The sequence below is a fragment of the Pseudophryne corroboree genome, chromosome 3, assembly GCF_028390025.1.
Source record: "Pseudophryne corroboree isolate aPseCor3 chromosome 3, aPseCor3.hap2, whole genome shotgun sequence".
NCBI classification, from domain to species: domain Eukaryota; kingdom Metazoa; phylum Chordata; class Amphibia; order Anura; family Myobatrachidae; genus Pseudophryne; species Pseudophryne corroboree.
Genome location: NC_086446.1, coordinates 69,847,789 through 69,991,967, shown reverse-complemented (window position 1 = coordinate 69,991,967; position 144,179 = coordinate 69,847,789).

Sequence of the window (144,179 nt, the reverse complement as noted above, 5' to 3'; positions counted from 1 at the left end):
CCCAGCACACTTTATCCTACACACAGCTCTCCCCCCCAGTACACTTTATCCTACACACAGCTCTCCCCCCCAGCACACTTTATCCTACACACAGCTCTCCCCCCAAGCACACTTTATCCTACACACAGCTCTCCACCCAGCACACTTTATCCTACACACAGCTCTCCCCCCAGCACACTTTATCCTACACACAGCTCTCCCCCCAGGACATTTTATCCTACACACAGCTCTGCCCCCCCAGCATACTTTATCCTACACACAGCTCTCCCCCCCAGTACACTTTATCCTACACACAGCTCTCCCCCCCAGCACATTTTATCCTACACACAGCTCTCCCCCCCAGCACACTTTATCCTACACACAGCTCTCCCCCTAGCACACTTTATCCTACACACAACTCTCCCCCTAGCACACTTTATCCTACACACAGCTCTCCCCCCCCCCCCCAGCACACTTTATCCTACACACAGCTCTCACCCCAGGACATTTTATCCTACACACAGCTCCCCCCCCCCCCCCAGCACACTTTATCCTACACACAGCTCTCCCCCCAGGACATTTTATCCTACACACAGCTCTCCCCCTAGGACATTTTATCCTACACACAGCTCTCCCCCCCCAGCACACTTTATCCTACAGACAGCTCTCCCCCCCAGTACACTTTATACTACACACAGCTCTCCCCCCCCAGCACACTTTATCCTACACACAGCTCTCCACCCAGCACACTTTATCCTACACACATCTCTCCCCCCAGCACACTTTATCCTACACACAGCTCTCCCCCCCAGCACACTTTATCCTACACACAGCTCTCCCCCCAGCACACTTTATCCTACACACAGCTCTCCCCCCCAGCACACTTTATCCTACACACAGCTCTCCACCCAGCACACTTTATCCTACACACAGCTCTCCCCCCACCCCAGCACACTTTATCCTACACACAGCTCTCACCCCAAGCCATTTTATCCTACACACAGCTACCCCCCCCCCCCCCCAGCACAGTTTACCCTACACACAGCTCTCACCCCAGGACATTTTATCCTACACACAGCTCTCCCCCCAGGACATTTTATCCTACACTAGAGATGTGCACTTGAAATTTTTCGGGTTTTGTGTTTTGGTTTTGGGTTCGGTTCCGCGGCCGTGTTTTCGGTTCGACCGCGTTTTGGCAAAACCTCACCGAATTTTTTTTGTCTTATTCGGGTGTGTTTTGGATTCGGGTGTTTTTTTCAAAAAACACTAAAAAACAGCTTAAATCATAGAATTTGGGGGTCATTTTGATCCCAAAGTATTATTAACCTCAAAAACCATAATTTACACTCATTTTCAGTCTATTATGAATACCTCACACCTCACAATATTATTTTTAGTCCTAAAATTTGCACCGAGGTCGCTGGATGACTAAGCTAAGCGACCCTAGTGGCCGACACAAACACCTGGCCCATCTAGGAGTGGCACTGCAGTGTCACGCAGGATGGCCCTTCCAAAAAACACTCCCCAAACAGCACATGACGCAAAGAAAAAAAGAGGCGCAATGAGGTAGCTGTGTGAGTAAGATAAGCGACCCTAGTGGCCGACACAAACACCTGGCCCATCTAGGAGTGGCACTGCAGTGTCACGCAGGATGGCCCTTCCAAAAAACACTTCCCAAACAGCACATGACGCAAAGAAAAAAAGAGGCGCAATGAGGTAGCAGTGTGAGTAAGATAAGCGACCCTAGTGGCCGACACAAACACCTGGCCCATCTAGGAGTGGCACTGCAGTGTCACGCAGGATGGCCCTTCCAAAAAACACTCCCCAAACAGCACATGACGCAAAGAAAAAAAGAGGCGCAATGAGGTAGCTGTGTGAGTAAGATAAGCGACCCTAGTGGCCGACACAAACACCTGGCCCATCTAGGAGTGGCACTGCAGTGTCACGCAGGATGGCCCTTCCAAAAAACACTCCCCAAACAGCACATGACGCAAAGAAAAAAAGAGGCGCAATGAGGTAGCTGTGTGAGTAAGATAAGCGACCCTAGTGGCCGACACAAACACCTGGCCCATCTAGGAGTGGCACTGCAGTGTCACGCAGGATGGCCCTTCCAAACAACACTCCCCAAACAGCACATGACGCAAAGAAAAAAAGAGGCGCAATGAGGTAGCTGTGTGAGTAAGATAAGCGACCCTAGTGGCCGACACAAACACCTGGCCCATCTAGGAGTGGCACTGCAGTGTCACGCAGGATGGCCCTTCCAAAAAACACTCCCCAAACAGCAAATGACGCAAAGAAAAAAAGAGGCGCAATGAGGTAGCTGTGTGAGTAAGATAAGCGACCCTAGTGGCCGACACAAACACCTGGCCCATCTAGGAGTGGCACTGCAGTGTCACGCAGGATGGCCCTTCCAAAAAACACTCCCCAAACAGCACATGACGCAAAGAAAAATGAAAGAAAAAAGAGGTGCAAGATGGAATTGTCCTTGGGCCCTCCCACCCACCCTTATGTTGTATAAACAGGACATGCACACTTTAACCAACCCATCATTTCAGTGACAGGGTCTGCCACACGACTGTGACTGAAATGACGGGTTGGTTTGGACCCCCACCAAAAAAGAAGCAATTAATCTCTCCTTGCACAAACTGGCTCTACAGAGGCAAGATGTCCACCTCATCATCATCCTCCGATATATCACCGTGTACATCCCCCTCCTCACAGATTATCAATTCGTCCCCACTGGAATCCACCATCTCAGCTCCCTGTGTACTTTGTGGAGGCAATTGCTGCTGGTCAATGTCTCCACGGAGGAATTGATTATAATTCATTTTAATGAACATCATCTTCTCCACATTTTCTAGAAGTAACCTCGTACGCCGATTGCTGACAAGGTGAGCGGCGGCACTAAACACTCTTTCGGAGTACACACTTGTGGGAGGGCAACTTAGGTAGAATAAAGCCAGTTTGTGCAAGGGCCTCCAAATTGCCTCTTTTTCCTGCCAGTATAAGTACGGACTGTCTGACGTGCCTACTTGGATGCGGTCACTCATATAATCCTCCACCATTCTTTCAATGGGGAGAGAATCATATGCAGTGACATGTCCGTAATCGTTGTCAGGTCCTTCAGTCCGGACCAGATGTCAGCATCAGCAGTCGCTCCAGACTGCCTTGCATCACCGCCAGCGGGTGGGCTCGAAATTCTGAGCCTTTTCCTCGCACCCCCAGTTGCGGGAGAATGTGAAGGAGGAGATGTTGACAGGTCGCGTTCCGCTTGACTTGACAATTTTCTCACCAGCAGGTCTTTGAACCCCAGCAGACTTGTGTCTGCCGGAAAGAGAGATCCAAGGTAGGTTTTAAATCTAGGATCGAGCACGGTGGCCAAAATGTAGTGATCTGATTTCAATAGATTGACCACCCGTGAATCCTTGTTAAGCGAATTAAGGGCTCCATCCACAAGTCCCACATGCCTAGCGGAATCGCTCCATGTTAGCTCCTCCTTCAATGTCTCCAACTTCTTCTGCAAAAGCCTGATGAGGGGAATGACCTGACTCAGGCTGGCAGAGTCTGAACTGACTTCACGTGTGGCAAGTTCAAAGGGCAGCAGAACCTTGCACAACGTTGAAATCATTCTCCACTGCGCTTGAGACAGGTGCATTCCACCTCCTATATCGTGCTGAATTGTATAGGCTTGAATGGCCTTTTGCTGCTCCTCCAACCTCTGAAGCATATAGGGTTGAATTCCACCTCGTTACCACTTCTTGCTTCAGATGATGGCAGGGCAGGTTCAGGCGTTTTTGGTGTTGCTCCAGTCTTCTGTACGTGGTGCCTGTACGCCGAAAGTGTCCCGCAATTCTTTTGGCCACCGACAGCATCTCTTGCACGCCCCTGTCGTTTTTTAAAAAATTCTGCACCACCAAATTCAAGGTATGTGCAAAACATGGGACGTGCTGGAATTTGCCCATATTTAATGCGCACACAATATTGCTGGCGTTGTCCGATGCCACAAATCCACAGGAGAGTCCAATTGGGGTAAGCCATTCCGCGATGATCTTCCTCAGTTGCCGTAAGAGGTTTTCAGCTGTGTGCGTATTCTGGAAACCGGTGATACAAAGCGTAGCCTGCCTAGGAAAGAGTTGGCGTTTGCGAGATGCTGCTACTGTTGCCGCCGCTGCTGTTCTTGCGGCGGGAGTCCATACATCTACCCAGTGGGCTGTCACAGTCATATAGTCCTGACCCTGCCCTGCTCCACTTGTCCACATGTCCGTGGTTAAGTGGACATTGGGTACAGCTGCATTTTTTAGGACACTGGTGACTCTTTTTCTGAGGTCTGTGTACATTTTCGGTATCGCCTGCCTAGAGAAATGGAACCTAGATGGTATTTGGTACCGGGGACACAGTACCTCCAACAAGTCTCTAGTTGGCTCTGCAGTAATGATGGATACCGGAACCACGTTTCTCACCACCCAGGATGCCAAGGCCTCAGTTATCCGCTTTGCAACAGGATGACTGCTGTGATATTTCATCTTCCTCGCAAAGGACTGTTGGACAGTCAATTGCTTGGTGGAAGTAGTAAAAGTGGGCTTACGACTTCCCCTCTGGGATGACCATCGACTCCCAGCAGCAACAACAGCAGCGCCAGCAGCAGTAGGCGTTACACGCAAGGATGCATCGGAGGAATCCCAGGCAGGAGAGGACTCGTCAGAATTGCCAGTGACATGGCCTGCAGGACTATTGGCATTCCTGGGGAAGGAGGAAATTGACACTGAGGGAGTTGGTGGGGTGGTTTGCGTGAGCTTGGTTACAAGAGGAAGGGATTTACTGGTCAGTGGACTGCTTCCGCTGTCGCCCAAAGTTTTTGAACTTGTCACTGACTTATTATGAATGCGCTGCAGGTGACGTATAAGGGAGGATGTTCCGAGGTGGTTAACGTCCTTACCCCTACTTATTACAGCTTGACAAAGGCAACACACGGCTTGACAAATGTTGTCCGCATTTCTGTTGAAATACTTCCACACCGAAGAGCTGATTTTTTTGGTATTTTCACCAGGCATGTCAACGGCCATATTCCTCCCACGGACAACAGGTGTCTCCCCGGGTGCCTGACTTAAACAAACCACCTCACCATCAGAATCCTCCATGTCAATTTCCTCCCCAGTGCCAGCAACACCCATATCCTCCTCATCCTGGTGTACTTCAACACTGACATCTTCAATCTGACTATCAGGAACTGTACTGCGGGTGCTCCTTCCAGCACTTGCAGGGGGCGTGCAAATGGTGGAAGGCGCATGCTCTTCATGTCCAGTGTTGGGAAGGTCAGGCATCGCAACCGACTCAATTGGACTCTCATTGTGGATTTGGGATTTCGAAGAACGCACAGTTCTTTGCGGTGCTTTTGCCAGCTTGAGTCTTTTCATTTTTCTAGCGAGAGGCTGAGTGCTTCCATCCTCATGTGAAGCTGAACCACTAGCCATGAACATAGGCCAGGGCCTCAGCCGTTCCTTGCCACTCCGTGTGGTAAATGGCATATTGGCAAGTTTACGCTTCTCCTCCGACAATTTTATTTTAGATTTTTGAGTCCTTTTTTTACTGATATTTGGTGTTTTGGATTTTACATGCTCTGTACTATGACATTGGGCATCGGCCTTGGCAGACGACGTTGCTGGCATTTCATCGTCTCGGCCATGACTAGTGGCAGCAGCTTCAGCACGAGGTGGAAGTGGATCTTGATCTTTCCCTAATTTTGGAACCTCAACATTTTTGTTCTCCATATTTTAATAGGCACAACTAAAAGGCACCTCAGGTAAACAATGGAGATGGATGGATACTAGTATACTTATGGATGGACGAGCGACTGCCGACACAGAGGTAGCTACAGCCGTGGACTACCGTACTGTGTCTGCTGCTAATATAGACTGGATGATAATGAGATGAAATTAATATATATATATATAATATCACTAGTACTGCAGCCGGACAGGTATATATATTTATTATGTAATGACTGATGACGGACCTGCTGGACACTGTCAGCTCAGCAGCACCCAGACTGCTACAGTAAGCTACTATAGTAGTATGTATCAAGAAGAAAGAAAAAAAAAAAACCACGGGTAGGTGGTATACAATTATGGATGGACGAGCGACTGCCGACACAGAGGTAGCTACAGCCGTGGACTACGTACTGTGTCTGCTGCTAATATAGACTGGATGATAATGAGATGAAATTAATATATATATATATATATATATATATAATATCACTAGTACTGCAGCCGGACAGGTATATATATTTATTATGTAATGACTGATGACGGACCTGCTGGACACTGTCAGCTCAGCAGCACCGCAGACTGCTACAGTAAGCTACTATAGTAGTATGTATCAAGAAGAAAGAAAAAAAAAACCACGGGTAGGTAGTATACAATTATGGATGGACGAGTGACTGCCGACACAGAGGTAGCTACAGCCGTGGACTACCGTACTGTGTCTGCTGCTAATATAGACTGGATGATAATGAGATGAAATTAATATATATATATATATAATATCACTAGTACTGCAGCCGGACAGGTATATATATTTATTATGTAATGACTGATGACGGACCTGCTGGACACTGTCAGCTCAGCAGCACCGCAGACTGCTACAGTAAGCTACTATAGTAGTATGTATCAAGAAGAAAGAAAAAAAAAACCACGGGTAGGTGGTATACAATTATGGATGGACGAGCGACTGCCGACACAGAGGTAGCTACAGCCGTGGACTACCGTACTGTGTCTACTGCTAATATAGACTGGATGATAATGAGATGAAATTAATATATATAAATATAATATCACTAGTACTGCAGCCGGACAGGTATATATATTTATTATGTAATGACTGATGACGGACCTGCTGGACACTGTCAGCTCAGCAGCACCGCAGACTGCTACAGTAAGCTACTATAGTAGTATGTATCAAGAAGAAAGAAAAAAAAAAAACCACGGGTAGGTGGTATACAATTATGGATGGACGAGCGACTGCCGACACAGAGGTAGCTACAGCCGTGGACTACCGTACTGTGTCTGCTGCTAATATAGACTGGATGATAATGAGATGAAATTAATATATATATATAATATCACTAGTACTGCAGCCGGACAGGTATATATATTTATTATGAAATGACTGATGACGGACCTGCTGGACACTGTCAGCTCAGCAGCACCGCAGACTGCTACAGTGAGCTACTATAGTAGTATGTATCAAGAAGAAAGAAAAGAAAAAACCACGGGTAGGTGGTATACAATTATGGATGGACGAGCGACTGCCGACACAGAGGTAGCTACAGCCGTGGACTACCGTACTGTGTCTGCTGCTAATATAGACTGGATGATAATGAGATGAAATTAATATATATATATATATATATATATATATATATAATATCACTAGTACTGCAGCCGGACAGGTATATATATTTATTATGTAATGACTGATGACGGACCTGCTGGACACTGTCAGCTCAGCACCGCAGACTGCTACAGTAAGCTACTATAGTATGTATCAAGAAGAAAAGAAAAAAAACACGGGTAGGTGGTATACAATTTTATATATATATATATATATATACAATTATATATATATATTAAACTGGTGGAGATTAATTAAACTGGTGGTCAGGTCACTGGTCACACTATCAGCAACTTGCAAGTAGTACTCCTAAGCAGACAATCACAATATACTGGTGGTCAGTGTGGTCACAATGGCAGTGTGGCACTCTGGCAGCAAAAGTGTGCACTGTACGTTAATATGTACTCCTGCTCTCAGACTCTGACTGCTCCCCACTGTCTCCCCCACAAGTCAGATATACAGTCACACTATCACTTCAGCAAGTAGTAGTACTCCTCCTAATGCTCCCCAAAATTACTAAAGTAAATACTGTGGGGTAAATTTACTAAGGTCCCGATTTTGACCGAGATGCCGTTTTTTCTTCAAAGTGTCATCTCGGTCATTTACTAAACTCAAATCACGGCAGAGATGAGGGCATTCGTATTTTTTTGGAAGTAGTTGTAAAAAAATACGAATGAATACACCATCGGTCAAAATACGCCAGCAAATTAGTAGAACTCGGTCATTTACTAAAAAGTGCAAATCTCCAAAGAGGAAAACACTGCCGTGAAAAATTACAAATCGCAAAAAAGTGCTAAAAAAAAGCAGACCTGCTTTTTTGAGCCGTGATTGCATAGGCATGCAGGGATCCATGAGATCCGTGCATGTCTATCAGTGGGAAGGGGTGGGAAAGTGGTTTTTTTCTCCAAAAAAAATGCGTGGGGTCCCCCCTCATAAGCATAACCAGCCTCGGGCTCTTTGAGCCGATCCTGGTTGCAGAAATATGGGGGGGAAAATGACAGGGGTTCCCCCATATTTAAGCAACCAGCATCGGGCTCTGCGCCTGGTCCTGGTTCCAAAAATATGGGGGACAAAAAGAGTAGGGGTCCCCCGTATTTTTAAAACCAGCACCGGGCTCCACTAGCTGGACAGATAATGCCACAGCCGGGGGTCACTTTTATATAGTGCCCTGCGGCCGTGGCATTAAATACCCAACTAGTCACCCCTGGCCGGGGTACCCTGGGGGAGTGGGGACCCCTTCAATCAAGGGGTCCCCCCCCCAGCCACCCAAGGGCCAGGGGTGAAGCCCGAGGCTGTCCCCCCCCATCCAATGGGCTGCGGATGGGGGGGCTGATAGCCTTTGTTGTAAATGAAAAGATATTGTTTTTAGTAGCAGTACTACAAGTCCCAGCAAGCCTCCCCCGCATGCTGGTACTTGGAGAACCACAAGTACCAGCATGCGGCGGAAAAACGGGCCCGCTGGTACCTGTAGTACTATTACTAAAAAAATACCCAAATAAACACAAGACACACACACCTTGAAAGTAAAGATTTATTACATACATGCACACAAACATACATACATACTTACCTTATGTTCACACGCAGGTCGGTCCTCTTCTCCAGTAGAATCCAAGGGGTACCTGTAGAAAAATTATACTCACAAAATCCAGTGTAGATCGGTCCTCTTCAAATCCATTTGTAATCCACGTACTTGAGAAAATAAAAAAACGGAGTCCCGACCACGAACTGAAAGGGGCCCCATGTTTTCACATGGGACTCCTTTCCCCGAATGCCAGAAACCCACTCTGACTTCTGTCTAAGTGGGTTTCTTCAGCCAATCAGGGAGCGCCACGTTGTAGCACTCTCCTGATCGGCTGTGTGCTCCTGTACTGAGTGACAGGCGGCACACGGCAGTGTTACAATGTAGCGCCTATGCGCTCCATTGTAACCAATGCTGGGAACTTTCTGCTCAGCGGTGACGTCACTTTAGGTCAACCGCAGGGCAGAAAGTTCCCACCATTGGTTACAAGTACCAGCATGCGGGGGAGGCTTGCTGGGACTTGTAGTACTGCTACTAAAAACAATGGCCCTCATTCCGAGTTGATCGCTCGTTATTTTTCATCGCATCGCAGTGAAAATCCGCTTAGTACGCATGCGCAATATTCGCACTGCGACTGCGCCAAGTAATTGTACAATGAAGATAGTATTTTTACTCACGGCTTTTTCTTCGCTCCGGCGATCGTAGTGTGATTGACAGGAAATGGGTGTTACTGGGCGGAAACACGGCGTTTTAGGGGCGTGTGGATGAAAACGCTGCCGTTTCCGGAAAAACGCAGGAGTGGCTGGAGAAACGGGGGAGTGTCTGGGCGAACGCTGGGTGTGTTTGTGACGTCAAACCAGGAACGACAAGCACTGAACAGATCGCAGATGTCGAGTAAGTGTGGAGCTACTCTGAAACTGCTAAGTAGTTTGTAATCGCAATATTGCGAATACATCGTTCGCAATTTTAAGAAGCTAAGATTCACTCCCAGTAGGCGGCGGCTTAGCGTGTGTAACTCTGCTAAAATCGACTTGCGACCGATCAACTCGGAATGAGGGCCAATATCTTTTCATTTACAACAAAGGCTATCAGCCCCCCCATCCGCAGCCCATTGGATGGGGGGGGACAGCCTCGGGCTTCACCCCTGGCCCTTGGGTGGCTGGGGGGGGGGACCCCTTGATTGAAGGGGTCCCCACTCCCCCAGGGTACCCCGGCCAGGGGTGACTAGTTGGGTATTTAATGCCACGGCCGCAGGGCACTATATAAAAGTGACCCCCGGCTGTGGCATTATCTGTCCAGCTAGTGGAGCCCGGTGCTGGTTTTAAAAATACGGGGGACCCCTACTCTTTTTGTCCCCCGTATTTTTGGAACCAGGACCAGGCGCAGAGCCCGATGCTGGTTGCTTAAATATGGGGGAACCCCTGTCATTTTTTCCCCCATATTTCTGCAACCAGGATCGGCTCAAAGAGCCCGAGGCTGGTTATGCTTAGGAGGGGGGACCCCACGCATTTTTTTTTTATGATTTTACATTGTTTAATAAAAAAAAAAAAAAATTAACCCCAGCACGGATCACACAGATCCGGCCGAGATTCATTGTAAAAAAAGTCGGCAGTGTTTTGCTAATCACTGCCGTAAAAATAAAATAAAAAACACGAATGACATCGACATCGGAACAAAAGAAAAACCCGAATACGACAGCTTAGTAAATTAGTCGTAATAAATTCAAAAAGTTGCAGTTTTACACTTTCGATGTCATTCGTGATTGAACTTTGACCTTTTTGCGAAAAATACGAATCTTAGTAAATTTACCCCTGTGTCTCTCTCTACTCTAGTCTCACTCTCTTCTCTATAAACGGAGAGGACGCCAGCCACGTCCTCTCCCTATCAATCTCAATGCACGTGTGAAAATGGCGGCGACGCGCGGCTCCTTATATAGAATCCGAGTCTCGCGATAGAATCCGAGCCTCGCGAGAATCCGACAGCGGGATGATGACGTTCGGGCGCGCTCGGGTTAACCGAGCAAGGCGGGAAGATCCGAGTCGCTCGGCCCCGTGTAAAAAAAACTGAAGTTCGGGCGGGTTCGGATTCCGAGGAACCGAACCCGCTCATCTCTATCCTACACACAGCTCCCCCCCCCCCAGCACACTTTATCCTACACACAGCTCTCACCCCAGGACACTTTATCCTACACACAGCTCTCACCCCCCCCAGCACACTTTATCCTACACACAGCTCTCCCCCCCAGCACACTTTATCCTACACACAGCTCTCACCCCAGGACATTTTATCCTACACACAGCTCTCACCCCAGGACATTTTATCCTACACACAGCTCTCCCCCCAGCACACTTTATCCTACACACAGCTCTCCCCCCAGCACACTTTATCCTACACAAAGGAGTTTGTGCAGCGCTGCTCGCCCGCCCCTTTTTTAATGTGGGAGACAGCAAGCGGGGACAACAGCGCTGTGCAGAGTATAGTGGACGGGCAAAGTGGGCTGGAGGTGCGGAGGGGGAGAAAGCATAAGGAGAGGTGCTGAACCAGCTGGAACATCTGCTGTCCTGTTACGTCCCGCAGCCAGCCACAGCATACTGTAATGAGTCAATTTGACTTATTATCAGTACTGCTGACATTGCCGCTTCCATCATTACACCGCACCTCCGCCACGTATCTCCACTGGATCCAGCAGGTGTGTTGCTGCCCTGCCCGCTGTATGGATCACACAGCATTCTTACGCGCTGCCTAAACATTTTCTGTGCCCCTGATGCTTGGGGCCCCCCTGATCCTCAGGGCCCCGTACGGGTGTCCCCTTTGACCCCCCCTGTCGCCGGGCCTGTATACGTGATGTGTGAATATTGATATTTATAAATTTTATAGATATGCATCAGTGTTATGCTAGCCATACATCAGACCAACTTTTCTCCAACACTCCAAACTTCCAACCATCCAACTTGTCTGTTCAACTAAAACAGTGCCCCACACATCTAACCAACTTTTTACCAGTGCTCCACACATCTAACCAACTTTTCATCAGACCAACCAACCTACCAACTTCTGTCCAACTTGTGATGTCACCGAAGTAGGCGGACAGTGCCTCCCTACAGTTCTTCAGTTTTGTTTTGTTTTTTTCATTTCAAAACATGCAGAATTGTCTTTTTTTCAGTGAAACTGGGCTTTTCTTTCACCGCCATACATTTATTAGATTTACTTGTTTTTATACTGAACTATGGATACCAGCATGGTTGGGCTGCCAAGGCAAAAAAATAAATAAATAAATATATATATATATATATATATATATACCAGATGTAGATATTCGGCACTCCCAGTGTAGTAAAATGTACAGCTTGCCTGGTGCCCTCCTGAGCTTCAAAAAGCAAACATATCACAAACGATAGGCGGCACTCTAGGACTTTTCAAAAATCAAGAACATACGTGACCCTGTTCTGACAGCTTAACGTTTCGGTTTCGGTCATTTTCAATCCGCCACACTTTGCTGGCGGAATCTAATAAAAAAATTTAAAAACATGTTTTTTTTTGGTGTTTTTTTGGGTGGGTAATAGCATATCTATTTATATTAGAAGGGATTAGGTACTTGGTTTGTCTTTTTTGGAGGCACAAGTATTATTTATATATTTTTAAAAAGATTATTATTATTATTATTTTTTTTAAAAAATGGAATGGGAAAAACCTGAAAAAAAATTGCGTGGGGTCCCCCCTCCAAAGCATAACCAGCCTTGGGCTCTTCGAGCCGGTCCTGGTTCTAAAAATGCGGGGGAAAAATGGACAGGGGATCCCCCGTATTTTTAAAACCAGCACCGGGCTCTGCGCCTGGTGCTGGTGCAAAAAATACGGGGGACAAAAAGAGTAGGGGTCCCCCGTATTTTTTACACCAGCATCTGGCTCCACTAGCTGGACAGATAATGCCACAGCCGGGGGTCACTTTTATACAGTGCCCTGCGGCCGTGGCATTAAATATCCAACTAGTCACCCCTGGCCGGGGTACCCTGGGGGAGTGGGGACCCCTTCAATCAAGGGGTCCCCTCCTCAGCCACCCAATGGCCAGGGGTGAAGCCCTAGGCTGCCCCCCCCATCCAAAGGCTGCGGATGGGGGGCTGATAGCCTTGAGAAAATTAAAAGAATATTGTTTTTTCCAGTAGTACTACAAGTCCCAGCAAGCCTCCCGCGCAAGCTGGTACTTGGAGAACCACAAGTACCAGCATGCGGGAGAAAAACGGGCCCGCTGGTACCTGTATTTCTAATGGGAAAAAAATACCCAAATAAAAACAGGAGACACACACCGTGACAGTAAAACTTTATTTCACACATGTCGACACACACATACTTACCTATGTTGACACGAAGCAGTCGGTCCTCTTCTCCAAGTAGAATCCACGGGTACCTGAAAATAAAAGATAATTATACTCACCTGATCCAGGGTCCAGATTATAATCCACGTACTTGGCAAAACAACAAACCGAACACCTGGACCAAACGGACTGAAAGGGGTCCCATGTTTACACATGGGAACCTTTTCCCCGAATGCAGAGACACCCCGGTCACAGCTGTCACAGAAGTGTCTCTTCAGCCAATCAGGAAGCGCCACTCCGTGGCACTCACCTGATTGTCTCCGTGCGCGTCTGAAGTGACAGAAGGCTGGTGGAGGGGGGCCGCGGGGGTGTGTGTGTGTGAATTAGCGGTGCGGGAGCCAGTGCGGGCTGGAGCTGGCCCTGGTGGTGGTGAGGGGGAAGGGGTGCCGCGATCTTGGGGGGCAGTGACTGCAGGAGGGGAGCAGAGGTCCCGCGATCGCTGGTGATATGCGGGGGGTGCCGCGATCGTGGATGATATGCGGGGGGTGCCGAGATCGCGGGTGATATGCGGGGGTGCCGCGATCGTGGGTGATATGCGGGGGGTGCCGCGATTGCGGGTAAGCTGCGGGGGGTGCCGAGATCGCGGGTGGGGTGCGGGGTTGCCGCAACCGCAGGTGGGGTGCAAGTGATCGGGGGTGGCCTGCGTGGGTGCAGCAATCATGGGTGGGCTGCGGGGGGTGCCGCGATCGTGGGGTATCGCGGGAGGGGTGCCACTGCTGGGTGTCCTGTGACAGCGGCAGCCCGGCAGCAGTGATGTGCTACCGTAGCGGTGCGGGTGCGAGGGGGGGGGGGTGCGGCTGATTAGGGGTGCGGGGGGGGGGTGTGCGGCGAATTAGCGGTGCGGGGGGGGTGCGGCTGATTAGCGGTGCGGGTGCGGGGGGCTGATTAGCGGTGCGGGTGCGGCGAATTAGCGGTGCGGGTGCGGCGAATTAGCGGTGCGGGTGCGGGGGGGGGGCGGCGGATTAGCGGTGCGGGTGTGGCGAATTAGCGGTGCGGGGGGGTGCGGCTGATTAGCGGTGCGGGTGCGGGGGGGTGCGGCTGATTAGCGGTGCGGGTGCGGGGGGGGGGTGCGGCGAATTAGCGGTGCGGGTGTGCGGCTGATTAGCGGTGGGGGGGGTGCGGCGAATTAGCGGTGCGGGTGCGGCGAATTAGCGGTGCGGGTGATTAGCGGTGCGGGGGTGGGAGGGTGGCTGGCTGGCGGTGAATTACCGATGCGGGGGAGGGAGGCTGGCTGGCGGCCGGGCGGGCTGGCGGCCGGTGAATTACCGGTGTGGCAGCCGGAGGGCGGCTGGCGGGCGGGGTGTAAATTTGCGGTGCGGGAGCCGGTGCGAAGGGAGGCTGGCGGCCGGGGGGGGGGGAATTACTGCTGGGCGGGCTGAGCAGGGCTGAGGGAGGCTGGCGGGATGAATGGGGCGGCCGGCGGAGGAAAGGGACTGGCGGGCGGAGGGGGGTTAATTTGCGGTGGGACTGGCGGCTGGGCAGTGGCGGGTCACTGCGGCTGGGGCGGTGAGGTGGCCGGAGGGGGACTGGTCAGAGAGGGTCACCTGCAGCACGAGGCAAAAGTAGGCGGACACTAGCAGGCAGTGTCCGCCTACTTATCGTTCAGTTGGGGGGAAGTTTTCCACTACACCTGAACGATTGGTTGGGAAAATCAAACAATTTTGATTTTCCCAACTAGTTGGTCAGACCGTTTCTGATCGTTTTTTAGCGTGTGGGAGCAAACGGCTGATAATCGTTTGCTCCCACACACTGCCAGATTATCTTTCCAACCAGCCAACTAGTTGGCTGGTTGGAAAGATATCGTCCTGGTGTATGGCTAGCTTTAGAAACAACAAATTAATGCAGTATTTCAGCATAATGGGAATTTTTTTCATTGTACTACAGATTTGTGAATCTTTGGTGAAGGGTTAATGTTAAGTCACATGATTTTGCAGCTCGGGTGATGTCAGCGGAAGTGGGGGTGGCTGAACACACCTGGACTAATTAGCACATGGTGATATAGGTGTATATAGGTAAGATCTATTTTTGTATTGCTTATGTAAGCCTGAAGACGGTTTTGTAAATAAACCGAAACGTTGCAAGATTACAACGGGGTGATGTCCTGTTATTTATGAGAAAGTCCCGTGAGTGCCGCTCACCACACAGATATATATATATATATATATATATATATATATATAGAAACTCGGCGGCGCAGCACTCAGCTGTGTCAGAAAGAAAGACTCGGAAAGCTTCTTGCTTATTTATTATTGCGAGGGCACCAGAGACAATTGTATTGATCTAAAGGGAGTGCCAGACCCCGGAGCATACTATATATATATATATATATATTGATAAAGCTAAATATTTATCTTACTTAAAACCCTTTAAGAGGTCTAAGGACACTGTACGCTATTGACGTATGGAATACCGTAAGGGTACGCACGTTGCGTAACAATCGCTTAGCCGTAGTCGAGACGCTCAAGCGTCATGTTCGCTCACGGCCAAGAGATCACAGGCAGGCACGCTATTGGCTGCCGAGTAACGTAATGGTTCGCTATTAGCGTAGCGGACGCTCGGGACCACGAGGAGATCACCAGCGGCGCAGACGCTCACAATGTTAAACCTTTATAACTATACCATAAAACAGTGTATTATGCAGTAAACCTTGGTGTAGTGATAAAGTGTAAATGTAACACAGTGTAACCTTATTAACTTAAAAGCTGTTCGAGCGTCTCCGACGCTCTTAGAATACTTAGAAATATAAGAAATACTCAGATACCGACCTTAGGTTCTAACACCTTATATGAACGTTATATTTGCAAAGGATTAATACAATACAAGTCATACACTACCAATATAACATAGACTAACTAACCAGATAACTACACATGAAATACAATACAATACAATTACGTTTAAGGGAAAATGAGAGCGAAAGAGGAGAGGAGGGAGAGAGAGAGATATGGCTCACAATAACAATAAAGACAATATGATTGCGGAGAAACTTACGCACAAAGGGAACGATCGCATGCGCCTTTCTGAATATCCAGCTCCCGATTATCAGTGATGAGAATCGTTGAAGAGAGTGAGCTGGATCAGATCGGCTTGTCTATTTATGCCCCACACACAATACAATACAATGGTCCCTACAATCTCATTGTTCATTGGACACAGGAATTCGTCTTCGCATTATAACAAAAGGTCATAGGTTGATTCATACAGGTGGGCTGTGACTATTTCCAACTGCTCAGGTGGGTGGGAAACTAGGTTTCCCGCCGCATGGATAAGTAAGTGCAAATAATAGTAAAAGTACATAAACTTCTTATGTCCATAACTATTCGCACGAGCGATTAATCCGCTTCAAACCAACACCGGAATATTGCTAATTAAATACTCTTCCGATGGATACTAAACACCACTGTATAACCCATGTCTGACCCTTCGTATCAAACAAAGAGGGATCTCTTTGTTTATGAACATGCTACATTAACTAAACTTTCAGATTCTATCAAAGGGACCATAATCTACAAAATACATTATATGGTAAAAATATGTAACGATTGAGTCGCACGCTAGGCGCACATAAACTCTACCGTAAATGCGCATACCGTGCGCCTGCGGGTGCACGTAACAGCGGGTATGCGTACGCACGGGAGAGCGCACGCATGCGCAGCGCGGACATGTATGAGGTGCAAATATGGCAGTGTGCATCATGATATTTTTCTGACTTTGACAGTCCACCCTTTGGCAGTCACCAATAACTGCCACTTCCTAAAACATTTCAAAAAGAGAAAAATATATGTCATGTGTAAATACATTTCCATGGTTGGGTAAGGGAGGAGAGAAGAAGGTGTGAAAAGGGTATGACCTAGTGAGATAGCAGAAGCATGTGTGTATGAATCCATGTTTGGGGGGTCATGTATCATCGTGCCGTACGTGTTGTAAATCAAGCTTCGAGGTATTGCGAAGTATACATTTGAATTCCTTCTTATCCCGTATTAAGGGTCTGTGGATGGGCTGTCAAACTTTACCGAGCTCTTTTCGGCTTTTGGTTGTAACAAAATGGGGGAGCACATTTTAGTTGATGATACATGAATGGGGGAATATGTGATTGCTGATATCTGTGCCTGTATTCCCTATCGACTATGTGTGTCATTACCTGAAGGTTGTAGAAATGAAGATAAAGAACAATTATGGTAAATGCAGTGGTGTTCTATGTCAGGTTAATGAACATTTGTCGGTTGAAGTCTTGTCTGGTGTCTGTTGAATGCAGTCTTCTTTGGGCTTTTGCCAAAAAGTGTGGGCAAAAAGCTTTGTCAATGTCCATAGACTTACAAAAGTGTTGGGCTAGCGTAAATTTAAAATTTCTAGGGAAACTGGGGGTCTATGGCATAGTTCATCAAATATCTGTGTATAAGGTTGTCAAAACTTCTTCTTTAATCCATCAGTTGTCTATATACAGGATCGTCAAATTCCTCGTCCAAGTGGGTCTTTTTACCTTGGAGAAAACGGAAAAACAGGTGAAAGAAACGGACCGTATAATCGCATTTTCATCACATCATTGTCTCTACCGTTGGGTCATAAATCAAATCCATTGGAATTACAATTTCCTCACTCCTTAGACTCATTACCTTGGTACTACGTTTGCACTTCATTAAAGCCTGACCGCATCTAAATATCAAGCCAATCGATATGACAACACCCAAGATACATAGGAGAAACTTCCCTACATCCATTATGACTCCTTGAGCCCATTCTCCTAAACCAGAGAACCAATTTCGCGGGTTCAACCATGACACCCAACCAGTCAGCTCATTACCCACAGCAGCAAGGGTGAGATTGTGTCTCCTGCGAAATTCCCACTTTAATTGGAGAATATCGTCCATCTTTTGGTCTATGACCTCGACCGGATCCTCGGTACTATTCGTAATATATGTGCAGCATTTCACGCCGTACTGCGTTGCCAGTGTGACACAATATCCACCTGTCACTGCTGTGAGATAATTAAGAACCATTCTATGCTGAACCAGTTCTGTTTTATAAGCTTGAAGCTCTCTTCCAGTATACCTAAAAGTGTCATCATACATTTCTGTGATATTGTCTAATAAATTTGCAAGCGCAGATATGTATCTATAGTTCAGCACTCCTCTAGCGGTGCGAGTGAAATCTAACGCAAGTAGAACCTGAATCCCGGTGGATTCATGGATCATGTCAGAGGCCGGATGCTCTGTCCTTTCTGTCAGTTGCCTTTTAACTACGTGCTCGTAATGGGTGTGAGTATAAGGAGCTTGGGCACCACGGTGTATATCTTTCATTTTGGCATGTGATACAGTCATTACTTCAGGCAGTACTTTTCCAATATAACACAATCCTTCAGAGTTTGGGGCAAGCCACTTATACGCCTTCCTCCCGCATATGAAATATGCATCATCGGGGAGAACATATGGGACAGAGTAGGACATAACCATATTACACATCTTCCATGTGAAATTTCCTAACCCTAATTCTCCCATCTGTCTAGTACACGTATCAGTTTGTACGATATGTGCACAGTATCCTGGTGATACCTCTCCAACTCTCGTAATCCTACTTCCTAGGGTATACCTATATCGGAAAGATTTTTCTCTACTGGCTATGTGGCGTATAAGCTCTGTATCTGTAGGCATTCTATCTGCTCTATATGAAAAGGTCATGGTTTGGTTACTCCATGACACTTCCCAATTTCCCGGCTTTCGGGGATTGGAAATGTTAAAACATATTAGGGATCTATCCACATGATATTGGTTGAGCTTCAAACTAGGAGGGCTGGAGATATTAAACCTCCTGTCCACCGGTCTCCCACCCTTTAGCTCAAGTACCTCCCCTACCGTTAAAGGAAATGGTACTAGCCCAGATTTGCTGTGACCTTGAGGTACTTGAGAGCATACCCAACAATCTGTCTGATTTAACACATTACCCACTAAGGAGTGATAGTCACTCAATGGATGCCGGTCCATGTGGATATTAAAACTGGATTGGCATTTCTTGATGCACCCATCCTCAACTACATTGTCACAGAGTCTACAGATACAGTTTTCTTCAGCTAACAATCCTTCACAATTCCTTCTATTGTCAATGCTATCGGATCGTTTTCTGATACTCGCCTTTACTTGTTGATTAAGTTGTTCATGGAAAACTACGCCTCCATCTTTGTCATCAGAACCCATTCCAGAACCTCTCTCGACCTCCATGGTACTCTCGCCGGAACAGACTGCTCTGGTCAACATCATGGTCAACAGGAAAATCCGGATCACAGTCTCTTGGGGCAAGTCCATCTTATAGGAGGAAACGGAGAAGAATGAAAAGGGGGAAAGAAATAATTTGAGGGAGATGGGATGGGAAGTTGGAGAAAAACAATAAAAGGGAACAGGGAATCGACAACTACTTTTGATCTTATGATTTTCAATGCTCAGGTGCCGCCTCAGTCCTCTTGGAACAGACACTCCAGTGATACAACTTCCTCTACCGTCTGTTCCTTATCACGGGACCTCTCTGGATCAGCAACCTTCTTACAGTGGGACGAATGAACCCAAGTCTCTCTCTCGGCAACCTTCAATGCTGTAGTGCTAGTCAATAAGACTTGGTATGGTCCTTCCCATCTGTCAATAAGGCAACCTGAGCGTAGAAAATTGCGTATCATTACATAATCCCCAGGTTCAATGTCATGACAATTACTATCTGGTAAATCAGGAATCACTAACTTCAAATTATCATTTTGATTCCTTAGCTGTTTACTCATGTTAATCAGGTACTTTACAGTCACTTCATTGTTACACTTCAAATCATCCTGAGGGTTAATCATAACATGCGGTTGTCGACCAAACAAGATTTCAAAGGGGGACAGATTAAGAGGGGACCTGGGAGTGGTTCTGATGCTGTATAGTACAATGGGTAAAGCTTCTGGCCATGTCAATCCTGTCTCTGCCATAACTTTGCTCAGTTTATTTTTAATAGTGCTGTTCACTCTTTCCACCTTCGCACTCGCCTGGGGGCGGTACGGAGTGTGCAGCTTACTATCAATTCCCATCAACTTACACATTCCTTGAAAGACATCACCTGTAAAATGGGTACCCCTATCACTTTCAATTATTCTAGGGATACCGTATCTACATACAAATTCCTGCACAATTTTCTTAGCAGTAAACATAGCGGTATTTGTGGCCGCAGGAAATGCTTCGACCCAATTTGAGAATACATCTATACAAACAAGTACATATTTCAAATTTCGACAAGGGGGTAATTGTATAAAGTCAATCTGTATTACCTGAAAAGGGCCGCCTGTAGGTGGGATATGAGATGGTTCTGTTGGTATTGCCTTTCCGATATTCTTCCTCAAACAGGTAAGGCATGACATTGCTCTTTTACCTGCATGAGATGAAAATCCTGGGGCGCACCAATATGCTCTTACCAACTTACACATTCCCTCCTTGCCCAGATGAGTCAGCCTGTGTGCTGCCTCAGCTAAACATGGAAGGTATGCTCTGGGGGCCACTGGTTTACCTTGTCCATCCGTCCAGAGGACTCCTGGCCATATCCTTTTGCCTTCCAGACTGCCTTTTCCTGTGTGGAACACAAATTTTGCATTTCACACAACTTTTGTGTGTTGATGGTATTAAATACCATCAATTGTGTGGTGTCTGTCTGTCTGGGGGTACCAGCTGCTAACTTAGCAGCTTCGTCTGCTCGGCTGTTACCAAGTGATACTGGGTCTTGGCTATATGTGTGTGCTTTACACTTGATAACAGCCACTCTGTCGGGTTCCTGTATCGCTGTTAGAAGCCTTTTGATGTGGGCTGCATGCGCTACCGGTGTACCAGCTGCCGTCATGAAATTTCTGAGGCGCCATAGGGCTCCGAAATCATGGACTACCCCGAATGCGTATCTAGAGTCGGTGTAGATATTGGCTGACTTGCCCTTAGCCAATTCACATGCTCTGGTTAGGGCCACCAGTTCAGCAACCTGGGCTGAGTGAGGTGGGCCTAGCGGTTCAGCTTCTATGGTGCCTTGGTCATCTACGACTGCGTATCCAGTACACAAGTCTCCCGAGTCTGACTGTCTGTGACAACTACCGTCCGTGTAGAAAGTAAGATCTACTTCTTCCAGTGGGTTGTCACTGATGTCAGGCCTTGCCGTGAAATTTTGGTTCAAATATTCCATACAATCATGTGTGTCCTCCTTTGTATTAAATCCTCCTTCCCCACCACTCTCATCCTCCACCCTTTGTGCCTGTCCAGGCACACCTGGGAGATATGTTGCAGGATTTAATGCACTGCATCTCCTTATGGTGATGTTTACGGGGGCCATTAGTGCCAATTCCCATCTTGTAAACCGCGCTGATGAGACATGTCTGGTTTGGGCAGAATTTAGCAAGGCTGACACTGCATGTGGTGTATGAATTGTGAGGTTGTGACCTAGCACTACATCTTCGCTTTTTGTTACTAGCAATGCTATCGCAGCAACGCTTCGCAAGCATGTGGGGAGGGATCGCGCTACCGTATCTAGCTGAGCGCTGTAGTATGCTACCGGCCTGCTGGCATCACCGTGCTTTTGGGTTAGGACGCCTGCCGCGCAACCAGCACTTTCTGTTCCGTACAGCTCAAAGGGTTTCCCATAGTCTGGCATACCTAATGCTGGCGCCTGCGTTAGGCACTGTTTAAGTCTCTGAAATGCCATCTCGGACTCGTCTGTATGCGAAATCCGATCAGGTTTGTTTGAGGAGACCATCTCCTGCAAAGGTAACGCTAGAATGGAAAATCCTGGGATCCAGTTACGGCAATACCCACACATTCCTAAAAACGTTCTGATCTGCTGCTGGGTTTGTGGCAGAGTCATGTCTCTAATTGCTTGGATTCTATCAGCGGTCAGGTGTCTCAGTCCTTGTGTTAGACAGTGTCCTAGATATTTTACTTTAGTTTGGCATAATTGTAACTTGTCTTTGGAAACCTTGTGTCCTGTGTCTGAAAGATGAAACAGGAGCTGTTTCGTATCCTTCAGGGACGCTTCCAATGAATCTGAACACAGTAGTAAATCATCCACGTACTGTATCAATATTGATCCACTCTCTGGTTGGAAAGGCTGTAAACAATCATGCAAAGCCTGGGAAAATATACTTGGACTGTCTATGAAACCTTGTGGTAATCGAGTCCATGTGTATTGGACTCCTCTGTATGTAAATGCAAACAAATATTGGCTGTCAGGGTGCAGAGGTACCGAGAAGAAAGCGGAGCAGAGGTCAATAACAGTGAAAACTTTTGCAGTGGGAGGGATTTGCATAAGGATGACAGCTGGATTTGGCACTACGGGGAACTGACTCTCAACTTTTTTGTTAATCCCCCTTAGATCCTGCACTAGCCTGTAACCCCTCCCCCCACTCTTTTTCACAGGGAAGATGGGACTATTGGCAGTGCTGGATGTTCTTACCAGAATGCCCTGTTGTAGCAAGCGCTCTATTACGGGATATACTCCTAACTCCACCTCTGGCTTCAGAGGGTATTGTGGGATTTTTGGAGCTATCCTACCATCTTTTACTTGCACAACTACTGGAGCTACGTTTGCCATTAATCCAGTGTCTTGTCCATCTTTAGTCCAAAGTGACTCTGGTATTTGGGATGTCATTTCTTCTACTTGGGATGGAGTCCTATTTGTCATAACGGTATGTGTCATTAATTTTGATGGGGAGTCTAACATGTCTCGCACTTCCTGAGCGTGATTCTCAGGTATGTCCAAGAATACACCTTCAGGAGTACAATAAATGACGCACCCCATTTTACACAATAAATCTCTTCCCAGGAGATTAGTCGGTGCCGATGCAGCCAGCAAAAAGGAATGCTTGGTATGTAAAGGCCCTATTGTAATCTCTGCTGGTTTGCTAACAGGGTAGTGCTGGACTACTCCTGTTACTCCCATGGCTGAAATTGTCTTACCAGTGGTTCTCATGCCCACTGTCGAATTTATCACTGATTTGGCCGCCCCCGTATCTACAAGAAAGTTTAATGTTTTACCAGCTACATCAATTGCAATTTCGGGTTCACTTCCAAGACTTGCAATCAATTTTACTGGCTGCAGATTACAGGTATGGCCACACCCCTATTGGGTATGGTGACCTCCCTGAATCCCGCTGGCAGCAACTACTTGTGAAGGGGTTAACTGGGAACTGCCAGAAGCTTGCCAGTCTCCTTTTGGGGGATATCTTTTTGTTTCCCCTGTATGTGGCTCATAACTCCGTCTCTGCGGACCCTGATCCCAATGTCGTGTGTCATGTCGTGGTCTAGGGGGTTGGTATGATTTTTGTGAATTTTTCACTCTACAGTCTCGTGCCATGTGTCCCTGTCTATGACAAGAATAACAAGTTACCACATTTGACTTACCCACAGGGTTTGGTGATTTATACAAAGGCTGCCTTGTGGTCAGGGCCTGTATACTTACGGCCATTAATTTATCACCTTGTAATTCCCTGTGTCTGGTGATATTCCGATCGTGATCAATAGCTGCCTCTCTCAAAGTAGCCACCGACAGACCTCGCCAACATGGTTGCGTGGTCTGTACCCTTGTCTTTAATGCTTCTTTTAAACCATCCATTAGCACAGATACTGCTACTTCTCTATGATTTATGTTGGTTTTAATGTCCTCTATGCCTGTGTATTTAGCCATATCTAGTAATGCCCTGTGAAAATACTCTGCAGCTGTTTCTGACTCCTTTTGTTTAATGGAGAAAATTTTGTTCCATTTAACTACAGCTGGAAAATACTCTTTTAACTGTAAATTTATTCTTTTTACATTGTCTTGGTTGTACACATCTGTAAGGGGTACATCCTGATCTAATCCACAGTCAGCTAAAAATTGAGCTGAGTCGACATTGGAGGGTAAACATGCCCTCAGCAATATCTGCCAGTCTTTGTTATTGGGCTCTACAGTGTTCCCTAGGTCTCTGATGTATTTCTGGCTAGCAACTAGATCTTTTCTAGGATCAGGGAATTCAGACACTATGGTTCTTAATTCCATTCGGGAAAATGGGCTGTACATGGCAATGTTTCTGATAGGAGTGATTCCTGTAGTGTCAGTTTTCCCATTTGGCACAGCTATTACCCTAACGGGATTAAGCCTAACAACATCATTCTGAGTAGATTCTACAGCCTGTGGTGAAATGGTTTCAGCATAGTGTAAGGTGCCGTACTTACCCGTTGATACGACCTCACCTGTCCCTCCGCTAGGGGCCTTTGCTACTAATCTTAAGGGTTGGGCCGTGCCTACTGTTGTTTCTGATAAGGTGGCTGCTAGAGAGAGCGCCGATATTGTTGCCGATTCGTCCTCTTGATCACACTCCTGGGGAAAGTTTAAAACCGGGTACAACTTGCACGGGTTAATATTTGCATTGGTTAACTTATTAACATTATCCTTAACATTTATACAGTTGCTAAGTGTTTGTTTGTTACACCCTAGTGCGTCATTCTCCGCAACCAATTTCTCTCCTGATATATATGGTGGCGGCGGTGCCGTGGCTATCAGTTTCCTGATAGGGTTAGATCCCGCCGCCTGAGCCAATACTCTCTGTATTTCACCCTCCTGTTGCCATAACTGCAAATAATCATAATGTTTGATCCGTCTCTTTGCTGACTTAATGAGACATATCCTCCTCCTTAGATTTAGTAACACATCTGGGCTAAAGCTGCCTACTCTTGGGAACTTCTCCCCGTCATGTACCGTCATTCTCTCCCATTCATCACATAAAACCTCTGTGTGTGAACCGTATTTTTCACACATTACATACCTTGCCGACCCGATTGGTCGGTTTACTGAATCAACCCGAACCGAGGTTGATCGCCCCCTACCTGAACAATTGGCCCCCATACCTGCAGGTGTTACTTTCACCACCTCTGACCTTAATCAGGGTCTTCAGCGAACCCTTACAAAAACCAAAATGTTCAAGATAGGCTGACGGTGACGGTTTACCGAGTACCCCACTCACTCGCCCACGCCGACCAATACAACCTACACACTGCCCTAGTGCTGGCGTACTCGACCCAGGGCCCCTGCGACCTAAACCTCTATTTACTGGAACATGTGAGGGTGATCCGCAGAGCACTTACTCTTTCCAGTAACTATTGGTTGCTGGATAGTTCCTTAGTGACCAGCGAACTTCCCTTAAAATAAAATAAAAAATTTACACAAATCACGTTAGATTGTACAAATAGTGTTTATGACCCCTTTCGTACACAAATGGCACTGGGTCAGATTACTAACTAATGCACACAATTACGTGCTGTACAATCGTTCAGTACATAAGCAACTAATCTTATGTACGGAGCGACCAACGGAATCGAAAATTACGGCTGCGACTTCCTTCAGCCAGAGCTTTATGGCCTATATGGGTTCCGCACCAACCCTTCCTGGTGTTGTGCTACTTGTTTAACTAAATTTCGGACACTAAAATCGACTTGCGCTATTTATCGCGTTGCCACCTTTTCGCCTGTTAAAATAACACTATCGTGTGATTTGAGTTACGTGGGCGTACCCGGACGCTCCGTTGCGTAATATACGCTGCGTGCGTCGGCCTTTGGGTTGCGTACACGAGTCTCAGCCTTTTGTTAGAGACACGTGTATACAATGCAGATATCCACCGTAACACAATTTACACGTTTATCAATGTAGACGATCCTCGATCATCTACCGAGCACCACACAGATCTCTCCTTGTATCTTTAGGCAGAGCTGTGTGCGTGCTTTACAATTTACACCTTAATGTATTACTTTTACTCTTTAACTATTAAATAGTGACAAATCTCTCTTAGCACGTTTATCAATTATAAAATGGCAAACAGGAGAGTGATATGAAAATACACGAATGAAAAGAAATGCAGATATATGCGTGCTTGCGTATGCAAAACAGAAATAAACAGTTTTAAAAGACACTAGCGTTTTGTTCTTACCTCTGGTTCCGGATTCTCTCAGCACCCTTTACTAAGCGAAGCAGACGCTTATCCAGGCAGCACTACGAGGAATATGATCTCCCGCCCTTTGCTGATGGATAATGTCTGCTGTAATTACCTAGTACAGATATGTGAAGGACGGACGAGCCGCCAATTGATAAAGCTAAATATTTATCTTACTTAAAACCCTTTAAGAGGTCTAAGGACACTGTACGCTATTGACGTATGGAATACCGTAAGGGTACGCACGTTGCGTAACAATCGCTTAGCCGTAGTCGAGACGCTCAAGCGTCACGTTCGCTCACGACCAAGAGATCACAGGCAGGCACGCTATTGGCTGCCGACTAACGTAATGGTTCGCTATTAGCGTAGGGGACGCTCGGGACCACGAGGAGATCACCAGCGGCGCAGACGCTCACAATGTTAAACCTTTATAACTATACCATAAAACAGTGTATTATGCAGTAAACCTTGGTGTAGTGATAAAGTGTAAATGTAACACAGTGTAACCTTATTAACTTAAAAGCTGTTCGAGCGTCTCCGACGCTCTTAGAATACTTAGAAATATAAGAAATACTCAGATACCGACCTTAGGTTCTAACACCTTATATGAACGTTATATTTGCAAAGGATTAATACAATACAAGTCATACACTACCAATATAACATAGACTAACTAACCAGATAACTACACATGAAATACAATACAATACAATTACGTTTAAGGGAAAATGAGAGAGAAAGAGGAGAGGAGGGAGAGAGAGAGATATGGCTCACAATAACAATAAAGACAATATGATTGCGGAGAAACTTACGCACAAAGGGAACGATCGCATGCGCCTTTCTGAATATCCAGCTCCCGATTATCAGTGATGAGAATCGTTGAAGAGAGTGAGCTGGATCAGATCGGCTTGTCTATTTATGCCCCACACACAATACAATACAATGGTCCCTACAATCTCATTGTTCATTGGACACAGGAATTCGTCTTTGCATTATAACAAAAGGTCATAGGTTGATTCATACAGGTGGGCTGTGACTATTTCCAACTGCTCAGGTGGGTGGGAAACTAGGTTTCCCGCCGCATGGATAAGTAAGTGCAAATAATAGTAAAAGTACATAAACTTCTTATGTCCATAACTATTCGCACGAGCGATTAATCCGCTTCAAACCAACACCGGAATATTGCTAATTAAATACTCTTCCGATGGATACTAAACACCACTGTATAACCCATGTCTGACCCTTCGTATCAAACAAAGAGGGATCTCTTTGTTTATGAACATGCTACATTAACTAAACTTTCAGATTCTATCAAAGGCACCATAATCTACAAAATACATTATATGGTAAAAATATGTAACGATTGAGTCGCACGCTAGGCGCACATAAACTCTACCGTAAATGCGCATACCGTGCGCCTGCGGGTGCACGTAACAGCGAGTATGTGTACGCACGGGAGAGCGCACGCATGCGCAGCGCGGACATGTATGAGGTGCAAATATGGCAGTGTGCATCATGATATTTTTCTGACTTTGACAATATATACACATATATATATATATACACATATATATATATATATACATATATCTACACACACACACATATATATATATATATATATACATACACACACACATACATATACACAGGTGGTCTTCAGTATGTCGGCGGTCGGGCTCCCGGCGACCAGCATACTGGCGTCGGGAGCCTGACCGCCGGCATACCGACACTTATTCTCCCTTCTGGGGGTCCACAACCCCCCTGGAGGGAGAATAGAATAGTGTGGCGCTGTTGGTAAGCCGGCTGCAGAAGACGCTAGACAGCCAATAATAATACTCATGCAGCTAAAAAAAAAAAAAAAAAAAGTAAATTTTTTTTTATTTTTATTTTTAGTGGAGGGGGGTTTCTGGGTACTCGGAAACCCCCCCTGGGTGCGCCACTGAGTTTGAGGATATGGCCTGTTGTTTATTAGACTGAGCATTAGTTGTAGGGGCCACAAGGGGCCCCCTGGCACCAGTTTCGGTCTCCAGACTTTTGTTTTTTAGACTGTGCACTAGACATAGGGGTCGCAGGTGATCCCCTGGCACCAGTTTCGTACTCAGGCATGTGATTAGTTAGACTGGGCACTAAACGTAAAGGTCGAAAGGGACCCCTTGGCACCAGTTGCGTACTCAGGCATTTTTTTAGTTAGACTGGGCACTATTCGTAGAGGTCAAATGTGACCCCCTAGCACCAGTTTCAGGCTCCGGACTTTTGTTTGTTAGATTGGGCACTAGACATCAGGGTCGCATGTGACCCCATGGCACCAATTTCCTGCTCAGGCCTGCTGTTTGTTAGACTGGGCACTAGATGTAGGGGTCACAAGGGACCCCCTGGCACCAGTTTCAGCTCTGGCCTTTTATTTGTTAGATTGGGTACAAGACATCAGGGTCGCATGTGACCCCCTGGCACCAATTTCCTGCTCAGGCCTGTTGTTTGTTAGACTGCGCACTAGAAGTAGGGGTTGCAACTTCGCAAGGGACCCCCTTGCACCAGTTTCAAGCTCCGGCTTGTTGTTTGTTAGACTGGGCACTAGATGTAGGGGCCAAAGGTGACCCCCTGGCACCAGTTCCGAGCCCCGGCCTGGTGTTTCCTAGACAGGGTACTGGATGTAGGGGTAGCAAGGGACCTCCTGGCACCATTTTCAGACTCCGGCCTGTTGTTTGTTAGACTGGGCTCTAGACTCAGGGGTAACAGGTGACCACTTAGAACCAGTTTCAGGCTCCGGCCTGTTATTTGATAGACTGGGCACTAGACATAGGGGTCGCAGGTGACCCCCTGGCACCGGTTTCGTACACAGGCATGTGATTAGTTAGACTGGGCACTATACGTAGTGTTCAAAAGTGACCCCCTGGCACCAGTTTCAGGCTCCGGCCTTTTGTTTGTTAGATTGGACTCTAGACATCAGGGTCACATGTGACCCAATAGCACCTATTTCCTGCTCAGGCCTGTTGTTTGTTAGACTGGGCACTAGATGTAGGGGTCGCAAGGGACACCCTGGCACCAGTTTCAAGCTCATGCCTGTTGTATGATAAACTGGGCACTAGATGTAGGGGCTGCAGGTGACCCCCTGGCACCAGTTTCAGGCTCCGGCCTGTTGTTTCTTAGACTGGGCACTAGACACAGGGGTCACAGGTGACCCCCTTGCACCAGTTTCGTATTCAGGCATGTTGTTTGTTAGACTGGGCACTATACGTATGGGTCGAAAGGGACCCCCTGGCACCAGTTTCAGGCTCCGGCCTTTTGTTTGTTAGATTGGGTACTAGACATCAGGGTCGCATTTGACCCCCTGGCACCAATTTCCTGCTCAGGCCTGTTGTTTGTTAGACTGGGCACTAGATGTAGGGGTCGCAAGGGACCACCTGGCACCAGTTTCAAGCTCCGGCCTGTTGTTTGTTAGACTGGGCACTAGATGTAGGGGCCAAAGTTGACCCCCTGGCACCAGTTCCGAGCACCGGCCTGGTGTTTCCTAGACTGGGCACTGGACGTAGGGGTAGCAAGGGACCTCCTGGCAACAGTTTCAGGCTCCGGCCTGTTGTTTGTTAGACTGGGATCTAGACGCAGGGGTAACAGGTAACCTTCTGGCACCAGTTTTGGGCTCCAAACTGTTGTTTCTTAGACTGGGAACGAGACACAGGGGTCACAGGTGACCCCCTTGCATCAGTTTCAGGCTCCGGCCTATTGTTTGTTAGACTGGGCACAAGATGTAGGGGCCACAAGGGACCCCCTGGCACCAGTTTCACGCTCTGGGCTGTTATTTGTTAGACTGGGCACTAGACGTAGGGGCCACGAGAGGAACCCCTGGCACCAGTTTCAGCCTCCGGCTTGTTGTTTGTTAGACTGGGCTTTAGACGCAGGGGTAACACGTGACCCCTTGGAACCAGTTTCAGGATTCAGCCTTTTGTTTGTTAGACTGGGCTCTAGACGCAGGGGTAACAGGTGACCCCTTAGAACCAGTTTTATGCTCCGGCCTGTTGTTTATTAGACGGGGAACTAGTTGTAGGGGCCGTAGGTGACCCCCTGGCACCAGTTTTGGGCTCCAAACTGTTGTTTCTTAGACTAGGCACTAGACACAGGGGTCATAGGTGACCCACTGGCACCAGTTTCGGTCTCCAGCCTTTTGTTTTTTAGACTGTGCACTTGACATAGGGGTCGCAGGTGACCCCCTGGCACCAGTTTCGTACTCAGGCATGTGATTAGTTAGACTGGGCACTATACGTAGAGTTCAAAAGGGACCCCCTGGCAACAGTTGCGTACTCAGGCATGTTGTTAGACTAGGCACTATACGTAGAGGTCAAAAGTGACCCCCTGGCACCAGTTTCGTACTCAGGCATGTGATTAGTTAGACTGGGCACTATACGTAGTGTTCAAAATTGACCCCCTGGCGCCAGTTTCAGGCTCCGGCCTTTTGTGTGTTAGATTGGACTCTAGACATCAGGGTCGCATGTGACCCCATAGCACCAATTTCCTGCTCAGGCCTGTTTTTTGTTAGACTGGGCACTAGATGTAGGGGTCGCAAGGGACCCCCTGGCACCAGTTTCAAGCTCAGGTCTGTTGTTTATTAGACTGGGCACTACTTGTAGGGGCCACAAGGGACCCCCTGGCACCAGTTTCAGTCTCCAGCCTTTTGTTTTTAAGACTGTACCCTAGATATAGGGGTCGCAGGTGACCCCCTGGCACCAGTTTCATACTCAGGAATGTTGTTAGTTAGACTGGGCACTATACGTAGAGGTCGAAAGGGACCCCCTGGCATCAGTTTCAGACTCCGGCCTTTTGTTTGTTAGATTGGACACTAGAGATCAGGGTCGCATGTGACCCCCTGGCACCAATTTCCTGCTCAGGCCTGTTGTTTGTTAGACTGGGCACTAGATGTAGGGGCAGTTCCAATGCTCCGGCCTGGTGTTTCTTAGACTGGGCAATGGACCTAGGAGTCGCAAGGGACCTTTTGGCACCAGTTTCATGCTCCGGCTTGTTGTTTTTTAGACTGGGCACTAGACACAGTGGTCACAGGTGACCCCCTTGCACCAGTTCCAGGCTCCAGCCTATTACTTGTTAGACTGGGCACTAGACATAGGGGTCGCAGGTGACTCCCTGGCACCATTTTCGTACTCAGGCATGTTGTTAGTGAGAAGTTCGATAGACTTCTTGGAAAGTAGCCACTTACCCCTATTGCACACTGTAACTGAAGCCGCTGTGGCCCGCAGTAATAAATCCTTTACCTACGTACTCTATCCCCAGTTACTGTACACAGTCCCGTACTGTGCACGCACTTTGCGTACACACGCCGGAATAGCCGTGCAGCTTACACTCAGTGCATACACACAGACCGACACGCTGAGAGCACGAGGCAGCTCTAGGTGTGGCAGTTACACTATACAAACACTCAACAGAAACTGAATGCGACACCAGTATTTGATTGTATGTTGTGGTCCAAAGCAGCAACAAGTAATAATATATTTGTAAAAGGGGGTTACAATAAGTTAAAATATAAATGGTACAACACAATACAATTCAATCACAGAGTGAGAGTCACACCCAATGATACGTACGTTTGTTCGCAACCCGGATCCTGTCTGCAGCCGTCTGGCAAGACGACCTATGAGTCTTTAAAAAGCAGAGAGAGAGTGACCAGGCCAGGTGCAAGGTTTATATACCCTTGCCCAAAATACAATACAATGGGGTTGTATGCTCTCCACTGATTGGTTGGAGGGATGGTCGTTTACAGTACAGGAGAGGTCATTGGTCGGTTTGAAGAGATGGGCGATGCCTTGATCCAGAGGTGTGTAGTTCTGGATTCCAGCCGCATACCAAGTACATAATAAACACAAATATACCTTTAATCTGCCTTTGTGAATAACTATTCGCAACGACATGCGATCTTCTCCAAACCAACACCGGATTATTACTCATAATTATCCGAACACGTAGATACCATGCATGATGCTCTGATCAGTTACTGTCCCCTCGCATACTGTAAAGGTGTATAATTCCCTTGTAGTGCCTTGCAAATAAGTAAAAGTTGCATGAGGGGAGAGGGGAGACTATGTGCAATGTGTGCACCACGTTTGGGAAACATGCAATGTGTGACAGATATTTCCATGTTCATTAGGTTACCCTGTCATGCTATCTCCAAGCAACATGATCCTACACATGAAATGACCAACCATTCTCAAGATACACACAAATAAATATATATATATATATATATATATATATATATACTATATATATATATTTGTTTCCCTGCTTATTATATCTATCTTTAAAAGGTTTTCTAGACTGCAGGCTGCCAGTAGTTAATAATTTGCAACCACAAGCTTGTGTATCTATTGGGATATTTGTCTCCCATTGTTCTGGCCCCCACCAAACAATGTCTTGTTCGGTTTGTGTTTGTCTTTCTTCACAGACCAGGGGGTCTGTTCAAACATTAGAGTGACCAAGATATTGTGTTGGAAGGATGTGCATGTTTGGTTAGATTAGTGTGTGTGTGAACAGTGACTCGACACAGGCTGGGCACTGTGGCATGTGTCTGTAATAATAGTAAGAATCTTTCTGTAATTGCTCATACCACGCCCGTATGCGCACTTCCTTGGGAGGCGATTGTACGCAATTTGCGAGTATGCTGCACGCACGCCAGACTAAGTACATATATGGATGCCATCTGTGTGGTGTTTGCATGTGGTGTGTGTATTGCAATATTTTCCAACTTAGACAGTCCACCCTTTGACAGTCAACAATAACTGCCATAATTAATATGCAGAAGATATTTACATAATAATACATACAGTGTTACAGTATGCACCTTGAAGTGAGAGAAAAAGTCATAGGTGAGAAAATGTGTGGCCTATTGTGATAGCAAAAAGCGTGTATGTATGAGTAACTGCCTGAGGGGGATGTATCATCGTGCATCACTAGCTTCTAGGCTTTGCGAAGTATTCATTATATTCCTTCTCATCCCGTATTAAGGGTCTGTACATGGTCCAACAAACTCCACTGAGTTATATGATAAATGGGGAGCACATTTATCTGATGATGCATCGTGGGGATCCATATGTGTGAGCAATTATGTGTCCCTATTATCTAATGACTATGTGTGTTTCACTAACCTAGCCCTACAGAGTTGAACAGAAGACATGTAACGGTACATACAAAAATTACATTTTTTTTTTTGTGATTGATGAGTTGGGTTCCGGTTTGTGGATTTCCTTTTTCTGATGCTAGCCTTAGCAAAAGTGATACGCTGATCCTGGGGTCCTACCAACCCGTACTCTCCATCAGAACTCACTCCAGATCCTTACTTCACCTCTCTGGGACCCTCACAAAAACAAGTTGTCCTTATTAAAACCAAAGTCACTAACAGAACCCGAAACGCAGTCTCTTGTAACCGATCCATTTCGTTAGGGGAAAGGAGGAAAATAAGAAGGAGAAAAGAAAGGAAAAAATGCAGGGGGAGGTGAAAAAAGAAAATGGTACGACAACCATTCTAACTCTCGTTATTCTCCGTGCTCAGATGCCTTTCAACAGTCCTGCCTCTCAACTTTCCCGGAACAAGCACTCTAGTGATACGAGGTCTCTTCCACATGCTCTTTGTCACGAGTCTTCTCCGGATCAGCAACTTTCTTGCAGTGGGACGAGTGGACCCAAGTCTCTCTTTCGCCGACCTTTAGTGCTGTTGTACTGGTCAATAAAACTTGGTACGGTCCTTCCCACCTGTCAATGAGGCAACCTGAGCGTAGAAAATTTCGAATCATCACAAAGTCCCCAGGTTCAATGTCATGACAATTACTGTTTGGTAGGTCTGGAATCACCAGCTTTAGATTTCTTTGTTGATTTCTGAGCTGCTGGCTCATCCCAACCAAATATTGCACAGTCACTTCGTTATTACATTTCAAATAATCCTGGGGGTCAATCATTACGTGAGGTTGTCGCCCAAAAAGAACTTCTAAGGGTGATAGGTTAAGTGGTGACCTGGGAGTGGTTCTGATGCTGTACAACACTAGTGGCAATGCCTCTGGCCACAACAATCCAGTTTCAACCACCACTTTGCTAAGCTTGTTCTTAATAGTGCTATTTATTCTCTCCACCTTTGCGCTCGCCTGTGGCTGGTATGGAGTATGTAGCTTGCTATTAATACCCATCAGTTTGCACATGACCTGAAAGACTTCATCTGAAAAATGGGTACCCCTATCTCTTTCAATTATTCTAGGGATACCATATCTACATACAAATTCCTGCACAATTTTCTTTGCAGTGAACGTAGCAGTATTTGTGGAAGCAGGGAACGCTTCTACCCAATTGGAAAACACATCAATACAGACTAACACATATTTTAAATTCCTACAGGGTGGTAACTGTATGAAGTCAATTTGTATTACCTGAAAGGGTCCGTCCGTAGGAGGGATATGGGATGGTTCTGTCGGTATTATCTTCACAACATTCTTTCTCATGCAGGTAGTACAAGCCATTGCCCTCCTACCTGCATGAGATGAGAACCCTGGTGCACTCCAGTATGCCCTGACCAGTTTGCACATACCTTCCTTGCCCAGATGAGTCAGACCGTGTGCCGCCTCAGCTAAGCTTGGAAGATATGCTCTGGGGGCCACTGGCTTACCGTGCCCATCTGTCCAGAGGCCCGAAGACTCTCTTCCAAATCCCTTCGCCTTCCAGACGGACTTCTCCTGCAAGGAACACAAATCTTGCATTTCAATGAGTTGTTGTGTGCTTATTGTGTTAAATGTCATCAGTGGTGTGATGTTGGTTAGTGTTGCTGAACTTGCTGCTGCCTTGGCAGCTTCGTCTGGCCGGCTGTTACCAAGTGACACTGGGTCTTGACTGTAAGTGTGGGCTTTGCACTTGATAGCAGCCACTCTGTCGGGGTCTTGTATTGCTAATAGCAATCTTTTGATGTGGGTCGCATGCGCCACGGGTATGCCAGCTGCTGTCATGAAATTTCTGAGGCGCCATAGGGCCCCGAAATCATGCACCACTCCAAAGGCATACCTAGAATCTGTGCATATATTAGCTGACTTACCCTTGGCCAGTTCACACGCTCTGGTTAGGGTGACCAGCTCAGCAACTTGTGCTGATTGCGGTGGGCCCAGGGGCTCAGCTTTTATGATACTTCTGTTGTCTACAAATGCGTACCCAGTGCACAGGTCTCTCGAGTCCGTCTGTCTGTGGCAACTACCGTCAGTGTAAAAAGAAAAATCTATGCCTTCCAGTGGGTTGTCACTAATGTCAGGTCTCGCAGTGAAAGTCTGGTTCAGATATTCCATACAATCATGCGTGTTAGTGTCTGCACTAAATCCTCCTTCACCATCATTCTCATCCTCCACCCTTTGTGTCTGTCCAGGCACACTTGGCAGATAAGTTGCAGGATTTAGTGAGCTGCATCTCTTAATGGTGATGTTTACAGGGGCAATTAGTGATAATTCCCACCTTGTAAAGCGCGCAGATGAGACATGTCTGGTTTGGGCAGAGTTCAGTAAGGCTGATACTCCATGAGGTGTATGGACGGTCAGGTCGTGTCCTAACATGATGTCTTCGCTCTTACTCACTAGCAAGATTTGGAAAACAGATCTAGGAGAGGGAATTTGCGGATCATTGGCTTGCCAGAGTTGGTGAAAGGTCAGGCCCTCTTTGATTTCATAAAGACTTCCCTACCTGAACTACTCCAGGTACAAGACAGCTGCAGTGATCTTGTAATAGAAAGGGCTCACAGATTAGGCCCGGTGCGATCACAGGAGGGTGCTAGACCTCAGGCAATGATTTTCAAGCCTCTTACCTTTTTGAACAAAGAGCTCTTTTGGTCAGCATTCCGCAAACTTAAACAAATATCTTGGGATGGCCACAAGATCCTGTTGTTCCAGAATTATTCAGCAGAATTGTGAAAGGCCAGGAGAGATTTTGCTCCATTATGCTCGAGACTCATACAGGAAAATAGGAAATTTGCTCTGTTATATCCGACGTGGCTGTGCCTATATGATGGATCTTCATTTCAGGACTTCCTGACCCCTGCGGATGCTGAAGGGTTCCTCAGGGAATTTGCGCAGACCCTAGATCTGGAGCCAGGATTTCTGAATGCGAATGATTACTCGAGACACTTCTGGTTTCTCACACTCCCTGGTTTATACCTAGTCTTGAAAGCTCTCTTGGTGCTATCTACATACTCCGCATATGGGTGAGGATGAGCCCTCTCTTGACTTTCATCAGGTCTCTAGCACCGCTATCATAATCTGAACGTATTATATATGGATGCAAGTGAAGGCACAGTGATTTGGGAGTCCTAATCTGTACTTTCGACACGCCATCCCTGTTCCAGTCAACTGTTATTACTTAATTTTTACATGTATTATTACGGTTGGTCTACATATATGATTTCTGCTTCAGAAGAATGGGCGAGAGGTGGTGTTATACTTTGCTGTGGCGAAATTGTATGCTGGCTGATACTAATATTTCTATATTTTCTTACTGATATTGAACTGTTTATTGCATTTCTCAATGATAGAGTTTTCTTTCTGAAAACCCTTGGGCACACTGTTTTTTGTTACCCTCCAGTGATGGGCGGGTGGGCGTTGGGGCTAGTTGGTTTATCGTTATATATGCTAGGCAATATGTTGTTGCCTAATTTTGAAGGAAGTATCTCCCTACCCATGTTATGTTCCTTCTTATTTACTATTGCTGGTTATATGTCTCCTCCCCTGTCTGTCCCCTTTCTAAGCACTGCTTTCCGTCGACACTGTTTTCCATTTATATTTGCTCAAGACATATCCTACTGTCAAGATTGGTTTAGTAGGTCCCACGGATCCTACATACTCACTATAGATATTTCTAGCAAGCTCCTGTATATTTCCTATTCCCTTTTCAACCTTTAGTATGTCGATATTCATAGGCAGTTGGAACGTGGGGGGGTTCAACTCCCCTAAGAAACGTAAATGTGTGTTGATGTATCTCCGTAAACTGCATTTGGATATAGGTTGCCTGCAGGAAACACAGCTAGTACAGAGTGAAGTGATCAAGCTCAATATATTGGGGTGGAAGGTCATCACTTCTGCTTCTTATAATTCAAAATCTAGAGGTGTGGCCATTATTGCTAGATCCCAACTACAGGTTGAAATATCAGAGGTAACAATTAACCCCTTGGGCCATTTTGTTTTATGCTTTATGCTTTATGAAAAACAGAAATTTGTTTGTATGTCTGTCTATGCACCTAATATATATTCCAAGGCCTTTCTAATGAAAGTTGCCGCCTTACTTTTGCCTCCTACACACCTCCCTATCTTTATATGTGGCGATTTGAATTTAGTGTTCCTTAACCACCTAGATAGACAGTTTGTTTCTTCACCACCACCTAAATTGCCCACTTTAGGCATACCAGAACTTGCAAAGCGACTTAATTTGCTTGATTCATGGCGCACGCTCCACCCGATAGATAAAGAATTCTCCTGTTTGTCGGTCGCAAGGGGCACTTTATCTCGCATAGACTATATTTTATTATCTTCATCGCTTCTGCCAAAATTGGTCGCTGCAGAAATGGAACCGATTGTTATATCTGACCACGCAGTAGTATGGGCAAAACTAAGTTTGGTTCCAGATAGGGGGAGCTACATTAGATAGCGCTGCCCCTCCTCTCTGGCACATTCTATTTCTTTGCGGTCTGCTGTCTTACGGGCTTGGGAAGACTTTGAAAATGATAACTTAGATGCTAAAACTCATAACTCATACCCGTAGGGTCCTTGCATCTCTCCCTCTCGCTCACAACCACTAAGGGGGCCCCATGGAATCGGGGAGTGCTGGATAGCCCTCCTGCAGATTGCGGCATTTCGATCGGCGCGAAGCCGTGACCCGGAGATTGGGCCGTGGCCAGACGGGAGGCTCGAGGCCGCGCAGCTAACTACACGGAGCTCTCTTGGATCCCATAGAGGCGACTGGCGTGCACTGTTCTATATCCCACAGCCACCCGCCTGCCGCACTGGAGCGCAAGACGCGGAGCGGGAGACGCAGTCCACCGGAGTGGGGACAACAGTGACGTCATCTCACCTCCAGTGGCGGTGTCCGAGAGCCGACGGGACCCCGATTGGGTGAGCTGCTGACCCACTTCCCTTGACTAATAGTCCCCTTTCCACTGAGGCAGCCTGATCCTCCCATCACTGAGCCCGGTATATCCGAACCCCGGCCACTACACCTACTGCCGGCTGCTGTCTACCTCTTGTTATACGGTGACCACGGGGGCTCCCTGGATAAAGACACCACCGTGACCCTCGCTGCCCGCGGCCAGACAACATAAGTGCCTACCGCACTACGACCGGTCATCGGCTGGCCCGTGACTGTGCTGAGGTGCTCCCCTTCCTCGACACCTGACTGTCATGAGCTACACAGAGGAGGGCTACCTGTTTTATTCTGTCCCACACCTGATTACTACTTATCTTGCCCACTACGATGTGAGGAGCACGTAATGCTGGCTCTATGCTAAATCATTCTGCGACCAGGTTGCGATAAGGGACTCACTACTAATAATAAAGTCCAGGGAGTCGACTCCGACCTAGTTCGCACTTGTGACGTCAGCTCCGCCAAGCCGATACTATCAGTGGACACCTGTTCATCACTCACACTCCACTATGTCACAGAAGAACCGCAAAACCCCTGCTCAAGCTAAGCCTAGTATTCTCCGGGCGTGGGAAAAGGCTGGAGTTACATCTCGTGGCTCCCCTACCGTAGACCCCATGTCAGATGCAGATGATGCTCCCTCTCCGAAGCCTGGCCTCACGACCCAGGATGTAATTGCAATCGTCACCAAGACCATTCAATCAGAAATGAGATCAGTCCTAGCTGAATTCAGATCTGAACTCGCTGATCTTGGCTCTCGCACAGATTCCCTGGAACGTAAAGTGGATGAAGTCTGCCAATATCAAGTTGTGGTCGAACAGGAGCTATCGGAAATTCGAGCAGATATGGCCCAACAGGAAAACCATCTGGAGGACATGGACAACCGGAATCGCCGGAATAATGTCCGGATCCGCAACATACCGGAGAGCGTCACTATGGAGAGCCTCCCGACCTTTCTGGAAGGCCTGCTGCAAACCACGATACCCGAGGTCTCTAAAGATTTCCTCCTTCTTGATAGAGCACATCGAGCCCTACACCCACGTCCTCCACCCACCCAACCCCCAAGAGATGTCATCCTGCGGTTTCATTATTACAAAACAAAAGAGAAATTTATGATGGCGGCCCAGGAACATCAAACAATTCTCTAGTCCGGAACCCAGCTACATATCTTCCAGGACTTAGCCCCTTCCACACTTCGAAAACGCATGGACCTTACTGCTATCACCAAAGTGCTTTGAGATAACTCTATTAAGTACAAATGGGGTTTTCCATTCCAATTACATGTCACAAAAGATGGCTCTCATCACTCGATAAAAACACCTATCCAAGGCTATGACCTCCTCAAATCCATGGGCATATTTGAATCTCTCCCTGATGAGATTCGGAAACAAATCCCTATCACCTCCCCTAAGAGACCTGGAGCTCCTCCCCCCGAATGGTCTACTAAATGAGCAAATGAGATTCCCTCTTCGGATCAGTAAATATAACGGACATTGCATATTGGTCCCTCTCCTCTTTTCTATTTTAACAGCTTTATGATATATTGTTTGGCATATTAGATCACTGAGGTTTAGCGCACTTAGTGAATTTAGATGTTTTGCCTGATCTCATTATGATAAACAAAAGGTATTCCTGATGTGCGCAATAAATGTTACCCTAGGCAGCCGTCACACTTCACAAAGGGAACACCACGTCCCTAATCACAGAATACAAGTTATAGAATAATGGATGTGTGCATCGGCGCCCTTGTAACAAAGATGATGGCAGTAACAAATAGGTTTTATATAAAACCACAGTTCTTTATTACATAAAAACAATGTACATGTAAAATATCGTACAAATAAAATAACAGTGTGCCAATCCCAAACAAGATCTCACCCTCTATTGGATTTGCGGTGGGCAGAGAGCCTCTTATTAGAAAAAGGCAATCCGATCCCGGTGGAATAATCGTCGCACCACCGCAAAAAGCTTATTCCATTCGGAGGTTGGAGTAGGGAATCAGGCAATGCAGATAAAAAAACAGATGTCCGTGTCGTCCAAACGATGCGTTTCGGAGAATGTTGGATGACATGGACTATCACAGTTCATATATTTATACCCCCTTTAATTGAAATAATCAATCAATTAAGTTACACCAAACTTCCGGACCATATTAACCGGAAGTGACGTATGCGGCTCATACTGCATTTCCGTTTACGTTTTGTATACACAAAAACCTATTAAACCAGCACTTATTTAAAAGCAGATAGTCAGTGGTACATCACACTATATCCATAGGTGAAAATGGCACAAAATAGGAGACCTTGAAACAGCAAGATTAGATAAACAATGTTTTACTTCCGTTCTCCGTAACCGGAAGTGACGAATGCGTGTCACCGCTACGTCCCATGCGTTCCATGCGGCGGCCATCTTTGAATATACATCTCATCCACATTATTACAAATCTAAGGGACCCGGCTTTTTCCACTTCCTATGGCCGGAAGTGGCGGATGCGTTTCACAGTTGTGTTCCATATAGCAGCCATTTTAATTTTCATTCACAGTGTAGATCCGTAAAATTCTTGTGGATGACGTCATTCGGAACAAATAAATGAAAGATGCCATATCTCCTCAACCAATCTTAGCTGTACTTTATATTCCAGACCAGTCCATCCCTATTACCGGGAGATAGGCATTTGATGGGAATATATGTCCTTATTCCAATATCTCAACTCGGAAAAGAGGGAGAATAAAAATATCATTAATAACAGTATACTCGTTATTATAAAACACCCCTATAGAGACTATAATGTATGTGTCGAGTACACTAAAAAATCATTCTAAAAACCATTTCAATTCAAAATCTGAATTATGCCCTTCTGGTAAAAGTGTGTTAAGATTAAAAATCCACCTCATTTCGCTCTGTGCTAATTTAGTTTCTATATTTCTGCATTTCCAGTTACCTCTAATTTGTTGAATACCTAAAAATCTTTTTATTACTTGTTCACATTTGTCATGAACCAATGTAAAATGTTCGGACAGTGGGTGGGTCTTGAGGCCCTTTTTTATATTATAAATATGCTCTGCCATTCTTGTTTTTAGGCATCTAGTGGTTTTGCCTATATACAGTTTTCCACAATGGCATTCTATAAGATAAATTATGTTACGTGAATGGCAAGTAAAAAATTCTTTTATTCTATATTTCTTGCCCTTTACTTCGAATTCTGTAATTTTCCTTTCTATCCCATTCTTTGTGGTGGATCTGCACATGAGGCATGATCCACAACGATGAAAACCAATACTCCGTTCGCTTGCTGCTTTTTCTTTTTGTAATGTGCTTTTAACCAAGATGTTTTTAAGAGAAGGAGCTTTTTTATAAATAAATCTGGGTTGATCTGGTATAATGTCGCATAGAATTGGATCGTCTTTCAAGATTCTCCAATTCTTTCTAATGATACCCTCAACCTTCTTGTGGTGGGCCCCATATTTAGTTATATATGCCCATTCATAATGATTATCTTTTTCCTTAGGTTTGGGTTTCTCTTTAAGCAGTTCCATTCTATCTAAGGTGCATACTTTATGTCTCGCTGTTTCCAAAAGATCTCTTGGATAACCCTTCTGTTGGAAACGTGTGGTCATTTCTTCTGTTTGTTCTTCTAAAGTGCTCTCGTTAGTGCAGTTCCTTTTCAGCCTTATAAATTGACCCAACGGAATATTTTCCAGCCATCTTTTATGATGTTGGCTGGAAATTTCAATATATGAGTTGGAATCCGTGGGTTTTCTATGTGTTTTAGTACAAATTTTGTTATTTTCTATATAAATAAACAAATCTAAAAAGGCTAAAAACTCTTTACTAATATCAAAGGTCAATGAGATATTAAAAGAATTCTGGTTAAGATCCTCGCAGAACATGCTTAAGGGCACTTCTCCCTCTTGCCAGATAAAAAAGATATCGTCGATGAACCGCCACCAGCAAACCAGGCTTTCCCCCATGGTGTGAATAGCACCAAGCTCCCAATAGGACATAAATAAATTGGCATAACTAAGGGCAAACCTGGTTCCCATGGCGGTTCCTCTTATCTGGAGGTAGTACGATCCATTGAAATAAAAATAATTGTTTTTAAGAATGAATTCTACAGATTCTAAAATAAATTCTTTCAAGTCTTCTGAGTAATCACTAGTATTTAAAAAGTGGGTAATTGCTTCTTTCCCCTTTTCCCATTCAATGATCGTCTATAAACTGGTGACATCCGCACTAACTAAAGTGCAATTTTCATTCCATATGACATCTTCCAACTTTCTTAATACATCCCCCGTATCTTTCAAGAAAGAGGTTGTTTTAGAAACCAATGGTTGTAGGAAGAAATCTATCACCGCCGAGAGATTAGAGGTGATGCTATTCACCCCAGTGACGATAGGTCTCCCTGGTGGCTTTGTGGGGTGTTTGTGTACTTTTGGAAGTACATAAATAGTAGGAATCGTTGGATCCTGAATACATATGAAATCTACTTCATTCTTAGACAATAAACCTTTACCAAAGGCCTTATTTGTAAGCTCATGAAGTTTATTTGTGATACCTGGGGTGGGGTCACTTCGTAATTTCTTATACGTATGTTGGTCTCCCAATTGTCTATTTACTTCATGCACATAATCCACTTTATTCATAATCACAACCCCTCCCCCCTTGTCTGCCGGCTTAATTATTATGTCATCATTCTTTCTTAATACCTCTATGGCAGCAAATTCTTTTTTAGAGAGATTTTTCTTTTTAACATTTGTGAGCTTTTTAAGTTCTTTGGTGACAATGGAATTAAAACAGTCAATGTTCCCACTTTTCACATATTTAGGATAAAACTTCGATCTTGTTTGGGATTGGCACACTGTTATTTTATTTGTACGATATTTTAGATGTACATTGTTTTTATGTAATAAAGAACTGTGGTTTTATATAAAACCTATTTGTTACTGCCATCATCTTTGTTACAAGGGCGCCGATGCACACATCCATTATTCTATAACTTGTGATCTCATTATGATGCTACATGGCGACCCTGTTTTGTTGTTGGCTGCGTGCCCTGGGGTGGACCAGCGGTTATGCCGCTCTGCACTGGAGGGCGACGGGGTCTTCTATAGACAGGTTATCCAATATATAATTGGAGCTTGTTACAGATTAGCAATAAATGTCAATATGTAATTGCCTATACTAGCCCCCATTGTAGAGGCGATGATCATTGAGCTCTCAAATGCTACCTTGATGTATATACTATGTTATGCTAGTTTCTCTTCCTTCCGTTTATAAAGTTTTCCATATATAGGTTTGGTGATTGGCTGGTTTATGCGCACTCTGTGCCTCCTACATGTCGGCTCTAGGTGGTCCCTCTTTCCTGTGTTGGTCTCGTGCCTTGAATTGGTAAGGCTAATCTGCCGCTCAATCCTGGGGGACCACCCGGGCACCGACTCTGGACGTGACGATTGTGACTACTATTGTTGTTATATACCACCATGGATTCATCAGGGCACTGTTATATGCTACAATGATGTTATTTCTAAGATGCCCTGGTTGAGCTTACATAGGAAGGTATGGTTATTGTTACTGTTAATATAAATACTGATAGCGATGTCTTTCTCGTTCTTAATATCTCCCTCTATTTTCTGATCTGATTTCCCGACTCTCTTTAACCTGGTTCGCAGAATGTACCTCCTCCTCTTTCTTTTACCCTTCTGCGTGTTCCTCATTTTCCTTGTTATGTATTATTCATGGCGCGCCCCACACTCCGAAGGGGCTGCCCGCTTGGCGTCAGCCCCTTCAATCTTAGACCCAACCCGTTTCTAGGAAAGGGTCTTTCCCTTAAGTTCATATTCAAGATCTTCCTTACCTATGTCTTTTGTCTTTCCTTTCCCTTTTTAATGCCCCATGGTCGGCCAAGTCAAGGGCTATCTTTTCTATTGAGCTATCCTGTCTTTCAGCCTCCATGACTTTAAAAGTCCTATCCATTAACGTCAATGGCCTTAATTCCCCGACTAAGCGCTCTATGGCGTTTCAGTTTTTTGCCAGACAAAAAGCGGATATCATATTCTTGCAGGAGACCCATTTCAAGACCCCTCACTAAGCTCCAAACGCTATCCTCATGCTTTTTATTCCACGATGTCAACTAAACGCAGGGGCACTGCCATCCTGATCCATCGTGACCTGCCCCTGGTCGTCCAGGACGCAGTTCTCGATGACCATGGCAGATTTGTGATTCTCTCCGGCTCCCTTAATCAAACTCCCATTACTTTGGCATCGGTTTACGCTCCAAACATGCAGCAGGGTTCCTTCTTTAAAACGTTCTCTGACCACCTTTCTAAATTCTCAAATCCCTGGGTTATTGTGGCCGGTGATTTCAATGCTACAATGGATCCCCATGTTGACAGATCCCGCCCAGGCGCTGAGCCCTCTCCCCATACGAAACTGTCTAGACTCCTCCAGTCCTGCGTCACTGCACACAATTTATATGATGCCTTGAAAACCCTCTACCCAACCGCTAAGGGCTACACACACTATTCCCTGCAGCATGATATATACACTCGTATCGACTACGTTTTTGTAGATAGGGACTCCACTCAAACCCTTTTGGGCGCCCAGGTGATTCCGATCACCTGGTCCGACCATTATGCAATACTATTTGATTTTACTTGCTCTCATAAACCTTCGACTTCCCGTAAGTGGCGCCTTAATGAGTCCCTACTCCTTAAATCCTCTAATGTGACTCAAATAGAAGATGCGATTCACCATTTCCTAGCTGACAATGCCTCCCCTGACATATCGCCAGCAATACTATGGGAAGCCCATAAGGCGACTTTACGGGGTCTCCTTATTAGCCTTACGTCTACCCAGAGAAAGATTGAGTGTAAACGAATTGCGGACCTAGAGGCTGAATTAACCTCCCTGACTCTTCGTCATCAGCGATTCCCTAAACGCAAACTATATTTAAAGATACTCGCCCTGAAAGGACAATTGTCCCAAATTCTCACAAAGCAGACGATCAAGTCACTTTTGTGGATCCGCCAAAAGTTCTACGAAAAGTCGAACAAGGCAGATACTTTATTAGCCCGCCGATTGCACGAGAAACGCACTCTCAATCGAATATTGGCTTTGAGATGTCCCGATGGCTCCACAACATGTGACCCTAAAGTGATGGCTTCCCTCTTCTAGGACTATTTTGCTTCCCTCTATAACCTTCCCTCTGAAGCCCCTACCGATCCACACCATATATCAACTATCCAACAATATCTTACCTCTTGTCACTTACCGAAACTAGCTACAGCGGACCTTAAGATACTCAACGATCCCATTACTCATGAGGAAATCCTTATCACAATTGGGCAGCTTCGCCGCTCTTCCACACCAGGTCCTGATGGATATACGGCCATATATTATAAAAAAAATTTCCCAAGCCATCCTTCCTATGTTACATTCATTATTCAACACACTAATGGAGGGGAGTTCGCTCGATGCAGCTACCACCAGAGCCAATATCATCGTTATTGCCAAGCCTGATCGAGATCCTATGGAAATGAAAAACTATAGGCCTATTTCATTATTGAACACAGATTTAAAGCTATTCGCTAAAATTTTGGCAAATCGACTCGCCCCCCATCTTCCCACACTGATTCACCCAGACCAAGTAGGCTTTATCCCCAATCGTCAAGCTGCTGATAATACTCGGCGCATTATAGATCTCATTCACCTCTCCCATCGGGACTCCACCCCAACTTTGGTGGTGGCTCTCGATGCGGAGAAGGCCTTTGATAGGGTAGCCTGGCCCTTTATACAGCAAGCCCTACAGGCTGTAGGAATTCAAGGTCCATTTTATAATGCCATCACCTCACTCTATGTTAACCCAACTGCGTCTATCCTAGTTAATGGCCTTTCCTCCCCGCCACTCACTATTAGAAATGACACCCGACAGGGATGCCCACTCTCCCCCCTACTTTTTGCCCTAGTAATGGAACCGCTTGCGGCAAAGATCTGATTGAACTCCAATATCTCAGGTGTTTTAGTGGACAACCATCAATATAAAATCGCCCTATATGCAGATGATGTCATTTTGACTCTGACTGACCCGCACAAATCTCTACAACACCTTTTTAAAGAGATCCATACATATAGCGCCATTTCAAACTATAAACTCAATGCCGACAAAACAGAGGTGCTAGACCTACATATCGCTCCACAGGATCTCAGTCTTTTACGCTCATCCTATTCCTTTAAATGGCAAAATGACAAACTTAAATATCTAGGCATTCACCTAACCAAATCTTATTCATCGTTATATGCTGCTAATTTCCCACGGCTGATATCCTCACTTAAAGCAGATCTCACCACATGGAATAAATTATTTATCTCCTGGTTTGGTCGCATCGCGGCAGTCAAGATGAACCTACTGCCAAGGATATTGTACCTATGACAAACCCTACCTATTCACGTCCCAGTTAAAATATTGAAAAATCTACAACGAGATATATCTAGCTTCATCTGGGCTGGGAAAAAACCTAGAGTTAAAATACGGCTGCTCCAGCAACACCGCTCGGAGGGCGGTCTAGGAGTACCAGATCTCATTCGATACTACCGAGCCACACATCTGGCTTCTTGTGTTCTCTGGCACTCACCTCCGGCACAGAGAACGTGGACTTTTCTTGAGGCGCATTCCCTCCATATATTCTCACCCTCAACCCTATTATGGTGCCCTTCCCGCTCCCGGCCCACCTCTAACCTTCTCTTGCCGACAGTGCGCTTTTCCTTGTCAGTATGGGATTTTTGTACACGCTTTTATCAACTCCGTTCTCACAACCCTTACCTAACTCCTCTATGGAACAATGCACAATTCCCGCCAGGCAATAATCACTCTACATTTCACCATTGGACCGCGCATAATATTCTCTTCCTACAGGACGTTGCTCCTCTTTCCTCATTTCCATCCTTTGCAAATCTACAATCCCGCTACTCGCTTCCTCATTCTGTATTTTATCAATTTTTACAAATCAGACACTTCTACGGAACACTCCCTAAACCCACTCACCCTATTATAGCTACTCCTCTGGAAATATGGTGTTCGGTTCTCGTTCAACGAAGGGAATCCTGTCGCGCATTTACCGGGTGTTACTGACACACAATGTCCCACCCCAAGGAGAATCATGAACTGGCCTGGGAAAGAGATGTAGGAGAGATCTTAACTGTGGAGGAATGGGAGGATATTAGACAGTAAATTACCAAAAGTTCTATCTCAGTCCGTATAGCTGAAAATTCATATAAATTGTATTACCGCTGGTACCTAGTTCCTACTAGACTACACTCTATTTATCCCACGAGCTCGGATGAGTGCTGGAGACTGTGTGGCTCTAGAGGGACCCTGTTGCATGTTTGGTGGTCTTGTCCGACGATCCGACAATATTGGAGACAAATTCATAAATTGGTTTTAGAAGTTACGCACTTAACCATCCCTGCCTCGCCCCTTTACTCGCTACTTTCCCGTCCCATCCCCGACACCTCACGCTACCAACGAGCCTTAATTAAACATATCTTGAATACAGCTAAATGTCAAATAGCGTCTAATTGGAAATCTGTGACACCTCCCACTTTGACTGCTACTATTAATGCAATTTGGTTTACATATAAACTAGAGCGAATTACTGCTTCTCTTCGAGACTCCCCACTCTCATTTACTGAACATGGACACCCTGGACTCTACATTTTAACGCTGAACCGCCATTGACAACCATCTAACATTCGATGTTTGGTGACTAATACTTATTGTATGATACTGAATATCTAATATTTAAACTAGACTATACTCACACCATAAAATTAGTGCTAAGTATGGCTCAGACTGGCCGACCTCTCCCTTTTCTTTTTCCCTCCCACGGTTATCTATAATCCCCTTCTTTTACTGTATTTTATTCCCTACCCTGTAACCTATTCTTTATGTACCCTGATTTTCTTGTTCCCCCTCTTTCTACTATAATGGATAGTTGTAACAATCTAGGCAATCTATCCGCGTGGAGGCGAATATGATAACTAATAATTGATATACCACTTGAGTGCCCCCTCCACCTGACTATAATGCCTCATGATTATTTTATTTGTCTTCTTCTGTTTACAACAATGTATCTATTTGTTTATATGCTTATATAATCAATAAAACGTTATTTAAAAAAACAAAAAACTCATAACTCATAACCCGGTGCTCATCTGGCAAGCATTTAAAGCAACTGTTAGAGGTGTCATTATCTCACATACTCTGTAGCGCAGACTTGCCTTACCACCACATTCCATTTGTACAAGACATGCCCAACACTGGTTAATCGGGATACTTACCTACAGGCAAAGAAGCAATTCGAGGGCATCTTTTTTAAAATGGAGGCTTCTTATACTTTCTTTAGAAACTATAGGATGCATAAATTCGCTAATAAATCGAATAGACTACTTTCTAATCTAGTCAAAGGGCAACACACTCCCTCTGTTATATTCCCCTTAAAGAGGACCGACGGCTCTTTGACCAAATCAGAGTCTGAAATAGCTGAGGTGCTACAGGAGTACTTTAACAATCTTTATTCAGCCCCACGAGGCCCGAGACCCAGAAACACTGATTTCTGGGATAAATTACCTATACCAGCTCTGCCAATGGAAATGGGTGACTCATTGACTCAGAAGGTAACTGTGGAGGAAGTAACTACTGCCATTGCTCAACTTAAGATAGGCAAAGCCCCGGGCTTGGATGGCTTTACTTCAGATTTCTATAGATTAATGGCCACAAAAATTTTACCTCTTTTAGTTCTTGTTTTTAACACCATACTAGACTCTGGCCAACTCCCACTTTATTACAACACTGCCAATATAAAGGTGCTCCTCAAACCAGGTAGAGACTCCTCAGATCCAGGATCGTACAGACCAATATCGCTTCTCAACATTGAATACAAACTGTTGACTAAGATTCTGGCCAACCGACTGAAGCTGGGCCTCATTCACGGAGACAAGTGATGTGCACCGGAAATTTTTCGGGTTTTGTGTTTTGGTTTTGGATTCGGTTCCGCGGCCGTGTTTTGGATTCGGACGCGTTTTGGCAAAACCTCCATGAAAATTTTTAGTCGGATTCGAGTGTGTTTTGGATTCGGGTGTTTTTTTTACAAAAAAAACTCAAAAACAGCTTAAATCATAGAATTTGGGGGTAATTTTGATCCCATAGTATTATTAACCTCAATAACCATAATTTACACTCATATCCAGTCTATTCTGAACACCTCACAATATTATTTTTAGTCCTAAAATTTTCAACAAGGTCGCTGTATGGCTAAGCTAAGCGACCCAACTGGCCGACACAAACACCTGGCCCATCTAGGAGTGGCACTGCAGTGTCAGACAGGATGGCACTTCAAAAAATAGTCCCCAAACAGCACATTATGCAAAGAAAAAAGAGGTGCACCAGGGACGCTGGATAGCTAAGCTAAGAGACCCAAGTGGCCGTCACAAACACCTGGCCCATCTAGGAGTGGCACTACAGTGTCAGACAGGATGGCACTTAAAAAAATAGTCCCCAAACAGCACATGATGCAAAGAAAAAAAGAGGTGCACCAAGGTCGCTGGATGGCTAAGCTAAGCGACCCAAGTGGCCGACACAAATACCTGGCCCATCTAGGAGTGGCACTGCAGTGTCACACAGGATGGCAGATTTAAAAAATAGCCCCCAAACAGCACATGATGCAAAGAAAAAAAAGAGGTGCACCAAGGTCGCTGGATGGCTAAGCTAAGCGATCCACGTGGCCGACACAAACACCTGGCCCATCTAGGAGTGGCACTGTAGTGTCAGACAGGATCGCACTTCAAAAAATTGTCCCCAAACAGCACATGATGCAAAGATAAATGAAAGAAAAAAGAGGTGCAAGATGGAATTGTACTTGGGCCCTCCCACCCACCCTTATGTTGTATAAACAGGACATGCACACTTTAACAAACCCATTATTTCAGCATCAGGGTCTGCCACACGACTGTGACTGAAATGACTGGTTGGTTTGGGCATCCACCAAAAAAGAAGCAATCAATCTCTCCTTGCACAAACTGGCTCTACAGATGCAAGATGTCCACCTCCTCCTCATCCTCCGATTCCTCACCCCTTTCACTTTGTACATCCCCCTCCTCACAGATTATTAATTCGTCCCCACTGGAATTCACTATCTCAGGTCCCTGTGTACTTTCTGGAGGCAATTGCTGGTGAATGTCTCCACGGATGAATTGATTATAATTCATTTTGATTAATATCATCTTCTCCACATTTTTTAGAAGTAACCACTGTCAAAGTCGAAAAATATTGCAGTACACACATCATGTACAAACTACACACAGATGGCCCCTGCGCGTGTACTTGTTCTGTCGTGCGTACACATATTCACAATTTGCGTATGGTCGCTCCCGCGGTCCTGCGCATCAGCGCGTGGTATGGGTATTTACGGTAGAGTTTGTGAACGCATAGAGAGCTATCAAAACACATTACATATTTAATCCAAATAGTGCACAATGTACACATAGTCCCCCTGCACCACATCAGAAAGTAACAGCAGTTTAAATGGTTTCAGAACAAATGGATTCACCTTTTCAGAATAGGAGGAGACAGAACAAGGTTATAAGGTGGTGTTTGGTATCCAGCTGAAGGGTATTTTAAGGGTAACATTCTGGTGTTGGTTTGAGGAAGATCGCATGTTCCTGCGGATAGTTATGTGCAGGAGCAGAATATAGATATAAACTGTATTTACTGTACATTTTGTATGCGGCGGGAATCCAGAGGAGACCACCAACATGAGCAGTTGGATCAGACATCACCCACCTATTCAAACCGACCTATGACCTCTCCTGTACTGTAAATGTGCATCCATCTATTGTATTGCTTTTTGGAAGAAGTGTATAAAGAGAGCCTATTGCTGGCCTGGTCAGACACAAGACTCCCAAAGTTATCTATTAGATGACCGAGGACCGGGCCGGGAAGCGCAAGCGAATCTACTCACATATGTACCATTGAATGTAGCCATTTACTCTGTTATATTGTATTGTATTATTTGTATTGTAACCCCCTTTCAGCAATAATACGCTGTGGTTTCGGAACCCAGCGGTTTAATCACAATCTGGTGTCGAGTCTTCATTTGCCCTGCTAAGGTTTAAAGTGTTTTATCATTGCATTGCATTACTGTAAAGGTTTAAAGTGTATCTCTGGGTGTGTGCGTGCTGTGTGTACTTTGTACCCCCAGCGCGGCGTTTGTACGCAAAGTCCGTACAGTGATACGGGACTCCGTATGCAAACAGTGTATAAAGTATGTAGCGTGTGTACTAAGTTTAGCGGCCGCAGCGGCTCCATGGTAGAGTGTATTCTAAGTGTGTATAAGGTATAGCTTTCATTCCTGTAAGATAATCAGCAGTATCAATTGGGGGCTCTCCGGTTTTCCACATACTTACTACCTAACAGGTCACAGCAGACATAATCTATCAGCAAAAGAGTGGACAGAAAGTATCCTACGTATCCTTTTCTTGGTCGATGGATGCTGAAAACCCTGCTTGATTGCTGATTAGATGGCGTCTGCTCTGTATGGTTTGTAGAGATGCTGGTAGAACCCGTAAGGTAAACAGAAAAAAAAGCTATTTAAAATCTGTGGAAAAAATTTTGGCGCCAAAACACAGCACCCATACTCTTTGCATACTCTCTCACATTGTTGCCATAACATTCAGATTGCTAGATTCATTTAAACCTCTGTGAAACCGGAGATATTTTTGTTGCTATATAGTTAAAACTAAAATAAATGTTAAGGAAGTAAGTGTAAGACACACACGCAGCCTGGCCTAGTTGTAAAGGTTTATACAGAAATAAACTGTGTGTTGTGTTAAGTGAGTGATTATAGTTAATATTGCTCACATTTATAGAATTGTGTGATTTGTGCTATTGCGGACGTATGGTTTTGTACACGTGTCTCGGACAAAGTACAGGACTGCGTACGCAGCGTAAGAGACACGCACGATCGCGTGTTTACGCAAATTGCGTAAGAAGTACGGTCGCTAAGTACAAATTACACAATAGTTTGTTTAGTTTAAAGGTGGGACAGTAGCCACGCTACAATAGCACCAAACCACCCGGTTTCTAAAGAAATTTAGTATAAAAACAAAATTTAATATAAATAATTTTTTTTAAATTACCTCTGGGGGTAAAGCTGCCAATTTGAATGAATCCTAATTTTCTGTGCAGAAAAATAAAGTGTATTTGAGTGAGCGAATGCAGGAGTGAGTGGATACTGAACCCAAGAACTGAAGTGGTCTAGGTGGTCTAAGCTAGGTGGTCTAGGTGGACACACTGGGTTGTAGAGGCCCGGTGGCGTAGGGTTCGCAACCCTGCGTTATTAACTAGGTGGTCTTAGTGGACTGAGTGGTATCCCATAAAACTCTTAGTGGTCTGAAGTGGTCTAGGCTAGGTGGTCTACAGCAATCGTAGGGCATATAGATAACTAGTATCTATAGGCTGTGCTATTACATCACATGTCCGTTTGTTCTGCACAGCGCAACGTGATATGCGCTGTGGAAGAGCATACGCAGACGTGATTGTATAGACAAAGGGGTTTTTCTTTGATAACTTCGGGAAATCTCCCTGGTGGGCTTCACTGCAAATGGTGAAAGATAGTTATCTAATTTCTCTGTTTTTCATCCTACAAACAATTCCAGTTGAAAGATACCGAAAAGGAAATTTTCACTGCCTCTCTCAGGAAAATATTCCAAACAGAACTTCCACCGAAAGAAATTACGGTGTAAGGTCTGATTGGAGCCCTAAGTTGGGTACATTGCGATCCACTATCAACAGTGTATCGTTGTATTGGCCAGCATGGGCGAGAGCGAGTGGAAGGCGCTCAGGTATACTTCCACCGTCTACTTATATTGAGTATTTTGGTGTTTGTGGGAATTTTTTAAAGATATTAGAAGAGACCCACAAATATGTGAGCCAGTTGCTCAAGTAAGAGACGTTTAGACAGGGTTCAGGCAGAATTGTGGCCAAAAGGCTCAGCAAGGTTTATCATGTGTGAAAAATATGGTTCACACACAGAAGTTTTATGCAATGAGTGGATATGTATGACTAACAATGATAGGGAACCATTCCCTAAGGTGGGCAGCTTTGAACCAGAGGTATTACAGAACTCAAGGTTAAGGATATGTCTGATGAAATTCAAGAAACAAAGGATTAAAGATACAGATTGTTTAAATTTGTGGCAACAGGAGGGGGATATGCAAAGGGAGTTAGCTCGCGCAGCAGGTTCCAAACCTAGCGGGAAAACAATGGCGACCGCACCACCACCACCATATATTGTTGGGGAGAAAATGGCAACAGGCAATGATACATTAGTACAGAATAGGAGTGTAATTGCAAAATGTACTAACGCTAACCCTTGCCAGCTGTACCCTGTTTTAAATTTTCCCCAGGACTGCGAACAAGAAGATGAGCCCAGCACGATATCGGCACTCTCTCTAGCAGCCACCATACAAGACACTCAGGTGGGCACGGCCCAACCAACAAGAGCAGTAGTCAGGCCCCCTAGTGGAGGGATAAGTGAGGTCGTGTCCACAGGTAAGTACGGTACCGTACATTATGCAGAAACCATAGCACCTCACATTGTAGAGTCAGATCAAAATTATGTAATTGAATTAAATCCTGTCAGGGTGATCGCAGTCCCCAATGGGAAGACTGACGCTCAGGGAGTAACTACCGTCAGGAACATTGCCATGCATTGTCCCTGGTCCCGGACAGAATTAAGGTCAATTATGTCAGAATTTCCCGATCCCAGAAAAGATCTAGTCGCATGCCAGTGGTTCATTAAAGAGTTAGGTAACACCACCGAAGCCCACAAACAAAGATTGGCGAACAGTGCTACGGATATGTTTACCCTCCAATATTGACCTTGCGAAATTTATAACTGATTACAACTTAGACGCAGAAGTACCTCTCACTGATGAGTACACTCCGGAGAATGTACGACAAATCAATCTGCAATTAGGAATATATTTCCCTACTGTTGTCAAATGGAATAAAATCTTTTCCATAAGACAAAAGGAAGGTGAAACGGCATCCGAATATGTCCATCGAGCACTGCAGGAAATGGCTAGATACACTGGGATTGAGGACATTAGAGACAATGTACATCACAGGGAGGTAGCTGTTTCAGTATTAATGGACAGGTTGAAGGAGGCACTCAGAACAAGGGTACAGACCTCTCTACCAATCTGGAGGGGTATCTCGGTGGCTGCATTGAGAGAGTCCGCTATCGAGCATGATAGGAACATCATTAAACACAGGGCATCACAGGGGGAAAAAACTGATGACGGTAAGTATACAGGCCCTTACGGCAAAACCCCATCAGCCGAAAACCCGGATCCCTGTTGTTTGGGACAGACCTAGAACATGTTACATTTGTAGCAAGGAAGGGCATTTTGCCAAAGACTGTAAGAGCAGTAGAGTGCATAGCCAAGATAGACCCCTAGACAGAGAATACGAACCACACTACTACTCACATAATTGGGATCAGGGACCACATAGGAGAGTACAGTACACCTGGACTCGTCTTCCCCAAGGCTTCATTGACAGCCCGAGTATTTTCTCCCAGGCCTTGCATGACTGTTTACAATCCTTTCAACCTGAGAGTGGATCAGTGCTAATACAGTATGTAGATAACTTATTGTTGTGTTCTGTGTCAGCGTCCGGAGTCTTACCGGTACGCTGGGGCCGCAGGGCTGGCTTCCTTGGCGTTGTGCGGGCAGCGGCGGAGGTGGGCTGCTGTGCCGGATCCGTGGGCAGCAGTAGCGGAGGTGAGGGGGCCGCTCGTGGCGGCGGGACGCCGTTACAGCGGGTCGCTCTTGCTGAACCATTGCTTGGAGACCAAGGGCAGTGAGCAATGTGGCTTTGCAAAAAGGTCTGCATTACTGGGCGCTGCCATGTTGGAGACCAAGTTTTAAGCATAGTTCCTGTTTCCTGTTTCTTCCAGCCAATCCAGGGGAAGCTCTCCCTATAAAAGGGGGGTGGTTTAGGACAGGGACACCAGTGCTTCAAGTTACAACCCTGTTGTAGGTGCTTTAGCCTGTGCTCCCAGGATTCCTGCTGTATCTTGGTTCCTCCTGATCCTGCTTGGTCGGTTCTCTGTTGCTGCTGCAGCCCTGCAGTTTCTTGCCTGCTACTGCCTGTGGAAGTGCTCCTGGAAAACCTGGTCCAGTAAGACTCTTTGGGCACAGTCGGCCCCGGGTCTTCTGCCTCGTCTTTCAAGCCACACTCCACAGATCTCCTTCACCAGCCATGCCTTTGTACCACTGACCACAGCCTGCAGATTATTATCTTCAAGCCTCGTTTTCCAAACCACAGTCCACAGTCCTTGTCTCCAGCCACGTTTTCAACTACCATCCAAAGTTCATCATCTACAGTCTCGTCTTTCAAAGCACAGTCTGCAGTTCTTCACCTCCAGCCACGTCTTTAACCATTGTGCTTCAGCCTCGGTTCTCAACCTCAGTCCTGTACATAATAAATACTTTCCATTGACTCTCAAACCCCGCCTACGTTCTTCATTGCTCCGTGTCCCATGCGAAGGAACTATATCCAGCCCCCTCGTCTGGTTCATTCACAGCCTGTTACCTCCTCGGGCAAATCTCAGCTGCCGGATCCTCAAACCCTGCCAGACGTGACAGTAAGCACTGGCCCAATGGATTTGACGGGTGATCAGTAGAGATGAGCGCCGGAAATTTTTCGGGTTTTGTGTTTTGGTTTTGGGTTCGGTTCCGCGGCCGTGTTTTGGGTTCGACCGCGTTTTGGCAAAACCTAACCGAATTTTTTTTGTCGGATTCGGGTGTGTTTTGGATTCGGGTGTTTTTTTCCAAAAAACCTAAAAAACAGCTTAAATCATAGAATTTGGGGGTCATTTTGATCCCAAAGTATTATTAACCTCAAAAACCATCATTTCCACTCATTCTCAGTCTATTCTGAATACCTCACACCTCACAATATTATTTTTAGTCCTAAAATTTGCACCGAGGTCGCTGGATGACTAAGCTAAGCGACCCTAGTGGCCGACACAAACACCGGGCCCATCTAGGAGTGGCACTGCAGTGTCACGCAGGATGTCCCTTCCAAAAAACACTCCCCAAACAGCACATGACGCAAAGAAAAAAAGAGGCGCAATGAGGTAGCTGTGTGAGTAAGATAAGCGACCCTAGTGGCCGACACAAACACCGGGCCCATCTAGGAGTGGCACTGCAGTGTCACGCAGGATGTCCCTTCCAAAAAACTCTCCCCAAACAGCACATGACGCAAAGAAAAAAAGAGGCGCAATGAGGTAGCTGTGTGAGTAAGATAAGCGACCCTAGTGGCCGACACAAACACCGGGCCCATCTAGGAGTGGCACTGCAGTGTCACGCAGGATGTCCCTTCCAAAAAACCCTCCCCAAACAGCACATGACGCAAAGAAAAAAAGAGGCGCAATGAGGTAGCTGTGTGAGTAAGATAAGCAACCCTAGTGGCCGACACAAACACCGGGCCCATCTAGGAGTGTCACTGCAGTGTCACGCAGGATGTCCCTTCCAAAAAACCCTCCCCAAACAGCACATGACGCAAAGAAAAAAAGAGGCGCAATGAGGTAGCTGTGTGAGTAAGATAAGCGACCCTAGTGGCCGACACAAACACCGGGCCCATCTAGGAGTGGCACTGCAGTGTCACGCAGGATGTCCCTTCCAAAAAACCCTCCCCAAACAGCACATGACGCAAAGAAAAAAAGAGGCGCAATGAGGTAGCTGTGTGAGTAAGATAAGCGACCCTAGTGGCCGACACAAACACCGGGCCCATCTAGGAGTGGCACTGCAGTGTCACGCAGGATGGCCCTTCCAAAAAACACTCCCCAAACAGCACATGACGCAAAGAAAAAAAGAGGCGCAATGAGGTAGCTGTGTGAGTAAGATAAGCGACCCTAGTGGCCGACACAAACACCGGGCCCATCTAGGAGTGGCACTGCAGTGTCACGCAGGATGTCCCTTCCAAAAAACACTCCCCAAACAGCACATGACGCAAAGAAAAAAAGAGGCGCAATGAGGTAGCTGTGTGAGTAAGATAAGCGACCCTAGTGGCCGACACAAACACCGGGCCCATCTAGGAGTGGCACTGCAGTGTCACGCAGGATGTCCCTTCCAAAAAACACTCCCCAAACAGCACATGACGCAAAGAAAAAAGAGGCGCAATGAGGTAGCTGTGTGAGTAAGATAAGCGACCCTAGTGGCCGACACAAACACCGGGCCCATCTAGGAGTGGCACTGCAGTGTCACGCAGGATGGCCCTTCCAAAAAACACTCCCCAAACAGCACATGACGCAAAGAAAAAAAGAGGCGCAATGAGGTAGCTGTGTGAGTAAGATAAGCGACCCTAGTGGCCGACACAAACACCGGGCCCATCTAGGAGTGGCACTGCAGTGTCACGCAGGATGTCCCTTCCAAAAAACCCTCCCCAAACAGCACATGACGCAAAGAAAAATTAAAGAAAAAAGAGGTGCAAGATGGAATTGTCCTTGGGCCCTCCCACCCACCCTTATGTTGTATAAACAGGACATGCACACTTTAACCAACCCATCATTTCAGTGACAGGGTCTGCCACACGACTGTGACTGATATGACGGGTTGGTTTGGACCCCCACCAAAAAAGAAGCAATTAATCTCTCCTTGCACAAACTGGCTCTACAGAGGCAAGATGTCCATCTCATCATCATCCTCCGATATATCACCATGTACATCCCCCTCCTCACAGATTATCAATTCGTCCCCACTGGAATCCACCATCTCAGCTCCCTGTGTACTTTGTGGAGGCAATTGCTGCTGGTCAATGTCTCCGCGGAGGAATTGATTATAATTCATTTTAATGAACATCATCTTCTCCACATTTTCTGGATGTAACCTCGTACGCCGATTGCTGACAAGGTGAGCGGCGGCACTAAACACTCTTTCGGAGTACACACTTGTGGGAGGGCAACTTAGGTAGAATAAAGCCAGTTTGTGCAAGGGCCTCCAAATTGCCTCTTTTTCCTGCCAGTATAAGTACGGACTGTGTGACGTGCCTACTTGGATGCGGTCACTCATATAATCCTCCACCATTCTTTCAATGTTGAGAGAATCATATGCAGTGACAGTAGACGACATGTCCGTAATCGTTGTCAGGTCCTTCAGTCCGGACCAGATGTCAGCATCAGCAGTCGCTCCAGACTGCCCTGCATCACCGCCAGCGGGTGGGCTCGGAATTCTGAGCCTTTTCCTTGCACCCCCAGTTGCGGGAGAATGTGAAGGAGGAGATGTTGACAGGTCGCGTTCCGCTTGACTTGACAATTTTCTCACCAGCAGGTCTTTCAACCCCAGCAGACTTGTGTCTGCCGGAAAGAGAGATCCAAGGTAGGCTTTAAATCTAGGATCGAGCACGGTGGCCAAAATGTAGTGCTCTGATTTCAACAGATTGACCACCCGTGAATCCTTGTTAAGCGAATTAAGGGCTCCAGCCACAAGTCCCACATGCCTAGCGGAATCGCTCCGTGTTAGCTCCTCCTTCAATGTCTCCAGCTTCTTCTGCAAAAGCCTGATGAGGGGAAGGACCTGACTCAGGCTGGCAGTGTCTGAACTGACTTCACGTGTGGCAAGTTCAAAGGGCATCAGAACCTTGCACAACGTTGAAATCATTCTCCACTGCGCTTGAGACAGGTGCATTCCACCTTCTATATCGTGCTCAATTGTATAGGCTTGAATGGCCTTTTGCTGCTCCTCCAACCTCTGAAGCATATAGAGGGTTGAATTCCACCTCGTTACCACTTCTTGCTTCAGATGATGGCAGGGCAGGTTCAGTAGTTTTTGGTGGTGCTCCAGTCTTCTGTACGTGGTGCCTGTACGCCGAAAGTGTCCCGCAATTCTTCTGGCCACCGACAGCATCTCTTGCACGCCCCTGTCGTTTTTAAAAAAATTCTGCACCACCAAATTCAAGGTATGTGCAAAACATGGGACGTGCTGGAATTTGCCCATATTTAATGCACACACAATATTGCTGGCGTTGTCCGATGCCACAAATCCACAGGAGAGTCCAATTGGGGTAAGCCATTCCGCGATGATCTTCCTCAGTTGCCGTAAGAGGTTTTCAGCTGTGTGCGTATTCTGGAAACCGGTGATACAAAGCGTAGCCTGCCTAGGAAAGAGTTGGCGTTTGCGAGATGCTGCTACTGGTGCCGCCGCTGCTGTTCTTGCGGCGGGAGTCCATACATCTACCCAGTGGGCTGTCACAGTCATATAGTCCTGAGTCTGCCCTGCTCCACTTGTCCACATGTCCGTGGTTAAGTGGACATTGGGTACAACTGCATTTTTAAGGACACTGGTGAGTCTTTTTCTGACGTCCGTGTACATTCTCGGTATCGCCTGCCTAGAGAAGTGGAACCTAGATGGTATTTGGTAACGGGGGCACACTGCCTCAATAAATTGTCTAGTTCCCTGTGAACTAACGGCGGATACCGGACGCACGTCTAACACCAACATAGTTGTCAAGGCCTCAGTTATCCGCTTTGCAGCAGGATGACTGCTGTGATATTTCATCTTCCTCGCAAAGGACTGTTGAACAGTCAATTGCTTACTGGAAGTAGTACAAGTGGGCTTACGACTTCCCCTCTGGGATGACCATCGACTCCCAGCAGCAACAACAGCAGCGCCAGCAGCAGTAGGCGTTACACGCAAGGATGCATCGGAGGAATCCCAGGCAGGAGAGGAATCATCAGAATTGCCAGTGACATGGCCTGCAGGACTATTGGCATTCCTGGGGAAGGAGGAAATTGACACTGAGGGAGTTGGTGGGGTGGTTTGCGTGAGCTTGGTTACAAGAGGAAGGGATTTCCTGGTCAGTGGACTGCTTCCGCTGTCGCCCAAAGTTTTTGAACTTGTCACTGACTTATTATGAATGCGCTGCAGGTGACGTATAAGGGAGGATGTTCCGAGGTGGTTAACGTCCTTACCCCTACTTATTACAGCTTGACAAAGGCAACACACGGCTTGACACCTGTTGTCCGCATTTCTGTTGAAATACTTCCACACCGAAGAGCTGATTTTTTTTGTATTTTCACCAGGCATGTCAGTGGCCATATTCCTCCCACGGACAACAGGTGTCTCCCCGGGTGCCTGACTTAAACAAACCACCTCACCATCAGAATCCTCCTGGTCAATTTCCTCCCCAGCGCCAGCAACACCCATATCCTCCTCATCCTGGTGTACTTCAACACTGACATCTTCAATCTGACTATCAGGAACTGGACTGCGGGTGCTCCTTCCAGCACTTGCAGGGGGCGTGCAAATGGTGGAAGGCGCATGCTCTTCACGTCCAGTTTTGGGAAGGTCAGGCATCGCAACCGACACAATTGGACTCTCCTTGTGGATTTGGGATTTCGAAGAACGCACAGTTCTTTGTGGTGCTACTGCTTTTGCCAGCTTGAGTCTTTTTATTTTTCTAGCGAGAGGCTGAGTGCTTCCATCCTCATGTGAAGCTGAACCACTAGCCATGAACATAGGCCAGGGCCTCAGCCGTTCCTTGCCACTCCGTGTGGTAAATGGCATATTGGCAAGTTTACGCTTCTCCTCCGACAATTTTATTTTAGGTTTTGGAGTCCTTTTTTTACTGATATTTGGTGTTTTGGATTTGACATGCTCTGTACTATGCCATTGGGCATCGGCCTTGGCAGACGACGTTGCTGGCATTTCATCGTCTCGGCCATGACTAGTGGCAGCAGCTTCAGCACGAGGTGGAAGTGGATCTTGATCTTTCCCTAATTTTGGAACCTCAACATTTTTGTTCTCCATATTTTAATAGGCACAACTAAAAGGCACCTCAGGTAAACAATGGAGATGGATGGATACTAGTATACTTATGGATGGACTGCCGAGTGCCGACACAGAGGTAGCTACAGCCGTGAACTACCGTACTGTGTCTGCTGCTAATATAGACTGGTTGATAATGAGATGTAGTATGTATAAAGAAGAAAGAAAAAAAACCACGGGTAGGTGGTGGTATACAATTATGGATGGACTGCCGAGGTTCGACACAGAGGTAGTTACAGACGTGGACTACCGTACTGTACTGTGTCTGCTGCTAATATAGACTGGATGATAATGAGATGTAGTATGTATAAAGAAGAAAGAAAAAAAAACCACGGGTAGGTGGTATACAATTATGGATGGACTGCCGAGTGCCGACACAGAGGTAGCTACAGCCGTGGACTACCGTACTGTGTCTGCTGCTAATATAGACTGGATGATAATGAGATGTAGTATGTATAAAGAAGAAAGAAAAAAAAACCACGGGTAGGTGGTGGTATACAATTATGGATGGACTGCCGAGTGCCGACACAGAGGTAGCTACAGCCGTGGACTACCGTACTGTACTGTGTCTGCTGCTAATATAGACTGGATGATAATGAGATGTAGTATGTATAAAGAAGAAAGAAAAAAAAAACCACGGGTAGGTGGTATACAATTATGGATGGACTGCCGAGTGCCGACACAGAGGTAGCTACAGCCGTGAACTACCGTACTGTGTCTGCTGCTAATATAGACTGGTTGATAATGAGATGTAGTATGTATAAAGAAGAAAGAAAAAGAAAAACACGGGTAGGTGGTGGTATACAATTATGGATGGACTGCCGAGTGCCGACACAGAGGTAGCTACAGCCGTGGACTACCGTACTGTACTGTGTCTGCTGCTAATATAGACTGGATGATAATGAGATGTAGTATGTATAAAGAAGAAAGAAAAAAAAAACCACGGGTAGGTGGTATACAATTATGGATGGACTGCCGAGTGCCGACACAGAGGTAGCTACAGCCGTGAACTACCGTACTGTGTCTGCTGCTAATATAGACTGGTTGATAATGAGATGTAGTATGTATAAAGAAGAAAGAAAAGAAAAAACCACGGGTAGGTGGTGGTATACAATTACGGATGGACTGCCGAGTGCCGACACAGAGGTAGCTACAGCCGTGGACTACCGTACTGTACTGTGTCTGCTGCTAATATAGACTGGATGATAATGAGATGTAGTATGTATAAAGAAGAAAAAAAAAACACGGGTAGGTGGTATACAATTATGGATGGACTGCCGAGTGCCGACACAGAGGTAGCTACAGCCGTGAACTACCGTACTGTGTCTGCTGCTAGTATAGACTGGATGATAAATAATGATATAAAAAATATATATATATCACTACTGCAGCCGGACAGGTATATATTATATAATGACGGACCTGCTGGACACTGTCTGTCAGCAGAATGAGTTTTTTATAGAATAAAAAAACACCACACAAGTCACACGAGTCCACGACGAGTGTACTTTTTCAGGCAGACAATCACAATATACTATACTGGTGGTCAGTGTGGTCAGGTCACTGGTCACAGTGGTCAGTGGTCAGTCACACTGGCAGTGGCACTCTGGCAGCAAAAGTGTGCACTGTTTAATATGTACTCCTGGCTCCTGCTATAACCTATAACTGCTCCCCAGTCTCCCCCACAATTAAGCTGTGTGAGCACAGTCAGATATTATACATAGATGATGCAGCACACTGGGCTGAGCACAGATATGGTATGTGAGTGTGACTGAGTCACTGTGTATCGTTTTTTTCAGGCAGAGAACAAGAACAGAACGGATTATTAAATATTAATAATAATAAATTATAAAACTGCACTGGTGGTCAGGTCACTGGTCATCAGTCACTAGTATAATATAACTCCTCCTAAGCTCCAGTAAGTAAATGAACGTGTCTCACTCTCACTCTCCTATCTATTTTAATTTCTAAACGGAGAGGACGCCAGCCACGTCCTCTCCCTATCAATCTCAATGCACGTGTGAAAATGGCGGCGACGCGCGGCTCCTTATATAGAATCCGAGTCTCGCGATAGAATCCGAGCCTCGCGAGAATCCGACAGTGTGATGATGACGTTCGGGCGCGCTCGGGTTAACCGAGCAAGGCGGGAAGATCCGAGTCGCTCGGACCCGTGTAAAAAAACATGAAGTTCGGGCGGGTTCGGATTCAGAGAAACCGAACCCGCTCATCTCTAGTGATCAGGCCTCAGGAGGGGATTCAACTGCAGATATCTGGTCTCGCTTAAGTAAGCAGGAGGCCACACAATCTCAAATCGTGCAGTTCATGCAGAGTATGTCCGAACATCTTGATTCTCTCTGTGTTGCCATGACGGCCCCTCAAGTATCTACAGCTGCTCCCACATTGGCACCTCCAGTCCCGCTTCCTCCTGTACCAGTACCACTTCCACGTTTGCATTTGCCACCTCCTAGTAAATTTGATGGGAATCCAAAACAATGCCACGGGTTTCTTAACCAGTGCGAAATCCAGTTCAAATTACAGTTGGCCAACTTCCCATCAGCACGAACCAAAGTAGCCTATATAATTTCTTTACTTACCGGGCAAGTGTTGGAATGGGCTTCACCTTTGTGGGAGAGGATGGATCCCATCTTATCTAACTATCCAGAATTCATGGCCACCTTTCGAAGAATCTTCGACGAACCGGCAGGACTTCTGCCGCCTCATTGGAGATCACGCGTACGGTCAGTCAGTACGTGATCCAGTTTCGCACCCTTTCCTCAGAACTGAACTGGAACGAGGAGGCTCTCATTGGAGCTTTCTGGAGCGGTCTCTCCGAAGAGATCAAAGATGACCTCGCAACTCAGGACATACTTGATAAGTTGGATAAATTAATTTCTTTATGCAATAAGTTAGAGCTGAGGTATAGAGAACGCTGTATGCAGAGGTTGCGGTCAGATCGCCCTAAGCCTAGAGTTGTTCTTCCACCAACACCATCATCACCAACTGTGGAAGAACCCATGCAGATTAATCGCTCCCACCTCTCCAATGAAGAACGTCAGAGACGGCGACAAGGGAACCTCTGCCTGTATTGTGGTGCATCTGATCACTTTGTTAAAACTTGCAGTCTACGTCCGGGAAACTGCCGCTCCTAGTTTGTGCTGGAGAGGTCAAGCTAGGAGAATTCTCAGAATTACATACCAAGAAAGAGTCTGTTCTGTTAACCCAATTGCAGCTCCCTTCTTCTTCTCTTCTCATCCCTGCACTACTCGACTCCGGAGCCGCCGAAAGCTTCATTGCGTCAGCTCTGGTCAAACGATCTGGAATACAAACGGTTCCTTTGGATCGTACCATTTCTGTTACCGCAGTGGATGGAAGTTATATCCCAGAGGGTATTATATCCTTTCGTACTATTCCTCTCAAGATGAAGGTCGGAGTTCTCCATTCAGAAGAAATCTCTTTCCTTGTAATTCCTAAAGCCTCTCATGAACTAATCCTATGGTTTCCATGGTTAATCAGACATAATCCCCACATAGATTGGCAAACTATGGATGTTCTCTCTTGGGGACAAGACTGCTTTCAGAACTGTTTAACTTCAATTAGACCTCTCTGTTCTTCCAGACCTTCCAGCCTTCCTGTGGAGTACCAATCTTTTCAAGATGTTTTCAGTAAGCATGGGGCGGACACCTTGCCTCCGCATCGTACTTGGGATTGTCCCATTGAGCTAGTACCCGGTAAGACTCTTCGCCGAGGTTGAATTTACCCTCTCTCACTTCCCGAGACACAGACCATGTCGGAGTATATATGGGAGAACTTGGAGAAATGGTTCATCAGGTCTTCTACATCTCTGGCTTGTCGAATACTGTGACTGAGGCAACCTGCTGAAGGCTTAACAGTTATGTGTGTGCACTACGGGATAGTACGTATATTATGTATACATCCAATAAGCAAAGGGTTCTCATATTCACTAGTATAATATGAAAGCATAACAGAATCCATTTTGATTCTAGCTAGATGATATAGCAAATTCATCTTGAACTTTATACACACCCTAAGAGAAAAACAACTTTGTTGGCTGAGTATTAATTCCACATACGCACTTTCTAAAAGCTCAGAGTCCAGATGTAATTCCTAATATGGACACAGTTGACGATCACGAGTATCATTTTAGTATTCTTGATAATTGTCCCAATATTGCATAACTCTATTGCCTAACATTGTATTCCTGAGGTATGAAATCATAGGGGAGGAATATACAAAAGGGGCGTTACTTTGTATTATATAAAACTCATTGTTGATACGTGTATGTTGTTGTTAAAATGATTTGACACAGGACGAGAGGATGCTACCTCTCCCCTGTATACGGGCGTGGCCCTTTGAATAAATAATAATTGATTTTTATACATCCTTTTCAATTCATTAATTTTACCTAACAACCCAAACAGCAACAAGATGGTTAATTTAGTTATCCTCACAAGGAGAATTCAACAGATGGGGGCTCGTAATCGTTGGAGCTATAGATCTCAATCTCTTCATCAAATTCTCAAAGGGGTGTGCCAGCAGCTGATGATGGAAGGGACATACCAAGTCATTACAGCACTGGTAAGTATAGAATACCATGGTATGTGCTATATTCCAGTACATGCTGTTTCTATACCTGCCAGCTGTCTGTGTGATTGTATTTTTTATAATATGAGAATGAGAAGTGGAGAGATTGAAAAAAAACTAGTAAAATAACTCAGGGACCTGTTTGTTGTTGCTTGTTTGAAAAATTAATACCAAAATTATGTCCAAATCGGTTGAAGGACCAAGTAACTCGGAAATTATGATTGACAGATGCTGTTGCATGTAAATAAGAATACCAAAATTAATACAAAGATTTGAGCAAAGAACCTGTGTTTTTCACTCTATGAATGATTGCGTGAATAAGTGCTTTGGATCAAGAGCCAAATAAAGTAAAAAGCACATAGATCACCTCCCCTTGTTAGTCAGCTACACATGTGTAAGAAGGGTACATTAGAAAAAAAATAGAGTGAACAACCCGAGGTTATAGGGATTATATGTAATTGAGTGTAAATATATATTGCAATACTGAGCTGCTAAGAGCTGCTGGTTGTTTTAACCATAAGAGGTGTTATGCTAACCATAACAAGGCATGTTGCTTTGTGATTGTAGTTGTGATAAGAGGATCTACTGCAGCTTCCCAGATGACAGACGTGTTGCGTGTGTGAAAAATTGCAGGGATTGCGAATTTTTCCAGCGTATGGGAAGGGCAGGGAGGATTAACCCTAAGTGTGCATATCATGTATGGAAGAAATATTCCATAGATGCACAAATTTTGTATAGTACTGTGACAAAGGGTACAGTATATGTTTTGCATTTCAATCATGCTGTATAATATTGGCCTGATCAACCAATACTAAGCGTATTTTGAAATCGGCAAAACTGTTGAAATCTACAGGAAATTGAAGTTTGCAAACTATATTTACATTTTTGTGTTATGATTTTGTGTGTGGGACATAATGTTCAGTTAAGTATATTCTCAGATCTGTGTCTAATGGAGTATATTCTCAGATCTGTGTCTAATAGAAACCTTCTGTCTGTGATTGGCATGGTTACAAGTTTTGAAATAAAGTAAATATATATATATATATATATATTTGTGAACGGAGGAAACAAAAAGTTGATGTCCGTGTTCAAATGGCTTTTGGCAGATCTGTAGTTAAAAATATGTGTTTATCTAATGTTACTATCTAACTATGAAGTGAAGTTTCCATATGGTATTGTTTAACACGTAAATATTCTTTAATGCAATATATTGTGAGGAGGTCTGCCAGCAGAAAGAAAAAAAAGAAAAGAAAACCCCTTCAGTTTCCAATGCTGTTTAAAAGCACAGAGAGCTGTGTAACAGCGCAGAAACGTGCCCCCTCCTTTCCAGCAGCAGTGTAAGCCATGACGCAGTAAAAAAAAAAAAAGTGTTCAGTGAGCTTTAATTTTTTTCATCTAACAAGATGGATCATAATAAGCATAAGTCAGTGGTTCCCAATTTTTTTTTTAATCATGTAGCCCTAGAATATCAGAATTTTTTTCACAACACCCCTAGGAAGAAATGTAAAAAAAAAAAGGAGTAGATGGCGTTTATATGTCATCCTTGGAGTCAGTTGTGTGGTGAGGGACAAGATTTGCTTCTGTCGGGCCACATATTTTATGACTGGCAGCCACCAGCACTGAATAATTTGAATTGGTACTAGACCATCAACCCAGGGCACCCCTACAAGTGTCCTAGGCACCCCAGGTAGCTACGGCACACAGTTTGGGAACCTCTGCATAAGCAATACTCTAGAAATGTTTGTTATACAAACTATCTACTCTAGTTTTAATATAAAAAGCTAATATCTTTACCAGATAATCTGTAGAAAATGCTGCCAATTTCTTTCTACAGCATAACTGTAATCAGAAAATATAAGAAAAAAAAAAATCCCAGCAACAGATATGGGCTAGAGATGCCAGCGCTAACAGCGTTAACGCTAACAGATTTGCATCTGGCAGACAGTCAAGAAGACAACGCCCTAACTCTGGTGAACTAGACGGGGAAAAGGAGTTTTCAAAGCAGCAGCTAAAATCATAGGGAAAGATAAAGGAATACGCATTCTTTAATGTATATGTAAATCAAAGATTGCAACAAGCAATTAATCACTACGATTCCAGTATTAACATGCTTTTAGACAATTCTTCAAAGTTATTTGGAAGAATCCTAATGTAAAAGTTACCCTGGGTATTTCTAAAGATTCCAGGAAGAATAAAGTAGCTACAGATTAAGTTGGATGCATAGCATATCTATATATCACTTACCCTGGGTTCGTGAGGTAAAAAAAAAATATGCTTGCTAAAATCCATCTCATTGTATAGGCATCGATATAATACATTGCAAAAGTTCTTAGTGGACTGCACAATATGCAGTGATGAACCAGGTTCCGTAGCCAGGAAGTGTGGGGATATGATTGTATAGAATAGTTATACAGATAGAAATGTGAGCAGGAGCGTTGTTAAGTTTGTAAGTGATTTTTCAGTGAATATGTATATGTGCCAAAACATCCATGGGATGGACACAGTCCAAGAAAAGTTTGCTTGGAAGCAAATAAGAGTGTGCATGAAAAAAAAAAAACTTAGAGTTTGTGTGGACTGGCCAGTCTGAATGATATGTTGAAATAAGTAAAGAAATGTAACCAGTATGTGGATGATATACCTTTGTGCTATAAATTATTTGAAGTATTGGTGTCAGATACTAAACAGTTGTGTTTTCTTACAGAAAAAGGACACAAGGTGTCGCAAGACAAAAGTCAACGGTGTGCTGACATAGTTAACTACCTAGGTCATTTTTTTGGCGCTAGGCCAAAGATAGTTAAAACCCTTAGAGGGTGGAGCCTTGGTATACATTTATTGATAGATAGATATGTATGACCAGATGATAAATCTCTAGATACAGTAATTTTTTTTTTTTTTTTAAATGCTATATGCATACATTCAAGTTCATAACCAAAGAAATTATAGAAGGTAATACAATATTACACTTTATCATAAATAAAACATTATGAATACACAGTCAGAGCCAAACCATCCACTTATGCATAAGCAAGAACATATATGGTTAATACTGAGTATATAGGTTTAATACTGAGGGTAAGCAGTAGATTTTATATGATGTGTACATTTTACCTCTAACAGTATACAACTTAGAGATAATATAGCAATAGTGTAGCTTACGGAGAGATTTCAGATTTAAAGATATATCCCTTCACTCAATAGGGGATATATGAACCAACAGGGAAATTGTAACAAATGATTTGTTACATGAAAAATGTGTTTATTAGGACACATAAACTCACTGACATACTACATACATAAAGTGCATGGGTGAATCTGGACCAGTTAAAGTGACCGTGCAATAAATGTAAATCTCTCACCATATAATGGGATTGCGTTGGGCTAGCTTAAAGAAACAACTTGGGTCTGAGGCTGAAAATAGCCTAGGCACCACCGCAGATGGTTTATTCAGCGTATCAGTCCTTTTACTTGCTTCACTGATCCTCGTCACCCGATTCCCCTGTCCAAGAACCTATCCTGGTAGGGTTTCCTCTGGTGGCACAGTGATGCCCAGCTCAGAGTGTTTCCCGATTCACAGGATCCACCACAACTTAGATACAGCTAAGAGCTGCATACTTGTCTTCCTCACCCCCAAAAGTGGGGAGTATAAGGAATATAATGTGGATGAGTAAGACAATTATAATGATTACATCGCATTTTACATTGCATTTAAAGAAAAAAAACAAAAAAAACAAACAAACTGATTAACAGGAGAATAATTTCTTGAGCATCCATAGGGGATAATGGGATGGTGAATTAGTGAATTAGTATTATTAATAATAAAGTGTTGTTGCCAATTTTCATTAAGGGGAAATGTCATGAGTTATGCAAATCCAAGGGAAATGTCATGAAATAGATTCACAAGCTTTCTATAGTGGGATGAAGTTTAATGGAGAAGTGTACATTGTGTTTTGGCATGGGACCAAAATAACAAATTATGTGATAATAAGAGGGATCGTGATGGTGATAAAGAAAGCTATAGCATGTTTACTGCAGATGATTGGGTTGATTAAAAACAACATTGTTTTAATACAACATAGTGTAATGCTAAAAAGGAACTATAGGATGTGTAACAGGTGTTAAGGGGTTATTTGAGAAATGAATAATAAGGCCAGAGGTGTGAGATAGTGTTTCAAAGACAGTAAAGTTTCTTTACTGATAGAAAGAGTTTATAGGAGTTTGAAAAAAATATTTTGTGTTTAATATGTGTAATGTTGAGAATAAAAAAGTCATAATGTGACAAGGAAAGTTTAAAGAATTAAGCATTATTAATCTACAAAAGAGACAGGAAAGGCAGAATTTGAATCATGGCATGGTCCAATCGTTGGTTCAATAGTGGTAGAATTACACCTAAGCCTCTGCTTTGTCTCTCTTCTATATCATTTTTTTGTTATTCTTTTTGGAATCCAGCAAAGATATGTTATCCAGCAAAGATATATTATCCAGAGACTGATTCAAAACTACAAAATGATTTGACGATTCAAATGTGTCACACAAATTATTTAAACAGTTACAAGAATATCAAAAGCTGCAAGAACCTTGGAAAGATATTTAACCAACACGAAAACACACAGTCCGGCACAGGACAATCACTAAGAGAGTGAAGACGGTGTTATGGTGAGAAGTTGCTTATGTTTTGGTTCCATTACAGATCGCATAGGATGGTCCTGGGCAAGTACCGCTGACTCGGATACAGCCGTTGCAAAGGCTGCAGAAGAAGGACACCTAGATCCATGAGCTTGCAATGAAATGAAAAGGTCAGAGACCAGAGCTTAAAGGAACCTAACACTAAAAACAATTGTATGGAGATACAATACAGAGACTGTTACTACTGTTACTACCACAGAGTTGTATTTGAATGAACCCTTCAATCAAGATAGAGATGATTATGATCATTGATAATAGACTATGTGCTTATAAGCTAATATCCTACAGAACTTTTAACATTTTTGAAAGTATACGGGAGCGACGTTATTTATAACAGCATTAGGACTTAATTTATTTATTTTTTTGAAGAGAGAGTGAGCAAACGTGTGGTGTAGGTATGAGTACTCATCCATTATTGTGGATGGGAATTATTTCAATAAGACCCTTCCTTCCTCTTTTCTTTTTTTAAGCAGGAAATCCAGAGGGATTTATGACCGGTGTAACGAACACACACTTTGAAAAACGTGGTTGTGAGTATTATACTCCACTTGAAGACAGATGTATAGATTAATGCATGGATAATTTAAATAATTTAGGATAGTATTCTGAGGAGTATCCAGTCCAGCAATACCATTAATTGTTGGAAAGATTTTAAGTACTGCAGCTATAAATTGTATTGCTAATCATTATTTAAGACTATAATAGCAGGCCAAAGTTCTCTATGCAAGTTACATTTGATGTGATTACCAAAACTTTATAGAGTCGTGATAATAGTGAAACACGGTACATGTGTATAGATACAACAGTATCTCAAGAAAGAACCACTGGTGATAATATTAGTTACAAATGTCGGGTGTATTTCAGTTAGTGGAAATAAAATAGGTCAATAATACACGGGGAAAAAAAAATTATCTTATGTAGATAGAAAAGGTTGATTTAAGGGAATGTGAAATGATTGTTACAATATACTAACCTAAGGTTTCTAGATGTGCTAGATATAATGAGTTAGGTATATATATATAGTAATGGTTACATATGATGTTCATTAAGGTTTATGATGTAATATGTATTTTACCAGTAGTAGATTCAAAGGTTAAAAGAAGATATCATACATAACGGGGAATGGTAGTTGTCACCATGTCTTTAGGATATGATATATATAATTGGTTACCTATTAATTCTAAAAATGTTTGTTATTTAAGAAGATTGATTTAGCAATGTTATACAAAAACATATATTAACTTGAGAAAAGTTTTCTTGCAGGATGAACTATTCCTAAAAAGAGTAATTGACTCAGTAATCAGGAAACATGTTCCTGCCACCAGAGTATCAATAAAACCTCGAAGTGGTAAAGGTGGCTAATAAGTTCTCCTATGGCTAATGAAGTCGTATGATTAAACAACTGGAAGTTGACGTTTTTTTTTTCGTTTAAACTATTGATAACATGATTGAACTTTATGATAGGATTCCAGGACATTGGACATGAACTATTACGATACCATATTGTTCTACATTCTTTAATACCACAAATTGGAGGATATCGTTGATTTCAGGAAACAGCACTTTAAGCTCAATGCTGTGCTTATTTGACCAAAGACATTACGGATCCTGATACGTGTATTGCCAAATATATAAAGGAGGCCCATGATAAAAAAAGAACTTTAACCAAGGCATTATGATATGGACTGGAAAAGATAAATGTTTAAATCCTAGTATTCAATTTCAGGATTAGGAAAATGTTTTTTAAATATATTGTATGTGATTGTATGTGATGATGTATTCTGTGATGAGGTTTATTCTTTGGTAACCCCGATGTGATTATAGACATTCATTTGATGTTCACCGCATACAGGTGCGGCCTATGTTGTATTTAGAAGGCTACTGTCAAACGCAGAATAGCAATACTACATGAAATGATTATTAGCGAAATATACGTTCCCAGAAATTCTCCTGAGATGACAGGGCACATGGATAATGTCCCTGATCAAAGGGTGGAGCTGTCGAATACTGTGACTGAGGCAACCTGCTGATGGCCTAACATTTATGTGTGTGCACTACGGGATAGTACGTATATTATGTATACATCCAATACGCAAAGGGTTCTCATATTCACTAGTATAATATGAAAGCATAACAGAATCCATTTTGATTCTAGCTAGATGATATAGCAAATTCATCTTGAACTTTATACACACCCTAAGAGAAAAACAACTTTGTTGGCTGAGTATTAATTCCACATACGCACTTTCTAAAAGCTCAGAGTCCAGATGTAATTCCTAATATGGACACAGTTGACGATCACGAGTATCATTTTAGTATTCTTGATAATTGTCCCAATATTGCATAACTCTATTGCCTAACATTGTATTCCTGAGGTATGAAATCATAGGGGAGGAATATACAAAAGGGGCGTTACTTTGTATTATATAAAACTCATTGTTGATACGTGTATGTTGTTGTTAAAATGATTTGACACAGGACGAGAGGATGCTACCTCTCCCCTGTATACGGGCGTGGCCCTTTGAATAAATAATAATTGATTTTTAGACATCCTTTTCAATTCATTAATTTTACCTAACAACCCAAACAGCAACAAGATGGTTAATTTAGTTATCCTCACAAGGAGAATTCAACAGGCTGGAGCAGGGTTTTTCTTCGTCAAAAAGAAGGATGGGGGGTTGCGGCCCTGTATTGACTATAGAGGTCTCAATGACATAACAATTAGGAACAGATATCCGTTACCTCTGATTCCAGAACTGTTCGACCGTGTTAAAGGAGCTACTGTATTTACTAAGTTGGACTTACAATTACAATCTTTTATGTATTTGCCCAGGGGACGAATGGAAGACGGCATTTAATATCCGCGATGGCCTATACGAATACCTGGTAATGCCTTTTGGCCTATGTAACGCCCCAGCCGTCTTTCAAGAGTTCGTTAATGAAATCTTCAGAGATCTCCTCTATGACTGCTTGGTAGTGTATCTGGATGACATCCTCATTTTTTCTAGGGATCTGAAGACCCACCGGGAACAAGTCAAAGAAGTGTTAACTCGTTTACGAAGGAATCAGTTATTCTGTAAGTTAGAGAAGTGCACCTTTGAAGTACCCACAATTCCATTCCTTGGTTACATTCTTTCTGGGCAGAGGTTACAGACGGACCCCGCTAAAGTTCAGGCGATTCAGGATTGGGCACTTCCAGCTACCCTTAAAGGAATTTAACGTTTCCTGGGGTTTGCTAACTTCTACCGAAGATTCATTCAAAATTATTCTTCTGTCATAGCTCCTATAACCGCATTAAGTAGGAAGGGAGCTGATCCTGCCAAATGGTCTCCGGAGGCTTTGGAAGCTTTTTCATCTTTAAAGGAGGCCTTCACGACTGCTCCAGTTCTTCGACAACCCGATCTCAGCCGTCCGTTCTTGGTGGAGGTTGATGCCTCTACTGTAGGAGTAGGAGCAGTATTTTCCCAGCTTTTCGAGGACAAGAAGGCCCGTCCTTGTGCGTTCTTCTCGCAAAGATTCTCCCCCGCTGAACAGAATTACGCTATTGGGGAACAGGAATTATTGGCAATTAAGTTGGCCTTTGAGGAGTGGAGGTATTTGTTGGAGGTAGCCCAGCATCCAATTTCGGTGACCACGGATCACAAGAACCTCCTGTATCTACAGTCAGCCCGATGTCTGAACCCATGCCAAGCAAGATGGGCACTCTTCTTTACCCGTTTTAATTTTAAACTCAGTTACAGACCAGGTTCCCTCAACAAAAAGGCAGATGCATTATCTCGCTCCCTAAGTTCAGAATAACCCTCTGATCGTTCAAAAGAGCAATTCCTCCTGGAATCCACCTCTTTTTCTGCAACTAATACCTCTCCACTTCCTCCTCCAGGGAAGATCTTCGTTGCACCAAATCTTCGCAAAAAACTACTTGCATGGGCTCACTCCTCCTCCTTCATGGGCCATGCGGGCGGTCATAAGACACTTAAATTCATTCAGCGCTCCTACTGGTGGCCTCATCTCAGGACTGACGTAAAGGAATTCGTAGCTGCCTGTCCAGAATGTGCCCAGCATAAAAGTCCCAACGGTCCACCAGTTGGGTTACTCCATCCTTTGCCGGTACAACTAAGACCATGGACGCATATTTCTATGGACTTTATTACAGATTTACCTATGTCTGGTGGGCAGAACACCGAATGGGTCATAGTTGACCGATAATCTAAATGGGAACATTTTGTTCCTCTGGCTAATCTTCCATCTGCATCCCAGTTGGCAAAATTGTTTAAAGCAGAGATCTTTCGACTCCATGGTCTACCCCAGGAAATCGTGTCTGATAGAGGTCCTCAATTTGTGGCCAGGTTTTGGAGATCCCTATGTTCTGCTCTTGGCGTGAAATTAAACTTCTCCTCAGGATATCATCCTCAAACGGATGGTCAAACAGAGAGAGTGAACCAGGATCTGGAGACTTTTCTGCGTTTATTCATGTCCTCCTCACAGGACAATTGGCTGGACTTCCTCCCGTTCGCAGAATTTGTCCATAACAATCTTTATCACTCTGCCACAAAATCTTCTCCATTCTTCATTAATTATGGTTACCATCCAAGAGTTCCTGACTTCCAACTTCTGCCTACGCTCGAGGTTCCGGCCTCAAAGTCAACACTTCGTCAATTTACTGAAGCCTGGAAACAAGTTCACAAGACTTTGCTCAAGAGATATAAGACCTATGCAGATCTGAAAAGAAAAGCTGTACCAAGCCTTAAGGTAGGAGATCGGGTTTGGGTTTCCACACGTAACCTAAGATTAAAGGTTCCTACAATAAAGTTTGCTCCCAGATTTATTGGGCCTTACCCAATCGAAAGAGTGTTGAATCCTGTGGCTTTCAAAGTGAAATTACCTCCGCAGTTAAGAATTCCTAATGCATTTCATATTTCTCTCTTAAAACCACTGGTACTTAATCGGTTCAGAGCCGCTCTGCCTAAATCACCCAAGATCCAATCAGCACATGGAGATGAATTTGAGATTCACAAGATCCTCGATTCTCGCAGACGTTATGGTCGCATCCAGTACCTTGTTGATTGGAAGGGGTATGGGCCAGAGGAGAGATCTTGGGTAGATGCAGAGGATGTCCATGCTCCAAGACTTCTTCGGACATTTCATGCCAAGTTTCCAACTAAACCACATAGGTGTCCAGAGTCCACCCGCAAAGGGGGGGTACTGTCAGCGTCCGGAGTCTTACCGGTACGCTGGGGCCGCAGGGCTGGCTTCCTTGGTGTTGTGCGGGCAGCGGCGGAGGTGGGCTGCTGCGTCGGATCCGTGGGCAGCAGTAGCGGAGATGAGGGGGTCCGCTCGTGGCGGCGGGACGCCGCTACAGCGGGTCGCTCTTGCTGAACCATTGCTTGGAGACCAGGGGCAGTGAGCAATGTGGCTTTGCAAAAAGGTCTGCATTACTGGGCACCGCCATGTTGGAGACCAAGTTTTAAGCATAGTTCCTGTTTCCTGTTTCTTCCAGCCAATCCAGGGGAAGCTCTCCCTATAAAAGGCGGCTGGTTTAGGACAGGGACGCCAGTGCTTCAAGTTACAACCCTGTTGTAGGTGCTTTAGCCTGTGCTTCCAGGATTCCCACTGTATCTTGGTTCCTGCTGATCCTGCTTGGTCGGTTCTCTGTTGCTGCTGCAGCCCTGACGTTTCTTGCCTGCTACTGCCTGTGGAAGTGCTCCTGGAAAACCCGGTACAGTAAGACTCTTTGGGCACAGTCGGCCCCGGGTCTTCTGCCTTGTCTTTCAAGCCACACTCCACAGATCTCCTTCACCAGCCATGCCTTTGTACCACTGACCACAGCCTGCAGATTATTATCTTCAAGCCTCGTTTTCCAAACCACAGTCCACAGTCCTTGTCTCCAGCCACGTTTTCAACTACCATCCACAGTTCATCATCTACAGTCTCGTCTTTCAAATCACAGTCCGCAGTTCTTCACCTTCAGCCACGTCTTTAACCATTGTGCTTCAGCCTCGGTTCTCTACCTCAGCCCTGTACATAATAAATACTTTCCATTGACTCTCAAACCCCGCCTACGTTCTTCATTGCTCCATGTCCCATGCAAAGGAACTATAACCAGCCCCTTCGTCTGGTTCATTCACAGCCTGTTACCTCCTCTGGCAAATATCAGCTGCCGGATCCTCAAACTCTGCCAGATGTGACATTCTGATTCACTCGAATCATCCTTGAAAGACATGAAATAGCTTTTGTTTCATCTTTCCCAAACAGGACACAAGGTTTCAAAGGATAAATTGCAGTTGTGCCAGACCAGGGTAAAATATTTGGGACATTGCTTGACGCAAGGACTTAGACACCTCACCGCTGATAGAATATAGGTGATTCGCGACATGACTCTGCCACAAATCCAGCAACAGATCCGCACTTTCCTTAGAATGTGTGGGTACTGCCGAAACTGGATTCCAGGGTTCTCTATACTGGCTTTACCTTTGCAAGAAATGGTGTCTTCGAACAAACCAGATCGGATCTCTCACACAGATGAGTCCGAACTGGCATTTGAGACTCAAACAGTGCCTATCACAGGCACCTGCATTAGGTATGCCAGATTATGGGAAGCCCTTTGAATTATACGGTACAGAAAGTGCAGGGTGCGCAGCAGGAGTTTTTATCCAGAGACATGGTGATGCCAGCAGGCCGGTAGCTTACTACAGTGCACAGTTGGACACTGTAGCGCGGTCTCTCCCCACATGCTTGCGAAGTGTTGCAGCGATAGCTTTGCTAGTAAGTAAAAGCGAGGACGTAGTGTTAGGACACAACTTGACAATCCATACACCTCATGCAGTATCAGCCTTACTGAACTCCGCCCAAACCAGACATGTCTCATCTGCTCGGTTTACAAAGTGGGAATTATCACTGATGGCCCCTGAGATGCAGCTCACTAAATCCTGCAACTTACTTGCCAAGTGTGCCTGGACAGGCACAAAGGGTGGAGGATGAGAATGATGGTGAAGGAGGATAGTGCAGACACTGATACGCATGATTGTATGGAATACCTGAATCAGACTTTCACTGCGAGACCTGACATTAGTGACAACTCACTGGAAGGTGTAGATTTTACCTTTTACACTGACGGTAGTTGCCACAGACAGACAGACTCGGGAGACCTGTGCACTGGATACGCAGTTGTAGACGGCAGAGGTATCATAGAAGCTGAACCCCTGAGCCCACCGCACTCAGCACAAGATGCTGAGTTGGTCGCCCTAACCAGAGCGTGTGAATTGGCCAAGGGTATGTCAGATAATATATACACAGATTCTAGGTATACCTTTGGAGTGGTGCATGATTTCGGGGCCCTATGGCGCCTCAGAAATTTGATGATGGCAAATGGCACACCTGTAGCGCATGCGTCCCACATAAAAAGACTTCTAACAGCGATACAGGAACCAGACAGAGTAGCTGTTATCAAGTGCAAAGCACACACTTACAACCAAGACCCAATTTCACTTGGTAACAGCCGGGCAGACGAAGCTGCTAAATCAGCAGCCAGCACCCCCATACAAACGAACATCACATCACTGATGACATTTAACATGATCAATACACAACAATTAATTGAAATGCAAGATTTGTGTTCTTTACAGGAAAAGGCTGTCTGGAGGTCAAAGGGATATGGCCAGGAATCCTCGGGACTGTGGACAGGTGGACAAGGTAAGCCAGTAGCCCCCAGAGCATATCTTCCAAGCTTAGCTGAGGCGGCACACAGTCTGACTCATCTGGGTAAAGAGGGTATGTGTAAGCTGGTGAGAGCCTACTGGTGTGCGCCAGGATTCTCTTCTCATGCAGGTAAGAGAGCAATTACATGTTTTACTTGCTTGAGGAAGAATATTGGAAAGTCAATACCAACAGAGCCATCCCATATCCCTCCGACAGACGGCCCTTTTCAGGTAATACAAATCGATTTCATACAGTTACCACCCTGTAGATATTTAAAATATGTGTTAGTTTGTATTGACGTATTTTCAAATTGGGTAGAAGTGTTCCCTGCTGCCACAAATACTGCTACGTTCACTGCAAAGAAAATTGTGCAGGAATTTGTGTGTAGATATGGTATCTCTAGAATGATTGAAAGTGACAGGGGTACCCATTTTACAGGTGAAGTCTTTCAGGTCATGTGTAAACTGATGGGAATTAATAGCAAGCTGCATACTCCGTACCGTCCACAGGCGAGTGCAAAGGTGGAGAGAGTGAATAGCACTATTAAGAACAAGCTGAGCAAATTAATGGTTGAAACTGGATTGTCGTGGCCAGAAGCTTTGCCGCTAGTGTTGTACAGCATCAGAACCACTCCCAGGTCTCCCCTTAACCTATCACCCATTAAAATCCTTTTTGGTCGACAACCTCATGTAATGATAGACCCTCAGGATGATTTGAAATGTAATAAGGAAGTGACTGTGAAATATTTGGTTGGGATGAGCCAGCAGCTCAGAAATCAACAGAGAAATGTAAAGCTGGTGATTCCTGACCTACCGAACAGTAATTGTCATGACATTGAACCTGGGGATTATGTGATGATTCAAAATTTCTTACGCTCAGGTTGCCTCATAGACAGGTGGGAAGGACCATATCAAGTCTTGTTAACCAGCACAACAGCATTGAAAGTCGCCGAAAGAGAGACGTGGATCCACTCATCCCACTGCAAGAAGGTCGCTGACCCGGAGAGAACTCCTGACAAAGAGCAGAGTGTAGAGAATCTCGTATCACTGGAGTGTCTGTTCCGGGAAAGTTGAGAGGCAGGACTGTTGAAGGGCATCTGAGCACAGAGAGTAACAAGAGCTAGAACGGTTGTCATAACACTTTCTTTTTTCACCTCCCCCTACATTTTTCCTTTCTTTTCTCCTTCTTATTTTCCTCCTTTTCTCTAACGAAATGGATCGATCACAAGAGACTGCGTTTCGGGTTCTGTTAGTAATTCTGGTTTTGATAAGGACAGATCTTTTGGTGAGGGTCCCAGAGAGGTCGAGCAGGGATCTGGAATGGGTTCTGATGGCAAGTACGAATTTGTAGGATCTCAGGATCAGCACATCATTTTGGTAAAGGCTGGCATCAGTAAGCGCTCTGGTAGCCAAGGAGCTCGGAGGCAATGTGAGGGGTTATTGTCTGATGAATATTGCATTTGTAGGAATTGTGAGAATATAGTTGAGGATGGGTGCATCCAGAGATGTCAGTTCAACCTTAATATCGACATGGACCGGCATCCGTTGAGTGATTACCACTCACTAGTGGGTAAGGTCTTAAACCAGACAGAATGTTGGGTGTGCTCACAGGTACCTCAAGGTCAGAGCAAGTCAGGATTAGTACCATACCCTTTAGCAATAGATGAGGTACTCAAATTACGGGGTGGGAGACCGGTGAACAAGAAATTCAATATGTCCTGGCCCCCTAGTTTGAAGCTCCACCAGTATAATGTAGACAGATCCTTATTATGTTTTAATATTTCTAATTACCGAAAACCGGGAAATTGGGAAGTGACGTGGAATAACCAGACAATGACCTTTTCACACAGAGCTGATAGGATACCCATAGACTCTGAACTTGTACGCCAAATAGCCAACAGTGGGAGGTATTTCTGGTACAGGTATACTCGTGGAAGCAAGAACATGTGGGTTGGAAAAGTATCGCCAGGGTATTGTGCTCATATCATCCAGCCCGATACTTGTACTGAGCAGATGGGAGAACTAGGGATTGGTTTCTTCACTTGGAAAGTTTGTAATATGGTGATGTTATATTTTGCTCCCTATGTTCTCCCAGGTGATGCCTATTTCATATGTGGGAGGAAGGCGTACAAGTGGCTTGCCTCGAGCTCAGAGGGATTGTGCTACATTGGGATTACTGCCAGAGGTCATGACCATAACCCATGATAAGATGAAAGACGTTCACCACAGTGCTCAGGCTCCTTATACTCATACTCACTATGAACTCATCGTCAAGAGACACCTCATAGATAGGACAGAGCATGCAGCCTCTGATTTGATCCACGAATCCACCGGGATTCAATTCCTTCTTGCATTAGACATCACCCGTACTGCCAGAGGAATTCTAAATTATAGGTATATCCATGCGCTAGCGAACTTGATAGATAATATCACTGAGATGTATGAAGACACCTTCAGGTATACGGGAAGGGAGTTACAAGCTTACAAGAAGGAACTGATTCAGCACAGGATGGTCCTAAATTATATCACAGCCGTGACAGGTGGGTACTGTGTTACTCTGGCAACACAATATGGGGTGAAGTGCTGTACGTATATTACGAACAGTACTGACGACCCAACGGAGATTATCGATCAAAAGATGAATGATATCTTGCAGTTGAAGTGGGAGTTCAGGAGGAAACACAACCTTACCTTGGCGACTGTGAGTAATGAACTGATCGGCTGGGTCTCATGGTTGAACCCACGAAATTGGTTCTCAGGTCTAGGAGAGTGGGCTCAAAATGTTATTATGAGTGTAGGGAAGTTTCTCTTGTGTATCCTGTGAGTCGTCATAATTATTGGATGATATTTAGGTGTGTTAGAATTCTGACGCGGCACAAGCACGGCACAAAGTTGATGAGTCTAAGGAGCAAGGGCGCTGTTATAGCAGCAGATTTAATTTATGACACATCCATAGAGACAGTGTTATGATATGGATTGTAAATTAATTTCATGGCCTGTTTCTTTCACCCGCTTTTCTTTTGTTTCCCCCTCTGCCCAGATACATCATCCGGAAAAGACATCTGCCCTACCCAAAATGTTTATGTGAATGTATTTTAGATATGTGTCTTATCTTCATCTCTGCAACCTCCAGGTAATAGCACACATAGTCAACAGGTGATATCCACATATACTAGCACTCACATATGACTCCCCTCCGTGTATCATCAACTAAATGTGCACCCCATTTGTTGGAACAATCCGACAAGAGCTCGATAGTGTTTGTTGGCCCATTTACAGACCCTTAATACGGGATGAGAAGGATTTAATGTAAACTTCGCAATACCTCGAAGCTTATTTAGAACATATATGGCAGGATGATACATGCCCCTCAGACATGGATTCATACATACGTGCTTTTTACTATACCACTAGATCCTACATTTCCTACCTACCACTCTCTCCTGAACATCCAAACTTCTGTAGATATTGTATAGATATTTTTCTGTTTAGTGATTAGATAGTGGCAGTTATATTGCAGTACACACATCACGTACAAACTACACACAGATGGCCTCTGCGCGTGTACTTGTTCTGTTGTGCGTGCACATATTCGCAATTTGCATATGGTCGCTCCCACGGTCCTGCGCATCAGCGCGTGGTATGGGTATTTACGGTAGAGTTTGTGAACGCATTGAGAGCTATCAAAACACATTACATATTTAATCCAAATAGTGCACAATGTACACATAGTCCCACTGCACCACATCAGAAAGTAACAGCAGTTTAAATGGTTTCAGAACAAAGGGATTCACCTTTTCAGAATAGGAGGAGAGAGAACAAGGTTATAAGGTGGTGTTTGGTATCCAACTGAAGGGTATTTTAAGGGTAACATTCCGGTGTTGGTTTGAGGAAGATCGCATGTTCCTGCGGATAGTTATGTGCAGGAGCAGAATATAGATATAAACTGTATTTACTGTACATTATGTATGCGGCAGGAATCTAGAGGAGACCACCCACATGAGCAGTTGGATCAGACATCGCCCACCTATTCAAACCGACCTATGACCTCTCCTGTACTGTTAATATGCATCCATCTATTGTATTGCTTTTTGGAAGAAGTGTATAAAGAGAGCCTGTTGTTGGCCTGGTCAGACACAAGACTCCCAAAGTTATCTATTAGCTGACCGAGGACCGGGCCGGGAAGCGCAAGTGAATCTACTCACATATGTACCATTGAATGTAGCCATTTACTCTGTTATATTGTATTGTATTATTTGTATTGTAACCCCCTTTCAGCAATAACACGCTGTGGTTTTGGAACCAAGCGGTTTAATCACAATCTGGTGTTGAGTCTTCATTGCCCTCCTAAGGTTTAAAGTGTTTTATCATTGCATTGCATTACTGTAAAGGTTTAAAGTGTATCTCTGGGTGTGTGCGTGCTGTGTGTACTTTGTACCCCCAGCGCTGCGTTTGTACGCAAAGTCCGTACAGTGATACGGGACTCCGTACGCAAACAGTGTATAAAGTACGTAGCGTGTGTACTAAGTTTAGCGGCTGCAGCGGCTCCATGGTAGAGTGTATTTTAAGTGTGTATAAGGTATAGCTTTCATTCCTGTAAGATAATCAGCATTATCACCTCGTACGCCGATTGCTGACAAGCTGACAAGGTGAGCGGCTGCACTAAACACTCTTTCAGAGTAACACTGGCAGTATACGAACGGACTGTCTGACATGCCTACTTGGATGCGGTCACTCATATAATCCTCCACCATTCTTTCAATGGTGACAGAATCATATGCAATGACAGTAGACGACATGTCAGTAATCGTTGGCAGGTCCTTCAGTCCGGACAAGATGTCAGCACTCGCTCCAGCTGCGGGAGAATGTGAAAGAGGAGCTGTTGACGGGTCACGTTCCGCTTGACTTGACAAGTGTCTTACCAGCAGGTCTTTGCACCTCTGTAGACTTGTGTCTGCTGGAAAGAGAGATACAACATAGGGTAGGATCGAGCACGGTGGCCAAAATGTTGTGCTCTGATTTCAAAAGATTGACCACCCGTGAATCCTGGTTAAGTGAATTAAGGGCTCCATCCACAAGTCCCACATGCCTAGCAGAATCACTTTGTTTTAGCTCCTCCTTCAATCTCTCCAGCTTCCTCTGCAAAAACCTGATGAGGGGAATGACCTGACTCAGGCAGTGTCTGAACTGACTTCATGTGTGGCAAGTTCAAAGGGTTGCAGAACCTTGCACAACATTGAAATCATTCTCCACTGCGCTTGAGTCAGGTGCATTCCCCCTCCTTTGCCTATATCGTAGGTAGCTGTATAGGCTTGAATGGCCTTTTGCTGCTCCTCCATCCTCTGAAGCATATAGAGGGTTGAATTCCACCTCGTTACCACCTCTTGCTTCAGATGATGGCAGGGCAGGTTCAGGAGTGTTTGCTGGTGCTCCAGTCTTCGGCATGCGGTGGCTGAATGCCAAAAGTGGCCCGCAATTCTTCGGGCCACCGATAGCATCTCTTGCACGCCCCTGTCATTTTTTTTTTTATTCTGCACCACCAAATTCAATGTATGTGCAAAACATGCGATGTGCTAGAATTTGCCCACATGTAATGCACGCAAAATATTGGTGGCGTTGTGCGATGTCACAAATCCCCAGGAGAGTCCAATTGAGCTAAGCCATTCTGCGATGATGTTCCTCAGTTTCCATAAGAGGTTGTCAGCTGTGTGCCTCTTATGGAAAGCGGTGATACAAAGCGTAACCTGCCTAAGAACGAGTTGGAGTTTGTGAGATGCTGCTACTGGTGCCGCCGCTGCTGTTCTTGCTGCGGGAGGCAATACATCTACCCAGAGGGCTGTGAAAGTCATATAGTCCTGAGTCTGCCCTGCTCCACTTGCATAGATGTGCACAGGGGGGGTGCCTGGTGCGCACAGGCACCCCCTAATGTCTGGCACCCCGATCTCACATGCCTGATGCAGCAATCACCGAACAGGCAGATTACTGTCCCCTCTGCGCTGCACCCTGTCAGGACTGCATTACTGACTGGGCGCCTGGGTTAATCAAGGGTGCCACTGCCACCGGCTTTCAAATTCCCAGCTCCACCTACACGTACACAAACAGTGTGATGCTCGCACGCCCACTCGTCACATTCCCACCTCTCCTTCTATGCTATGCCAACGCCAGCCACTGATGAGGAGCATCATGCAGCCAGCGTTCCTCTTAGGAAGACAAGTTCAATACTGGCAGGTGGTCTGCAGCAGCATTGACACGTCACTTGTTTTTCCAGCAGCAGCAGTAACTAGTCTGCGACTGTCACAAGTCGGTAACTAAACTGACACTAAGTAAGCTGCTGCAGCTTGCAGGGGAAAGAGAGGGGGAGCCAGACCAGGCTGAGAAGGAGCAGTGTAATTGCAGTGAGTGCCATCAGGGGTGTTTGTTTGGTGCACACCACAACATCTGACAATGTATCTGCTTTATTAGGATTGGTACAAGGGTGGATATTTTATATGCGTTGACAATCAATAGATGGTGCTAGACACGCCCAAAAGGCGATGCTAGACACACCCCTCCGACGGTGCACCCCCTAATAAAATGTGCTGCACACGCCAGTGTCCACTTGTCCATGGTTAAGTGGACATTGGGTACAACGGCATTTTTTAGGACACTGGTGACTCTTTTTCTGAGATCTGTGTACATTCTCGGTATTGCCTGCCTAGAGAAGTGGAACTTAGATGGTATTTGGTACCGGGGACGGGTGTGGTTCGTTTTATCGACAGTGCCTAGGTCGACAATGTTTAGGTCGACCACTATTGGTCGACAGTCACTAGGTCGACATGGATGGAAGGTCGACAGGGTTTCTAGGTCGACATGTGCTAGGTCGACAGGTCTAAAGGTCGACATGAGGTTTTTTTTTTTTTTTTGTGTCGTTTTCTTTGTAAAGTGACCGGGATCCCAAATTAGCGCACCGCGTCCCCTCGCATGGCTCGCTTCGCTCGCCATGCATCGGGCATGGTGCCTTCGCTCCGCTCCCGCTTCGCTCGGCACACTTTACCGTTCCAATCGTAGTCGACATGGATCGTTAAGTATGAAAAAATAAAAAAAATGAAAAAATAAATAAAAAAACTCATGTCGACCTTTAGACCTGTCGACCTAGCACATGTCGACCTAGAAACCCTGTCGACCTTCCATCCATGTCGACCTAGTGACTGTCGACCAATAGTGGTCGACCTAAACATTGTCGACCTAGGCACTGTCGATCTTCAGACCGGATCCCACCGGGGGGACACTAACTCAATAAATTGTCTAATTCCCTGTGAATTAACGGTGGATACCGGACACACGTTTAACACAACCCAGGCTGCCAAGGCCTGAGTTAACTGCTTTGCAGCAGGATGACTGCCGTGATATTTCCTCTTCCTCGCAAAGGACTGATGGACAGTCAATTGCTTACTGGAAGTAGTACAAGTGGTCTTCCGACTTCCCCTCTCGGATGACGATCGACTCCCAGCAGCAAAAACTGCAGTGCCAGCAGCAGTAGGCGTTACACTCAAGGATGCATCGGAGGAATCCCAGGCAGAGAGGACTCCTCAGACTTGACAGTGACATGGCCTGCAGGACTATTGGCTTTCCTGTCTAAGGAGGAAATTGACACTGAGGGAGTTGGTGGTGTGGTTTGCAGGAGCTTGGTTACAAGAGGAAGGGATTTACTTGTCAGTGGACTGCTTCCGCTGTCACCCAAAGTTTTTGAACTTGTCAATGACTTGTGATTAATGCTCTGCAGGTGACGTATAAGGGGGGATGATCCTAGGTGGTTAACCCCTACTTATTACAGCTTGACAAAGGCAACACACGGCTTGACAAATGTCTGCATTTCTGTTAAAATAATTCCACAGCGACGAGGTGATTTTTTTTGTAATTTGACCAGGCATGTCAATGGCCATATTCGTCCCACGGACAACAGGCGTTTCCCCGGGTGCCCGACTTAAACCACCTCACCATCAGAATCCTCCTTGTCAATTTCCTCCTCAGCGACAGCAACACCCATATCCTCATCCTGGTGTACCTCAACAGTGACATTTTCAATTTGACTATCAGGAACTGGACTGCGGGTGCTCCTTCCAGCACTTGCAGGGGGCGTGCAAATGGTGGAAGGCGCCACCTCTTCACGTCCAGTGTTGGGAAGGTCAGGCATAGCAACTGACACAATTGGACTCTCCTCGGGGATTTTTGATTTAGAAGAATGCACAGTTCTTTGCTGTGCTTTTGCCAGCTTAAGTCTTTTCATTTTTCTAGCGAGAGGATGAGTGCTTCCATCCTCATGTGAATCTGAACCACTAGCCATGAACATAGGCCAGGGACTCAGCCGTTCCTTGCCACTCCATTGTCGTAAATGGCATATTGGCAAGTTTACGCTTCTCATCAGACGCTTTTAATTTGGATTTGTGGGTCATTTTACTGAACTTTTGTTTTTTGGATTCTACATGCTCTCTACTATGACATTAGGCATTGGCCTTGGCAGACGACGTTGATGACGTTTCATTGTCTCGGCCATGACTATTGGCAGCAGCTTTAGCACGAGGTGGAAGTGGATCTTGATCTTTCCCTATTTTACCCTCCACATTTTTGTTCTCCATTTTTTAATGTGTGGAATTATATGCCAGTAATATATCAATAGCAATGGCCTACTGTACCTTACTGCTATATATTATATACTGGTGGTCAGCAAAATTCTGCACTGTCCTCCTACTATATATACTGCGCACAACAACTAAAATGCATCACAGGTATGGATGAACAGTATACTTGACAGCACAGAGGTAGGTAGAGCAGTGGCCTGCTGTACCGTACTGCTATATATTATATACTGGTGGTCAGCAAAATTCTGCACTGTCCTCCTACTATATATACTGCGCACAACAACTAAAATGCACCACAGGTATGGATGGATAGTATCCTTGACGACACAGAGGTAGGTAGAGCAGTTGACTACTGTACCGTACTGCTATATATTATATAATGGTGGTCAGCAAAACTCTGCACTGTCCTCCTACTATATATACTGCACACAACAACTAAAATGTACCACAGGTATGGATGGATAGTATACTTGATGACACAGAGGTAGGTAGAGCAGTGGACTACTGTACTGTACTGCTATATATTATATACTGGTGGTCAGCAAAATACTGCACTGTCCTCCTACTATATATACTGTGCACAACTAAAATGCACCGCAGGTATGGATGGATAGTATACTTGACGACACAGAGGTAGGTAGAGCAGTGGACTACTGTACAGTACTGCTATATAATACTGTTGGTCACTGGTCAGCAAAATTCTGCACTGTCCTCCTATACTACAATGCAGCATAGATATGGAGCATTTTTCAGGCAGAGAACGTAGATATTTTCAGCACACTGAGCACAGATATTTGCAAGCACACTGAGCACAGATATTTGCAGCACACTGAGCAGATATTTGCAGCACACTGAACACTGAAACTGAGAGAACGCTGCAAGTCCTCTCCCTATCATCTCCAATGCACGAATGAAAATGGCGGCGACGCGCGGCTCCTTCTATAGAATACGAATCCGACAGCTTGATGATGACGTTCGGGCGCGCTCGGGTTAACCGAGCAAGGCGGGAGGATCCGAGTCTGCCTCGGACCCGTGTAAAATGGGTGACGTTCGGGGGGGTTCGGATTCCGAGAGACCGAACCCGCTCGCCCTTACGGAGACCAGAAAGGTTTGGTTCTGGGCCGGTATTCTGTGGTGAATATACGTCGTCTTCTTGTGGCGGTGTGCGGATCCCAGTGCACTAGGTCGAACACTCCTACAGCTATTCTCTCCCTTGACGCAGAAAAGGCGTTCGACATGGTGCACTGGGATCATCTTTTTGGTGTTCTGTCCTGTTTTGCGTTCCCGCAGAAATGTATACTTTTTCTAAAAACTCTTTATACTCACCCGTCTTCCCAAATAATTTGTAACTGCCTCCTGTCAGACCCCTTCTCTATTTTGAGAGGAACGAGGCAGGAATGCCCTCTATCCCCGTTGTTGTTTATACTAGCACTTGAACCATTGGCAGTTGCTAATCGACAATCGCCATTATTTCAGGGCATTAAAATTGGCCACAGGGATTTAAAGATATCATTGTTTGCCGACAATATGCTCCTATTTTTATCCAACCCGGAGCATTCCATCCCTGAGGCCCTGGATATCATCTCCATATTCTGAGCCTTTTCCGGATACAAAATGAACATTAATAAATGGGAGTTACTTATGTCGGCAAACAATACACAGACATTGCCAGCTGCAAGTGGCCTGAGAGATACCAAAATCATGCCCACGCACCTCAAATATCTTGGTGTTAATATACCAAGTAACCTGAATGACCTGTATAAGAGGAACTATACCCAAGTTATAGAAAAGATTGAAAAATCTATGGCGGGGTGGCACGATCTCCTATTGTCTCTGTTGGGATGCCTGGAAGCATTTAAAACAGTCCTCCTACCTAAACTGACATACCTTATGCAATTATTGCCCATTAAACTGACTGTTCTAAGTTTCTATGGAACTCTAGAAAACCTCGAATTGCTTCCTGGAAGTTACGGGGATACAAATCTGTAGGGGGATTAAGTATGCCGGATCTGACTTATTACTCTAGAGCACTTCTTACCGCTTTGCCCTTGACTGGTTAATGGAAAGTAATACCTATACGGATTTTAGATTAGAATGTGAATTCTTCTCCCTTTATTCTCCAGGGGCTCTCATGCAAACCCCCAGACAACATATCCCTAAACACGTTATTAATAACCTACTTTTTAAAGATATCTATGGAGCATGGGTTGCAGTAAACGCCACTCTACACAGATGTACTATTAGGAAGGAATGGTTACAGATTTGGGGAAATCCAGCATTTACTGCAGGAATAGAAAACCCTGCTTGCAAAAGGCTCATCACGAAGGGCCTTCGAGTTATATCACAGGTATTCGATCCTGGAGGTGTGGTTAAATCATTTAGAACCTTACAGCGTGAATTTAACCTTTCAGGTAACTGCCTATTTGCACTCATGCAGGTAACCCATTATGTTCTTTCCTAACCGGTTACATCACACACTGAGGTGTCCCAAGATCCCCTACAACCAATTTTTCTTAGCTATGGTGAAAATACATTTAAACCCAGGATGCTATATCTTAAACTCTTGAAATCCCATTCCTTAAAAATAAAGGAACAGACTCACACAACTTGGATATCAGACATACCATCTTTGATTCATGCTGATGCTTTATTCAAAAATTATGAAAACACTCTCCTTATAGTTCGTGCTTCGACATTACAGGAGGTACATATTAAAACTGTTCATAGAGCTTATATGTCACAAACTCAGAGAAGACATTTTGTAAAGGGAGAATCAGGTCAATGTCCAAAATGTACCGCTTCAGCTGCTTCCTTATTTCATAACCTTTGGTCCTGTGGTCATATAAAAAAATATTGGCGTAAAATTATAAAGTATCTGAATAGCACATTCCTTCTACTGGTTTCTATTGTCCCTATTTCATTACTCTTTGCCAATTCCGATAATTGGAATTTGTCTCCCTTTGAACAAATGTTAATTCCCTTTTTGAGTATCTTTGTGACAGCTGCAAAGAAGGTGATATTGAACTCTTGATTGTTAAACACTGCCCGTCCCTAAGAGAGCTGGATGATCTTCTAATGAGATATATGTACTATGATAGATATGAATTGGTTTCGGAAAATAGGACAGACACGACTGCTTTCCTTAAAAAATTGGGAGCATATATTGCATCAAAACCTGAGGATTTTCAAACTCAGATTTATAGGGTAATAGACACACCTAGATATTCCAGTGAATAAATTATGATCTATATACCACTAACCCTGTGGTTACTGGCTAAGTAATCTATTTCCAGAGTTCCTTTGAGCTCCTTTATATGTCTGTCCTCATTTAAAACTAGAGATGAGCGGGTTTGGTTCCTCAGAAACCGAACCCACCTGAACTTCACCCATTTTACACGGGTCCGAGGCATACTCGGATTCTCCCGTATGGCTCGGTTAACCCGAGCGCGCCCGAACGTCATCATCCCGCTGTCAGATTCTCATGAGATTCGGATTCTGTATAAGCAGTCGCGCGTCGCCGCCATTTTCACTCGTGCATTGGAAATGTTAGGGAGAGGATGTGGCTGGCGTCCTCTCCGTGTATTGTTGATGCAAATATTTGTGCTTGCTTAACTTATTGCTTAATTGTGGGGACTGGGGAGCAGCTGTATATTAATACAGGAGTACAGTGCAAAGTTTTGCTAATCAGTGACCACCAGTTTTATCCGTTCTCTGCATGAAAAAAACGCTCCTTATCTGTGCTCAGTGTGCTGCATATATCTGTGCTCACACTGCTTAATTGTGGGGACTGGGGAGCAGCTGTATTATATAGCAGGAGTACAGTGCAGAGTTTTGCTGACAGTGACCACCAGTATACGTTGTCTGCCTGAAAAACACTCCATATCTGTGCTCAGTGTGCTGCTTTATTGTGGGGACTGGGGACCACCAGTATAATATTATATAGGAGGAGTACAATGCAGAGTTTTGCTGACCAGTGACCACCAGTATACGTTGTCTGCCTGAAAAACACTCCATATCTGTGTTGCATTGTAGACAGTATATAGTAGGAGTACAGTGCATAATTTTGCTGACCACCAGTATATAATATATAGGAGTACGGTACAGAAGGCCACTGCTGTACCTACCTCTGTGTCGTCAAGTATACTATACATCCTTACCTGTGGTGCATTTCAGTTTTGCACAGTTTGCTGACCACCAGTATATAATATATAGCATTACGGTACAGTAGGCCACTGCTGTACCTACCTCTGTGTCGTCAAGTATATTATCCATCTACATTCTATACCTGTGGTGCATTTTAGTTTTACAGTTTGCTGACACAGTGACCACCAGTATATATAGCAGTACGGTACGGAAGGCCACTGTTGTACCTACCTCTGTGTCGTCAAGTATACTATCCATCTACATTCTATACCTGTGGTGCATTTTAGTTTTGCAGTTTGTTGACACAGTGACCACCAGTATATATAGCAGTACGGTACGGAAGGCCACTGCTGTACCTACCTCTGTGTCATCAAGTATACTATCCATCTACATTCTATGCCTGTGGTGCATTTTAGTTTTGCAGTTTGCTGACACAGTGACCACCAGTATATATAGCAGTACGGTACGGAAGGCCACTGCTGTACCTACCTCTGTGTCGTCAAGTATACTATCCATCTACATTCTATGCCTGTGGTGCATTTTAGTTTTGCAGTTTGCTGACACAGTGACCACCAGTATATGTAGCAGTACGGTACGGAAGGCCACTGCTGTACCTACCTCTGTGTCGTCAAGTATACTATCCATCTACATTCTATGCCTGTGGTGCATTTTAGTTTTGAAGTTTGCTGACACAGTGACTACCAGTATATATAGCAGTACGGTACGGAAGGCCACTGCTGTACCTACCTCTGTGTCGTCAAGCATAATATCCATCTACATTCCATACCTGTGGTGCATTTTAGTTTTTCAGTTTGCTGACAGTGACCAGTATATATAGCAGTACGGTACGGTAGGCCACTGCTGTACCTACCTCTGTATCGTCAAGTATACTATCCATCTAGATTCTTTACCTGTGGTGCATTTCAGTTGTGCAGTTTGCTGACACAGTGAACACCAGTATATATAGCAGTACGGTACGGAAGGCCACTGCTGTACCTACTCAAGGATGCATCGGAGGAATCCCAGGCAGGGGAGGACTCGTCAGACTTGCCAGTGACATGGCCTGCATGACTCTTGGCTTTCCTGGGTAAGGAGGAAATTGACACTGAGGGAGTTGGTGGTGTGGTTTGCAGGAGCTTGGTTACAAGAGGAAGGGATTTAGTGGTCAGTGAACTGCTTCCGCTGTCACCCAAAGTTTTTGAACTTGTCAATGACTTGTGATGAATGTGCTGCAGGTGACGTATAAGGGAGGGTGTTCCTAGGTGGTTAACGTCCTTACTCCTACTTATTACAGCTTGACAAAAGCAACACACGGCTTGACAAATGTTGTCCGCATTTCTGTTAAAATAATTCCACACCGACGAGGTGATTATTTTTGTAATTTTACCAGGCATGTCAATGGACATATTCGTCCCACGGACAACAGGTGTCTCCCCGGTGCCTGACTTAAACCACCTCACCATCAGAATCCTCCTTGTCAATTTCCTCCCCAGCGCCAGCAACATCCTGGTGTACTTCAACAGTGACATTTTCAATTTCACTATCAGGAACTGGACTGCAGGTGCTCCTTCCAGCACTTGCAGGGGGCGTGCAAATGGTGGAAGGCACCACCTCTACCCATCCAGTGTTGGGAAGGTCAGGCATCGCAACCGACACAATTGGACTCTCCTTGGGGATTTGTGATTTAGAAGAACGCACAGTTCTTTGCTGTGCTTTTGCCAGCTTAAGTCGTTTCATTTTTCTAGCGAGAGGATGAGTGCTTCCATCCTCATGTGAATCTGAACCACTAGCCATGAACATAGGCCAGGCCCTCAGCCGTTCCTTGCCACTCCATGTCGTAAATGGCATATTGGCAAGTTTACGCTTCCAATCAGACGCTTTCAATTTTGATTTTTGGGTCATTTTACTGAACTTTTGTTTTTTGGATTTTACATGCTCTCTACTATGACATGGGGCATCGGCCTTGGCAGACGACGTTGATGGCATTTCATCGTCTCGGCCATGACTAGTGGCAGCAGCTTCAGCACGAGGTGGAAGTGGATCTTGATCTTTCCCTATTTTAACCTCCACATTTTTGTTCTCCATTTTTTAATGTGTGGAATTATATGCCAGTATCAATAGCAATGGCCTACTACTATATATACTGCGCACAAGTAAAATGCACCACATGTATAGAATGTAGATGGATAGTATACTTGACGACACAGAGGTAGGTACAGCAGTGGCCTTCCGTACCGTACTGCTATATATACTGGTGTTCACTGTGTCAGCAAACTGCACAACTGAAATGCACCACAGGTAAAGAATCTAGAGGGATAGTATACTTGACGACACAGAGGTAGGTACAGCAGTGGCCTACCGTACCGTACTGCTATATATACTGGTCACTGTCAGCAAACTGAAAAACTAAAATGCACCACAGGTATGGAATGTAGATGGATATTATGCTTGACGACACAGAGGTAGGTACAGCAGTGGCCTTCCGTACCGTACTGCTATATATACTGGTAGTCACTGTGTCAGCAAACTTCAAAACTAAAATGCACCACAGGCATAGAATGTAGATGGATAGTATACTTGACGACACAGAGGTAGGTACAGCAGTGGCCTTCCGTACCGTACTGCTACATATACTGGTGGTCACTGTGTCAGCAAACTGCAAAACTAAAATGCACCACAGGCATAGAATGTAGATGGATAGTATACTTGATGACACAGAGGTAGGTACAGCAGTGTCCTTCCGTACCGTACTGCTATATATACTGGTGGTCACTGTGTCAACAAACTGCAAAACTAAAATGCACCACAGGTATAGAATGTAGATGGATAGTATACTTGACGACACAGAGGTAGGTACAGCAGTGGCCTTCCGTACCGTACTGCTATATATACTGGTGGTCACTGTGTCAGCAAACTGTAAAACTAAAATGCACCACAGGTATAGAATGTAGATGGATAATATACTTGATGACACAGAGGTAGGTACAGCAGTGGCCTACTGTACCGTAATGCTATATATTATATACTGGTGGTCAGCAAACTGTGCAAAACTGAAATGCACCACAGGTAAGGATGTATAGTATACTTGACGACACAGAGGTAGGTACAGCAGTGGCCTTCTGTACCGTACTCCTATATATTATATACTGGTGGTCAGCAAAATTATGCACTGTACTCCTACTATATACTGTCTACAATGCAACACAGATATGGAGTGTTTTTCAGGCAGACAACGTATACTGGTGGTCACTGGTCAGCAAAACTCTGCATTGTACTCCTCCTACATAATATTATACTGGTGGTCCCCAGTCCCCACAATAAAGCAGCAGACTGAGCACAGATATGGAGTGTCGTCAAGTATACTATCCATCTACATTCTATACATGTGGTGCATTTTAGTTGTGCGCAGTATATATAGTAGTAGGCCATTGCTATTGATACTGGCATATAATTCCACACATTAAAAAATGGAGAACAAAAATGTGGAGGTTAAAATAGGGAAAGATCAAGATCCACTTCCACCTCGTGCTGAAGCTGCTGCCACTAGTCATGGCCGAAATGATGAAATGCCATCAACGTCGTCTGCCAAGGCCGAAGCCCCATGTCATAGTAGAGAGCATGTCAAATCCAAAAAACAAAAGTTCAGTAAAATGACCCAAAAATCAAAATTGAAAGCGTCTGATGAGAAGCGTAAACTTGCCAATATGCCATTTACGACATGGAGTGGCAAGGAACGGCTGAGGGCCTGGCCTATGTTCATGGCTAGTGGTTCAGATACACATGAGGATGGAAGCACTCATCCTCTCGCTAGAAAAATGAAACGACTTAAGCTGGCAAAAGCACAGCAAAGAACTGTGCGTTCTTCTAAATCACAAATCCCCAAGGAGAGTCCAATTGTGTCGGTTGCGATGCCTGACCTTCCCAACACTGGATGGGTAGAGGTGGTGCCTTCCATCATTTGCACGCCCCCTGCAAGTACTGGAAGGAGCACCTGCAGTCCAGTTCCTGATAGTGAAATTGAAAATGTCACTGTTGAAGTACACCAGGATGAGGATATGGGTGTTGCTGGCGCTGGGGAGGAAATTGACAAGGAGGATTCTGATGGTGAGGTGGTTTAAGTCAGGCACCGGGGAGACACCTGTTGTCCGTGGGACGAATATGTCCATTGACATGCCTGGTAAAATTACAAAAAAAATCACCTCGTCGGTGTGGAATTATTTTAACAGAAATGCGGACAACATTTGTCAAGCCGTGTGTTGCTTTTGTCAAGCTGTAATAAGTAGGAGTAAGGACGTTAACCACCTAGGAAAACCCTCACTTATACGTCACCTGCAGCACATTCATCACAAGTCATTGACAAGTTCAAAAACTTTGGGTGACAGCGGAAGCAGTTCACTGACCACTAAATCCCTTCCTCTTGTAACCAAGCTCCTGCAAACCACACCACCAACTCCCTCAGTGTCAATTTCCTCCTTACCCAGGAAAGCCAAGAGTCCTGCAGGCCATGTCAATGGCAAGTCTGACGAGTCCTCCCCTGCCTGGGATTCCTCCGATGCATCCTTGAGTGTAATGCCTACTGCTGCTGGCACTGCTGTTTTTGCTGCTGGGAGTCGATAGTCATCCCAGAGGGGAAGTCGGAAGACCACTTGTACTACTTCCAGTAAGCAATTGACTGTCCAACAGTCCTTTGCGAGGAAGATGAAATATCACAGCAGTCATCCTGCTGCAAAGCAGATAACTCAGGCCTTGGCAGCCTGGGCGGTGAGAAACGTGGTTCCGGTATCCACCGTTAATTCAGAGGCAACTAGAGACTTGATTGAGGTACTGTGTCCCCGGTACCAAATACCATCTAGGTTCCATTTCTCTAGGCAGGCGATACCGAAAATGTACACAGACGTGAGAAAAGAAGTCACCAGTGTCCTAAAAAATGCAGTTGTACCCAATGTCCACTTAACCACGGACATGTGGACAAGTGGAGCAGGGCAGACTCAGGACTATATGACTGTGACAGCCCACTGGGTAGATGTTTTGCCTCCCGCAGCAAAAACAGCAGCGGCGGCACCAGTAGCAGCATCTCGCAAACGCCAACTCGTTCCTAGGCAGGCTACGCTTTGTATCACCGCTTTCCAGAAGAGGCACACAGCTGACAACCTCTTACGGAAACTGAGGAAGGTCATCGCAGAATGGCTTACCCCAATTGGACTCTCCTGGGGATTTGTGACATCAGACAACGCCACTAATATTGTGCGTGCATTACATCTGGGCAAATTCCAGCACGTCCCATGTTTTGCACATACATTGAATTTGGTGGTGCAGAATTATTTAAAAAACGACAGGGGCGTGCAAGAGATGCTGTCGGTGGCCAGAAGAATTGCGGGCCACTTTCGGCATTCAGCCACCGCGTGCCGAAGACTGGAGCACCACCAAACATTCCTGAACCTGCCCTGCCATCATCTGAAGCAAGAGGTGGTAACGAGGTGGAATTCAACCCTCTATATGCTTCAGAGGATGGAGGAGCAGCAAAAGGCCATTCAAGTCTATACATCTGCCCACGATATAGGCAAAGGAGGGGGAATGCACCTGACTCAAGCGCAGTGGAGAATGATTTCAACATTGTGCAAGGTTCTGCAACCCTTTGAACTTGCCACATGTGAATTCAGTTCAGACACTGCCAGCCTGAGTCAGGTCATTCCCATCATCAGGCTTTTGCAGAAGAAGCTGGAGACATTGAAGGAGGAGCTAAAAAAGAGCGATTCCGCTAGGCATGTGGGACTTGTGGATGGAGCCCTTAATTCGCTTAACCAGGATTCATGGGTGGTCAATCTCCTGAAATCAGAGAACTACATTTTGGCCACCATGCTCGATCCTAGATTTAAAACCTACGTTGTATCTCTCTTTCCGGCAGACACAAGTCTGCAGAGGTTCAAAGACCCGCTGGTGAGAAAATTGTCAAGTCAAGCGGAACGTGACCCGTCAACATCTCCTCTTTTACATTCTCCCGTAACTGGGGGTGCGAGGATAAGAATTCCGAGCCCACCCGCTGGCGGTGATGCAGGGCAGTCTGGAGCGAGTGCTGACATCTGGTCCGGACTGAAGGACCTGCCAACGATTACTGACATGTCGTCTACTGTCACTGCATATGATTCTCTCACCATTGAAAGAATGGTGGAGGATTATATGACTGACCGCATCCAAGTAGGCACGTCAGGTACGTATACTGGCAGGAAAAAGAGGCAATGTGGAGGCCACTGCACAAACTGGCTTTATTCTACCTAAGTTGCCCTCCCTCCAGTGTGTACTCCGAAAGAGTGTTTAGTGTAGCCGCTCATCTTGCCAGCAATCGGCGTACGAGGTTACTTCCAGAAAATGTGGAGAAGATGATGTTCATCAAAATTAATTATAATCAATTCCTCCGCGGAGACATTCACCAGCAGCAACAGCCTCCAGAAAGTACACAGGGACCTGAGATGGTGGATTCCAGTGGGGACGAATTAATACTCTGTGAGGAGGGGGATGTACACAGTGAAAGGGATGAGGAATCGGACGATGATGATGAGGTGGACATCTTGCCACTGTAGAGCCAGTTTGTGCAAGGAGAGATTGATTGCTTCTTTTTTTGGTGGGGGCCCAAACCAACCAGTCATTTCAGTCACAGTCGTGTGGCAGACCCTGTCGCTGAAATGATGGGTTCGTTAAAGTGTGCATGTCCTGTTTATACAACATAAGGGTGGGTGGGAGGGCCCAAGGACAATTCCATCTTGCACCTCTTTTTTCTTTCATTTTTCTTTGCATCATGTACTATTTGGGGACAATTTTTTTGAAGAGCCATCCTGCCTGACACTGCAGTGCCACTCCTAGATGGGCCAGGTGTTTGCGTCGGCCACTTGTGTCGCTTAGCTTAGCCATCCAGCGACCTCGGTGCAAATTTTAAGACTAAAAATTATATTGTGTGGTGTGAGGTGTGCAGAATAGACTGAAAATGAGTGTAAATTATGGTTATTGAGCCTAATCATACTATTGGATCAAAATGACTCACAAATTCTATGATTTAAGCTGTTTTTTAGGGTTTTTTGTAAAAAAAACCAGAATCCAAAACACACCCGAATACGACAAAAAATTTTTAGGGAGGTTTTGCCAAAACGCATCCGAATTCAAAACACAGCCGCGGAACCGAATCCAAAACCAAAACACAAAACCCGAAAAATGTCAGATGCACATCACTATTTTAAACCAAACTGAATAATTTCTGCTGTATGCTTATGTACACCATGCCTGTAGGCTCTTGGATTTCCCTGTAGCCACTCCTAGGCGTAAACCTCAGTAAAAAGTGGTATACAATTGTATGCTTGCTAGCACCACACAGGGACCTTCCTCTATGTAACTGAAAGTAATGTGTATACGAGTTCTAATGTGTACTAGACGGTGTTGAGGATGTGTATTGCTTCTTTCATTTCCTCTTTTTTTCAAATTTATTTTGGCACTTTCTTGTGTCCGCCTAATTTGGCTCTATCCCCCCACCCCTTTTCTCTTCACCCCTCCCCCTATTTTATGTCTTATTACTATTTTATTGATGTATAATGCTCTTTTTGCAGTAAAAATCTCTTTGACAATATATGCTAGAAGATACCTTGGATGTTTATGTTACATTGCTATGCTCACTTCTGTTATTCCCAGAATACCTGGGTCTTCTGATGATGTATCTGGTTCTATACTGCTTTTGGTGTGTTTGATGTTGAAAAAAACCCAATAAATACATTTATAAAAAAAAAAGAGGAAATGAGAAAGGGGAGAGAGAGAGAGAGAGATGGTATCAGGGAGAAAGAGAGAAAAGGGTCCAAGAGGGCAGAGAGAGGGTGTCAGAGAAAGGAAGGAGCAATGGTAAGGGAGGGGTGTGAGCGGGAGTGAGAGAGAGAGAGTGCCATGGAGAGAGGTAAAGAGAAAGATGGGAGCAAAAGAGAGTGAGTGAGTTTCAGGGAGAGAAAGAGGGAGGGAGAGGGTATCAATGATAGAGATAACAATAGAGAGAGACAGTGTAAGGGAAAGAGAGGGGGAGAGAGAAAGAGACAGTGTCAGAGAGAGAAAGACAGTGCCAGGGAGAGAGAAAGAGAGAGAGTGAGTTTCAGGAAGAGAAAAAGACAGTGTCAGAGAGAGAGAGAGAGAGAGAGAGTGTAGGAAAAGAGTGAGAGAGAGAAAAAAGAGAGAGAGGAGCAAGAGAGCATGTTAGGGAGATGAGAGAGATGGAGAAAGAGCGAGCGAAACAGACAATGCTTAACTAAAGCACAGGACGGGGGGCATAGATGGACGTGCATAGACGGACAGAGCACCGTACAGGGGCATAAATGAATAGATGGACAGACGGACGGGGGTTATAGATGGACAGACAGAGCACAATATGGGGGCATAAATGGACGTGGGGCAAGCATAGACAGACAGATGGAGGGGGGGGCAAAGATGGGCAGAACACCATATGGGGACATAAATGGATAGATAGACAGACGTGGGGGGGAATAAATGGACAGAAAAAGAAAATTCTACCACCTTAACGCGCTATCCAATCACAATGTATAAACATAAATGGGGGTATCCCAACAATGAGTGATTAGTGTCCCAAATGATGAAGAAGTCTCTTGTCTTGAAAGAGAAAGGTTCACGGAAGGGAGTTCTTGAAAGCGGAGAAGAATCCCCGGGGTCAGCACTGTACTCACGTGAACAAGGGAAAACCAATGTTCATGAGGGTTTCTTTTCCCATCCGGAGTGCACTGACGGGGTATCCGTGGGGGGAGGCGGTTCTTCAAACACGGGTGTATGATTCCCTTGGGAAAAAGTGAAGAGAGTTGGTACGTATGCAAATCCTCATATAAGGTATCTTACAGGAGGGAATATCCTAAGATACAGGAGTTGATATTCTTTCTTGGTACACACCATGTTGATTCTGGATGATAAAAGCTCTCCGCTTTCAAGAACTCCCTTCCGTGAACCTTTCTCTTTTAAGACACTTCATCATTTGGGACACTAATCACTCATTGTTGGGATACCCCAATTTATGTTTGTACATTGTGATTGGATAGTGCGTTAAGGTGGTAGAATTTTCTTTTTCTGTCCATTTGCCCCCTTGGAGATTGTGTGACATCTCCTTCTATCTACCTTTCGCAGCAGTCCAGAGGGTGCGGCAGGATTTTCTCCAATTTCAAACATTTTTTTAGTGGGGGGGAATAGACCAGCAGGTAGATGGTAGAGAAGAAGGGTGCTCACCGTCAACGGGAGTGTGCGCATGGATTGTACTGCAGCTATGTTTCCTGGTTCCCTCAAACAAGCCGTGACTCCGGTCACACATTGCACTCTATCTCCCACCAGCCTCCCTCCCTCCCAGGCAGTAAACTGACAGGCCCACGAACCTGGCACTGGGCAACACTATAAAATAAATTATTTTTTTTAAAGGGGGCAGTGGGATTGCTTTTCTGCACGCTCTATAGATACCAGTCTCTGTCTCTGCCACTACACTCTTCAGAATGGCAAGTGTCAATTAGTGCAGTGTTGGAGAGAGAATTTGTAGATTTCACTGTCACTGATAACATATATCCCCAAGCAGCACTCACTGAAGAGCCCTTTTTCCATATTTTGATGCTTACCTGGCATCCTGTTCATATTTTTCTTCAAAAGAGGAAGAGGGGATGAGTGATTCAGTCAGCCAGGAGTGAGTGCCTGCTCTTGTTACTTACTGTGCTTGTCACCGCTGAAAGCCCAGCAGGATGCATCAGTTTTGCGAAGAGCTGGAGACCTCACACTGGCAGCGACCTTTGAAGGTCATGTGCGGAGGGGATTGTACTAAAAGGATGATCACAGAAAGGGATGATCGGGATGATTGCCTGTAGTTCCCCATTCACACCTCTAGATGTCACTATATTTTTTTTACTTCAACTGAGAATTTACCAACTACAGCAAGCACATAAGCTTTTAAATGATATCGTCAGCAACCAGACTGGGGAATGTTTCAATAAAATTCCCACGCATGTACGTGGGATTAAAAATAGATTTTGATTGGAACAACGTCTCCATAGTCTCGGTTATAGTAATAGCCCCTTCCCCTTCTTTTGAAATAAAAAACTTTTTAAAACTAATTATTCTAATAAATTTGTGCAAATCTACAAAAGTACAAAATTTGTTTAGGGGAAGTGTTGGTGCATACTTCAAACCCTTTTCTAAAAGGGAGAACTCTTTTTTTGCTAAAATATGGGTACTCAAGTTAAAAATTTAAATTTTTGACTGATTTTGTTCATTCTCTCTAAATGAAGGTCCTGATTGTATGGGGGGTTTCCAATCTTTATTTTCTTTTTGTTTGGTTTCAGTTTCTTATGTCCTCCTCTAGTACCTCTTCTTTTCACCATATATACCCTTGTTTCCTCCCTCTGGATAAAAAAGTAGGCGACTGTGGTATATCTTCTAATGGTATAAATCTATTGTATGTGGTCATCTTTTCTGGGGTATAGTTTCTTTCCCATCTTCTTCTACTTTCAAAACTAATATATACCCTTTCTGGGGTACACTCTCTTTCCCACCCCCTTCTTTTCTCATGTCTGAATGTTCCGAAACGTTCTCCTCTATTCTGATACATTCTAAGATTGTGGATTCTAGTTTCCTCATTCTCCAACCCCCTCCTCCTCTCTATATACCCTCGATCTTGACCCACTTCTTGCCCGAAAAGGTCTTTGTTTTTTAACCGTGGGATACTCAGAAATATTCTGACGGTATAACTCTCTCTGATCAATTCTCTTATTGGATCTATTATTATACGGGTCTGAAGGGATCTATTTTTTCTTATTCTGAACTGGGGTTTTTTGTTGGGGAGATTTATCAAAATCTTCTTCCTCATTGTCAAGCATGGCCTCCCTATGGGACTCCTGCTTTTCTGATGTTTCCTATTTCTTATTTCTATTAACTTTTTTTTACTTTTTTGTCTATTAAGAGTTTTTCATTTTTCTTTAGACTATTTTCTATTCTCGTCTCCAGATCTTTATATTCTTGTAAATCTATAAATGGATGAACAACAGTTCTGTAATTAGTAATATCTTCTTCTAATTTGGCTAATTCCTGTTTTCTGTCCATGACAATAAGGTTAATCAAAGACATAGAACAGATTTTTAATATTTTGTTCCATTCTAGCTGGAATTCCTCATTAGATGAAGAGAAAGTAGCCTCTTTTTGTATGTGTAAACCCTTAGGGATGATCTGGTGGGAAAGGTACTTCTCCAGAGTTACCACTTCCCACCAGATCCTATTTTCCCTTAAAAGTACTGTTTCCAATTTTTACATAATACCCTTTCATCCAGAAGATTTATGGAGTTGCCTTCTTCTCTAAAGACATATTCAAATGTGGATTTACGACTCTCTCAGAATTTAAACATTTCTCTGCAGCACAAAACAAATCCTAATGAAGGAAAAATATGAACAGATAGATAATTTTTTTTAATAATAAGGATCCTATTATTGGAAGCGGTATTCCTCCTAAACCAAAATGTATTTTTAGGAGGGCCCCTAATAAAAAAAAACATGTGCATTATTCAATCTAAAGGTTTTTTTTCGATGCGGCCTGTGTTTGGAATGCCGCGGGATACAAAGTAAGAATAGCAAGATTACTGAAGTAATTATTAATGGTCATAATTGCAAGATAGTGGATTTTATTAGTTGTAACACTTCTAAGATAAGCTGAAGGCTGCATAAGCCTGAGGCCATATAAGCGATCAACTTTTTGTGATTGGTTGTTTAAATGACTAAGCAGTTGCTAGGCAGATCAGTTTTCCCGGTTGGTTTTTTCCTATTGGATTAGAGGGTTGTGCATCAAGATGAAGAGGAGGGTCTTAGGTTAGTATATAGGTGGTGGCCATTTTGCTAGACTTCCTCTTGCCATTCAGTTTATGGCCCAGGAAGGATAAGTATTCATTGCTTATTACTATTAATCGTTACTTTTCATTGTCTTCACTGGGCATTAGATAATACTTGTTGCCCCCTCTCTGTGCTGTGCATTTGTCTTGCCAGGTGCCTGGGCTGTTACCAACGTCTCCCTCCCTCCGCTATGCCGCGTCCCAGACGTTCAGCCCCCCCCCCCCCCGTCGCCTCGTGGATGCGGGGAGCGCCCTCCGCTCCCGCTCCCCGAGCATAGCACCTCAGAGAGGCCTTTCTCCTGCTGCAGACAGGCGGCGGGGGCGGGCAGTTACAGCCCGCTCCCCAGCCGTACGGAGACGAGCGGCCAGCGGCCGCTCGTCACGTGGCGCCGGGACGCGCGCCCCGGCGCTCTCAGCAGGCCAGACTTCTCCTCACCCTCCTTCTCTCAGCGCGATGTGCGCCTCCGGTCCTCCTCCTCCATCCCCGCGGACGGCTCTCGGCGGCGTCCTGGGGGCACAAGCGGTGCCGGACGGCCGCGGCAGAGCTGCGGGGGGCGAGGGGGGGACAATGATCAGCAGGGGAATATGAGTCCGGGGCAGCGGATAGTGGCTCCCGCTGTCCTCGGGACAACACAGGGCCCCAGTTTACCCCCCTCCAGTGAGGGGCCTAGCACACCCCAGAACGATGGAACTAATGTGGGGCTGTTTGGGCCTAGTGTGGCTGGGGCGGGGGACGTGGCAGCGGCTGCTGCCGCACCCGCCCCGGCGGCAGTCACATGGCAGGGTTTCCCGCCAGCCTCGGGGGCCTGCTCGAGCGGCCCCTGGTCGTCAGCCCCCCCGCCGCCATTAGCGGCGCCCCCGTTTGCAGGGTTTCAAACCCCTCCCCACGCCCTGCCCGGTCCTTTTCAGTTCGGGTCCACGCAGTCGTCCGTCTCGGCGGCTTATATGACGCCCGGCGTGGCGCTTTCGGTAGCAGCGCAGCAAGGCTTCGCGGGGAGCCAGTCCTTCCCCGGGGGTTTTTCTTGGCCTCCGGCACCGGCATTCCCCTTAGCCGCCAGCATGCCTTCCATGGGCTTCATGACGGTGTCCGGCCAACAATTTTCCCCGCACGGGTCCGGCGCGGGCGCCGGCGTGCAGTCCACGTGGTCGGTCGGTGGCCCCCGAGTCGCGGTGCCCTTTCCGGCCTTTGCGGGCCTGCAGTCAGGGCAGTCACCGGGCGGTGGGTATCAGGTGGCGCAGGGTTGGCCCCCTCTCCCGGCGCCCCCTCAGTTCCTTCCGGCGTCATCCGGATGGGCGGGGGCAAGCGCCTGCCCGCCACATACTGCGTGGCGGCCGTCTTACCCCGCGAGTTTTGGTGCAGTGAGCGGGGCGGCCTTTACGCAGTCGGTCGGGTACACCTCGGTGGGGGCCCCCTCCCTGCAGCTGCCGGGCGGCCATCCGCCGCGGAGCGGCGGGGCGGGCCCTCCGCCTCCGCAGTTTCAGCCACTTGTTAATGATGTGTTGGTTCCCCCTGTGCCTGTTGTCCCCTCTGTTTCTCCCTCACAGGTCCCGTCCAATTCAGGGGCTACGCCCGGCAGGAGGCGAAGGTCGCGGACGACCGCGACTGCGAACGTGGAGGTGCGGCCATCAGCGGAGGCGGATGCAGCGGACGACGCGGTTCCGGGTCCTTCGAACTCCGGTGAGCTAAACATTCCTTTACACGTTTCAACTTGTAGTTCCTCATCTTCTAGCAGCGTTTCATCCAGCTCTCCGCGGCGCCCGCGTAAATTAGCTAGACTCATCGCGCGGCGAATGGCTAAGGAGGCGCATAGGGTGGCCGCTCCTGCGCAGGTGGTCCCCCCTGACCCCCCCCCGTTATGGGGAGATGGTACATTGCGCCAACACTGCAGTTACAAGGGGGGTTCGCAAGCGCATGCGGGAAAAAATCCGTAAGGGGAAGTATGTAGACATATTCACCCTTACGGAGGAAATGCGGCAAGGCTTTGACGCAGCCAAGAAGCCGGGCGGTATTGGGGAAAGTGCGTTTCGCAATTTTCACCAGTGGCTACGGGGGTTTTTGGTGTTCACGGCTTGCTACACGGAATCTCGGCCCTCGGAGTATGCCAACTTAGTTAAATATTTGTTTCTGGTACACGATATGTACTTGAAATCCAAGGGTTCCGCCTGGCGGGATTACGACGAGAAGTTTCGTCGCAATCAGGATGGCAACCCCATCCTCCCCGCGGGTTTTAAGGATGTGGAGGTGTGGTTGGAGGTCACGCAGCAGGTCAAACCCACCCCGGATGTCACGGCCAAGAAGCCCGGGGCGGCCGGGGCGGCGGGTTCCCGATTGACGGGGAAAGGCAAGTGCTTTGCCTACAACGACGGCAAATGCGTCAAAGGAACGGGTTGTCGTTTTCGCCACTCATGTAGGTTGTGCGGAGCAAGTCACCCGGCCAAGGAGTGCACCGCGGCGACAGGCAGTAAGCCTGCCGCTTCCACCGAGGCCGGTGGAATTGGCAAGTAAGGCCTTCTCCCCGATTCTAGTTCCCGAGTTGCAGCGCTGGCTTACCTTGTACCCCGATGAGTCGGCGGCATCGTTTCTCTTGGAGGGCTTTCAGCACGGTTTTCGTTTGCCAATTTCGGATTCGGTGTATGTGGTTGCGCGCCAGAATTTGAGATCGGCTCGCGAATTCCCGCAGGAAGTCCGGCGGAAGGTTGACGGGGAGATTGGGCTGGGGCGCATGGCTGGGCCCTACGCCTTTCCCCCGCTGCCCTCCTTGTGCATTTCCCCAGTAGGGGTAGTGCCCAAGAAGGCCGTGGGCAAGTTTCGTTTGATACAGCACTTGTCGCACCCGCCGGGGTTGTCGGTCAACGACGCTATCCCGGAGGCCAAGTGCAGGGTACGATATCAGTCTTTTGACGACGCGCTGCGCTTGGTGAGGGATTGTGGTCCGGGGAGTTTGTTGGCGAAATTGGACGTGGAGTCGGCCTTTCGTCTACTCCCGCTACACCCAGATTCCCTGCGGTTCCTGGGTTTCAAAATAGGGGGCGAATTCTACGTGGATCGGTGTCTCCCCATGGGTTGCTCTGTCTCCTGCGCCTACTTTGAGTGCTTTAGCACATTTTTACACTGGTGCGTCCAGACCGCCTCCGGACAACTGGGGGTGGCTTACTACCTGGATGACTTTCTCTTAGTTGGGCCTGGGGACAGTTCGGTCTGTGGGGACATTCTCTCGGTGGCCAGGTCGTTATTCTGCGCTTTAGGGGTGCCGGTTGCGCAAGATAAGTGCGAGGGCCCTTGCACTTGTCTTAGCTATTTAGGTATCGAAATTGACACGGTAGGGGGGTGCTGTCGCTTGCCCGAGGATAAGGTGCGGAAGCTATTGGGTTTGATTACAGACTGTTTAGGAAAACGCAGGGTTCGGCTTAAGCAGGTGCAGTCCTTGCTTGGTTCTCTCAATTTTGCGTGTCGGATTATCCCCATGGGTAGGATTTTCTGTCGCAAACTCGAGCGGGCCACGGCGGGGACGGTACGGCAGAATCACTCCGTGTACCTTTCCCGCGAGATCAGAGATGACTTGCGGATTTGGGTCTCTTTCCTGGTGTCCTTCAACAGGGAAGTTTTGTGGCCCGCTCCTTGTTGTTCTAGTAAGCAGCTGCAATTGTTCACGGATGCTTCAGGCAGTCGAGGGTTTGGCGCGTTCTTCGCTGGCGCATGGTGCGCTGCGGCTTGGCCGGCATCTTGGGTAACGCGCGGGTTTACCAAGAACCTTCTGTTGCTGGAATTGTTCCCGATCTTAGTGGCGCTTGAGTTATGGGCCGGACGGTTCGCAAATAGGGACATCTTGTTTCTTTGCGACAACTTGGGGGTAGTGCATGTGATTAATAATCAGCGTTCCTCCTCACCGCAGGCACTGAGACTGCTAAGGCATTTAGTGTTGGTTTGTTTGTAGCGCAATATTAATTTTAGGGCTCGCCACGTTCCTGGAGTTGACAATGGAATTGCGGATGCATTGTCCCGGTTCCAATTTGACAAGTTCAGGACGTTGGTTCCGGGAGCGGAGGCAGAGGGGTTACAATGCCCACCTTCTGTCTGGCAGATGGTCGAATCGGTTTAACTGCTTTAGCCAGGTGTGCTCTGGCTCCCTCCACGCTACGAGCGTATGATGCTGCATGGCGGGATTGGTCAGCCTTTCAGAGTAGGTACGGGGTAGCAGGTGAGTCCTTGGCCAACGCCCTGTTGACCTTTGTTTGGGAGCATTACCAAAACGGTAGGTCAAAAGCGGCCATGGCTACTGCCCTTGCGGGCATCGCCTTTCACTCGCGGCTCCACGGGACGACGGACCCCACGGGGTCGTTTGTCCTTTCCAGAGCGCTGAAAGGTTGGGCTAGGTTGCACCCGGCGCCTGCGGATTCACGTAGGCCTATAACATTGCAGCTGCTAGCAGAATTGCTGCGTGTGCTACCTCAGATTGCGTCCTCGGAATTTGAGGTGGCATTGTTTAGTAGCGCGTATGCCCTGGCCTTCTTCGGGGCTTTCCGGGTGAGCGAGTTAGTGGCGAGCAGCAAGGCGTCCCGGGAATCGGGTCTGCTCTACGAGAATGTGCGCTTGCAGGAGGGCCTGTTGCTCTGTAGGATTGTGCGATCCAAGACAGATCAAACAGGTCGGGGTCGCTGGTTGTCCTTGGAGGCTCAGGAGGGAACGGGCGTTTGCCCGCTGCGGTTGACGCAAGAGTATGTGCGGTTAAGACCTCCGGGGGGCAACCAGTTGCTGGTGCACGCGCAGTCGGACCCTCTGACAAAGTTTCAGTTTGCATCTGTGTTCAAGAAATGTTTGACGGCGCTGGGCTTGCAGGAGGCGGACTTCGGTACTCATTCCTTTCGGATTGGGGCGGCTACCCATGCGGCGGCCGCTGGTTCATCACCGGCGGCTATTCGGGAGTTGGGTCGCTGGAGGTCGGCCTCCTATAAGTCCTATGTCCGTATAGATAAGTTATAAGTGCGCCTGTTGCGCTAACCCAAAAACGCGTTTACTCGTCGGTTTTTGAACGCTTACCGTTCAGGAATCGAGGGTGTGAAGTGAATTTTTAAAATTTTTCCTCCGAGGGGGCCTAATTTCAATTGGCTGTTCTATCAAGGTCCACGGGAGGTTTTTTGAGTTTTCTCCTTCACTTGGGTTTAATTTGGTTACGTTGTGTTTAAGTTACAGATTATGTGCATAATCTGACGTTAGGATATTTTCTTTTACAGCTGTCATCAATTTTGGAGACCACATATGGATGGTTGGTCATTCATATATTTTTTGGGCGGAAAAACATCCCATGGCATCTAGGGCGACTAAGATTTTTGGGTCCAGGCAATTGAGATGGTTAGGTGTTAGGGGTATGTTATGGGGTGATCTGTTGCGCGTCCTTTTTTCTCGGGAGCGCCGCTGGGGTCGCCCCAGTTGTATTATCATTCATTTGGGTGGTAATGATCTAGGCCGAGTTAAAGGCATAGACTTGATTTTGTCTATAAAGGCGGATGTGGTGGCGATTCGTTGTCACTGGCCTGGGGTATGCATAGTCTGGTCGGAAATGGTGCCCCGTTTCCATTGGCGTGGTGCGGTGCGTTTCTCGGCGCTGGAGAAAGCACGCAAAAAGGTGAATTCTACGGTGTCTCTTTTTGTCAAGGCCATAGGCGGAGTGGCAATCAAGCATCCTCTGCTGGTGCTGCGGAACAGGCAGTTCTACCGAGACGATGGGGTTCACCTTTCTCCGGAAGGAGTGCAGTTTTTTCTGGAGGATATTTTTGGTCTTTTTCGGTAGAGCTAGTTAGTTTCTGGTTTGGTTAATGTTCGGTTTGCGGATGGCGGTGGCGGTTTGGTAAACCTTGGTGGCGGGAAGTCGCTGCCAACCAGCTGTCACACAGGCATAAGTGGTCATTGTGGGGCTCCCTCTTTAGAAGGACGGCAGGTGTGTCCTTTTCTTGCGGTTGGACATTTAGACGTTCCCCTGCGGGAACCGAACGTTTGCCAGAGAGAGAGGGGTAAGGCCAGCACAATGCGGTTTATGCGGGAAGGAGGCGGGGTAGGTGTACTCCCCTCCTTGGTTTGGTGGTTTTTCATCTAGGTGACTGGTGCTGGTGTTTGGCAGCGATTTTCTGTTTGCCATCCTCCAAACTAAAGTTAAATATATATATTCAAATCAATTCTAATTCGGCCTCAATTATTAGTTTAAAGAGTTGGTCAGCGATTAATAAACATCGTCTGACCTTTAACTCCAGCTACTGTGTCCGTGTCTTTATTTCAGTGTGTGGTGTGGTTTTATTTAGTGATAAGCTAGCTTAAAGAAAAGGTTTAGGTAATCACAATAAAGTTATGAGCGGCTTAGATAAGCTGAAGGCTGCATAAGCCTGAGGCCATATAAGCGATCAACTTTTTGTGATTGGTTGTTTAAATGACTAAGCAGTTGCTAGGCAGATCAGTTTTCCCGGTTGGTTTTTTCCTATTGGATTAGAGGGTTGTGCATCAAGATGAAGAGGAGGGTCTTAGGTTAGTATATAGGTGGTGGCCATTTTGCTAGACTTCCTCTTGCCATTCAGTTTATGCCCGCCCGCCCTCCCAGAATGCGGCTACGTTTTGTTCTTGCTGTGGGCTATTGAAAGCCAGATTGGCGGGAAGTCGCTGCCAACCAGCTGTCACACAGGCATAAGTGGTCATTGTGGGGCTCCCTCTTTAGAAGGACGGCAGGTGTGTCCTTTTCTTGCGGTTGGACATTTAGACGTTCCCCTGCGGGAACCGAACGTTTGCCAGAGAGAGAGGGGTAAGGCCAGCACAATGCGGTTTATGCGGGAAGGAGGCGGGGTAGGTGTACTCCCCTCCTTGGTTTGGTGGTTTTTCATCTAGGTGACTGGTGCTGGTGTTTGGCAGCGATTTTCTGTTTGCCATCCTCCAAACTAAAGTTAAATATATATATTCAAATCAATTCTAATTCGGCCTCAATTATTAGTTTAAAGAGTTGGTCAGCGATTAATAAACAACATCGTCTGACCTTTAACTCCAGCTACTGTGTCCGTGTCTTTATTTCAGTGTGTGGTGTGGTTTTATTTAGTGATAAGCTAGCTTAAAGAAAAGGTTTAGGTAATCACAATAAAGTTATGAGCGGCTTATGTGATCTATGCCATCGAATGCACATGTGGATTAAGGTATGTAGGCCGAACTTCCAGAGCACTGAAGGTGCGGATTAGTGAACATTTAAGGAATATAAGGAATGGCCTCACCACACATGCACTTTCGGAACATTTTAGATTAAAACATCAGCGTAGTACCCTTGGTATCAAACAATTTTGTGGTTTTAAACACATCAAAGGACATTGGCGAAGGAAGGATGTATCCTCTCAGCTCGCTAAAGCTGAAATGAGGGCCATTTACTATTTAGGGACTCTGAAACCAGGGGTCTGAACCTGGATTTTGAGATAAAATGGTTCTTATAATATGTAGCGTTCTTATCTTTACTTTTATATCTTAGCATTTCCCTTTTTTTGAGTATTTCCCATTCATTAGCATTTTTAATCTCATCAGATGTGCCAAGTTTGAAAGTGATACGAATCCCGGTAATAGTGTTGATTCTTATCTTAACTTTTATATCTTAGTATTTTTCCCTCTTTTTAGCATTTCCCATTCATTACCTTTTTTTTTTTTTTATATAATTATTTTTTTATTGAGACAATAAGGAAATAATACAAATAAATCACAATAGTTACAATGTTACTTTGATAAATCTAGACGTAAAGCGTGAGCAAGTAAACGTCATATAGAGATACAGACTCTGGTATATGGAAGATAATCATAAAAATGTGTAACTCTAGTCTAGCATTTAGTGTCCATAGTACAGATTTCTCAGTTTCGAACAAAACTTATTGTATACAGTAGAAATCAATAACCGTCAATAGTAAAGTCCCAGACATTGTATTTAGACATACAGAGATTAATAATCAATTAAATGATTAATTAAGACTGCGAGTCCCGAAACACAACAAAGGCTAACAGGCAGAGGCGTATCCAGGGTAGGGCGAGTGGGGCACGTGCCCTGGGTGCCCTGGCAGGCCCAGGAGAGGGGTGCGCCACTGGCATCCAGGGAATCATGCCCCACTCGCCCCCGTTAACCCTAAATGTGAGAAGAGGAGAGAGCGCAGCGTCTCTCCCTCCCCTCACCGCCGCTGGGAGCACCAGAACAACAAGAACAAAGCGGCCGGTGAGGTGAGTGATGGGGGGGGGGGGGGTCCGGCGGCACGGGGGGACAAGTATCTGGCACCAAGTGGGTCCTGGCACTGTGGGGCATGTAACTGGCACTGTGGGGCATGTAACTGGCACTGAGTGGGGCAATGTAACTGGCACTGTGGGGTATGTAACTGGCACTGTGGGGCATGTAACTGGCACTGAGTAAGGCAATGTAACTGGCACTGTGGGGCATGTAACTGGCACTGTGGGGCATTGTATCCGGCACTGTGGGGCAATGTAACTGGCATTGAGTGGGGCATGTATCCGACACTGTGGGGCAATATAACTGGCACTGTGGGGCAATGTAACTGGCACCGTGGGGCAATGTATCCGGCACTGTGGGGCATGTATCCGGCACTGTGGGGCAATGTAACTGGCACTGAGTGGGGCATGTATCCGGCACTGTGGGCCATTTTCAGTGGCCACACCCCTTCTGGAGCGTAGCCACACCCCTTCTGGTGTGTGACCACGCCCATTTTTTGACGCGCGCGCACATGCTTCTTTTTGTGTGTTTTTTTTTGGGGGGGGGGTGTCATCTTCCATCTTGCCCTGGGCTCCGAAAACCCTAGTTACGCCTCTGCTAACAGGTAACAAGTGAGAGCCCCGCTCCCTCTCCTCCTACGCGAAGGCAATCGGAGGATCTTGTGATATTAGCCTGGTAAGATACCAGGTGGAATCTTTAAGACTATAATGAATCTGATTTCTAATTATGAGTGGGAGGGTGTCTATATATGATTCCCAGAGTGAAAAAAAAAACGTTCCACTTCCTTTTCTTTATGCAGGAGTGTCTCCATCCAGTCCATTCGGAAGAGAAAGTATAATTTATTAAAAAACAAAGGTAAATGAGGGGGTGAATTATCAAGCCAGCTTTGTAATATAGTTTTTTTACCCGCTGCGCTAATAGCCAGTAGCAATTTCTTACTACCCGGGGTGGTTCGTAGCATAGGGTTGACCATTCCAAAAATTGCCTACTCCGGGGTAAATGGGACAAAATTTGTAAATTTCAATTCTGTATATCTACGTACTAAGTGCCAAAAATATTTCACAATAGGGCAAGCCCACAGGCAATGGTAGTTATCTGCCTCCTCCTGATGACACCTGGGGCAGTTATGAGTCATGGAGGTTCCTATGTGAAATCTACGTAGCGGAGAAAGGTATGCGTTATGAAATATGTTCAGAAATAGTTCAGTATACATGCTGGAGGGAAGTGTTTTGCGAGAATATAGAAAAGCCTTTTCCAGATCTAGGACTGTGCGTTCGGGACCACCCCGCCACTCCTCCCGACACTTTAGTATTATCCATAACATCTCTGAGAAACGTATAATGGACCGAAATAGCTTTACGTTAAGGGACTGCATTTTTCAAGAGGGTGTCTAGGGGGTTGTCCCAGTCTTTGTCAGAAAAGTGTTGTAGAACGTGGTTTATATAGAAATGTGCCTGTAGGAAAGCCAAAGGATATGGTCTAACCATGGCATAGTTAGTGGATATTTCTGTAAAAGTGAGAGGGTGTTTCTCCTTTGGCACCAGAGTCCAAATATTTTCTATTCCCGCAAGTCTCCATAGGGTGAAGGGAGGGGCAGCCATGCCGCCTAGGAACTGAGGATTTTTGACCAGGGGTAGATGTAAAGAATAAAACCATTGAGTCCAGCCTTGTGACGCAAGATGTGCCAAAGCCCCCGCGTTGACCAAAGCAAAGGATTCAATTTGATATGTTCCTCCACTCCTCGATCATGTTGGTGTAATAAGCCTATTAATGCAGTGTCCCTCAGAAATTCTTGTTCCAAAGAGACAGCAGTATAAATCGATGTCCTCTGTAACCAATCTCTTAAATGTCGCAAGAGAGCTGATTGATTATACCCAGTGATATCAGGGAAGTTAATCCCACCATTTGATTTTGGTTGGTGTAGCTTCCGTAAGGCTAAGTGCGCGCTCCCATCTTTCCATATAGATTTCCTAATTAAAGCGTTTAATTGAGCCGTGTCCGCTTTAGTCAAAAGTACTGGAAGGTTTTGTAGTGGGTATAATATTCTAGGCATTGCTACCATTTTTAAGAGATCTGCTTGTCCCAGGAAAGAGAGTGGCAGGCGTTCCCAACGCTTCACATCGTCCATAAGAGTATGTATTACCTTTTTAATATTTAACTGATATAGGTTGGCCGGATTCCGGGGGCAGAATTATTCCCAAGTAAGGGATAAATGTTCTGGCCCATTGCAGAGATAAATGGGAAGCCCAGCGGGGTTGGGTTAATGTACCCTTGAGGAGCATTGCCACAGACTTGTCCATGTTAAGTTGTAGGCCCGATATGGAACCATATAAGTTAATCATGTGTAGAATTTGGTCTAAGGAGTGTTCCGGGTTAGATATATACAACAATATGTCATCTGCGAATGCAGAGATCTTTATTTCTCTGCACCCAATCCTAACCCCCTGAAAGACATGCCATTGCTGAAGAGTGCATAATAAGGGATCTAGTGCTATGTTAAAGAGAAGGGGCGATAAGGGGAAACCCTGACTGGTGCCTCTTTCTAGTGTAAAGCTTGGGCTTACGAGGCTATTTACCAACAGGGAGGTATTTGGATCATGGTATATGTATTTTATAAAATTTATAAAAGTATCATCAAAGCCTTTTTTTTCTAATACAGTATAAAGGTGCGACCAGAGTATAGAGTCAAAGGTCCTATGAATATCTAACCTGACTAGTATATTTTGAGTGGGTGTCGGGTTTTGGGCCGCCACAACAGCCACTATAGCCGTCCTAATGGCCCTAACTGCATGACGTCCCTGTACGAATCCCATTTGATGGTCCGAGAGGATGGATGGTAATATAAGCTGTAGACGTGTTGCCATAATTTTGGCCAGTATTTTGTAATCAACATTTAACAGGCTTATAGGCCTGTAAGATGTCAACAGACTCGGATCTTTATCTGGTTTGGGAAGTAGGGTCATGAAAGCATCATTGAAAGACGGGTAGGGAGCTTTCTTTTCATGTATAGACCTAAATAATTCTAGCAAGGTCGGGTCAAGGTGGGTTTGTAAGATTCGGTAGTAGTCACTTGACAGACCATCGGGTCCCGGAGACTTTCCATTAGGAAGGTCAGATATAATTCTATTGATTTCATCCATAGTTATTGGGCCTGCAAGCGCTTCTCTCTGATCAGACGTCAAATTAGGGAGCACTGAGTCTGAGAGTATAGTCATCTGGTCAGTCAGGTTAATAGGGGTTGAGCTAAATGCATTTTCAAAGTAGTGACGGAATTGTGCATTTATATCTGAAGTCTTGGTCAGTAAAGCTCCCGTATCATGGTGTTTCAACGTGGCAATAATATGGCGTTTCCTGAATGGCCTAGACATTGTTGCTAAGAGTTTCCCTGCTTTATTACCCCAGCAATAATATTTGTTTTGTGTAAAGTCAATCGACTGTTTTGCCTTAGTGGTAAGGTAGGTCTCCAGTAATTGACGTGCTTGTTTATACGAAGTTTTGGTATCATCCGAAGGTGCATTAATGTATTGAGCAAAGGAAGCTTGCAATTCAGCACGAAGTGCTTCATATTCCTTCCTAGAGTGTTTGTTTTTCTGTGAGACGTAGCTGATTATGTGACCCCCTCATAACCGCCTTAGAGGCACTCCAGAAAAGAACGGGATCCTCCCAGTGGTCAAGGTTGTAATCGACATAATCAGTCCAATGACCAATCAAGTAGGTCTTAAACTCGTCAGAGTGTGCTTAATAATGTGGAAATCTCCATATGCGGCTGTGAGGGTGCATGTGTGAATGATTCAGGGATAATGAAACTGGAGCATGATCCGACACCATTGTATTGTGAATATCTGTGTGAGTTATATTATTGAGTAGAGTATCTGAAGTAAGGATCCTATCGATACGTGAGAGAGACCCATGGACCATTGATAGGTGTGTATGAGTTTTGTCTGTAGGGTTCAAAAGGCGCCAAGGGTCGGATAGACCTAAGTCTAACTTAAAAGACTGGTAGAGCTGGGCATAGAAGTTAGAAGGTCTGTGCCCTAGTAGCCTTTTGTCTAAAGAGGGGTCTTCTACCATATTAAAATCTCCTCCTATGATAAGGGAATGATTCGTTCTGCCCTGGAGAGTGTGGCCAAGATCTCTGAAAAATACATGTGGATTTATATTAGGGGCATAAAGGTTGACTAGAGTATATTGGGTATGGTACAGGTCGATGTCCAATATGACGTAACGGCCCTCCGGGTCGACAATCTGTGACAAGACAGTGACCGGGAGGTCTTTGTGAAATACTATCGCCACTCCTCTTGCCTTACGTTGGTAAGGAGCGGATATACAAGAGCCCAACCAAGGGGCCTTAAGTGCGTTTTCCTCTGTGGTGACCCAATGTGTTTCTTGCAAAAATATAATGTCCGGGGTAAACCGTTTAAGGTGGGTAATAACTCTCTTTAGTTTTACCGGATATTAAGTCCGCTGAAGTTCCATGATACCATGTGTAACGGTTTAAGTGTGGGGGGGGTGTCAATACCTAAATGTAGAGACGACATGGCTACCCATCCCCCCACCAGGGGTCAAGTATCAGTAAGAGGGTGTCATCAGGTAGGGGATCCCGGGGACGGCTTATCACCCATTAGGCAAAGGAACAGATACATCCGACCATGGCATAGAATGCAGGAAATAGAGAGACAAAGAAAAAAAAAACCCATAGCAGCATCTCAGGACTCGCAGTGAACAATATACAACCAATAAGTATCATCCAAATTACCTCTAAACACCATATTTTCAAATTTTCAACCAAACCAGTACATTGGTGGGCATCATCTAAAATTAGATGTGCGCACCTGGAACCCAAAATAGAAATATATAACAAACAAGCGAAAATAAAACAAATCCAGTAACAGAGGAAGTGTTTCATCAACAGCACAGTAACCCTACCTCAGGGAACCAATAGTAATCATGATTCCCCTACCCTGTAATCAACCTTTTTGTGTCTGCAAGTCATCTACGAGGGGAGCGAGGGGACAGCTGAGGAGGCTTAAAGTATGATTTAGCCTCTAGTGGGTTAGAGAAGTAAATCGGCTTACCATCCTCCATCACCCTCAATTTTGCTGGATATAGCAAGGAAAACCTAATTTTTTCACCATGAAGAAAGGTGCATATCTCAGAAAATTCTTTACGTTTCTGTGTGACTGACGCTGAGAAATCTTGGAAGATCAGTATTTTAGTCCCTCCTACCACTACACCCTGAGACCTACGATAGGACGCCAAGATCTTTTCTTTCTCTCTATAGTCCAGGTAGCGGGCTATGACTGGACGAGGCCTACGTCTAGGACCCTCTTGTTCTATGCCAATTCTGTGGGCTCTTTCAATATGGGGAACCCCCAACGCTTTGGGTAGGTCAACAGTGAGAAAAGTTGTTAAAGTTTGGCCCACTATAGATTCCGGAACACCTATGAATCTCAAATTGTTCCAAAGGGACCTATTTTTTAATTCATCTACCTTTTCTTGTAGTTGTAAGATAGCCCTGTCATTGCTGTCTCCACCTTCCTGACAAGAGTGTAGGCGATCCTCCACATCACTAACTCTGGTTTCTAAAGCAGTTATATGAGAGGCGTGGGAATCTATACCAGTAAGGCCTGCCTCTAGACGCGTCTGGAGGTCTTCAAAATGTTTATCCATAAGTGGCATCATGAAATCTGCGATTTCTTTTGCCGTCAGGGGGGTGGCAGTAGTTCCCAGGGAATCTAGGCTATCATTTTCAGAGAAGGATGGGGAAGGTGGCCCAGATTTTTGAGCGTTGGGCTTCGTTTTTGGGGCTTTGTTTGCATTATTCTGTTGTTTGGGAGGCATGACTTTATCAACAAATTTGTCCATGCTCCTGTAGAGGAGGACAGTTATGAAGGTTGTAAAGAGAGGAAGTCGATAGTGAAATTATATATCCGTTTGATTATTGCGGGTAGGGGTCAGATTTAGAACATTAGACAATTACATTGAAACTGCGGTTCAAGATAGCTTCCCGCAGAGAGGTAGCTAGCTTATAAGAAACACTCAGTAGGTCCCACATATAGCAATGGGATCACCGCCGAAATAGGAGTAGCAGTAAAATAAACACAGAAATAAAATAAAATGAACTAAAATTTGCAATAGATATACGTCAAAGAAAGGAAAAAAAAAGCAACTTTATCAGTAATAACACCGGCAGCAGAGTGATCTAGAGCGTCATTCCAGGCGGAGCAACGCTCAAATCAAATCAAATGGTTAACAATACCTGCAATGAGAAAACAATGGGGGTCATTCCGAGTTGTTCGCTCGCAAGCTGCTTTTAGCAGATTTACTCACGCTAAGCCGCCGCCTACTGGGATTGAATCTTAGCTTCTTAAAATTGCAAACGACGTATTCGCAATATTGCGATTACACCTCTCTTAGCAGTTTCTGAGTAGCTTCAGACTTACTCGGCATCTGCGATCAGTTCAGTGCTTGTCGTTCCTGGTTTGACGTCACAAACACACCCATCGTTCGCTCAGACACTCCCCCGTTTCTCCAGCCACTCCCGCATTTTTCCCAGAAACTGTAGCGTTTTTCCGCACACACCCATAAAACGGACAGTTTCTGCCCAGTAACACCCACTTCCTGTCAATCACATTACGATCACTAGAACGATGAAAAAGCCGTGAGTAAAAATCCTAACTGCATAGCAAATTTACTTGGCGCAGTCGCAGTGCGGACATTGCGCATGCGCATTAAGCGGAAAATCGCTGCAATGCGATAAAAAATACAGAGCGTACAACTCGGAATGAGGGCCAATATGCACGATAGAGGCAGTAGCGTGATGATCACCACATTCAGTGATAAGACACGGTCAGTTAATGATACAGAATTGGTCCGAGTATTGGTAACTACATGTAAGAAATGTAATTGTTAAGCTCAGCGCTAAACTCTGTGTCAGATAAACAATGGCACTGTAGGGTGTTAAGATATTAACTGTAGCATTTGCCATATGAATATTACAAATTGCAGCGTATTACCAAAACACCACATGAGGGCAGTATTGCATAGAAAATTACCAGTTGAAATACAGCCAAGTTTACATTATAAGAAAAAGAAAGAAATAAGATAAAATAAATAAAAAAAGAAGATAAAAAAAGAGAAAAATAGTACCAAAAAAAAATTACATATAGAACAGCCTTTTAGTGAGTGGGTGCTGTACAGCCAATTCAGAGAGCAGATAAGGTACAGTTATAATGTGCCCTGAGACAATGCAAGGGTAGCTCAAACAGAGTCCCAAGGAGTCCACTCAGGCGACCCTCTGGTGCTTCGGCAGGGAAAATGGTGCTCCAAATTATACCCTCAGTCAAATATTGTAGAAGAAAAGCAGTAGAAAGGGGGGTACGAGAAGTGGGTAAGGAAAGGAGGTGTGTAGGGAGGGTACGGATAACACACAGGGAGGGAATGGTTCAAAGCATAGGGGTGTGGAGGATGTTAGTAGAGAATAGTGGGGAATACAAACAATATTAGTACCTGAGGGGGAACGAGTCCAGGCATCCAAAGTAACAAGTGTAGGCTCAGTTGGAGAGGATCAGGCAGCTCAGGATGCTAGGTACAGAGATGGTCAAATCCCGGGGAGATGCCGCCAGACTGCCCCTCAGTCCAGGGAAGCCCGCACCGTTCGAACCACCGCGAGTTTCAGCAGACGCACCAGGTAATCAATGCATAGTTACTTACCTTCTGGCAGCTCTCTCAGTGGAGGGGCTGGACTGGGCAATGTCGAGAGGAGGGGGTGGGGAGGAGGCGGAATGGGGCGGGGAGGAGGCGGAACGAGGGTGGGGTTATAGCAGACCCCGTTTAAACCACGCCCCCCACTCTGTAATGCCGCGATAACCGTCATTTTACAGCAGGGGGCGTGACTATGATGACGCGATTCAACAAGACTCGCGTCATCTACTGTCCGAACCGCCCACTTTACTCTCAAAGTGGGCGGCCGGGCAGGGGGGGACTTAAAAATCGGGAGACTTGTCTGCTCCTCCGATCACCCGATTTTCAGGAGCCTCCCGGCCATTCCGGGAGAGTAGGCAAGTATGAATCAATGTAGTGCAGCAGGGGGATGGAACGCAGGTCCAGCAGTAAGCATAGCCTCCGTGATACAGCTGCCAGGGAACAGCGTAGCCGAGCGGCCCGAGGATCAGGGCGGCGGTGGAGCCTGCAGAGAGACGGGGCCCCCAGAGGCTAGGACTGCCGTCCGTTAGCGACCCGCGCCCAGTTAGAGGTCTCACAGGGGTAGTTGACACCGGTCTCTGCTGGGCTCGTCGTCACACCAAGGTCCCTCCGCGGCAACAAACCCCGCTAGTCAGGGTCACTTCAGACGATGTCCGCCCCTCAGGTCACGGTATCTCAGCCATCTCCGCTCGCAGGGTGAGAACGTGGCCGGGTAGCAGGGAATCCACCCGCACTCCACAGCGGTGATGAAGCAAGACGGGGTCCCCAGTCCAGCACCGTTTGGAGCAGCAGGATCTGGATTAATGCAAGGAGGAGAGGAATGGGTAGTTCAGGGCAGAAATTACCCGCCAGGTGCACCCCTTCGTTCCGGGCAGCGCAGTAGGCTCTCCACGGCGGGCCCCCCTGCGGCCCGGCGGCCTCCACCAGCAGTCGGAGGGAGAGGGTCAGGTAAGCGGGCTCAGGGTCTCCCCTGGTTACAGGGTGCTTCCAGAGCCGGCCATAGGCATATGCAAACTAGGCAATTGCCTAGGGCATTTGATATGCCATGGGGCATTATCAGCTTCTGCTGATTAAAATGATATGCGGCATGCCTATATTCTGTATGTAGCATTTCATATGCAGATACAGCCACAGTCTCACACAGTATATAGGCATGCTGCATATCAGCTTAATCAGCAGAAGCTGCTTGTGCATCCTAGCCACATAGCAATGCAAATAAGATGTATTTTCATTAAAAAAAATAAAAAAAAGGTGCCCAACGTTAGCAGTGATGCAAGCTTTGTGAGGACGCATCTGTATCCAGGCAGAGGCAGCGGTCACAGTGTTAGTGGAAGTGTGAGTGCTGTGTGCATGTGAGTGGGTTGGTTGTGCAGTAGTGTTCGGAATATGTGTAAGGAGCATTATGTGTGTCATGTAAAAATGCATTAATAATGTGCAACATGTGTAAAGGGCCACTACTATGCTTATAGAGGCAATCATTTTAATTTATTTTAATTACTGCCCCTTTAAATCCAGTGGTGGATACTGCTTAAGATGGCTTGGAAGGCGCCGATAGGTACAATTTACCCTACGGTCTGGATATAGTAGGTAGGGGCATATGTGTAACAGGTTACTGCTGTATGTGTGTCATGATGTGTATAGGCAGTAGCGGATCTTGCCACGGGCAAGCAGGACTTTTGCCCGGGGCGCCGCCTTCCAGAGGGCGCCGCACCGTGGCAAGATCCGCCACTGCTGCCCGCTGTGTCCCCTGTCCGCCTCCGCTGCCGTCCCCGTCCGTGGTCCGCCTCCTGTGAAGGGAACTACTAGACGCTATGCGTCTAATTTCCCTTCGTGGAGAGTAACTTTGCTGAGCGGTGCGCGATGACGTCATCGCGCACCGCACAGCAAAGGTCCTCTCCACGAAGGGAACTAGACGCATAGCCCGAGCGCCCCAGAGCGCCCTTGGACCGGCCCTGTGTATAGGGGCACTAATAATGTGCAGCAAATGTGTAGGGGGCACTATGTGTGTCATTACTGTGTGGACTTGTGTATAAATGCATTACTAATGTGTGGCATTATGTGTATAAGGTGCTTTACTATGTGGTGTTGCATATAGAAAGGGCACTACTGTGTCATTTAATGTGAATAAAGAGCAATAAGGTGTGGTGTAATGTGAATAAAGAGCAATTCAGTGTGATGTAATGTGAATAAGGGGCTGTACTGTGAGGAGTAACGTGTATAAGGTAAAGTGTTACTACTGTGGGATGTAATATGAATTATGGACACTATCGCAAGATAAAATGTGAATAAAGTTGCAGTACTGTGTGGCGTAATTGGAATTGGGGTTACTATTGTGTGGCCATGCCCCTTCCCAGCAAGAAGATGCCCCTTTTTGGGCTGTGCGTCAAATGTGCGAACTGTTCCTATTTAAAATATAGGGGGTACAAGGACTGCTATAGGTGAGGGGTGATGGTGCTGGGAAAGAGGTGCAAGGTCAGAGGCAGAACCAGCGCTGGTGCTAGGGGGCACCAGCCAAAATCTTGCCTAGGGCATCATATTGGTTAGGGCCGGCTCTGGGTGCTTCCACTACAGCCCGACCACCTACAGCTGGGGGAAAGAGCAGGCCATCGGGTAAGGGTGCACGCCCCGCGGGCAACCGTCAGCGAGGTCCACTCCAGGAGCCAGCAACCAGAGAGGGGTCGAGAGAGGCAGTGGTGTCGGGTAGGAATAGTAGCCTGTAACTGTAGTGAAGGGGAGCGTTCCATCACACCAGCTTTCGCGCCAAAGGAGAGGCGCACTTATATGCCACCATCAGGGGCCAGACTCCGGGGGATATATACAAGCTTGAGACTTAATTTTGGTATCTAGTGAATCCACCACACATCAGCCATCCGAAAGTGTGATCCAAATCTCCAAAAGTAGCTTGGTAGTGGCAGATGGAGGCAGATGCAGATTTATGAGGTCCTTGTCTGGAGAGATGCTAAAATGCAGCAACACGAGGTGCCCTGCCCACTGGAAGTCCTTCATTACCTTTTTTAATCTTTTTATTTTATCATATGTGTCAGGTTAAGAAATAATATGAGTCCCGGTGATGATGTTTGTTTACTTAGTGCGTCACCGGAAGTGACGTTATGTGTCGAACTAAATGATTTGATTTATAAAAGAATTTAAGGATTAATCTTTTTCTTTCTTTCCCTTTGTTAGTGTGGACTTTTTAAATTGGGGCAGTGACGAGTGGCCAAATAATAATAGTGCTCGATGTACACGGACGGGTGGACGGAAGTGACACGACGCGATCCGACTCCGGCAAGTGCTTCAAGGATACAGAGGCGGGTCTCCATGACAATGGAGACGCCGGATGTGACGCAACGCTACTCGGCTCCAATCAATGCCGGGCATGACACGATGCCCTCACGGTAGATGCTAGAATCAAGTGGGCTAAGGGACCTTTTCCGTAAGGGGGAGGAGTTACGACGCAAGGGGGAGGAGCTAGGCCAGTGGGATAGTTCCTCTACTATCCACGCCACCAACTATTACCTTTAGTAATTAGGTCGTGAGCGAAGCGAGCCACCGTGCCCGAAGCGTGGCGAGCGAAGCGAGCCCGCGAGGGTACTTTTCGGGTACCCTGTTCGCCCGTAGCTCCTCCCCCTGGTGACGTAGCTCCTCCCCTCAATACGTCACAAGGTCCCTTCAGCCCCTCCGATATAGAACCAACCGATGCCTCACGGCCCCCACTGGCGAAAGCTATGCATATCCATGACAACGGGGACGCCGCTTAGTTACTTTCTGGAAAAGGATTGGACAATTGAGTTACTATGACGATGAGGGGATGTGACAGACTGACACAGCAGAGGACCATGGGACAGATAGATTGATTGTGTATAGGGTTCAGCTGGGTCAGTGGGACTATGATTGGTGCTCTTTATGTTTAAATATGGAGGACTGTAGAGCCATCAGCATTGCTTATTTGCACCTTGAAAAAGACCCCAGCACGGGGTAGAAACATGTTGGTGGTATTCCTGGAGCCCTGAACGAGTTTGACAGCGGAGGAAAAGACCGATTCCAGTGAGCTCTAGAATGTTTTCTGGGGATATTCCGGAAATCCCCAGTTAAACCCTCATGCTTGTTAAGAACTGTTTGACCACAGTTCTTTCATATCTGGTAATAATTACCCGCTGCACTTGTTTTTAAGCTCTGGGATTTTATTGTGATCTGTTTTTTATGCTTCTCTTATTTGTTATTAAATGGTAATTCACTATATGAATTTTCTCCTCTGTGCATGTCATCCACCTACATACGGGGAACGCACATGGGACATACCTGACTGAGAAAATTGATTGAAGCACTGGTTAAGTCCTATTCTCCATTTTTTATATATATTTTGGTACTTGTGATGGGGATTGAAGGAGACCTCATAGGAGTGTAGGAGATTACTAGCTGCTTGTTGTGCACTATACACATCCTAGATGTTTCCCTAATATGCTATATTACACTGTTTTCCTGGAAAGCACTTGCATGTAGCATTTTGTATGCAGAGTCACACACAGAATATAGGCATGCTGCATATCATTTTAATCAGCATAGTTTGTTGTGCATCATTTGCATAGCGATGTGAATAAGATGCATTTTTAGAGAAAAAAAATGCACATAAATACCATCATCGTTAGTAAACGCCCTCACAACTAGAAGGGCTGCTTAATGTGACTTCAGCAACGATGAAGGAGGGCACACTGACAACAATGCCTGCAGTCACCCTTCCCAGGCACCTATTTCTGTATCCAGCTACCTACTATTATAATATAAACTCTAACCCTTAACTAAGTAGCCCTAATGGTACCTTGATGGTGTGCTAATGGCATTTATTTTGTTACACATTGCCCTAGCCCAGTCTCACACCACTCTCCAGGGATGGATTGGCCGTAGGAGCTGCATGGAAGATTCCCAGGGGGTCAGATATGTATGTGGGGCCTGTTATGTTTATTGACATGTGAAGGGTGGTTTTGCCGCCATGGTTACACTGTATGCCTCTGGTGCTGCCCATGTGAGGCCATGTTTACAAATTTTTCCAGGACCATTTTCAGTTTCCAATCTGTCCCTGCCAAACTTTAAAAAAGAGTGCGATGGAATACATTGAATTACTCACATTGGAAGGCATTCTCAGATGGATGATCTGCACCTAGCATAGGGCTTGCGAAAGTTTCAAAGGTGCGACCTGTGGTTGCATCTAAAGATGTACAAAGTATGACTGCAGCATCTTTAGACAGTGGGCTTCTCAGTCCTTGCACTGTAGCGTCATTAGCATAAATTCACAGACGCATCTGCAGTAAAAGTTGCACTTGCGTCCAGCTCAGACTCAGATCCTATGAGGAGGAATCCCACCCCCTTGACAGACCACCCCCACTCAACTGACCCCGCCCCCCTAGGGCTGCTTCCATAAATTTCCCGGGCTGGTTTTCTATCCCAGTCCGCCCCTGCCACTGCCTGTGTAAAAATGGCACCTGCTCATCAGAGAGAGAGAGAGAGAGAGAGAGAGAGAGAGAGAGAGAGACTTCTATATGCAGTCCACAACAGTCAATGATATTTTGCCTCATTCTGGGATCTCAGCTTAGTGGGAAGAACTGAACCCGGACTCGAAAATACTTGGGTCCCCTAACTTCATGTGTGTACGGTTTTAGTAAAAACTGAACTGTTTTTCTCTATTTTTAGCATTAACTGCCAACTTTCATCTGTAGAGAATCAGGACTCCTGTGCGGCTTAGCTTCGCACACTCATGAAAAGGGTACGTGGCCTCAGGAAATAGGGCATGGCCACATAGGGCATAAGCCACACCTCCCATGTCCGTCACTGAGGGGGCATGCCCATCACTGTGAGCTGCCGGCATGCCCCTAGTACCTCTGTCACTCAATTTACCGCAGCTCTGCTAAACAGGGCAGCAAGTGACAGTGGGCCCCCCAACTGGCCACCGCGGGACACTGCGGCCCTCGGGTGGGACAGCAGGACAGTCCCCAAAAAACTGAGACTGTCCTGTGAAAATCGGGACAGTTTGGATGCATGCTTTTACGAAGCACTTTATTTTATTTTATGTAGCACAAATTTGGTTGGAGTTAGTGTATATAGGATGTGTCCTCTTTTTTTTTCTTTTTTGCAGTTCAGAGTTACTATACATAACCACTTCTGATTGTGCTGTGACGCAGAAAAAACTGGATTATGTAGTACAATGCAATAATTAGTCGCCTTACACAGTGCATCCGGAAAGTATTCACAGCGCATCACTTTTTCCACATTTTGTTATGTTACAGCCAGTGGCATCAGAAGGGGATGCGAGGGGTGCGGCCCGCACTTGGGTGTCACACGCCGAGGGGTAACATCAAAGTGCTGGCTCCTGTTCAGTGACAGGAGCCAGGGGCTGCACTGTAACATTACCGGGGCAGCACGCCCCTCCCGGTCCCCCGGCGTGATAAAAACGGGGACCGGGATGGCTAGCCACGCCCCCATCCCATGAAGCCATGACAGAGACCACACCTCATTCTCTCAAAGCCACGCCCCTTCTGTGCCCGCCGCACTAGATGTCAAGGGGCTGAGCGACACCTCTGGTATAGCCTTATTCCAAAATGGAATAAATTCCATCTTTCAGCAAGAGAACGACCCTAAGCACACAGGGTTTAATTCAGACCTGGTCGCACGCAGGCTGTTTTTTGCACTGCTGTGACCAGGTAACCGCTGCCCACAGGGGAGGGCGTAATCGCTGTGCAGGGGTGCGAACGGCTGTGCAGAGAGCTGCACAAACAAAAGTTTGTGCTTCTTCCGCACAGAGCCATCTTAACAGCAGTGTAGGCCCCTGGGCACAGCAATGCACTGGGCCCCCTACCCATCTTCCAGTGGTAGGGGTGGGGGGTGCTATCAGCAGCAGCATTGATGTCCTGCGGGCGGTAGGGGGTGTTCTATCTTCCTCTCAGCTTGTAGGACCTGGAGCAGTAATTTCTGCTAATTACTCCTTTACTGCACAGATGAGGCTAAACTGTAGAAGGGGGCATTGGGCTGAATGAACAGGCCCTGGTACATGACTTCCAGGGTGGTAGGGGGTGTTTAATACGTAGGGGAGGGGTGGATAGTGGAGTGGGCTTAATGTTTATCATTTTCCGGTGGGAGGGCAGCTTGCTTGACTGCAGATATCTCAAGTTCCTGAAAATATATTTCTTAGCTTTGAATGGGATAAAAAAAAACTAGAGTCCTACCTTTCAGAAGGTTCTGAGGGCTTGGGGATCAGAGTTGAGAAGCCAGAGAAATTCACCCACGAATACCTAAAACTGCATATTAGGCGTATGGAGCTAGAGCAGGGACCAGCTGCTTGAAGGCTGATATCTCTGGTTCTGGGCAAAGTAGAAACAAGCTGACAGTGTTCACTAAAAGGGGAGAGTCACATATTGTGGCTTATACCCTCAGAAATACTCTAAATCAGACACAACCTGAGATTTCTGGCTGGAAGATCAATTAACAGGCTTGGATGGGGACCACTGCTTTCAAGTCAGATATCTCTGGTTCCCCAGGGCCGATTTAAAAAAATCTGGTACCCCTGGAAAGAGGAGACCCTCAGCTATCAGCCTGGGGCCCTTATTCTCTTGGGGCCCTTGGGCAAGAGCCCATTGAGCCCATACGAAAAGACGGCCCTGCTTCCGCACAGCCCAGGACTTACTTAGCCACTGCGACGATCCCGGCTGTTGCTGGCATCAGGAATCCGCCTCCCGAACGGCTGGGCATGCCTGTGTTTTCCCGGACACTAATGATAACGGTGAGTTGCTGCCCATGAAAGCATTCTTTCTGTCAATCTTCTTGCGATCGGCGCTGCAATCGCTTTCTTCGCAGAATCCATCGCTGTCCGGCGACCCCCGTCACCGGACTGCGATGCGCCTGTGCACAGCGGACCACACACATGCGCTGTTCATACCTGATCGCACGGCTGCAAAAAAAGGCAGCGTGCGATCGGGTCTGAAAGACCCCCACAGCCAAGATATCAGCAGGACAACAACCCTAAGCACGCAGCCAAGATATCAAAGGAGTGGCTTCAGGACAACTCTGTGAATGTCCTTGAGTGACTCAACCAGAGCCCGAAACGGAATCCGATTGAACATCTCTGGAGAAATCTGAAAAAGGCTGTGCACCGACGCTTCTCATCCAAACTGATGGAGCTTGAGAGGTTCTGCAAAGAGGAATGGGCGAAACTGGCCAAAGATAGGTGTGCCAAGCTTGTGGCATCATATTCAAAAAGACTTGAAGTATTTATCAAAGGCTGTGAATACTTATGTACATGTGATTTGTTAGTTTTTTTATTTTTAATAAATTAGCAAAAATCTAAAAAAATCTTTTTTCACATTGTCATTATGGGGTATTGGCCCTCATTCCAAGTTGCTCGCTAGCTGCCGTTGTTCGCAGCGCAGCGATCTGGCAAAAAATTGGCACTTCGGTGCATGCGTATGGTGCGCACGCGCAACGTACTTTCACAAAAGCTGATGCAGTTTCACACAAGATCTAGCGACGCTTTTCAGTCGCACTGCTGGCCGCAGAGTGATTGACAGGAAGTGGGTGTTTCTGGGTGGTAACTGGCCATTTTTGGGGAGTGTGTGAAAAAACGCAGGCGTAACAGATAAAAGCGCAGGAGTGGCTGGGGAAACGAAGGCGTGGCTGGCCGAACGCAGGGCGTGTTTGTGATGTCAAAACAGGAACTAAACAGTCTGAAGTGATCGCTAGCTAGGAGTAAGTCTCCAGCTACTCAGAAACTGCACAATATTTTGTTGTAGCAGCGCTGCAATCCTTTCGTTCGCACTTCTGCTAAGATATACTACCAGAAGGCGGCAGCTTAGTGTTTGTACTGCTGCTAAAAGCAGCTAGCGAGCGAACAACTCGGAATGAGGGCCATTGTGTGTAGAATTTGAAGGAAAAAATGAATTTATTCTATTTTGGAATAAGGCTGTAACATAACAAAATGTGGAAAAAGTGAAGCGCTGTGAATACTTTCTGGATGCACTGTATCTCTCACAAGCTGACCACAGGCTGTGTGTAAAAAGTGCAGGTGTAGTGTTTGAATAAGCAATACGAATGGAATGAGGAACTTCCTTATTTAACTCACTGGGGATTTCCTTCTGTATAGAAGGGATGGGTCATTGTTTAAGACTGCAGTCCAGCAGTCTAGACATTAGTATTATATTCATACATATACTGTATATGAGCTCTCATCTGGTCTTCCTTCCATCATTATCCCCCTTTATCACTATATGCAGCATTCACACAGAAGAAAAAGGCTGTGATCTATGGACTAATACGAAGAAACAAAGGAGGCAGCCACAGCTGTGGGTAAGAATTGATATGCTGACCGATCTCTTGCTTTGTGAATAACTATTGAATATGCAAAGTGACTCTCAAGTCAAGGATGGATAATGTACAGTAGCTTAAAACAGCTGTTTGAAGTGCAGATGCTTCAAGTGTATCCAGTGTTATTATTCTAGAGAAGGGAACAACAGAGTAGTAACTAGGGTGGTGCGGAGTGACCCACCGCACAGAGCACTGCAGGGTAGCGAGGCATCATTGGTGGCAATTGTCAAATTGACTAATTTCAAGCCGCATGTGCCGGAGGATGAGAGGAGGGGAGGAGGAGGAGGGAGAGAGCAGCAGCAGCGCTATGTAATTGGTGGCAGCGCCGCTGCAGGAGTCCCTCTCCTTCCACATAGGCTGGTCACCACTGCTATGAATGCTGGAATGCGCTTCCCTCATTTCTGCATTCACAGCTGTGGCGGCCAGCCAATGCGAAAGGAGAGGGACTGCTGCAGCACCGTCACCGGCAATTACAGTGCACTGCTGCGGCTCTCTCCTACCCTTCCCTTGGCATCCTTCTCCCCTGCCCCCAGAGCTTCCAGCACAGAGAGCCTGACTGCCTGAGCAAGCGGAGAGATGGTAAGTATCATCTATTCTATTCTGTCTGTCTATTTATCGGTCTGTCTACCTCATGTGTAAAAGGGGGACGCTGCCTGCCGTAATGTGTAAAAAGGGGACGCTGCCTGCTGTAATGTGTAAAAAGGGGACGCTGCCTGCTGTAATGTGTAAAAAGGGGACGCTGCCTGCTGTAATGTGTAAAAAGGGGACGCTGCTTGCTGTAATGTGTAAAAAGGGGGACTATCTGCCGTAATGTGTAAAAAGGGGGACTATCTGCCGTAATGTGTAAAAAAGGAGGCTGTCTGCCATTATGTGTAAAAGGGGAATCTGTCCACAGTAATGTGTAAAATGGGCTCTACCTGGTGTAGTGGCGCTACTGTGCAGTGTAATTTGAATAATGGAGACTACTGTGCAACGTAATATGAATTGGTATTATTTTGTGGCCACACCCCTTCCCCATGAAACCACGCTGCTATATTTTTTTTTTTTGGGGGGGGGCGCACCGATGCCCTATCTAGCACACAGCACTAAAATGTCTGGTTAGGGCACTGCCTTTCCCCACTAATACCTATACGATACCCTCCAACTGTACATTTTTGACAGGTAAGTACCTTTTTTTTTTTTATGGTCTGTACCTGCCAAAAAGGGTTTTGTACTATTTTTTGACTTTACAAATTAACAGGGAAAGTATAGGAAAAGTGGCGTGACCACGCCCCTTTCCTAATTTGTACTGGTTTTCATGTGTAAAATGTTGGAAGGTATGCTATACAACATTCATGAACTTAACTTGAGAGTTCTTTGTTATTAGTCATACTGTCCTTTATTACATTTCAAGATGATGACATTCCCGGGATTCAAACCCATCGTCTGTGACATTACAGTCAGACAATCTATATATGAGCTATCTGACCTTGCACAGAAAGTTAGAGAATTCTATTTGAAGCTCACCTTGTACTTCATGAAAAAATAATCAGCATTGCAGCTGAGCATAACTGTGTAGTGTGTGGCTGCTAGAGATTGGATGTGTGTCTGCACACTACATACAGTAGATCTGCTCAATTGCAATGCTGATTATTTATTACAAAGCACAAGTAGATTCATATACTGTAGTTAGAAATCTTATCATTTTTATGCAGGATCAAATACTGTAGCTCAATGAGTAGGGTGTTTAACTGTTATGGTTTTGCATCTTGGGTATGGCAGTACAGGTTGAGTATCCCATATCCAAATATTCCGAAATACGGAATATTCCAAAATACGGACTTTTTTGAGTGAGAGTGAGGTAGTGAAACCTTTGTTTTCTCATGGCTCAATGTACACAAACTTTGTTTAATACACAAAGTTATTAAAAATATTGTATTAAATGACCTTCAGGCTGTGTGTATAAGGTGTATATGAAACATAAACGAATTGTGTGAATGTTCACACACTTTGTTTAATGCACAAAAGTTATAAAAATATTGGCTAAAATTACCTGCAGGCTGTCTATATTAGGTGTATATGTAACATAAATGCATTCTGTGCTTAGATTCAGGTCCCATCACCATGATATCTCATTATGGTATGCAATTATTCCAAAATACGGAAAAATCCCATATCCAAAATACCTCTGGTCCCAAGCATTTTGGATAAGGGAGACTCAACCTGTATATTGAAATGTGTTATTTATTGAAGAGTATTGTAACTGTATAACAAAGAGCTCTCAAGTTAAGTGCATTAATGTGGTATAAAGAGGATTTCTATTCTCTTGCAGTGTTCTATAAATGTGTGTATAATATATATATGTATGTGTGTGTGTGTGTGTGTGTGTGTGTGTGTGTGTGTGTGTGTGTGTGTGTGTGTGTGTGTGTGTATGTCCAGAGATTGGAGGTGCACTCATCCAGTAAATAATTCTCAGCGACTTTTCTTAATTCACAATGACTTTATTAGTAGAAATTCGGCTTATTCAGTCGACGTTTCGATCCTCAGTTGCGGGATCTTTCTCAAGACAAGCTTCAAAATATAATCAATGCTCACAAGGCATCATATATTGATTTCTACAACACAATGAACAATACATACATAAACTCAAAACAATACATTACAAAGACTTAAAAAAAAAAGACAGAAAAGCATATAATAGTGGACCACCGCGTCACTCAAGCCTACTCTGCACCCAGTGTGATACAAATGGAACACCAAAAATTCAGTGGGTGAACACCTTCACCACCCATGAGAGTCACCAACTGCTAATATTGGACGTTGAAAGCTCGGGAGACAAGATGTGTATATATATAACTCAGCAAACTTACTCAGCTTAATCAATATATCAGGTTCAGACAATACCAAGGCTGCACGGCTAGTAAAGCCATGTGCAATGTAGATTCTGAAAAAATACATCCATATAAGTGTCTAAACAAACATAGACAAGTACAACATATCTCAAACCACTAGTATGTTAGTACGCATTGAAGTACTTACTTGTGTGGATATAAAACTCATGAAGACAACTTAGACAACTCCATTGATCACTGCAAGACATGTATGGTATGTATAATCAGACATCCAGTGTGTCTGGGTCTTACTACACAGGAATCTCACAATAGTTACAACTCATAACCCAAGATATACTTAGGTACTCACCCACAATGATCTGGTCCTAAAAGCCTCAGCAGCCACACTATTACACCACTTGTGGCAAGCCATTAAATACCCCTTCACCGGAAGTGGAACGTGCACCACTCTAAAAGAACCCCACTGCTGAAAACTCAGGGTACGGGAAAGCTGAAAGAGCAAAAAAACACCCCCACCTATTCTGAAGGCCTGCGCCTATCAAGCGGTCAAATTCCACATCGCCACGGATGCTCTCTATCACTGAATCTAGTAGACGCCGTCGGTGGAACGCATTGCGTTCCACGGCCCTGCACCCGGAAGTACCAGACGTAATGACGGGAACATCTAGTAGACGCCGCTGGTGGAGCGCATTGCGTTCCACGGCCCAGGAAACGGAAGTACCAGATGTTGTGATGGTGACCCGATACGGCGCACACAGCGCTCACCATGACGACCATGGAACGCATTGCGTTCCATAGCCCGGAGGACGGACAGAAAGAAGGTGGCCTGTAAAAGCTGCAGCGATTAATATATGATAATCAACATAAATAAATAAATCAAACTCTAATAAATAAATCAACACTACTCTATGTATACCTCAATAGAGCCTGATGAAAGGGTAATAAGAGTCTGGGTCCTCTACTAAAAAAATAGTTCAGTGCTACGAAAAACAAAAAGTCTCAAGCGTGGGTGCAGTAATAATCGAGGTGACGCGGTGGCAACAACTCCAAAGATAATTAAATTTACAAATAAACAACACATTAAAACAAGGCATAATTCGTACGACACAACCTGACATCTAACCGACCATAATTACGCTAATATTACCTACCCCCCAATATTCTCCTGGGGTGGGCATAGGAAAAATGATATACTAATGGTAGAGTATGTACTATACTCAGCAAGAATGAACATGGTCTAGTTGTGTACAGGTGGTGTCGTTCACATATACCACATAAAGAATAAGCTCCACAGACCCACAAAGTCCCCTGCCTCGTTGGCTCCTAACCTGTTCATACTAGTGGACTTATAATTGAAAGTAGTATCAAGATGGTATTGTATCCTAGGTGAGCTAATTCACTGTATGGGATCTACGGAAAAAATCTGCTAGGGACCTGACCGTACTGGTAGTTCAGAGAAAAACATTCATGCAGAATGCTCATTAAGGCCTTTAGGCGAGACAGTATTGAGATGGGAAATCCATAAGCTCTCCCGTTGACGTAAGGCGAGAGTACGGTCCCCACCATATGGCAATGGTGGAACCCAGTCTATGAGCCTACATTTGATATTTGCCACCTGATGTCCTCTTTGTAGGTAATGTCTGGCAACGGGTTTGTCAGTAATACCAGTTTGAATAGCCGTCCTAATGGACAGCCGATGGTTTGCCATTCGTTCCCTAAAACACCGGGTGGTAAGCCCTACGTAATATAATCCACACGGGCAGGTGAGTGTGTAAACCACAAAGTCTAACCTACAGTGTAGGTGATACCTGATTTTAATATTTCTCCCTGAGTGTGGGTGCGGAAAAGTAGGACCAGTAAGTAGAGATCTACAGGTGGTGCATTTTCCGCATGAGAAACAACCCGGTTTGCTACTCATGATCTGGAGAAAATTCAATTTAGTCTCAGGTACCACTGTGGGTCTCATTAGAATCTGTCTCAGGTTGGGTCCTCGTTTATAGGCCATCATGGGTGGGTTCATATGCGTAAAAGGTAACCCTGGGTCTGATTTTACATTTGGCCAATGTTTACGTAAGGTTTTACGCGTGAACTGTGCATAATTGTCATACTTAGTCGTGAAGACCATGCGGGTGTCAGTGGCCGAGGCTTTGGATGTAGTCTCGTTAAATTTACGTCTAGCCTTTTGTAGACTGTTGTTAATCACCTTGTTGGAGTAACCTCTCTCACTGAACCTGTGCTTCATTTCTTCAAGTTGTTTCTCCCTATTAACCGCATCATTGTTTATGCGCATCACTCGCAAAAATTGTGAGATGGGTAAATTGTTCTTTAAAGAGGGGGGATGAAAACTGCTTGTTAATAAAGTGGTGTTTCTATCAGTAGCTTTTCTAAATACCGACGTGACGAATTTTCCATCTTTGATGGACACTTCAACGTCTAGAAAGTGTACAGAGTGGTCAGAACTCTCACTTGTGAACTTAACCGGACTCTCTAGTGAATTGAGGCTACTGATCATCTCCAAGAAGGCTTCCTGTGTATCTTCCCATATCAGGAAGACATCATCGATAAATCGTTTATAAAACGAGATCCTTGAACCGTATACAGGTAAGATCTGTGTCTCCTCGAAGTTGGACATGTACAGATTCGCATACGCGGGCGCCAAATTGGAGCCCATAGCTGTGCCCGATACTTGCAAAAAATAGGAATCTTTGTATTTGAAATGATTCAGATCCAAAACAAGTTGGATCAATTCAAGGACAAATTCTGTCGGTACATTTTCAACCGGATTGTTAGTGAGCACCCCCTTGATGGCTTCAATCCCTTCATTATGGGGTATAATCGTGTACAGAGATTGTATATCCATAGTACACAAAAGGTAATTGCCCTTGGGTACCTCAGTCTGCCCAAGTAGATGTAGAAAGTCACTAGTGTCGCGGATATAGCTGCGACATTTACTGACATGGGGTTGAAGTATGGAATCAACCCACCTGGCTATGGGCTGTAGCAGTGAGCCTTCAGCTGCAATAATTGGTCGTCCAGGCGGTTTGATCAATGTTTTATGGATTTTTGGAAGTGTATAGATAATAGGGCATTTGGGCTCATCTATACTCATGTAGTCAAACAAATCCTGGTCAATCCAATTACTCTCAAGCCCTCTTTTTAGACTCTGATCAATAGTCTTCTTGATCGAGGGTATCGGATTGGTCGTAACCTTACGATACACGTTGGTATCTGCCAACTGTCGACTCACTTTGAAGTCGTAATCTGTCCAGTCTTGGACCACCACAGCCCCACCCTTATCGGCGGGTCTTATTATAATGGAGGTGTCATCTCTCAGCTTCTTAAGCGCCTTTCTTTCGCCAGGGGTTAGATTATCAAAGAGGCGTGGTGGTTTAAACTTATGGACATCATCCTTGACCAGTCTGAGAAAAGTCTTCATGCTAGAGTTCTGGGTAGTAGGGTCAAATTTGGAACTCTTTTTAAAAGGTTTTTTGTTAGCAGATTTCGGCTGGCCAAATTTCATCCATACCTATACTGATCCACATCACCTTGGAATGTGTGATGTGGAAAAGTAGGGACAAATGACAATCCTCGTGTCAGGAGACTTAACTCAGACTGATCAAGGTCGCGTTTGGATAAATTAAATACCAGAACTAATTCTGTTTCCTGCGCCCCCTTCTTTTTACGACGCCCCTCCTCGTTAGGGTTCTGTGCCTCGTGAGTCCCCGTGGGCTGGTGGAAGACCCTTGGGTCCCGATGCTGTGTCTAAAAAATGTGGGGTGTTACCTCGCTGTGTATCGGAAAGATCAGTATCTGATGTGGTGAGGGAAGAGGTCATCTCCCTCGGCAAAGGGGCATGTCTACGCTTTCTGAAGAAACTGCCTGTTCTTTCACCCTGCTGTGTATTACTGTTGCCTAACAACCACTGATACACAGTGTGGTTTTGATAGTCTGCTGTTACAGTGGAAAGTTTCTTTCTCTTGAACGAGGTAAGTTCCTTCCTATAGGAATCTACCTGTGATTGTAGTCTTTCTACCCAATTGCTGCTCTTGTCAGGTCCCTAGCAGATTTTTTCCATAGACCCCATACAGTGAATTAGCTCACCTAGGATACAATACCATCTTGATACTACTTTCAATTATAAGTCCACTAGTATGAACAGGTTAGGAGCCAACGAGGCAGGGGACTTTGTGGGTCTGTGGAGCTTATTCTTTATGTGGTATATGTGAACGACACCACCTGTACACAACTAGACCATGTTCATTCTTGCCGAGTATAGTACATACTCTACCATTAGTATATAATTTTTCCTATGCCCACCCCAGGAGAATATTGGGGGGTAGGTTATATTAGCGTAATTATGGTCGGTTAGATGTCAGGTTGTGTCGTACGAATTATGCCTTGTTTTAATGTGTTGTTTATTTGTAAATTTAATTATCTTTGGAGTTGTTGCCACCGCGTCACCTCGATTATTACTGCACCCACGCTTGAGACTTTTTGTTTTATGTAGCACTGAACTATTTTTTTAGTAGAGGACCCAGACTCTTATTTCCCCCTTCATCAGGCTCTATTGAGGTATACATAGAGTAGTGTTGTATACCCATAGAGTTTGATTTATTTATTTAGGTTGATTATCATATATTAATCGCTGCAGCTTTTACAGGCCACCTTCTTTCTAGAGGAGAGTGTCCGTCCTCCGGGCTATGGAACGCAATGCGTTCCATGGTCGTCATGGTGAGCGCTGTGTGCGCCATATCGGGTCACCATCACAACGTCTGGTACTTCCGTTTCCTGGGCCGTGGAACGCAATGCGCTCCACCAGCGGCGTCTACTAGATGTTCCCGTCATTACGTCTGGTACTTCCGGGTGCAGGGCCGTGGAACGCAATGCGTTCCACCGACGGCGTCTACTAGATTCAGTGATAGAGAGCATCTGTGGCGATGTGGAATTTGACCGCTTGATAGGCGCAGGCCTTCAGAATAGGTGGGGGTGTTTTTTTGCTCTTTCAGCTTTCCCGTACCCCGAGTTTTTAGCAGTGGGGTTCTTTTAGAGTGGTGCACGTTCCACTTCCGGTGAAGGGGTATTTAATGGCTTGCCACAAGTGGTGTAATAGTGTGGCTGCTGAGGCTGTTAGGACCAGATCATTGTGGGTGAGTACCTAAGTATATCTTGGGTTATGAGTTGTAACTATTGTGAGATTCCTGTGTAGTAAGACCCAGAGACACTGGATGTCTGATTATACATACCATACATGTCTTGCAGTGATCAATGGAGTTGTCTAAGTTGTCTTCATGAGTTTTATATCCACACATGTAAGTACTTCAATGCGTACTAACATACTAGTGGTTTGAGATATGTTGTACTTGTCTATGTTTGTTTAGACACTTATATGGATGTATTTTTTCAGAATCTACATTGCACATGGCTTTACTAGCCGTGCAGCCTTGGTATTGTCTGAACCTGATATATTGATTAAGCTGAGTACGTTTGCTGAGTTATATATATATATACATCTTGTCTCCCGAGCTTTCAACGTCCAATATTAGCAGTTGGTGACTCTCATGGGTGGTGAAGGTGTTCACCCACTGAATTTCTCTGACGTCCTTGTGGATGCTGGGACTCCGTCAGGACCATGGGGAATAGCGGCTCCGCAGGAGACTGGGCACAAAAGTAAATGCTTTAGGACTACCTGGTGTGCACTGGCTCCTCCCCCTATGACCCTCCTCCAAGCCTCAGTTAGATTTTTGTGCCCGAACGAGAAGGGTGCTGACTAGGTGGCTCTCCTGAGCTGCTTAGTGAAAAAGTTTAAGTGTAGGTTTTTTATTTTCAGTGAGTCCTGCTGGCAACAGGCTCACTGCACCGAGGGACTAAGGGGAGAAGAAGCGAACTCACCTGCGTGCAGAGTGGATTGGGCCTCTTAGGCTACTGGACATTAGCTCCAGAGGGACCGATCACAGGCCCAGCCATGGATGGGTCCCAGAGCCGCGCCGCCGGCCCCCTTACAGAGCCAGAAGACGGAAGAGGTCCGGGAAATCGGCGGCAGAAGACGTCCTGTCTTCAATAAGGTAGCGCACAGCACCGCAGCTGTGCGCCATTGCTCTCAGCACACTTCACACTCCGGTCACTGAGGGTGCAGGGCGCTGGGGGGGGCGCCCTGAGACGCAATAAAAACACCTTAGATGGCGAAAAATACATCACATATAGCTCCTGGGCTATATGGATGCATTTAACCCCTGCCAGTTTTCCTTAAAAAAGCGGGAGAAAGGCTCCGCCCCCTTCTCGGCGGCCTATCTCCTCAGCACAAAAGCGCCATTTTCCCTCACAGCTCCGCTGGAAGGACGTCTCCCTGACTCTCCCCTGCAGTCCTGCACTACAGAAACAGGGTAAAACAAGAGAGGGGGGGCACTAAATTGGCAGATTAATCAATACAGCAGCTATTTAAGGGAAAAACACTTATATAAGGTTATCCCTGTGTATATATATATATATATATATATATATATATATATATATAAGTATGGTATGTAGGCGGCACTCGTGGACTTAATTCAAATAAGAAACCCGGACACTCCTGGGTTGAATACAACGTTTCGGATTTATTATCCTTCGTCAGGTATATAACAAATGCAAGAAATCAAGCTTACCTTTATGCAGTTAAGAAACACCAAGTGAAAGTGAAAGTAAGTGCAAAAACACTCCCCATGCTGCTGCTGCTGACGTCATCACCAATAGACGGCGCCTGAGCAGTGACTGGGACAAAGTGAAAATGAAAGTGAAAGTAAAAACCGTTACCATGGTTACAATGATACATTGTACAAACGGACATTACTACAAATAATGTCCGTTTGTACAATGTATCATTGTAACCATGGTAACGGTTTTTACTTTCACTTTCATTTTCACTTTGTCCCAGTCACTGCTCAGGCGCCGTCTATTGGTGATGACGTCAGCAGCAGCAGCATGGGGAGTGTTTTTGCACTTACTTTCACTTTCACTTGGTGTTTCTTAACTGCATAAAGGTAAGCTTGATTTCTTGCATTTGTTATATACCTGACGAAGGATAATAAATCCGAAACGTTGTATTCAACCCAGGAGTGTCCGGGTTTCTTATTTGAATTAAGTCCACGAGTGCCGCCTACATACCATACTTATATCAAACTCAGAAGGAAGGCACCGGGCAAGATGTCTACATTTATTTGGCGGAGTGCCGAGTGTATCTTTACTCTATATATATATATATATATATATATATATAGCGCTCTGGTGTGTGCTGGCAAACTCTCCCTCTGTCTCCCCAAAGGGCTAGTGGGGTCCTGTCCTCTATCAGAGCATTCCCTGTGTGTGTGCTGTGTGTCGGTACGTTTGTGTCGACATGTATGAGGAGGAAAATGGTATGGAGGCGGAGCAATTGCCTGTAATAGTGATGTCACCCCCTAGGGAGTCGACACCAGACTGGATGGTCTTATGGAAGGAATTACGTGATAGCGTCAGCACTTTACAAAAGACTGTTGACGACATGAGACAGCCGGCAAATCAGTTAGTACCTGTCCAGGCGTCTCAAACACCGTCAGGGGCTCTAAAGCGCCCGTTACCTCAGATGGTCGACACAGACCCAGACACGGACACTGACTCCAGTGTCGACGGTGAGGAAACAAACGTGATTTCCAGTAGGGCCACACGTTACATGATCACGGCAATGAAGGAGGTTTTGAACATTTCTGATACTACAAGTACCACAAAAAAGGGTATTATGTGGGGTGTGAAAACTACCCGTAGTTTTTCCTGAATCAGATGAATTAAATGAGGTGTGTGATGAAGCGTGGGTTTCCCCCGATAAAAAACTGCTAATTTCTAAAAAAATTATTGCCATTATACCCTTTCCCGCCAGAGGTTAGGGCCCGTTGGGAAACACCCCCTAGGGTAGATAAGGCGCTCACACGTTTATCAAAACAAGTGGCGTTACCGTCTCCTGATACGGCCGCCCTCAAGGAGCCAGCTGATAGGAAGCTGGAAAATATCCTAAAAAGTATATACACACATACTGGTGTTATACTGCGACCAGCAATCGCCTCAGCCTGGATGTGCAGTGCTGGGGTGGCTTGGTCGGATTCCCTGACTGAAAATATTGATACCCTGGACAGGGACAGTATATTATTGACTATAGAGCATTTAAAGGATGCATTTCTATATATGCGAGATGCACAGAGGGATATTTGCACTCTGGCATCAAGAGTAAGTGCGCTGTCCATTTCTGCCAGAAGAGGGTTATGGACGCGACAGTGGTCAGGTGATGCGGATTCCAAACGGCATATGGAAGTATTGCCGTATAAAGGGGAGGAGTTATTTGGGGTCGGTCTATCGGACCTGGTGGCCACGGCAACGGCTGGGAAATCCACCTTTTTACCCCAGGTCACCTCTCGGCAGAAAAAGACACCGTCTTTTCAGGCTCAGTCCTTTCGTCCCCATAAGGGCAAGCGGGCAAAAGGCCACTCATTTCTGCCCCGGGGCAGAGGAAGGGGAAAAAGACTGCAGCAGGCAGCCTCTTCCCAGGAACAGAAGCCCTCCCCCGCTTCTGCCAAGTCCTCAGCATGACGCTGGGGCCTTACAAGCGGACTCAGGTACGGTGGGGGGCCGTCTCAAGAATTTCAGCGCGCAGTGGGCTCACTCGCAAGTGGACCTCTGGATCCTGCAGGTAGTATCTCAGGGGTACAAATTGGAATTCGAGACGTCTCCCCCCGCAGTGGCAAACGCAGGATTTGCATGGGGGGGTTTCCAGAACTGGGCGGAGCCAATCACGGGGTGCGGACTGAGGTGACCCAGTATATGCTGGGTCCGTAAAACTAGTGTGTCTGTGTGTGTGTCTGTGTGTGTGTGTGTGTGTACACACACACACACACACACACACACACACATAGAATGTAAGCTCTCACGAGCAGGGCCCTCTTTCCTCATGTGCTTACCCTTTTCTTACTTTACTAATCTTCAGCTGCACCAAATCCAGCAGTCTTCTGCCACCTGATACTTATTCCAGTGTCATCTGCTGATGTAGCTATGTTATTTACCCTGTACTTGTCCTATATTGTCGTCAATTGTAAGTTGCTGTTTTCCTGTTTGATTATTTGTTTATGTACTCTGTAATTGGGCGCTGCGGAACCCTTGTGGCGCCATATAAATAAAGGATAATAATAATATATCTACACACATATATATATATATATATATACATACATACATACACACACATACATATACACATATACATAGCATATTAAACATGCATACATATATATATGTGCACACACATACAGTACACATATATATACACATGTATATATATCATGTGTGTGTTTATATGTATGTATGTATGTATGTATGTTCTGTATGTATATACATGTATGCACGTGGATATATATGTACTATAAATTAAAATAAAGTAAACTTTTATTGCACTTACAAGTGCCACCAGGAAGACAGAAGGCTGCAGAGGACGCTAGACAGCCATTAATAATACTCATGCAGCTAAAAAAAAAAAAAAAAAAATTTTTTTTTTAGTGAACGGGGTTTTTTGGGTACTCGGAAACCCCCCCTGGGTGCGCCACTGCCCCTCACCGGTTCCTGAAGTCTGCTTTACCAACGTCTCCCTCCGACAGGGAGGCGGAATTGGAAGCCATTCACAAGCTGTATTCCCAGCAGGTGATAATCAAGGTACCCCTCCTACAACAGGGAAAGGGGTATTATTCCACGCTGTTTGTGGTACCGAAGCCGGACGGCTCGGTGAGACCTATTTTAAATCTGAAATCCTTGAACACTTACATACAAAGGTTCAAATTCAAGATGGAGTCACTCAGAGCAGTGATAGCGAACCTGGAAGAAGGGGACTATATGGTGTCTCTGGACATCAAGGACCTCCATGTCCCAATTTACCCTTCTCACCAAGGGTACCTCAGGTTTGTGGTACAAAACTGTCATTATCAGTTTCAGACTCTGCCGTTTGGATTGTCCACGGCACCCCGGGTCTTTACCAAGGTAATGGCCGAAATGATGATTCTTCTTCGAAGAAAAGGCGTCTTAATTATCCCTTACTTGGACGATCTCCTGATAAGGGCAAGGTCCAGGGAACAGTTAGAGGTCGAAGTAGCACTATCTCAAGTAGTGCTACGACAGCACGGGTGGATTCTAAATATTCCAAATCGCAGCTAATTCCGACGACACGTCTGCTGTTCCTAGGAATGATTCTGGACACAGTCCAGAAAAAGGTGTTTCTCCCGGAGGAGAAAGCCAGGGAGTTATCCGAGCTAGTCAGGAACCTCCTAAAACCAGGCCAAGTGTCAGTGCATCAATGCACAAGGGTCCTGGGAAAAATGGTGGCTTCTTACGAAGCGATTCCATTCGGCAGATTCTACGCAAGAACTTTTCAGTGGGATCTGCTGGACAAATGGTCCGGATCGCATCTTCAGATGCATCAGCGGATAACCCTGTCTCCAAGGACAAGGGTGTCTCTCCTGTGGTGGTTGCAGAGTGCTCATCTTCTAGAGGGCCGCAGATTCGGCATTCAGGACTGGGTCCTGGTGACCACGGATGCCAGCCTGAGAGGCTGGGGAGCAGTCACACAGGGAAGAAGTTTCCAGGGCTTGTGGTCAAGCATGGAAACGTCATTTCACATAAATATCCTGGAACTAAGGGCCATTTACAATGCCCTAAGTCAAGCAAGGCCTCTGCTTCAGGGTCAGCCGGTGTTGATCCAGTCGGACAACATCACGGCAGTCGCCCACGTAAACAGACAGGGCGGCACAAGAAGCAGGAGAGCGATGGCAGAAGCTGCAAGGATTCTTCGCTGGGCGGAAAATCATGTGATAGCACTGTCAGCAGTGTTCATTCCCGGAGTGGACAGCTGGGAAGCAGATTTTCTCAGCAGACACGATCTCCACCCGGGAGAGTGGGGACTTCATCCAGAAGTCTTCCAAGTGATTGTAAACCGTTGGGGAAAAACCAAAGGTGGACATGATGGCGTCCCGCCTCAACAAAAAACTAGACAGGTATTGCGCCAGGTCAAGGGACCCTCAGGCAATAGCGGTGGATGCTCTGGTAACACCGTGGGTGTACCAGTCAGTGTATGTGTTCCCTCCTCTGCCTCTCATACCAAAGGTACTGAGGATTATAAGACGGAGAGGAGTAAGAACTATACTCGTGGCTCCGGATTGGCCAAGAAGGACTTGGTACCCGGAACTTCAAGAGATGCTCACGGAGGATCCGTGGCCTCTACCTCTAAGAAGGGACCTGCTTCAGCAAGGACCCTGTCTGTTCCAAGACTTACCGCGGCTGCGTTTGACGGCATGGCGGTTGAACGCCGGATCCTGAAGGAAAAAGGCATTCCAGATGAAGTCATCCCTACCTTGATCAAAGCCAGGAAGGATGTAACTGCACAACATTATCACCGTATTTGGAGGAAATATGTTGCGTGGTGCGAGGCCAGGAAGGCCCCGACAGAGGAATTTCAACTAGGTCGTTTCCTGCATTTCCTGCAAACAGGACTGTCCATGGGCCTAAAATTAGGTTCCATTAAGGTTCAAATTTCGGCCTTGTCGATTTTCTTCCAGAAAGAATTGGCTTCAGTTCCTGAAGTCCAGACTTTTGTAAAGGGGGTACTGCATATACAGCCTCCCTTTGTGCCTCCAGTGGCACCCTGGGATCTCAATGTGGTTTTGGGATTCCTAAAATCACATTGGTTCGAACCACTTGCCACAGTGGATTTAAAATATCTCACATGGAAAGTGGTAATGCTGTTGGCCCTGGCTTCAGCCAGGAGCGTATCAGAATTGGCGGCTTTATCCTATAAAAGCCCTTACCTGATATTTCATTCGGATAGGGCGGAATTGAGGACTCGCCCTCAATTTCTCCCTAAGGTGGTTTCAGCGTTTCACCTAAACCAACCTATTGTGGTGCTTGTGGCTACTGGGGACTTGGAGGATTCCAAGTTACTGGATGTAGTCAGGGCCCTGAAAATATATGTTTCCAGGACGGCTGGAGTCAGGAAATCTGACTCGCTGTTTATATTGTATGCACCCAACAAGCTGGGTGCTCCTGCTTCTAAGCAGACTATTGCTCGTTGGATTTGTAGTACAATTCAGCTTGCACATTCTGTGGCAGGCCTGCCACAGCCAAAATCTGTCAATGCCCATTCCACAAGGAAGGTGGGCTCATCTTGGGCGGCTGCCCGAGGGGTCTCGGCTTTACAACTTTGCCGAGCAGCTACGTGGTCAGGGGAAAACACGTTTGTAAAATTCTACAAATTTGATACCCTGGCTAAGGAGGACCTGGAGTTCTCTCATTCGGTGCTGCAGAGTCATCCGCACTCTCCCGCCCGTTTGGGAGCTTTGGTATAATCCCCATGGTCCTGACGGAGTCCCAGCATCCACAAGGACGTCAGAGAAAATAAGAATTTACTTACCAATAATTCTATTTCTCGTAGTCCGTAGTGGATGCTGGGCGCCCATCCCAAGTGCGGATTGTCTGCAATACTTGTACATAGTTATTGTTGCCAAAAATTCGGGTTTTGTTGTAGTGAGCCATCTGTTCTGGAGGCTCCTGATGTTATCATACTGTTAACTGGGTTTAGATCACAAGTTATATGGTGTGATTAGTGTGGCTGGTATGAGTCTTACCCGGGATTCAAAAATTCTTCCTTATTGTGTACGCTCGTCCGGGCACAGTATCCTAACTGAGGCTTGGAGGAGGGTCATAGGGGGAGGAGCCAGTGCACACCAGGTAGTCCTAAAGCTTTTACTTTTGTGCCCAGTCTCCTGCGGAGCCGCTATTCTCCATGGTCCTAACGGAGTCCCAGCATCCACTACGGACTACGAGAAATAGAATTATCGGTAAGTAAATTCTTATTTTTTGGTGTTCCATTTGTATCACACTGGGTGCAGAGTAGGCTTGAGTGACGCGGTGGTCCACTATTATATGCTTTTCTGTCTTTTTTTTTTTAAGTCTTTGTAATGTATTGTTTTGAGTTTATGTATGTATTGTTCATTGTGTTGTAGAAATCAATATATGATGCCTTGTGAGCATTGATTATATTTTGAAGCTTGTCTTGAGAAAGATCCCGCAACTGAGGATCGAAACGTCGACTGAATAAGCCGAATTTCTACTAATAAAGTCATTGTGAATTAAGAAAAGTGGCTGAGAATTATTTACTGGATGAGTGCACCTCCA